The sequence below is a fragment of the Anomaloglossus baeobatrachus genome, chromosome 10 (assembly GCF_048569485.1).
Source record: "Anomaloglossus baeobatrachus isolate aAnoBae1 chromosome 10, aAnoBae1.hap1, whole genome shotgun sequence".
NCBI classification, from domain to species: Eukaryota; Metazoa; Chordata; class Amphibia; order Anura; family Aromobatidae; genus Anomaloglossus; species Anomaloglossus baeobatrachus.
Window position 1 is genome coordinate 8,304,452 of NC_134362.1, and position 144,179 is coordinate 8,448,630.

Below are 144,179 nucleotides of genomic sequence, written 5' to 3' on the forward strand. Positions count from 1 at the left end.
ACCTTGCTTTGCCCACTCTATCGCTGCCCCCTGCAGTGGCCCTGTACAGACCTTGCTTTGCCCACTCTATCGCTACCCCCTGCAGTGGCCCTGTACAGACCTTGCTTTGCCCACTCTATCGCTGCCCCCTGCAGTGGCCCTGTACAGACTTTCCTGTGCCCACTCTATCGCTGCCCCCTGCAGTGGCCCTGTACAGACCTTGCTTTGCCCACTCTATCGCTGCCCCCTGCAGTGGCCCTGTACAGACTTTCCTGTGCCCACTCTATCGCTGCCCCCTGCAGTGGCCCTGTACAGACTTTCCTGTGCCCACTCTATCGCTGCCCCCTGCAGTGGCCCTGTACAGACTTTCCTGTGCCCACTCTATCGCTGCCCCCTGCAGTGGCCCTGTACAGACCTTGCTTTGCCCACTCTATCGCTGCCCCCTGCAGTGGCCCTGTACAGACCTTGCTTTGCCCACTCTATCGCTGCCCCCTGCAGTGGCCCTGTACAGACTTTCCTGTGCCCACTCTATCGCTGCCCCCTGCAGTGGCCCTGTACAGACTTTCCTGTGCCCACTCTATCGCTGCCCCCTGCAGTGGCCCTGTACAGACTTTCCTGTGCCCACTCTATCGCTGCCCCCTGCAGTGAGTGGCCCTGTACAGACCTTGCTTTGCCCCGTGCTGCGCTGAGCCTCCTCGGTGTCTATGAGCCCGGAGCTGCTGGAGATGATCCGGCCGCCCCTCCCCTCCTCTCCTCTCCTCTCCTCCCTCCCGGTCCTGCTGTGTCTGCCCCTTCAGCACCTTTCTGCCTCCTCCTCTGCCCCCACCCCCAGCCTCTGACCCATCCACACTGCAGGATGGCACTTGTAGTCCTCCCCCTGTGCAGCTCAGCTGGACTTGGCATGAAGAGGTTAACTCTGAGCCCCCAGCCTGTAGCCCCCTCCTTGTGCACACCTTACTCCCACTTCACACCCTCCTGTCACAGAGTGGGCCGGCTGGAGTCTTGTGGATTCCAGGCTGCAGAGAGTTAACGATGTGCCCCCCTTCCCCCAGTGCATGGCATCACCTGAACCCCTGGGCACCGCCGCCTCGCCCCTGTAAAAAGGACACATCACTATCTGGTCGTCGCTGTCGTGGTGGCGAAATCAGAAACTAATTTCCAAAATTTCCTTCTATTTATCACACTTCTGAATGACATTTTCAGCGATGAATATCTGGAATAACAGAACTTTCCCCCCAATACTTTGTGACTTATATATTCTGTGTTCTACGAAAAGGTTAAAAGAAGCCGTCATGGCGGCCTCCACGCCCGTGACCGCTCCACACCGGTGACCGCTCCACGCCCGTGACCGCTCCACGCTGAGCGACACTTTTCCTGGATTCGCGGCGGGTTGTAAATCCACCTTTGTCCAGTTTATAGCCCTTATGAATCTCTCTCAGAAAGACTCAGCTGCGGGTTTAACTCATCTGAAAATATTTTTCCAAGGAAAACGAGTCTGGAGAAATGTTCGTCACAGAAGAAATCACCTAATGAGCAGAGTACTAGAGGACACATACGCTCAGTCACCTCCACCTAATGAGCAGAGTACTAGAGGACACATACGCTCAGTCACCTCCACCTAATGAGCAGAGTACTAGAGGACACATACGCTCAGTCACCTCCACCTAATGAGCAGAGTACTAGAGGACACATACGCTCAGTCACCTCCACCTAATGAGCAGAGTACTAGAGGACACATACGCTCAGTCACCTCCACCTAATGAGCAGAGTACTAGAGGACACATACGCTCAGTCACCTCCACCTAATGAGCAGAGTACTAGAGGACACATACGCTCAGTCACCTCCACCTAATGAGCAGAGTACTAGAGGACACATACGCTCAGTCACCTCCACCTAATGAGCAGAGTACTAGAGGACACTTATGCTCAGTCACCTCCACCTAATGAGCAGAGTACTAGAGGACACATACGCTCAGTCACCTCCACCTAATGAGCAGAGTACTAGAGGACACATACGCTCAGTCACCTCCACCTAATGAGCAGAGTACTAGAGGACACTTATGCTCAGTCACCTCCACCTAATGAGCAGAGTACTAGAGGACACATACGCTCAGTCACCTCCACCTAATGAGCAGAGTACTAGAGGACACTTATGCTCAGTCACCTACACCTAATGAGCAGAGTACTAGAGGACACACATGCTCAGTCACCTATACCTAATGAGCAGAGTACTAGAGGGCACATACGCTCAGTCACCTCCACCTAATGAGCAGAGTACTAGAGGACACACATACTCAGTCACCTACACCTAATGAGCAGAGTACTAGAGGACACTTATGCTCAGTCACCTACACCTAATGAGCAGAGTACTAGAGGACACACATGCTCAGTCACCTCCACCTAATGAGCAGAGTACTAGAGGACACTTATGCTCAGTCACCTACACCTAATGAGCAGAGTACTAGAGGACACACATACTCAGTCACCTACACCTAATGAGCAGAGTACTAGAGGGCACACATGCTCAGTCACCTACACCTAATGAGCAGAGTACTAGAGGGCACACATACTCAGTCACCTACACCTAATGAGCAGAGTACTAGAGGGCACACATGCTCAGTCACCTACACCTAATGAGCAGAGTACTAGAGGGAACACATAGTCACCTACACCTAATGAGCAGAGTACTAGAGGGCACATACGCTCAGTCACCTCCACCTAATGAGCAGAGTACTAGAGGACACACATGCTCAGTCACCTATACCTAATGAGCAGAGTACTAGAGGACACACATGCTCAGTCACCTATACCTAATGAGCAGAGTACTGGAGGACACACGCTCAGTCACCTCCACCTAATGAGCAGAGTACTGGAGGACACACGCTCAGTCACCTCCACCTAATGAGCAGAGTACTAGAGGACACATACGCTCAGTCACCTCCACCTAATGAGCAGAGTACTGGAGGACACACATACTCAGTCACCTACACCTAATGAGCAGAGTACTAGAGGGCACACATGCTCAGTCACCTACACCTAATGAGCAGAGTACTAGAGGGCACACATGCTCAGTCACCTACACCTAATGAGCAGAGTACTAGAGGGCACACATACTCAGTCACCTACACCTAATGAGCAGAGTACTAGAGGGCACACATGCTCAGTCACCTACACCTAATGAGCAGAGTACTAGAGGGCACACATAGTCACCTACACCTAATGAGCAGAGTACTAGAGGGCACATACGCTCAGTCACCTCCACCTAATGAGCAGAGTACTAGAGGACACACATGCTCAGTCACCTATACCTAATGAGCAGAGTACTAGAGGACACACATGCTCAGTCACCTATACCTAATGAGCAGAGTACTGGAGGACACACGCTCAGTCACCTCCACCTAATGAGCAGAGTACTGGAGGACACACGCTCAGTCACCTCCACCTAATGAGCAGAGTACTAGAGGACACATACGCTCAGTCACCTCCACCTAATGAGCAGAGTACTGGAGGACACACATACTCAGTCACCTACACCTAATGAGCAGAGTACTAGAGGGCACACATGCTCAGTCACCTACACCTAATGAGCAGAGTACTAGAGGGCACACATAGTCACCTACACCTAATGAGCAGAGTACTAGAGGGCACATACGCTCAGTCACCTCCACCTAATGAGCAGAGTACTAGAGGACACACATGCTCAGTCACCTATACCTAATGAGCAGAGTACTAGAGGACACACATGCTCAGTCACCTATACCTAATGAGCAGAGTACTGGAGGACACACGCTCAGTCACCTCCACCTAATGAGCAGAGTACTGGAGGACACACGCTCAGTCACCTCCACCTAATGAGCAGAGTACTAGAGGACACATACGCTCAGTCACCTCCACCTAATGAGCAGAGTGCTGGAGGACACACATACTCAGTCACCTATACCTAATGAGCAGAGTACTGGAGGACACACTATACTGTCAGCTGCCAGAGGAGGAAGGAGACTGATTATTTCAGAACTTTTCATTATATAATGAGAGCTGAGAATATCATCATGGCTGATAATGATTAGATTAGGGGGAGGTTACAGATGGTTCCTAACTTTTTACTGTCCTCTGCATATTGTTCTCCAGGCGTCGTTGCTACACTGGTGTTGGTCTATTGGCCGCTGGTTTTTCTCCTCGCTCCATAGAGACTTGATACCTGGTGGTGCTGGAAGAATCGTCCATCACAATCCCACGTCCACCTCTACATCAGCATGGGAAAGTCACAGTCCAGCTACATGACAAGTCCAGAGCAAAAAATTGTAGATACAGCCCCTGCACTACTGGGTTTACCTTTCGGGGGTCTCCCAGGTGAACAGAATGGAACCTGCGCTTCAGGCATTCGCAGCTGCGGAGTGCTCGTCCAACAAAACGACAGACGTCCAGACAGGGCTGTATTTTGCCTTCGTGCTGCCCTAGGCACTTTAAGTGGTCGCGCCCCTTAGTGACAACGTAAAACTGAGTTTTCGCACACGACATCTGTTTAAGGCAGATCTACTCTGTAAAACACTTGAAAAAGTATAAATGAGAAATGAAGGGCACTAACCCCCCCCCCCCCCCAATGGGGATCACCACAGGCACATCACAACATAGCATGAGTATAAAATATTCCCACCACACCGTGCTCACTTATATACTGTGACTGTCACACTGCCCCTAATATACTACACGCTGCCCCTAATATACTACACGCTGCCCCTAATATACTACACGCTGCCCCTAATATACTACACGCTGCCCCTAATATACTACACGCTGCCCCTAATATACTACACGCTGCCCCTAATATACTACACGCTGCCCCTAATATACTACACGCTGCCCCTAATAAACTACACGCTGCCCCTAATAAACTACACGCTGCCCCTAATATACTACACGCTGCCCCTAATATACTACACGCTGCCCCTAATAAACTACACGCTGCCCCTAATATACTACACGCTGCCCCTAATATACTACACGCTGCCCCTAATAAACTACACGCTGCCCCTAATATACTACACACTGCCCTCCCTTATAAATTATGCCCACCACACCTTCCTCAATTATGAAATATGATCTGTACTGTCCTCACATCATGCTGCCCCCTCCTCAGTGTCCCATGCATGCTGCTCCCTCCTCACAGTGTCCCATGCATGCTGCCCCCTCCTCACAGTGTCCCATGCATGCTGCCCCCTCCTCACAGTGTCCCATGCATGCTGCCCCCTCCTCACAGTGTCCCATGCATGCTGCCCCCTCCTCACAGTGTCCCATGCATGCTGCCCCCTCCTCACAGTGTCCCATGCATGCTGCCCCCTCCTCACAGTGTCCCATGCATGCTGCTCCCTCCTCACAATGTCCCATGCATGCTGCTCCCTCCTCACAGTGTCCCATGCATGCTGCCCCCTCCTCACAGTGTCCCATGCATGCTGCCCCCTCCTCACAGTGTCCCATGCATGCTGCCCCCTCCTCACAGTGTCCCATGCATGCTGCTCCCTCCTCACAATGTCCCATGCATGCTGCTCCCTCCACAGTGTCCCATGTATGCTGCCCCCTCCTCACAGTGTCCCATGCATGCTGCTCCCTCCTCACAATGTCCCATGCATGCTGCTCCCTCCTCACAATGTCCCATGCATGCTGCCCCCTCCTCACAGTGTCCCATGCATGCTGTCCCCTCCTCACAGTGTCCCATGCATGCTGCTCCATCCTCACAGTGTCCCATGCATGCTGCTCCCTCCTCACAATGTCCCATGCATGCTGCTCCATCCTCACAGTGTCCCATGCATGCTGCTCCATCCTCACAATGTCCCATGCATGCTGCTCCATCCTCACAGTGTCCCATGCATGCTGCCCCCTCCTCACAGTGTCCCATGCATGCTGCTCCCTCCTCACAGTGTCCCATGCATGCTGCTCCCTCCTCACAATGTCCCATGCATGCTGCTCCATCCTCACAGTGTCCCATGCATGCTGCTCCATCCTCAGTGTCCCATGCATGCTGCTCCACCCTCACAGTGTCCCATGCATGCTGCTCCACCCTCACAGTGTCCCATGCATGCTGCTCCATCCTCACAGTGTCCCATGCATGCTGCTCCATCCTCACAGTGTCCCATGCATGCTGCTCCATCCTCACAGTGTCCCATGCATGCTGCTCCATCCTCACAGTGTCCCATGCATGCTGCTCCCTCCTCACAGTGTCCCATGAATGCTGCTCCCTCCTCACAATGTCCCATGCATGCTGCTCCATCCTCACAGTGTCCCATGCATGCTGCCCCCTCCTCACAGTGTCCCATGCATGCTGCTCCATCCTCAGTGTCCCATGCATGCTGCTCCATCCTCACAGTGTCCCATGCATGCTGATCCCTCCTCACAGTGTCCCATGCATGCTGCCCCCTCCTCACAGTGTCCCATGCATGCTGCCCCCTCCTCACAGTGTCCCATGCATGCTGCCCCATCCTCAGTGTCCCATGCATGCTGCCCCATCCTCACAGTGTCCCATGCATGCTGCCCCCTCCTCACAGTGTCCCATGCATGCTGTCCCCTCCTCACAGTGTCCCATGCATGCTGCTCCATCCTCACAGTGTCCCATGCATGCTGCTCCATCCTCACAGTGTCCCATGCATGCTGCTCCATCCTCACAGTGTCCCATGCATGCTGCCCCTCCTCACAGTGTCACATGCATGCTGCCCCCTCCTCACAGTGTCCCATGCATGCTGCCCCCTCCTCACAGTGTCACATGCATGCTGCCCCCTCCTCACAGTGTCCCATGCATGCTGCCCCCTCCTCACAGTGTCCCATGCATGCTGCCCCTCCTCACAGTGTCACATGCATGCTGCCCCCTCCTCAGTGTCCCATGCATGCTGCCCCCTCCTCACAGTGTCCCATGCATGCTGCCCCCTCCTCACAGTGTCACATGCATGCTGCCCCCTCCTCACAGTGTCCCATGCATGCTGCTCCCTCCTCACAGTGTCCCATGCATGCTGCCCCCTCCTCACAGTGTCCCATGCATGCTGACCCCTCCTCACAGTGTCACATGCATGCTGCCCCCTCCTCACAATGTCCCATGCATGCTGCCCCTCTCCATGAGCTCCTAATGCTGCCTTCCTCTTTTCCATAATGACACCTCCATGCTGCCCCATTCATCATACTAAGACCACCACACTAGCGCTTATGCTGAGACACCCCTCCACACACACACACACACACACTACCCCACTCTTGATATTGACTCCCCTACATTGTTACACTCCATACTGAGCCCACACATGCTGCCCCTTCTCCATAATGAGCTCCCAATGCTGCCCCCCTCTTATTCTGAGTCCTTACACTCCACTATCGATTTTGTCATTGCTCTATCCCTCAACCCTTGTCCTCTGTCTCTAGCATTGGCCCCTCTCTCCCATTCCCCCAGCAGCAGCCTCTCTCTCCCCCAGCATCAGCCTCTATCCCCCCAGCCTCCCCCAGCATCAGCCTCTCTCCCCCAGCCTCCCCCAGCATCAGCCTCTCTCTCCCCCAGCATCAGCCTCTCTCTCCCCCAGCCTCCCCCAGCATCAGCCTCTCTCTCCCCCAGCCTCCCCCAGCATCAGCCTCTCTCTCCCCCAGCCTCCCCCAGCATCAGCCTCTCTCCCCCCCAGCCTCCCCCAGCATCAGCCTCTCTCTCCCCCAGCCTCCCCCAGCATCAGCCTCTCTCCCCCCCAGCCTCCCCCAGCCTCAGCCTCTCTCCCCCCCAGCCTCCCCCAGCCTCAGCCTCCCTCTCCCCCAGCCTCAGCCTCTCTCTCCCCCAGCCTCCTCCGCATCAGCCTCTCTCTCCCCCAGCCTCCCCCAGCATCAGCCTCTCTCTCCCCCAGCCTCCCCCAGCATCAGCCTCTCTCTCCCCCAGCCTCCCCCAGCATCAGCCTCTCTCTCCCCCAGCCTCCCCCAGCATCAGCCTCTCTCTCCCCCAGCCTCCCCCAGCATCAGCCTCTTTCTCCCCCAGCCTCCCCCAGCATCAGCCTCTCTCCCTCCAGCATCAGCCTCTCTCTCCCCCAGCATCAGCCTCTCTCTCCCCCAGCATCAGCCTCTCTCTCCCCCAGCATCAGCCTCTCTCCCCCCAGCATCAGCCTCTCTCTCCCTCCAGCCTCCCCAGCATCAGCCTCTCTCTCCCCCAGCCTCTCTCTCCCCAGCCTCAGCCTCTCTCTCCCCCAGCCTCCCTCAGCATCAGCCTCTCTCTCCCCCAGCATCAGCCTCTCTCTCCCCCAGCCTCAGCCTCTCTCTCCCCCAGCCTCAGCTTCTCTCTCCCCCAGCCTCCCCCCCAGCCTCAGCCTCTCTCCCCCCAGCCTCCCCCCCAGCCTCAGCCTCTGCCTCTCTCCCCCCCAGCCTCAGCCTCTCTCCCCCCCAGCCTCAGCCTCTCTCTCCCCCCAGCCTCCTCCCCTCTCTCCCCCCAGCCTCCCCCAGCCTCAGCTTCTCTCTCCCCCAGCCTCCCCCAGCATCAGCCTCTCTCTCCCCCCAGCCTCCCCCCCAGCCTCAGCCTCTGCCTCTCTCCCCCCCCAGCCTCCCCCCCAGCCTCAGCCTCTGCCTCTCTCCCCCCCAGCCTCAGCCTCTCTCCCCCCAGCCTCAGCCTCTCTCTCCCCCCAGCCTCCTCCCCTCTCTCCCCCCAGCCTCCCCCCCCAGCCCCTCTCCCCCCCCAGCCTCAGCCTCTCTCTCCCCCCAGCCTCCCCCCCCAGCCTCAGGTTCTCTCTCCCCCCAGCCTCCCCCCCCAGCCTCAGGTTCTCTCTCCCCCCAGCCTCCCCCCCCCAGCCTCAGCCTCTCTCTCCCCCCAGCCTCCCCCCTCAGCCTCAGCCTTTCTCTCCCCCCAGCCTCCCCCCCAGCCTCAGCCTCTCTCTCTTCCCAGCCTCCCCCCTCAGCCTCAGCCTCTCTCTCCCCCCAGCCTCAGCCTCTCTCTCTTCCCAGCCTCCCCCCAGCCCCTCTCTTTTCTCAGCCTCCCCCCAGCCTCTCTCTTTTCCCAGCCTCCCCCCAGCCAAAAAGAGGCATCGCAACGATCATCAACTAACCTGTAAGGTGCCCATACATTCTAGGCTCTGCCTTACGCATACCTGCTCCGGTGCCTGCTGCCCTGCTCTGCTGATTATCCTCTTCTGGCTGGCTCCAGCTCCAGTCGCGTCCTCCTCCGCGGCGTGTGTACGCTGCAGCACGGGGCAGTGAGCTGATTGGCGCCCCGCGCGCCTCTGACCCGGAAGTGCAGGCGCTGGAACTTCCGAGGTTAATCAGCTCACTATGCCTGGCGCCCTCCGTGTATTTAAAGAGACAGAAGTGCGCCTTTCCTCCCTCTCACCCCCCCCCCGAGAACACAGGGAAGTGTAACGGAGGGAGGGGCGGGGATGTAAAACAAAAAAAAATTTATATTTTTTTTTTTGCTGCCAGAAAGTGCCGCCCCCCGCAACGTGCCGCCCTAGGCACGGGACCACGGGTGCCTAGTGGCAAATACGGCCCTGCGTCCAGAGAATGTTCAAGTAGAAAATAGAAGAAAGGGACCGCACAATCCACATGCCAAGTGATACTACTTTTATTCCAAAAGGTGCAGCATAAAAAGCAGGGAGGGAGCTGAGTGCAGGCTCTTCCAAGGGACGACAGCCGTTTTGCGTTGATGTACGCTTCGACTGGTGGACCACTCGAAGCGTACATCAACATGAAACAACAGTCGTCCCTTGGAGGAGCCTGCACTCAGCTCCCTCCCTGCTTTTTATGCTGCACCTTTTGGAATAAAAGTAGTATCACTTTGCATGTGGATTGTGCGGTCCCTTTCTTCTATTTTCTACCAGCTACATGACAAACTGGTGGAGAAGTGCGATACTGGGAGTGATATAATGAGGTTTGAGGTTCTAGAGCAGGGATGTCAAACTAAAATACAGTGGGCCAAAGTAAAAAACTTGGTCACAGTCCTCCATACAGAATAATGGGCCCCATATAGCCCTCCATACAGAATAACGTGCCCCATATAGCCCTCCATACAGAATAACGTGCCCCATATAGCCCTCCATACAGAATAACGTGCCCCATATAGCCCTCCATACAGAATAACGTGCCCCATATAGCCCTCCATACAGAATAACGTGCCCCATATAGCCCTCCATACACATAGTCCTCCATACAGAATAACGTGCCCCATATAGCCCTCCATACACATAGTCCTCCATACAGAATAACGTGCCCCATATAGCCCTCCATACAGAATAATGGGCCCCACATAGCCCTCCATACAGAATAATGGGCCCCACATAGCCCTCCATACAGAATAATGGGCCCCACATAGCCCTCCATACAGAATAATGGGCCCCACATAGCCCCCCATACAGAATAATGTCTCCACATAGTCCTCCATACAGAATAACGTGCCCCATATAGCCCTCCATACACATAGTCCTCCATACAGAATAATGGGCCCCACATAGCCCTCCATACAGAATAATGGGCCCCACATAGCCCCCCATACAGAATAATGTCTCCACATAGTCCTCCATACAGAATAATGGGCCCCATATAGCCCTCCATACAGAATAACGTGCCCCATAGAGTCCTCCATACAGAATAACGTGCCCCATAGAGTCCTCCATACAGAATAACGTGCCCCATATAGCCCTCCATACAGAATAACGTGCCCCATATAGCCCTCCATACACATAGTCCTCCATACAGAATAATGGGCCCCATATAGCCCTCCATACAGAATAATGGGCCCCACATAGCCCCCCATAAAGAATAATGTCTCCACATAGTCCTCCATACAGAATAATGGGCCCCATATAGCCCTCCATACAGAATAACGTGCCCCATAGAGTCCTCCATACAGAATAACGTGCCCCATAGAGTCCTCCATACAGAATAACGTGCCCCATATAGCCCTCCATACAGAATAACGTGCCCCATATAGCCCTCCATACAGAATAACGTGCCCCATATAGTCCTCCATACACATAGTCCTCCATACAGAATAACGTGCCTCATATAGCCCTCCATACACATAGTCCTCCATACAGAATAACGTGCCCCATATAGCCCTCCATACACATAGTCCTCCATACAGAATAACGTGCCCCATATAGCCCTCCATACAGAATAATGGGCCCCACATAGCCCTCCATACAGAATAATGGGCCCCACATAGCCCCCCATACAGAATAATGTCTCCACATAGTCCTCCATACAGAATAACGTGCCCCATATAGTCCTCCATACACATAGTCCTCCATACAGAATAACGTGCCCCATATAGCCCTCCATACACATAGTCCTCCATACAGAATAATGGGCCCCATATAGCCCTCCATACACATAGTCCTCCATACAGAATAATGGGCCCCATATAGCCCTCCATACACATAGTCCTCCATACAGAATAACGTGCCCCATATAGCCCTCCATACACATAGTCCTCCATACAGAATAACGTGCCCCATATAGCCCTCCATAAAGAATAACGTGCCCCATATAGCCCTCTATACACATAGTCCTCCATACAGAATAATGGGCCCCATATAGCCCTCCATACAGAATAACGTGCCCCATATAGCCCTCCATACAGAATAACGTGCCCCATAGAGTCCTCCATACAGAATAACGTGCCCCATATAGCCCTCCATGCAGAATAATGGGCCCCACATAGCCCTCCATACAGAATAACGTGCCCCATATAGCCCTCCATACACATAGTCCTCCATACAGAATAACGTGCCCCATATAGCCCTCCATACAGAATAATGGGCCCCACATAGCCCTCCATACAGAATAATGGGCCCCACATAGCCCCCCATACAGAATAATGTCTCCACATAGTCCTCCATACAGAATAACGTGCCCCATATAGTCCTCCATACACATAGTCCTCCATACAGAATAACGTGCCCCATATAGCCCTCCATACACATAGTCCTCCATACAGAATAATGGGCCCCATATAGCCCTCCATACACATAGTCCTCCATACAGAATAATGGGCCCCATATAGCCCTCCATACACATAGTCCTCCATACAGAATAACGTGCCCCATATAGCCCTCCATACACATAGTCCTCCATACAGAATAACGTGCCCCATATAGCCCTCCATAAAGAATAACGTGCCCCATATAGCCCTCTATACACATAGTCCTCCATACAGAATAATGGGCCCCATATAGCCCTCCATACAGAATAACGTGCCCCATATAGCCCTCCATACAGAATAACGTGCCCCATAGAGTCCTCCATACAGAATAACGTGCCCCATATAGCCCTCCATGCAGAATAATGGGCCCCACATAGCCCTCCATACAGAATAACGTGCCCCATATAGCCCTCCATACAGAATAATGTACCCCACATAGTCCTCCATACACATAGTCCTCCATACAGAATAACGTGCCCCATATAGCCCTCCATACAGAATAACGTGCCCCATATAGCCCTCCATACACATAGTCCTCCATACAGAATAACGTGCCCCATATAGCCCTCCATACAGAAGAATGAGCCCCATATAGTCCTTGTGAGGCAAATCCCGGGATATGAAGATGAATTATGACTTCCAGTCATAATCGCTCATCACTCCCTGGCAGTGCCCCCCTCCCTTCTTGTTCTCAATGTCCAGCATCTGTGAAGGTGTTACACCTCCATGGCCATCTCCTGTGATATGGAGATGAGATGATGTGGGAACAATGGACACAGGATGACTCCCTGCCGTGACCCTGTGGTAGGAGCTGCTATCTCATTAGCAAGCTTGGAAGTATCCAGACAGAACGACTCCAGTAAAAAATGGTTCATATCTCGCAAGCCATATTTCCGATAAATATGGCAACCATAAAAATGGTGTCTCCGCATGCGGACGATGCTGGCACACCCTTTTTATGGGAGCGGGAGCTTGGGAAATACCCCAGGCGTGATATCAGCCAATGGGGAACTAGTAGACAAGTCATGAGTCCTCTCATTCTGTAGCTAAATTCATAACTGTCACAATGAGAGCATTGGCGTCCACCTACGACGCTCCCAGGCCAAGTTATGGCCATATTCCATGTTGTGGATTTTGTCCATAACTCCAGCCAGGGGTGGAGCAGTGCTCCCTCTGAGGTCACGAAGGTAGGAGGGGACCTGGATTTGCCCAGGTTGATAACCCTACTTCGGCCATTTTCCAGTGTTCTTTCGCTGGGGGTCACGTGTAGGAAACATCTGTGGGAGTTCCTGGAAACCTGGTCTACAGCGCCCCCCTGTGGCCAGACGCACAAGGTAACTGCTGGAACTGTGTATGCCTGTTTGTAAACCATGCTTTATCTGTAACTGTACTCTGACATATGTATATTCTGTAGATTCCCTATTGTATATATTGTAGTTTCTAGTGTGCTTTAGGCTGATTAAATTATATAATTAATCTTGGGCTGTTCTGTTATCTCGATCTTGAATCCCACGTCTGTGTGTTCGGCTAATAGTTACCGTGAAGCGGTTGGTGGCAGCGAGTTGTGCCAAGGATTATTGTGGGGAGGCCAGTGAGATCCGGGGAGGTTTTATATATTCCGCCCGCGGAGGTCGGGGGAATATATACCCTACTCTCACTGGGGACCCTTCAATAATCGGCATAAGTAGTATAGCGGCCTCCTTGCTTATTGTCGGGCAATTCCATAATTGGCCTGACTATAAGAGGGGCGCTAGAGAGCGCGTCACGTGCTCTGTCTGTCGGTCGGGAGGTATAAAGGAGGGGTGACCCCCACTTGTTACCCCCCGATTGTGACGTACTGGTAGCCAGCGCGGGGGATTTCTGAGTGACCCCCCCGGTGGTTCGTGACATATTGGTGGCAGCGGTGGGATCGAGATAATAGTGTGTGTGAGTGTGAGACCCATACTCCCAGACACTAAAGACTGCCTGCAGCAGCTGTGGCTGCTGGGGTCTTCAGACTAGCTCAACACTAGAGTGTCAGAGTGCAGATACTGTAAGGTGTGTGGAGGCATCAGGTGTCAGTTCTGTGTCAGTGACCAAACGTCTGCAAGAATGGCTGATGGCACCAGGAGCAGAGCTATGCAACTGGCCAATGCTAAAGCAGGAGCCGAAGAGAGGGAGGACGGTGCTGTGGACAGTAATGAGGAGGTTGCCCACGAGTCCTCCAGGAGCTCGACGCCAGAAAACAGCTCTGCAGAGGACATTGCACAACCTGGCACTGCTGGACAAGATGAGGAGCAGCTCACCCAAGGGTCCTCAACGAGCCAGATGCCAGCCCTCCGCTCTGCAATGGACAGTGAATCACCAGGCTCCGCAGCGGGCCGCAGATCACCACGTGCCATTCCACCGAGCCTGGGAGGCTCGGATAGCCTTCTTCAAATGGCTATGGCCCTTCTCCAGGCTGGAGACCGGGAGGGCTACAGGGAACTCATGGCAGAGCGCAGGGCAGCGTGTGAGGCTGCGGAGCGGCAGGCAGAGCGGCAGGCAGCGCGTGAAGAGCGCCAGGCAGAGCGTGAGGCTGCGGAGCGACGGCAACAGGCAGACCGGGACCACCAGCTGCAGCTAGCTCAGCTCCGGCCCTCATCAGCCACACGTGACCTTCAAGACACCAAACTTCCAAAGGTCCGTGTTGAGGACTTCCCAGTGCTGGAGAAGGATGGAGACTTGGACTCTTTCTTGACTGCTTTTGAACGGACTTGCTTGCAGCACCATCTGGACAAGGACCAGTGGGCCAAATACCTGACCCCCCGTTTAAGGGGTAAGGCCCTGGAAATCCTTGGGGACTTGCCTGCTGAGGCAGATCAGGGCTACGACACCATCAAGCGGGCCCTGATCCAACAGTACAACCTCACTCCAGAGTCCTACCGCAAGAAGTTCCGGAGCCTACAGAAGGGACCAAAGGACTCCTGGGCTGACCACAGGCGGGCACTTGCCCGAGCTGCCGACCACTGGACCCAAGGCCTGCAGCTTTCCACCGGACCGGAGATCCTGGACTTGTTCATCACGGAGCAACTCTTGTGGAACTGCCCTGAGGATCTCCGCCAGTTCATCCGAGACCAGAAGCCAAAGGGGTCCACGGCTACAGCTGCCCTGGACGATGACTACACCAACAATCGGGCTCCTGAGGCCAGGAGAGCAGCCACCAGCAGCACCTGGAGAGGGGGTAAGATGAATTCTGCGACTGCCCCACCTGCCCCTAGACTGCAGGGGGTGTCCCCCTCAACTCCCCTCTCCAGGCCCGTGGCAGAGCCAAGACGGTGCCACCAGTGCAACCTACCTGGACACTTCAAGGCCATGTGCCCTCAGCGTCCCAAGGCCCCGGCTCCGTCCCCGTCCCAAGGGCCGCCCAAGGTGTATTGTGTGGGTGGGGGTGGTGGTAGGTCCCTGGACAGCTTCCAACCTGTCACCGTCGGCCGGTCTGTGACCATAGGACTGCGAGACAGCGCCTCGGAGGTGACTCTGGTGCGGCCTGAGATGGTGTCCCCCCAAGACTTGATCCCTGGAAAAACCCTCGCTGTCTCCGGGATTGGAGGCATTGACCCGGCGCTGCCTGTTGCTGACATTTATGTGGACTGGGGCGCAGGGCGAGGGGTGAGAGAGGTGGGGGTAACTGATCGGATCCCCGCAAACGTGCTACTTGGGACAGATTTGGGGCAGATAACCTCCCAGTTTGGGCCCCCACCAAGGGCTGAACCTTCAGCCAGTACGGACATGACTCCTGACAATGTTAATGTGTTATCTATGAATGATGTGAGAGAGGGGGGAGTGAACTCTGATATTTCTGCTTGCACAGACACCATAGACACACACACAGCTGCAGCTGTGACAGGGGAGGGGGTCAGAGAAAGGTGTGACAATGCCTCTACAAGTAATCAGCCTGTGAGCTGGGATCTGCTGCCCTCTGCAGGGATAAGCAGAGAGCAGGGTGCTGCAGGGGGAGGACCAGTGTGTGGGGTGGGGGCTACCACAGCAAATGTGGGGTCCCCAGAGATTTCACAGCGGGGTTCTGTTGCTGCAGGAGGGGAACAGGCAGGTGAGATTGGGGCCGGTCCAGGAGCGGAAGTGCTCCCAGGTAAGATCTCGGTGCATGGTTCCCCCACAACCGGGGTGTCAGGAAGCCAGGTCGGTCTGCCTGAACCGGCGACTTGGTCAGGAACGGAGGAGGAGCAGGCACGACCCACGGTCGCAGCGGCTGTGGCCGCTGTCACCCGCAGTGGGAGTGCTGGAAGCCAAGGGGCCTCCCGGAGGTCCGATAGCTCTTCCCCTTCTGACCAAGTGGCAGCCGAGTCAGGTGGAGGCCAGGACACAGGTCCCGGGGTACTGACCGAAGATGTGACAGTCTCGTCGATTCTGGCCACATCTAGTCAGGGGTTTCAGGCAGCGTTAGAAGCTGACGACAGCCTGAAAGCTCTTAAGGAGCAGGCGGCACAGCCTCCCTCGGACTCGGACCCGGAGCGAGTGGTCTGGGACCAAGGACGGCTGTACCGGGCCACGGTCCAGCAGGGTTCACCGGAGGCGTGGCCCAGGGACCGACAGTTGGTGGTACCCTATCCGTTCCGGACGGAGTTGTTGCGGATCGCACATGAGATTCCGATGGCCGGACACCTAGGGATCGCTAAGACCAAGGCCAGGTTAAACCAGCATTTCTACTGGCCAAAAATGGGGGCCGATGTGGCTGCCTACTGCCGTTCGTGTGAAACCTGTCAGAGAGTGGGGAAGGCGGGGCCACGCCCCAAAGCCCCACTGGTATCTCTGCCCATCATCGATGAGCCTTTCAGGAGGGTGGCTGTGGATCTGGTCGGCCCGCTGGCCATCCCCAGCAGCTCCGGGAAACGCTTCATACTGACGGTAGTGGACTATGCCACCCGGTACCCAGAAGCAGTGGCCTTGTCGTCCATTCGGGCTGACAAGGTGGCCACCGCATTGCTGGAGATTTTCTCCCGAGTGGGTTTTCCCCAGGAAATGCTCACTGACCGGGGGACCCAATTCATGTCCCAGCTGATGGAGGCCCTCTGTAAGCAAGTCCAGGTGCGACATCTGGTGGCCAGCCCGTACCATCCACAGACTAATGGCCTGTGCGAGCGGTTCAATGGCACCTTAAAGCAGATGCTTAAGATGTTGGTCGACTCCCATGGGCGTGACTGGGAGCGGTATCTCCCACACCTGTTATTTGCTTACCGGGAGGTTCCACAGGCCTCAACAGGATTCTCACCGTTTGAGCTCCTGTACGGGCGACGTGTGCGGGGCCCCCTGGCTCTGGTGAAAGAGGCTTGGGAAGGGGATTTGGCCACCCCTGGAGTGTCGGTTATCGAGTATGTCATGCGCTTCCGGGACAAAATGCAGGCCTTGACGCAACTGGTACACGACAATATGGCTCAAGCCCAGGCCGATCAGAAGCGTTGGTACGACCAGAACGCTTGTGAGAGGACCTACCAAGTGGGTCAAAAGGTGTGGGTACTGGTCCCCGTACCACAGGACAAGCTTCAGGCAGCCTGGGAAGGCCCATACCTCGTGTACCAGCAGCTCAACCCTGTGACGTACCTGGTCACCCTGGACCCTGCCCGTGGAAGGCGGAAGCCCTTCCATGTGAACATGATGAAGGCACATCATGAGCGGGAGGCATGTGCGCTCCCCGTGTGCAACCTGCCCGAGGAGGGAGAAGCGGAAACCCTCTTGGATATGCTAGCCCAGGTTAGGGCAGGCGGATCCATTGAGGATGTGGAGGTTGGCCACCAGCTCTTGGAGGACCAACGGTCCCAGCTGTGGGCCACCCTCCTCCCCTTCCGGGGGTTGTTTACCAACCAGCCCGGAAGGACTGACTTGGCTGTCCATCACGTGGACACTGGGGATCATCCCCCGATCCGGCGTTCAGCATATCGGGTCTCCCTGGAGGTGCAGCAACACATGCGCCAGGAGATTGACGAGATGCTGAAGCTGGGGGTGATCCAGGCATCCAACAGCGCTTGGGCCTCGCCTGTAGTCCTCGTCCCTAAGAAGGACCGAACCACTCGGTTCTGCGTGGACTACAGGGGGCTCAATGCTGTCACGGTCGCCGATGCGTACCTAATGCCACGCATCGATGACCTGCTCGATCAGTTGGCCGGGGCTCAGTACCTGACCATCATGGACCTGAGCCGGGGATATTGGCAGATCCCCCTGACTCGCAAGGCCAGGGAACGCTCTGCCTTTATTACCCCATTTGGACTATACGAGTCCACGGTGATGCCATTCGGGATGAGGAATGCCCCTGCCACTTTCCAGCGGATGGTCAACACCCTGCTCAAGGGACTTGAAGGGTACGCGGCCGCGTACCTGGATGACATTGCCGTCTTCAGTCCCACCTGGGAGGACCACCTAGAGCAGTGATGGCGAACCTGTGGCACTCCAGCTGTTGCAAAACTACAATTCCCATCATGCCTGGCCATTCAAAGCAAAAGCTTTGGCTGTGAAGACATGATGGGAATTGTAGTTTTGCAACAGCTGGAGTGCCATAGGTTCGCCATCACTGACCTAGAGCATCTAGCACAGGTGCTCAGGCGGATCCACCGGGCAGGTTTGACCATCAAGCCGGGAAAGTGTCAGCTGGCCATGAGCGAGGTCCAGTACCTCGGTCACCGGGTAGGCGGGAGAACACTGAAGCCCGAGCCTGAGAAGGTGGAGGCCATCGCATCCTGGCCCACCCCCAGGACCAAGAAGCAGGTGATGTCCTTCTTAGGGACCGCCGGGTACTATAGGAGGTTTGTTCCATGCTATAGTAGCCTGGCAAAGCCCTTGACGGACCTCACCAAGAAGAAGCTGCCCTCTGCAGTCGATTGGACAGTGGACTGCGAGACAGCCTTCCGGGCCCTAAAGGACGCCCTGTCCAGCCCGCCCGTGCTACAGGCAGCCGACTTCACGCGGCCGTTTGTAGTACAGACCGACGCCAGTGACTTCGGCCTCGGTGCGGTACTCAGCCAGGTGGACTCTGCGAGCCAAGAGCACCCAGTCTTGTACCTGAGCAGGAAGCTGTTACCAAGGGAAGTGGCCTATTCCACGATGGAGAAGGAGTGCCTGGCCATAGTGTGGGCCCTGCAGCGTCTGCAACCCTATCTATACGGGCGCCACTTCATCGTGGAGACGGACCACAATCCCCTCAGCTGGTTGCACACCGTCTCTGGGACGAATGGGCGATTGTTGCGATGGAGCCTTGCGCTCCAGCAATACAACTTCACCATTCGCCACAAAAGGGGCCGTGACCAGGGTAACGCAGACGGGCTGTCCCGACAAGGAGAGGTCGCGGACGGGCGCACGGGGGAACACCGGAGTGTGCTGCCCCCTAGCGCCCTCAAAAGGGGGGAGGTGTGAGGCAAATCCCGGGATATGAAGATGAATTATGACTTCCAGTCATAATCGCTCATCACTCCCTGGCAGTGCCCCCCTCCCTTCTTGTTCTCAATGTCCAGCATCTGTGAAGGTGTTACACCTCCATGGCCATCTCCTGTGATATGGAGATGAGATGATGTGGGAACAATGGACACAGGAGGACTCCCTGCCGTGACCCTGTGCTAGGAGCTGCTATCTCATTAGCAAGCTTGGAAGTATCCAGACAGAACGACTCCAGTAAAAAATGGTTCATATCTCGCAAGCCATATTTCCGATAAATATGGCAACCATAAAAATGGTGTCTCCGCATGCGGACGATGCTGGCACACCCTTTTTTATGGGAGCGGGAGCTTGGGAAATACCCCAGGCGTGATATCAGCCAATGGGGAACTAGTAGACAAGTCATGAGTCCTCTCATTCTGTAGCTAAATTCATAACTGTCACAATGAGAGCATTGGCGTCCGCCTACGACGCTCCCAGGCCAAGTTATGGCCATATTCCATGTTGTGGATTTTGTCCATAACTCCAGCCAGGGGTGGAGCAGTGCTCCCTCTGAGGTCACGAAGGTAGGAGGGGACCTGGATTTGCCCAGGTTGATAACCCTACTTCGGCCATTTTCCAGTGTTCTTTCGCTGGGGGTCACGTGTAGGAAACATCTGTGGGAGTTCCTGGAAACCTGGTCTACAGCGCCCCCCTGTGGCCAGACGCACAAGGTAACTGCTGGAACTGTGTATGCCTGTTTGTAAACCATGCTTTATCTGTAACTGTACTCTGACATATGTATATTCTGTAGATTCCCTATTGTATATATTGTAGTTTCTAGTGTGCTTTAGGCTGATTAAATTATATAATTAATCTTGGGCTGTTCTGTTATCTCGATCTTGAATCCCACGTCTGTGTGTTCGGCTAATAGTTACCGTGAAGCGGTTGGTGGCAGCGAGTTGTGCCAAGGATTATTGTGGGGAGGCCAGTGAGATCCGGGGAGGTTTTATATATTCCGCCCGCGGAGGTCGGGGGAATATATACCCTACTCTCACTGGGGACCCTTCAATAATCGGCATAAGTAGTATAGCGGCCTCCTTGCTTATTGTCGGGCAATTCCATAATTGGCCTGACTATAAGAGGGGCGCTAGAGAGCGCGTCACGTGCTCTGTCTGTCGGTCGGGAGGTATAAAGGAGGGGTGACCCCCACTTGTTACCCCCCGATTGTGACGTACTGGTAGCCAGCGCGGGGGATTTCTGAGTGACCCCCCCGGTGGTTCGTGACAGTCCTCCATACACATAGTCCTCCATACAGAATAACGTGCCCCATAGAGTCCTCCATACAGAATAATGGGCCCCATATAGCCCTCCATACAGAATAACGTGCCCCACATAGCCCTCCATACAGAATAACGTGCCCCATATAGCCCTCCATACAGAATAATGGGCCCCATATAGCCCTCCATACAGAATAATGGGCCCCACATAGCCCTCCATTCAGAATAATGGGCCCCACATAGCCCTCCATACAGAATAACGTGCCCCATATAGCCCTCCATACAGAATAACGTGCCCCGTATAGTCCTCCATACAGAATAACGTGCCCCATATAGTCCTCCATACAGAATAATGGGCCCCACATTGGTCTCATATAGCCCTCCATACAGAATAATGTGCCCCACATAGCCCTCCATACAGAATAATGGGCCCCACATAGCCCTCCATACAGAATGGGCCCCACATAGCCCTCCATACAGAATAATGGGCCCCACATAGCCCCCCATACAGAATAATGTCTCCACATAGTCCTCCATACAGAATAATGGGCCCCACATAGCCCTCCATACAGAATAATGTGCCCCACATAGCCCTCCATATAGAATATTGTCCCCACATAGCTCTCCATACAGAATAATGGCCCCACATAGCCCTCCATACAGAATAATGTGCCCCACATAGCCCTCCATACAGAATAATGGACCCCACATAGCCCTCCATACAGAATAATGGGCCCCACATAGCCCTCCATACAGAATAATGGGCCCCACATAGCCCTCCATACAGAATAATGGCCCCACACAGCCCTCCATACAGAATAATGGCTCCACATAGCCCCCCATACAGAATAATGGGCCCCACATAACCCTCCATACAGAATAATGGCCCCACACAGCCCTCCATACAGTATAATGTGCCCCACATAGCCCTCCATACAGTATAATGTGCCCCACATAGCCCTCTATACAGAATAATGGGCCCCACATAGCCCCCCATACAGAATAATGTTTCCACATAGTCCTCCATACAGAATAATGGGCCCCACATAGCCCTCCATACAGAATAATGTTTCCACATAGTCCTCCATACAGAATAATGGGCCCCACATAGCCCCCCATACAGAATAATGTGCCCCACATAGCCCTCCATACAGAATAATGGGCCCCACATAGCCCTCTATACAGAATAATGTCCCCACATAGCCCTCCATACAGAATAATGGGCCCCACATAGCCCTCCATACAGAATAATGTGCTCCACATAGTCCTCCATACAGAATAATGTGCTCCACATAGCCCTCCATACAGAATAATGTCCCCACATAGTCCTCCATACAGAATAATGTGCTCCACATAGCCCTCCATACAGAATAATGTGCCTCACATAGCCCTCCATACAGAATAATGTCCCCACATAGCCCTCCATACAGAATAATGTGCTCCACATAGCCCTCCATACAGAATAATGTCCCCACATAGCTCTCCATACAGAATAATGTGCCCCACATAGCCCTCCATACAGAATAATGTCCCCACATAGCCTTCCATACAGAATAATGTGCTCCACATAGCCCTCCATACAGAATAATGGGCCCCACATAGCCCTCCATACAGAATAATGGCCCCATATAGTCATCCATACACATAGTCCTCCATACAGCATGTATTCAGCACTCCACTGATTAGGTGATGAATGAGTGTTTGTCTTCCAGTACTTGGCCCCTTAGGTGGAGGTGACAGAGCATGAGTGTCTTTCATCCATCGACTCATTAGGTGGAGGGGACTGAGCATGTGTGTCCTCCATAACTCAGCTGATTAGATGAAGTTGACTGAGCGTATCATCCAGGACTTGGCTCATTGGATGGAGCGGACTGAGCATGTGTGCTCCAGCACTGGGTTCATTAATTGAGGTGATGGAGCCTGTGTGTCCTCCAGCACTCAGCTCATTAGTGGAGGTGACTGAGCTGTGTCCTCCAGCACTCGGCTCATTAGTGGAGGTGACTGAGCTGTGTCCTCCAGCACTTGGCTCATTAGTGGAGGTGACTGAGCTGTGTTCTCCAGCACTCAGCTCATTAGTGGAGGTGACTGAGCTGTGTCCTCCAGCACTTGGCTCATTAGTGGAGGTGACTGAGCTGTGTTCTCCAGCACTCGGCTCATTAGTGGAGGTGACTGAGCTGTGTCCTCCAGCACTCGGCTCATTAATGGAGGTGACTGAGCTGTGTTCTCCAGCACTTGGCTCATTAGTGGAGGTGACTGAGCTGTGTTCTCCAGCACTCAGCTCATTAGTGGAGGTGACTGAGCTGTGTCCTCCAGCACTCGGCTCATTAGTGGAGGTGACTGAGCTGTGTCCTCCAGCACTTGGCTCATTAGTGGAGGTGACTGAGCTGTGTTCTCCAGCACTCAGCTCATTAGTGGAGGTGACTGAGCTGTGTTCTCCAGCACTCGGCTCATTAGTGGAGGTGACTGAACTGTGTTCTCCAGCACTCGGCTCATTAGTGGAGGTGACTGAACTGTGTTCTCCAGCACTCGGCTCATTAGTGGAGGTGACTGAACTGTGTTCTCCAGCACTCAGCTCATTAGTGGAGGTGACTGAACTGTGTTCTCCAGCACTTGGCTCATTAGTGGAGGTGACTGAGCTGTGTTCTCCAGCACTCGGCTCATTAATGGAGGTGACTGAGCTGTGTTCTCCAGCACTCGGCTCATTAGTGGAGGTGACTGAGCTGTGTTCTCCAGCACTCGGCTCATTAGTGGAGGTGACTGAGCTGTGTTCTCCAGCACTCGGCTCATTAGTGGAGGTGACTGAGCTGTGTTCTCCAGCACTCGGCTCATTAGTGGAGGTGACTGCTTTGTGTTCTCCAGCACTCGGCTCATTAGTGGAGGTGACTGAGCTGTGTCCTCCAGCACTCGGCTCATTAATGGAGGTGACTGAGCTGTGTTCTCCAGCACTTGGCTCATTAGTGGAGGTGACTGAGCTGTGTTCTCCAGCACTCGGCTCATTAATGGAGGTGACTGAGCTGTGTCCTCCAGCACTTGGCTCATTAGTGGAGGTGACTGAGTTGTGTTCTCCAGCACTTGGCTCATTAGTGGAGGTGACTGAGCTGTGTTCTCCAGCACTCGGCTCATTAGTGGAGGTGACTGAGCTGTGTCCTCCAGCACTCGGCTCATTAGTGGAGGTGACTGAGCTGTGTTCTCCAGCACTCGGCTCATTAGTGGAGGTGACTGAGCTGTGTCCTCCAGCACTCGGCTCATTAGTGGAGGTGACTGAGCTGTGTTCTCCAGCACTTGGCTCATTAGTGGAGGTGACTGAGCTGTGTTCTCCAGCACTCGGCTCATTAGTGGAGGTGACTGAGCTGTGTCCTCCAGCACTCGGCTCATTAATGGAGGTGACTGAGCTGTGTTCTCCAGCACTTGGCTCATTAGTGGAGGTGACTGAGCTGTGTTCTCCAGCACTCGGCTCATTAATGGAGGTGACTGAGCTGTGTCCTCCAGCACTTGGCTCATTAGTGGAGGTGACTGAGTTGTGTTCTCCAGCACTTGGCTCATTAGTGGAGGTGACTGAGCTGTGTTCTCCAGCACTCGGCTCATTAGTGGAGGTGACTGAGCTGTGTCCTCCAGCACTCGGCTCATTAGTGGAGGTGACTGAGCTGTGTTCTCCAGCACTTGGCTCATTAGTGGAGGTGACTGAGCTGTGTTCTCCAGCACTCGGCTCATTAATGGAGGTGACTGAGCTGTGTCCTCCAGCACTTGGCTCATTAGAGGAGGTGACTGAGTTGTGTTCTCCAGCACTTGGCTCATTAGTGGAGGTGACTGAGCTGTGTTCTCCAGCACTCGGCTCATTAGTGGAGGTGACTGAGCTGTGTTCTCCAGCACTCGGCTCATTAGTGGAGGTGACTGAGCTGTGTTCTCCAGCACTCGGCTCATTAGTGGAGGTGACTGAGCTGTGTTCTCCAGCACTCGGCTCATTAGTGGAGGTGACTGAGCTGTGTTCTCCAGCACTTTGCTCATTAGGTGACTGAGCTGTGTTCTCCAGCATTCGGCTCATTAGTGGAGGTGACTGAGCTGTGTTCTCCAGCACTTTGCTCATTAGGTGACTGAGCTGTGTTCTCCAGCATTCGGCTCATTAGTGGAGGGGACTGAGCGTGTGTGTCCTCTCCAGCACTCGGCTCATTAGTGGAGGTGACTGAGCTGTGTTCTCCAGCACTCGCCTCATTAGTGGAGGTGACTGAGCTGTGTCCTCCAGCACTTGGCTCATTAGTGGAGGTGACTGAGCTGTGTTCTCCAGCACTCGGCTCATTAGTGGAGGTGACTGAGCTGTGTTCTCCAGCACTCGGCTCATTAGTGGAGGTGACTGAGCTGTGTTCTCCAGCACTCGGCTCATTAGTGGAGGTGACTGAGCTGTGTTCTCCAGCACTCGGCTCATTAGTGGAGGGGACTGAGCTGTGTCCTCCAGCACTCGGCTCATTAGTGGAGGTGACTGAGCTGTGTCCTCCAGCACTTGGCTCATTAGTGGAGGGGACTGAGCTGTGTCCTCCAGCACTCGGCTCATTAGTGGAGGTGACTGAGCTGTGTTCTCCAGCACTCGGCTCATTAGTGGAGGTGACTGAGCTGTGTTCTCCAGCACTCGGCTCATTAGTGGAGGTGACTGAGCTGTGTCCTCCAGCACTCGGCTCATTAGTGGAGGTGACTGAGCTGTGTTCTCCAGCACTCGGCTCATTAGTGGAGGTGACTGAGCTGTGTTCTCCAGCACTCGGCTCATTAGTGGAGGTGACTGAGCTGTGTTCTCCAGCACTCGGCTCATTAGTGGAGGTGACTGAGCTGTGTTCTCCAGCACTCGGCTCATTAGTGGAGGGGACTGAGCTGTGTCCTCCAGCACTCGGCTCATTAGTGGAGGTGACTGAGCTGTGTCCTCCAGCACTTGGCTCATTAGTGGAGGGGACTGAGCTGTGTCCTCCAGCACTCGGCTCATTAGTGGAGGTGACTGAGCTGTGTTCTCCAGCACTCGGCTCATTAGTGGAGGTGACTGAGCTGTGTTCTCCAGCACTCGGCTCATTAGTGGAGGTGACTGAGCTGTGTCCTCCAGCACTCGGCTCATTAGTGGAGGTGACTGAGCTGTGTCCTCCAGCACTTGGCTCATTAGTGGAGGTGACTGAGCTGTGTTCTCCAGCACTCGGCTCATTAGTGGAGGTGACTGAGCTGTGTTCTCCAGCACTCGGCTCATTAGTGGAGGGGACTGAGCTGTGTTCTCCAGCACTCGGCTCATTAGTGGAGGGGACTGAGCTGTGTTCTCCAGCACTCGGCTCATTAGTGGAGGGGACTGAGCTGTGTTCTCCAGCACTCGGCTCATTAGTGGAGGGGACTGAGCTGTGTTCTCCAGCACTCGGCTCATTAGTGGAGGTGACTGAACTGTGTTCTCCAGCACTCGGCTCATTAGTGGAGGTGACTGAACTGTGTTCTCCAGCACTCGGCTCATTAGTGGAGGTGACTGAACTGTGTTCTCCAGCACTTGGCTCATTAGTGGAGGTGACTGAGCTGTGTTCTCCAGCACTCGGCTCATTAATGGAGGTGACTGAGCTGTGTTCTCCAGCACTCGGCTCATTAGTGGAGGTGACTGAGCTGTGTTCTCCAGCACTCGGCTCATTAGTGGAGGTGACTGAGCTGTGTTCTCCAGCACTCGGCTCATTAGTGGAGGTGACTGAGCTGTGTTCTCCAGCACTCGGCTCATTAGTGGAGGTGACTGAGCTGTGTCCTCCAGCACTCGGCTCATTAGTGGAGGTGACTGAGCTGTGTTCTCCAGCACTCGGCTCATTAGTGGAGGTGACTGAGCTGTGTCCTCCAGCACTCGGCTCATTAGTGGAGGTGACTGAGCTGTGTTCTCCAGCACTTGGCTCATTAGTGGAGGTGACTGAGCTGTGTTCTCCAGCACTCGGCTCATTAGTGGAGGTGACTGAGCTGTGTCCTCCAGCACTCGGCTCATTAATGGAGGTGACTGAGCTGTGTTCTCCAGCACTTGGCTCATTAGTGGAGGTGACTGAGCTGTGTTCTCCAGCACTCGGCTCATTAATGGAGGTGACTGAGCTGTGTCCTCCAGCACTTGGCTCATTAGTGGAGGTGACTGAGTTGTGTTCTCCAGCACTTGGCTCATTAGTGGAGGTGACTGAGCTGTGTTCTCCAGCACTCGGCTCATTAGTGGAGGTGACTGAGCTGTGTCCTCCAGCACTCGGCTCATTAGTGGAGGTGACTGAGCTGTGTTCTCCAGCACTTGGCTCATTAGTGGAGGTGACTGAGCTGTGTTCTCCAGCACTCGGCTCATTAATGGAGGTGACTGAGCTGTGTCCTCCAGCACTTGGCTCATTAGAGGAGGTGACTGAGTTGTGTTCTCCAGCACTTGGCTCATTAGTGGAGGTGACTGAGCTGTGTTCTCCAGCACTCGGCTCATTAGTGGAGGTGACTGAGCTGTGTTCTCCAGCACTCGGCTCATTAGTGGAGGTGACTGAGCTGTGTTCTCCAGCACTCGGCTCATTAGTGGAGGTGACTGAGCTGTGTTCTCCAGCACTCGGCTCATTAGTGGAGGTGACTGAGCTGTGTTCTCCAGCACTTTGCTCATTAGGTGACTGAGCTGTGTTCTCCAGCATTCGGCTCATTAGTGGAGGTGACTGAGCTGTGTTCTCCAGCACTTTGCTCATTAGGTGACTGAGCTGTGTTCTCCAGCATTCGGCTCATTAGTGGAGGGGACTGAGCGTGTGTGTCCTCTCCAGCACTCGGCTCATTAGTGGAGGTGACTGAGCTGTGTTCTCCAGCACTCGCCTCATTAGTGGAGGTGACTGAGCTGTGTCCTCCAGCACTTGGCTCATTAGTGGAGGTGACTGAGCTGTGTTCTCCAGCACTCAGCTCATTAGTGGAGGTGACTGAGCTGTGTTCTCCAGCACTCGGCTCATTAGTGGAGGTGACTGAGCTGTGTTCTCCAGCACTCGGCTCATTAGTGGAGGTGACTGAGCTGTGTCCTCCAGCACTCGGCTCATTAGTGGAGGTGACTGAGCTGTGTCCTCCAGCACTTGGCTCATTAGTGGAGGGGACTGAGCTGTGTCCTCCAGCACTCGGCTCATTAGTGGAGGTGACTGAGCTGTGTTCTCCAGCACTCGGCTCATTAGTGGAGGTGACTGAGCTGTGTTCTCCAGCACTCGGCTCATTAGTGGAGGTGACTGAGCTGTGTTCTCCAGCACTCGGCTCATTAGTGGAGGTGACTGAGCTGTGTCCTCCAGCACTCGGCTCATTAGTGGAGGTGACTGAGCTGTGTTCTCCAGCACTCGGCTCATTAGTGGAGGTGACTGAGCTGTGTTCTCCAGCACTCGGCTCATTAGTGGAGGTGACTGAGCTGTGTCCTCCAGCACTCGGCTCATTAGTGGAGGTGACTGAGCTGTGTTCTCCAGCACTCGGCTCATTAGTGGAGGTGACTGAGCTGTGTTCTCCAGCACTCGGCTCATTAGTGGAGGTGACTGAGCTGTGTTCTCCAGCACTCGGCTCATTAGTGGAGGGGACTGAGCTGTGTCCTCCAGCACTCGGCTCATTAGTGGAGGTGACTGAGCTGTGTCCTCCAGCACTTGGCTCATTAGTGGAGGGGACTGAGCTGTGTCCTCCAGCACTCGGCTCATTAGTGGAGGTGACTGAGCTGTGTTCTCCAGCACTCGGCTCATTAGTGGAGGTGACTGAGCTGTGTTCTCCAGCACTCGGCTCATTAGTGGAGGTGACTGAGCTGTGTCCTCCAGCACTCGGCTCATTAGTGGAGGTGACTGAGCTGTGTTCTCCAGCACTCGGCTCATTAGTGGAGGTGACTGAGCTGTGTTCTCCAGCACTCGGCTCATTAGTGGAGGTGACTGAGCTGTGTCCTCCAGCACTCGGCTCATTAGTGGAGGTGACTGAGCTGTGTTCTCCAGCACTCGGCTCATTAGTGGAGGTGACTGAGCTGTGTTCTCCAGCACTCGGCTCATTAGTGGAGGTGACTGAGCTGTGTTCTCCAGCACTCGGCTCATTAGTGGAGGGGACTGAGCTGTGTCCTCCAGCACTCGGCTCATTAGTGGAGGTGACTGAGCTGTGTCCTCCAGAACTTGGCTCATTAGTGGAGGGGACTGAGCTGTGTCCTCCAGCACTCGGCTCATTAGTGGAGGTGACTGAGCTGTGTTCTCCAGCACTCGGCTCATTAGTGGAGGTGACTGAGCTGTGTTCTCCAGCACTCGGCTCATTAGTGGAGGTGACTGAGCTGTGTCCTCCAGCACTCGGCTCATTAGTGGAGGTGACTGAGCTGTGTCCTCCAGCACTTGGCTCATTAGTGGAGGTGACTGAGCTGTGTTCTCCAGCACTCGGCTCATTAGTGGAGGTGACTGAGCTGTGTTCTCCAGCACTCGGCTCATTAGTGGAGGTGACTGAGCTGTGTTCTCCAGCACTCGGCTCATTAGTGGAGGTGACTGAGCTGTGTTCTCCAGCACTCGGCTCATTAGTGGAGGGGACTGAGCTGTGTTCTCCAGCACTCGGCTCATTAGTGGAGGGGACTGAGCTGTGTTCTCCAGCACTCGGCTCATTAGTGGAGGGGACTGAGCTGTGTTCTCCAGCACTCGGCTCATTAGTGGAGGTGACTGAGCGTGTGTGTCCTCCAACATTCGGCTCTTTAGGTAGCTGCAGCTATGTCTTAATGTAGGACAGGATTAGTAAGTAATCCTGTAGATTGTGGTGGTTACCCTTAGGCTATGTGCCCACGGGCGCTCGTACCTGTGGATGTGTCCGCAGGTACGAGCGCATGTTTCCCGCAGCTGCCCGCCGGCATCCGCAGCTATTTTTAGCTGCGAGAGTCTAGTGGAATAGCTGCGGACATTCATGCGGCTTACCTGCGGACGTCCCGGCCTCTATCTCCATAGCGGAGGGCCGGGACATGAGCAGGTAATTCCGCAGGAATAATTGACATGCGATTATACCTGCGGATGCGGACATCCGCAGCATGTTCGGCGGCCGCTCTGTCCGCAGCGTGGACACAAACACTCCCCATGTCCCATAGGATAACATGGGGAGTGACTGTACATGCTAAAACCTGCGGATTTATCTGGAAAATCCAGAAAAATCAGCAGGTTTTCCGGACAAATCTGCAAATACAAGCTCCCGTGGGCACATAGCCTTACTGCGGTTCTTGCATCCGTCATCACTGAAAATAGTCATCAGTGCACTGCGCCCCCTTGTGGCCACGTTCAGTAATAGCCTGTGTTTTACCAAGCGTTAACTCCTAATTCCTCTCCCCACTGGACGCCTCATTAATGAATCTCGCCTGTATCTGGAGACAATGGAGGACGCGTCCCTCCACCCGACGTTCAGATAATCTGCAGAGCATGGAACCCTGCACAGATATTTGTAACATTGTGACTCAAATTATAGTTTTCCGCCCCCCTCTAAACCAACCAGTGCCGGCCCGTAGAGGGGTCCCCAAAGAAACAGCCCCAAAGCAACAATTGTGTAAATGTATTTTTTATTTTTCTAACCTGATCTGTGCAAAACGCCTCCGGGTACACGAGCTGCGTGGCCGGAGGCGAGGAGAGGGCAAGGAACAAGGTGCGGCGGGGGAATGGGGGCGGCCGCCTGATTATTGCATGTGAGAGGAACATGAAGCAGCAGAAATAACTCAGACATAAGATATAGGAAAGGAAATCTCAGCAATGATCCAGACAGGAGCAAATCCCCGGCAAGAGGGCGATCCAAAAGAGAATCCCTCCCCGTCGTCATGTGCCCTCTCTGCCGGGGGAGGGGTGAGCCGCACGGTCAGGAGAACATGAAGAGTTAAATAAATAAAACAATGCATATTAATAAAAAAAACAACACCCGATCTGTGCATTAATGTCGCCATATATAAACACTCTCTGAATGTCCCGCTAATCACAAGGTAATACTGACGAGGAGACCCGCACACGCTCCGTAACACTGCGGCCGAGCACCGGAAGAATCAAAAATAGAGAATCTGTTCTTATCTTTCCTGTAACAGCAAATAAAGGACGAGGCAGCGAGAAAGCAAATGCCCGGAAAACGTAACAGACGGCGGCGCGGCGACGACGCTCCACGAGATCCTGCCGCCGCGGAATGGCTCGGAAAGCGGCTCCAGGGCAAGTAAAGAGGACAGCTTGACAATAAGCCGTGCGACAGTCACCGTCACCACTCTCATATGAAAGGATGTAACGAGTCTTATAGCATTTACATAAATAGAGATACTCTGCAATATATCACCCGGCGCGGCCATGGCGGAGTTCAGGGGGCGCCGCTCCGTGCACAGTTGTGGTAGATCTCTGGGGTTTGGCTACGTGGTTGGGGAGACCCGGGAGGGTCAGATGTTGATCCCTTTGATGAGCGAGCTCTCCAGGGTTATATTGAACTCTTGCAGCGTCTGCAGGACACGGATTAGTGAGTTGACGAGAGTGTGGTCCTTTATTAAGGCCGTGTCCTCGTACATCTGTGCTATGATGGGGCAGTCGGCCAGGAGGGCGATCCAGAGGTGCAAGTGATGATCCCTGCAAAAAAGAGGACAACAGCTCGTCACATACACAATGAAAGAACGGCACAGCTTCTGGACACACGAGCGGCTTCATACACCAGTGCATCGCCTGCCGAGAGACTACATACACCAGTGCATCGCCTGCCGAGAGACTACATACACCAGTGCATCGCCTGCCGAGAGACTACATACACCAGTGCATCGCCTGCCGAGAGACTACATACACCAGTGCATCGCCTGCCGAGAGACTACATACACCAGTGCATCGCCTGCCGAGAGACTCCATACACCAGTGCATCGCCTGCCGAGAGACTCCATACACCAGTGCATCGCCTGCCGAGAGACTACATACACCAGTGCATCGCCTGCCGAGAGACTACATACACCAGTGCATCGCCTGCCGAGAGACTCCATACACCAGTGCATCGCCTGCCCAGAGACTCCATACACCAGTGCATCGCCTGCCCAGAGACTCCATACACCAGTGCATCGCCTGCCGAGAGACTCCATACACCAGTGCATCGCCTGCCGAGAGACTCCATACACCAGTGCATCGCCTGCCGAGAGACTCCATACACCAGTGCATCGCCTGCCGAGAGACTCCATACACCAGTGCATCGCCTGCCGAGAGACTCCATACACCAGTGCATCGCCTGCCGAGAGACTACATACACCAGTGCATCGCCTGCCCAGAGACTCCATACACCAGCGCATCGCCTGCCCAGAGACTCCATACACCAGCGCATCGCCTGCCCAGAGACTACATACACCAGCGCATCGCCTGCCGAGAGACTACATACACCAGCGCATCGCCTGCCGAGAGACTACATACACCAGTGCATCGCCTGCCGAGAGACTCCATACACCAGTGCATCGCCTGCCGAGAGACCACATACACCAGTGCATCGCCTGCCGAGAGACTACATACACCAGTGCATCACCTGCCCAGAGACTCCATACACCAGTGCATCACCTGCCCAGAGACTCCATACACCAGTGCATCGCCTGCCGAGAGACTCCATACACCAGTGCATCGCCTGCCGAGAGACTCCATACACCAGTGCATCGCCTGCCGAGAGACTCCATACACCAGTGCATCGCCTGCCGAGAGACTACATACACCAGTGCATCACCTGCCCAGAGACTCCATACACCAGCGCATCGCCTGCCCAGAGACTCCATACACCAGAGCATCGCCTGCCCAGAGACTACATACACCAGCGCATCGCCTGCCGAGAGACTACATACACCAGCGCATCGCCTGCCGAGAGACTCCATACACCAGTGCATCGCCTGCCGAGAGACTCCATACACCAGTGCATCGCCTGCCGAGAGACTCCATACACCAGTGCATCGCCTGCCGAGAGACTCCATACACCAGTGCATCGCCTGCCGAGAGACCTCATACACCAGTGCATCGCCTGCCGAGAGACTCCATACACCAGTGCATCGCCTGCCGAGAGACTCCATACACCAGTGCATCGCCTGCCGAGAGACCTCATACACCAGTGCATCGCCTGCCGAGAGACTACATACACCAGTGCATCGCCTGCCGAGAGACCACATACACCAGTGCATCGCCTGCCGAGAGACCACATACACCAGTGCATCGCCTGCCGAGAGACCTCATACACCAGTGCATCGCCTGCCGAGAGACTCCATACACCAGTGCATCGCCTGCCGAGAGACTACATACACCAGTGCATCGCCTGCCGAGAGACTCCATACACCAGTGCATCGCCTGCCGAGAGACTACATACACCAGTGCATCGCCTGCCGAGAGACTACATACACCAGTGCATCACCTGCCCAGAGACTCCATACACCAGTGCATCACCTGCCCAGAGACTCCATACACCAGTGCATCGCCTGCCGAGAGACTCCATACACCAGTGCATCGCCTGCCGAGAGACTCCATACACCAGTGCATCGCCTGCCGAGAGACTCCATACACCAGTGCATCGCCTGCCGAGAGACTACATACACCAGTGCATCGCCTGCCGAGAGACTCCATACACCAGTGCATCGCCTGCCCAGAGACTACATACACCAGTGCATCACCTGCCCAGAGACTCCATACACCAGTGCATCGCCTGCCGAGAGACTACATACACCAGTGCATCGCCTGCCGAGAGACTCCATACACCAGTGCATCGCCTGCCGAGAGACTCCATACACCAGTGCATCGCCTGCCGAGAGACTCCATACACCAGTGCATCGCCTGCCGAGAGACCTCATACACCAGTGCATCGCCTGCCAAAAGACTCCATACACCAGTGCATCGCCTGCCGAGAGACTACATACACCAGTGCATCGCCTGCCGAGAGACTACATACACCAGTGCATCACCTGCCCAGAGACTCCATACACCAGTGCATCACCTGCCCAGAGACTCCATACACCAGCGCATCGCCTGCCCAGAGACTACATACACCAGCGCATCGCCTGCCGAGAGACTACATACACCAGCGCATCGCCTGCCGAGAGACTACATACACCAGTGCATCGCCTGCCGAGAGACTCCATACACCAGTGCATCGCCTGCCGAGAGACTCCATACACCAGTGCATCGCCTGCCGAGAGACTCCATACACCAGTGCATCGCCTGCCGAGAGACCTCATACACCAGTGCATCGCCTGCCGAGAGACCACATACACCAGTGCATCGCCTGCCGAGAGACCTCATACACCAGTGCATCGCCTGCCGAGAGACTCCATACACCAGTGCATCGCCTGCCGAGAGACTCCATACACCAGTGCATCGCCTGCCGAGAGACTCCATACACCAGTGCATCGCCTGCCGAGAGACCTCATACACCAGTGCATCGCCTGCCGAGAGACTACATACACCAGTGCATCGCCTGCCGAGAGACCTCATACACCAGTGCATCGCCTGCCGAGAGACTACATACACCAGTGCATCGCCTGCCGAGAGACCACATACACCAGTGCATCGCCCGCCGAGAGACTCCATACACCAGTGCATCGCCCGCCGAGAGACTCCATACACCAGTGCATCGCCTGCCGAGAGACTCCATACACCAGTGCATCGCCTGCCCAGAGACTCCATACACCAGTGCATCGCCTGCCCAGAGACTACATACACCAGTGCATCGCCTGCCGAGAGACTACATACACCAGTGCATCGCCTGCCGAGAGACTCCATACACCAGTGCATCGCCTGCCGAGAGACTCCATACACCAGTGCATCGCCTGCCGAGAGACTCCATACACCAGTGCATCGCCTGCCGAGAGACTACATACACCAGCGCATCGCCTGCCGAGAGACTACATACACCAGTGCATCGCCTGCCGAGAGACTACATACACCAGTGCATCGCCTGCCGAGAGACTACATACACCAGCGCATCGCCTGCCGAGAGACTACATACACCAGTGCATCGCCTGCCGAGAGACTACATACACCAGTGCATCGCCTGCCGAGAGACTACATACACCAGTGCATCGCCTGCCAAAAGACTCCATACACCAGTGCATCGCCTGCCGAGAGACTACATACACCAGTGCATCGCCTGCCGAGAGACTACATACACCAGTGCATCGCCTGCCAAAAGACTCCATACACCAGTGCATCGCCTGCCAAAAGACTCCATACACCAGTGCATCGCCTGCCGAGAGACTACATACACCAGTGCATCGCCTGCCGAGAGACTACATACACCAGTGCATCGCCTGCCGAGAGACTACATACACCAGTGCATCGCCTGCCGAGAGACTCCATACACCAGTGCATCGCCTGCCGAGAGACTCCATACACCAGTGCATCGCCTGCCGAGAGACCTCATACACCAGTGCATCGCCTGCCAAAAGACTCCATACACCAGTGCATCGCCTGCCGAGAGACTCCATATTATATATATATATACTTAGTTCTTGGAGAAGATGCCATTTCCGCTTCTCTAAGAATCATTTCATTTGTACAATAAGCACCCCACGGACAGAGCCAAATATTCCAATAACTGGCCTTTTCCCGCGGTCGCTGGCGCTGCGCACTCACCGGGCTCCTAGACACACAAACATCTGGAACTTTCCGTCCTTCCCGATATTCCTGGGCGTGCCGTTTATGGCAGTGATGAAGCGGCTGAAGTTGCGCACTCGTTTCTGCCAGTCCTCCCCCAGCGCGGTGTCGCTGGCGTCCAGCGCGTCATAGTGTGCTTGTGCTTTTTCTGCGGGTAACATGATATAACGTCACAGAGAGAAGCGCTGAACTGCCGGACCGCGAGCCACGGACGCCGGGTCCTCACCTAAGAAGTCCCAGATGAAGATGCTCTTGAAGATTCGTGGGGACTTGAATCCGTGCTGGAAAACTTGCTCCAATGCTGCGACCAGACCGCACTCCCCGCACAGCAGCAGCGTCAGGCTGCCCCTCTACAACACACAAATGCAGAAATATCGGCGCCCCACCACCTCATGTGAAGACCGGCGCGTGCGGCCCTCAATAATCCACATTACCTCTTTCTCCGGCTTGTGGAAATGCTTAACAATGCCGTTCACTGCCTCTCCTATCGCCTCCTGGATCTGCCCTGTGTTCAGCTCTGCAAAAAGACAATGACATAAAAGAACACGCAGAGCCATCACCAGCGGGGGGCGCTCTCTAACCGCACACTACAATAAGGCCACTTACTGGGCCTGCTATTGGGGGATATGGCCACAAGTCTCCGGATCATGCCGGGGGAGTGCTGCAGAGGGGGCGTCCGGCAGGGTCTTTCTTCAGTATCCGGCGTGGACGTGAGAAGATCTCCAACCAGAACCCTCTCCAGACTCCCATCATCCATCCCTTTCCCCAGCCATCGGCCGCACGGGAACCTGGAAGAAAAAATATTTACTCATGTACTGCTCCTTAGAAAGATTACACTCTACTCACATCTAGAGCGCGCAGGCTCATCGGCACGCAGGCTCATAAAGGAGCAGGCTCATCGGCACGAAGGCTCATCAGCTCACAAACTCATCAGCGCGCAGGCTTATGAAGTCGCACGCTCATAAGTGAGCAGGCTCATTAGCACGCAGGCTCATAAAGGAGCAGGCTCATCGGCACGAAGGCTCATCAGCTCACAAACTCATCAGCGCGCAAAATCATCAGCGCGCAGGCTTATAAAGTTGCACGCTCATCAGTGAGCAGGCTCATTAGCACGCAGGCTCAGCAGCACAAAGGCTCATCGGAGCACAGGCTCAAAGGCGCACGCTCATCAGCAAGCAGGCTCATCAGCACAAAGGCTCATCAGCGCAGGCTTATAAAGGTGCACGTTCATCAGCGAGTAGGCTCATCGGCACACAGGGCCATCGGCGAGCAGGCTCATAAAGGCGCAAACTCACCAGCGCCCAAACTCACCAGCGCCCAAACTCACCAGCGCCCAAACTCACCAGCGCCCAAACTCACCAGCGCCCAAACTCACCAGCGCCCAAACTCACCAGCGCCCAAACTCACCAGCGCCCAAACTCACCAGCGCCCAAACTCACCAGCGCCCAAGCTTATAAAGGCGCAAGCTCATCAGTGAGCAGGCTCATAAAGGAGCAGGCTCATAACGGCGCGCAGGCTCATAACGGCGCGCAGGCTCATAACGGCGCGCAGGCTCATAACGGCGCGCAGGCTCATAACGGCGCGCAGGCTCATAACGGCGCGCAGGCTCATAACGGCGCGCAGGCTCATAACGGCGCGCAGGCTCATAACGGCGCGCAGGCTCATAACGGCGCGCAGGCTCATAACGGCGCGCAGGCTCATAACGGCGCGCAGGCTCATAACGGCGCGCAGGCTCATAACGGCGCGCAGGCTCATAACGGCGCGCAGGCTCATAACGGCGCGCAGGCTCATAACGGCGCGCAGGCTCATAACGGCGCGCAGGCTCATAACGGCGCGCAGGCTCATAACGGCGCGCAGGCTCATCGGCATAGGACACAATGTGAAGTACAATCAGCACTGGCCGCCAGGTCCTCACCTGTACGCGTGGCCTGTGATCTCGTTCCGGACCATGACGTGCTCCACCAGCCACTTGGCGTAAAGCCCGGAGTTGTCGTGTCCGATCTGCACGGTTGTCAGCTTGCCCAGGTTTTGGCACTGAGCAGGGGGAGACAAGAGGCGCAGGTAGCTTCATAGCTGTGATATGTGACGTAGAGGACACAAAGCACCAGGCGGAGGACGAGGGCGGCACAGCGGTCACAGCACATCCATGAGCAGAGACCACCGCGCCCCACAGGAAAGCTCCCTCCTCCTCATCCTCCGCAGCAGCAACGCCCGCAGCAGAGACACTACGCACCTCATAGGTCATCTCCAGGATGTTCCTGGGCACCTGCAGGACGCCCGTCTCCCCCATCTCTCCAGACAGACAGATCCAGGGGTTGGCCGTGAACATGGAGCCCCCCAGCTTCTTACTGGGAATGATGAGGATGTGATAAGGGATCACTGAGGAGACAGAAGGACACGTCACACATCGCCCACCGAGGCAGAAGTATCACATGCAGAGCAGCAATCGCTTATACATTACACAGCTGGAGCCACAATTCTGCAGACTTCAGAGCAAAAATCTCCCAGAAGACCCTCTGCTCCTGCATCGCTCACAGCTAGTACTGTAATATGCATTCTGGCAACCGAACTATACAGAATAGTGAGTGCAGCTCTGGAGTATAATACAGGAGGTAACTCAGGATCAGTAATGTAATGTATGTACACAGTGACTGCACCAGCAGAATAGTGAGTGCAGCTCTGGAGTATAATACAGGAGGTAACTCAGGATCAGTAATGTATGTACACAGTGACTGCACCAGCAGAACAGTGAGTGCAGCTCTGGAGTATAATACAGGAGGTAACTCGGGATCAGTAATGTAATGTATGTACACAGTGACTGCACCAGCAGAATAGTGAGTGCAGCTCTGGAGTATAATACAGGAGGTAACTCAGGATCAGTAATGTAATGTACACAGTGACTGCACCAGCAGAATAGTGAGTGCAGCTCTGGAGTATAATACAGGATGTAACTCAGGATCAGTAATGTATGTAAACAGTGACTGAACCAGAAGAATAGTGAGTGCAGCTCTGGAGTATAATACAGGAGGTAACTCAGGATCAGTAATGTATGTACACAGTGACTGCACCAGCAGAATAGTGAGTGCAGCTCTGGAGTATAATACAGGAGGTGACTCAGGATCAGTAATGCACAGTATGTACACAGTGACTGCACCAGCAGAATAGTGACTGCAGCTCTGGAGCATAATACAGGAGGTAACTCAGGATCAGTTATGTAATGTATGTACACAGTGACTGCACCAGCAGAATAGTGAGTGCAGCTCTGGGGTATAATACAGGAGGTAACTCGGGATCAGTAATGTAATGTATGTACACAGTGACTGCACCAGCAGAATAGTGAGTGCAGCTCTGGAGTATAATACAGGAGGTAACTCAGGATCGGTAATGTAATGTACACAGTGACTGCAGCAGCAGAATAGTGAGTGCAGCTCTGGAGTATAATACAGGAGGTGAGTCAGGATCAGTAATGAACAGTATGTACACAGTGACTGCACCAGCAGAATAGTGACTGCAGCTCTGGAGCATAATACAGGAGGTAACTCAGGATCGGTAATGTAATGTACACAGTGACTGCACCAGCAGAATAGTGAGTGCAGCTCCGGAGCATAATACAGGAGGTAACTCAGGATCAGTAATGTAATGTATGTACACAGTGACTGCACCAGCAGAATAGTGAGTGCAGCTCTGGAGTATAATACAGGAGGTAACTCAGGATCAGTAATGTAATGTATGTACACAGTGACTGCAGCAGCAGAATAGTGAGTGCAGCTCTGGAGGATAATACAGGAGGTGACTCAGGATCAGTAATGTAATGTATGTACACAGTGACTGCACCAGCAGAATAGTGAGTGCAGCTCTGGAGTATAATACAGGAGGTGAGTCAGGATCAGTAATGAACAGTATGTACACAGTGACTGCACCAGCAGAATAGTGACTGCAGCTCTGGAGCATAATACAGGAGGTAACTCAGGATCGGTAATGTAATGTACACAGTGACTGCACCAGCAGAATAGTGAGTGCAGCTCCGGAGCATAATACAGGAGGTAACTCAGGATCAGTAATGTAATGTATGTACACAGTGACTGCACCAGCAGAATAGTGAGTGGAGCTCTGGAGTATAATACAGGAGGTAACTCAGGATCAGTAATGTAATGTATGTACACAGTGACTGCAGCAGCAGAATAGTGAGTGCAGCTCTGGAGGATAATACAGGAGGTGACTCAGGATCAGTAATGTAATGTATGTAGACAGTGACTGCAGCAGCAGAATAGTATCATAGTATCATAGTTTTTAAGGTTGAAGGGAGACTCTAAGTCCATCTAGTTCACCCCGTAGCCTAATGTTGATCCAGAGGAAGGCAAAAAAAAACCCAATGTGACAAACAAGTTGCAATGGGGAAAAAATGTCCTTCCTTCGTCCACATCCGGCAATCAGACTAGTTCCCTGGATCAACACCCTGTCATAAAATCTAATATACATAACTGGTAATATTACATTTTTCAGGAAAGGCATCCAGGCTCAGCTTAATGTTAGTAGTGAATCCCTCATTACAACATGATGCGGCAGAGAGTTCCATAGTCTCACTGCTCGTACAGTAAAGAATCCTTGTCACGAACCACCGGGGGGGGGTCACTCAGAAATCCCCCGCGCTGGCTACCAGTACGTCACAATCGGGGGGTAACAAGTGGGGGTCACCCCTCCTTTATACCTCCCGACCGACAGACAGAGCACGTGACGCGCTCTCTAGCGCCCCTCTTATAGTCAGGCCAATTATGGAAGTGCCCGACAATAAGCAAGGAGGCCGCTATACTACTTATGCCGATTATTGAAGGGTCCCCGGTGAGAGTAGGGTATATATTCCCCCGACCTCCGCGGGCGGAATATATAAAACCTCCCCGAATCTCACTGGCCTCCCCACAATAATCCTTGGCACAACTCGCTGCCACCAACCGCTTCACGGTAACTATTAGCCGAACACACAGACGTGGGATTCAAGATCGAGATAACAGAACAGCCCAAGATTAATTATATAATTTAATCAGCCTAAAGCACACTAGAAACTACAATATATACAATAGGGAATCTACAGAATATACATATGTCAGAGTACAGTTACAGATAAAGCATGGTTTACAAACAGGCATACACAGTTCCAGCAGTTACCTTGTGCGTCTGGCCACAGGGGGGCGCTGTAGACCAGGTTTCCAGGATCTTTCCCACAGATGTTTCCTACACGTGACCCCCAGCGAAAGAACACTGGAAAATGGCCGAAGTAGGGTTATCAACCTGGGCAAATCCAGGTCCCCTCCTACCTTAGTGACCTCAGAGGGAGCACTGCTCCACCCCTGGCTGGAGTTATGGACAATATCCACAACAGGGAATATGGGCCATAACTTGGCCTGGGAGCGTCGTAGGCGGACGCCAACGCTCTCATTGTGACAGTTATGAATTTAGCTACAGAACGAGAGGACTCATGACTTGTCTACTAGTTCCCCATTGGCTGATATCACGCCTGGGGTACTTCCCAATGTCCTACTCCCATAAAAAAGGTGTGCCAGCATCGTCCGCATGCGCAAACACCATTTTTATGGTTGCCATATTTATCGGAAATATGGCTTGTGAGATATGAACCATATTTTACTGGAGTCGTCCTGTCTGGATACTTCCATAGCCTTGCTAATTAGATAGCAGCCCCTACCACAGGGTCACGGCAGGGAGTCATCCTGTGTCCATTGTTCCCACATCATCTAATCTCCATATCACAGGAGATGGCCATGGGATGTGTTGCTAGGATGTGACACCTTCCAAGATGTTGGACATTGAGAACAAGAAGGGAGGGGGCACGGCCATGGAGTGATGAGAGCGATTATGACTGGAAATCATAATTCCTCTTCATATCCCAGGATTTGCCTCACACCTCCCCCCTTTTGAGGGCGCTAGGGGGCAGCACACTCCGGTGTTCCCCCGTGCGCCCGTCCGCGACCTCTCCTTGTCGGGACAGCCCGTCTGCGTTACCGTGGTCCCGGCCCCTTTTGTGGCGAATGGTGAAGTTGTATTGCTGGAGCGCAAGGCTCCATCGCAACAATCGCCCATTCGTCCCAGAGACGGTGTGCAACCAGCTGAGGGGATTGTGGTCCGTCTCCACGATGAAGTGGCGCCCGTATAGATAGGGTTGCAGACGCTGCAGGGCCCACACTATGGCCAGGCACTCCTTTTCCATCGTGGAATAGGCCACTTCCCTTGGTAACAGCTTCCTGCTCAGGTACAAGACTGGGTGCTCTTGGCTCGCAGAGTCCACCTGGCTGAGCACCGCACCGAGGCCGAAGTCACTGGCGTCGGTCTGTACTACAAACGGCCGCGTGAAGTCGGCTGCCTGTAGCACGGGCGGGCTGGACAGGGCGTCCTTTAGGGCCCGGAAGGCTGTCTCGCAGTCCATTGTCCAATCGACTGCAGAGGGCAGCTTCTTCTTGGTGAGGTCCGTCAAGGGCTTTGCCAGGCTACTATAGCATGGAACAAACCTCCTATAGTACCCAGCGGTCCCCAAGAAGGACATCACCTGCTTCTTGGTCCTGGGGGTGGGCCAGGACACGATGGCCTCCACTTTCTCAGGCTCGGGCTTCAGTGTTCTCCCGCCTACCCGGTGACCGAGGTACTGGACCTCGCTCATGGCCAGCTGACACTTTCCCGGCTTGATGGTCAAACCTGCCTGGTGGATCCGCCTGAGCACCTGTGCTAGATGCTCTAGGTGGTCCTCCCAGGTGGGACTGAAGACGGCAATGTCATCCAGGTACGCGGCCGCGTACCCTTCAAGTCCCTTGAGCAGGGTGTTGACCATCCGCTGGAAAGTGGCAGGGGCATTCCTCATCCCAAATGGCATCACCGTGGACTCGTACAGTCCAAATGGGGTAATAAAGGCAGAGCGTTCCCTGGCCTTGCGAGTCAGGGGGATCTGCCAATATCCCCGGCTCAGATCCATGATGGTCAGGTACTGAGCCCCGGCCAACTGATCGAGCAGGTCATCGATGCGTGGCATTGGGTACGCATCGGCGACCGTGACAGCATTGAGCCCCCTGTAGTCCACGCAGAACCGAGTGGTTCGGTCCTTCTTAGGGATGAGGACTACAGGCGAGGCCCAAGCGCTGTTGGATGCCTGGATCACCCCCAGCTTCAGCATCTCGTCAATCTCCTGGCGCATGTGTTGCTGCACCTCCAGGGAGACCCGATATGCTGAACGCCGGATCGGGGGATGATCCCCAGTGTCCACGTGATGGACAGCCAAGTCAGTCCTTCCGGGCTGGTTGGTAAACAACCCCCGGAAGGGGTGTAGGGTGGCCCACAGCTGGGACCGTTGGTCCTCCAAGAGCTGGTGGCCAACCTCCACATCCTCAATGGATCCGCCTGCCCTAACCTGGGCTAGCATATCCAAGAGGGTTTCCGCTTCTCCCTCCTCGGGCAGGTTGCACACCGGGAGTGCACATGCCTCCCGCTCATGATGTGCCTTCATCATGTTCACATGGAAGGGCTTCCGCCTTCCACGGGCAGGGTCCAGGGTGACCAGGTACGTTACAGGGTTGAGCTGCTGGTACACGAGGTATGGGCCTTCCCAGGCAGCCTGAAGCTTGTCCTGTGGTACGGGGACCAGTACCCACACCTTTTGACCCACTTGGTAGGTCCTCTGACAAGCGTTCTGGTCGTACCAACGCTTCTGATCGGCCTGGGCTTGAGCCATATTGTCGTGTACCAGTTGCGTCACGGCCTGCATTTTGTCCCGGAAGCGCATGACATACTCGATAACCGACACTCCAGGGGTGGCCAAATCCCCTTCCCAAGCCTCTTTCACCAGAGCCAGGGGGCCCCGCACACGTCGCCCGTACAGGAGCTCAAACGGTGAGAATCCTGTTGAGGCCTGTGGAACCTCCCGGTAAGCAAATAACAGGTGTGGGAGATACCGCTCCCAGTCACGCCCATGGGAGTCGACCAACATCTTAAGCATCTGCTTTAAGGTGCCATTAAACCGCTCGCACAGGCCATTAGTCTGTGGATGGTACGGGCTGGCCACCAGATGTCGCACCTGGACTTGCTTACAGAGGGCCTCCATCAGCTGGGACATGAATTGGGTCCCCCGGTCAGTGAGCATTTCCTGGGGAAAACCCACTCGGGAGAAAATCTCCAGCAATGCGGTGGCCACCTTGTCAGCCCGAATGGACGACAAGGCCACTGCTTCTGGGTACCGGGTGGCATAGTCCACTACCGTTAGTATGAAGCGTTTCCCGGAGCTGCTGGGGATGGCCAGCGGGCCGACCAGATCCACAGCCACCCTCCTGAAAGGCTCATCGATGATTGGCAGAGATACCAGTGGGGCTTTGGGGTGTGGCCCCGCCTTCCCCACTCTCTGACAGGTTTCACACGAACGGCAGTAGGCAACCACATCGGCCCCCATTTTTGGCCAGTAGAAATGCTGGTTTAACCTGGCCTTGGTCTTAGCGATCCCTAGGTGTCCGGCCATCGGAATCTCATGTGCGATCCGCAACAACTCCGTCCGGAACGGATAGGGTACCACCAACTGTCGGTCCCTGGGCCACGCCTCCGGTGAACCCTGCTGGACCGTGACCCGGTACAGCCGTCCTTGGTCCCAGACCACTCGCTCCGGGTCCGAGTCCGAGGGAGGCTGTGCCGCCTGTTCCTTAAGAGCTTTCAGGCTGGCGTCAGCTTCTAACGCTGCCTGAAACCCCTGACTAGATGTGGCCAGAATCGACGAGACTGTCACATCTTCAGTCAGTACCCCGGGACCTGTGTCCCGGCCTCCACCTGACTCGGCTGCCACTTGGTCAGAAGGGGAAGAGCTATCGGACCTCCGGGAGGCCCCTTGGCTTCCAGCACTCCCACTGCGGGTGACAGCGGCCACAGCCGCTGCGACCGTGGGTCGTGCCTGCTCCTCCTCCGTTCCTGACCAAGTCGCCGGTTCAGGCAGACCTACCTGGCTTCCTGACACCCCGGTTGTGGGGGAACCATGCACCGAGATCTTACCTGGGAGCACTTCCGCTCCTGGACCGGCCCCAATCTCACCTGCCTGTTCCCCTCCTGCAGCAACAGAACCCCGCTGTGAAATCTCTGGGGACCCCACATTTGCTGTGGTAGCCCCCACCCCACACACTGGTCCTCCCCCTGCAGCACCCTGCTCTCTGCTTATCCCTGCAGAGGGCAACAGATCCCAGCTCACAGGCTGATTACTTGTAGAGGCATTGTCACACCTTTCTCTGACCCCCTCCCCTCCTGTCACAGCTGCAGCTGTGTGTGTGTCTATGCAAGCAGAAAAATCAGAGTTCACTCCCTCCTCCCTTACATCATTCATGGAGAACACATTAACATTGTCCGGAGGCATGTCAGTACTGGCTGAAGGTTCAGCCCTTGGGGGGGGCCCAAACTGGGAGGTTATCTGCCCCAAATCTGTCCCAAGTAACACATTTGCAGGGATCCGATCAGTTACCCCCACCTCTCTCACCCCTCGCCCTGCGCCCCAGTCCACATAAATGCCAGCAACAGGCAGCGCCGGGTCAATGCCTCCAATCCCGGAGACAGCGAGGGTTTTTCCAGGTATCAAGTCTTGGGGGGACACCATCTCAGGCCGCACCAGAGTCACCTCCGAGGCGCTGTCTCGCAGTCCTATGGTCACAGACCGGCCGACGGTGACAGGTTGGAAGCTGTCCAGGGACCTACCACCACCCCCACCCACACAATACACCTTGGGCGGCCCTTGGGACGGGGACGGAGCCGGGGCCTTGGGACGCTGAGGGCACATGGACTTGAAGTGTCCAGGTAGGTTGCACTGGTGGCACCGTCTTGGCTCTGCCACGGGCCTGGAGAGGGGAGTTGAGGGGGACACCCCCTGCAGTCTAGGGGCAGGTGGGGCAGTCGTAGAATTCATCTTACCCCCTCTCCAGGTGCTGCTGGTGGCTGCTCTCCTGGCCTCAGGAGCCCGATTGTTGGTGTAGTCATCGGCCAGGGCAGCTGTAGCCGTGGACCCCTTTGGCTTCTGGTCTCGGATGAACTGGCGGAGATCCTCAGGGCAGTTCCACAAGAGTTGCTCCGTGATGAACAAGTCCAGGATCTCCGGTCCGGTGGAAAGCTGCAGGCCTTGGGTCCAGTGGTCGGCAGCTCGGGCAAGTGCCCGCCGGTGGTCAGCCCAGGAGTCCTTTGGTCCCTTCTGCAGGGTCCGGAACTTCTTGCGGTAGGACTCCGGAGTGAGGTTGTACTGTTGGATCAGGGCCCGCTTGATTGTGTCGTAGCCCTGATCTGCCTCAGTAGGCAAGTCCCCAAGGATTTCCAGGGCCTTACCCCTTAAACGGGGGGTCAAGTATTTGGCCCACTGGTCCTTGTCCAGATGGTGCTGCAGGCAAGTCCGTTCAAAAGCAGTCAGGAAAGAGTCCAAGTCTCCATCCTTCTCCAGCACTGGGAAGTCCTCAACACGGACCTTTGGAAGTTTGGTGTCTTGAAGGTCACGTGTGGCTGATGAGGGCTGGAGCTGAGCTAGCTGCAGCTGGTGGTCACGCTCTGCCTGTTGCTGTCGCTCTTCACGCGCTGCCTGCCGCTCCGCAGCCTCAGCCTCACGCGCTGCTTGCCGCTCCGCAGCCTCACGCGCTGCTTGCCGCTCCGCAGCCTCAGCGTCACGCGCTGCCTGTCGCTCACGCTCGGCCATGAGTATCTCGTAGGTATCCCGGTCTCCAGCCATAAGCCTGGCCAAGGCAGCTTGAAGGAGGGCCTCTGCACCTCTCAGGCCGGAGGGATTGGCAAGTGGTGATCTGCGGCACGCTGCAGAGCCAGGTGATTCACTGTCCATTTCAGAGCGGAGGACTGGCATCTGGCTCGTTGAGGACCCTTGGGCGAGCTCCTCCTCATTTTGTCCAGCAGTGCCAGGTTGTGCGATGTCCTCTGCAGAGCTGTTCTCTGGCGTCGGGCTCTTGGAGGGCTCGTGGACAACCTCCTCATCGTCTCTGGCCTGAGCATCGGCCATTCCTTTGGCTTTGCTCCTGGTGCCATCAGCCATTGTTGCAGACTTTTGGTCACTGACACAGAACTGACACCTGATGCCTCCACACACCTTACAGTATCTGCACTCTGACACTCTAGTGTTGGTCTGGTCTGAAGACCCCAGCAGCCACAGCTGCTGCAGGCAGTCTTTAGTGTCTGGGAGTATGGGTCTCACACTCACACACACTATTATCTCGATCCCACCGCTTGCCACCAATATGTCACGAACCACCGGGGGGGTCACTCAGAAATCCCCCGCGCTGGCTACCAGTACGTCACAATCGGGGGGTAACAAGTGGGGGTCACCCCTCCTTTATACCTCCCGACCGACAGACAGAGCACGTGACGCGCTCTCTAGCGCCCCTCTTATAGTCAGGCCAATTATGGAAGTGCCCGACAATAAGCAAGGAGGCCGCTATACTACTTATGCCGATTATTGAAGGGTCCCCGGTGAGAGTAGGGTATATATTCCCCCGACCTCCGCGGGCGGAATATATAAAACCTCCCCGAATCTCACTGGCCTCCCCACAATAATCCTTGGCACAACTCGCTGCCACCAACTGCTTCACGGTAACTATTAGCCGAACACACAGACGTGAGATTCAAGATCGAGATAACAGAACAGCCCAAGATTAATTATATAATTTAATCAGCGTAAAGCACACTAGAAACTACAATATATACAATAGGAGATCTACAGAATATACATATGTCAGAGTACAGTTACAGATAAAGCATGGTTTACAAACAGGCATACACAGTTCCAGCAGTTACCTTGTGCGTCTGGCCACAGGGGGGCGCTGTAGACCAGGTTTCTAGGATCCTTCCCACAGATGTTTCCTACACGTGACCCCCAGCGAAAGAACCCTGGAAAATGGCCGAAGTAGGGTTATCAACCTGGGCAAATCCAGGTCCCCTCCTACCTTAGTGACCTCAGAGGGAGCACTGCTCCACCCCTGGCTGGAGTTATGGACAATATCCACAACAGGGAATATGGGCCATAACTTGGCCTGGGAGCGTCGTAGGCGGACGCCAACGCTCTCATTGTGACAGTTATGAATTTAGCTACAGAACGAGAGGACTCATGACTTGTCTACTAGTTCCCCATTGGCTGATATCACGCCTGGGGTACTTCCCAAGCTCCCGCTCCCATAAAAAAGGTGTGCCAGCATCGTCCGCATGCGCAAACACCATTTTTATGGTTGCCATATTTATCGGAAATATGGCTTGTGAGATATGAACCATATTTTACTGGAGTCGTCCTGTCTGGATACTTCCATAGCCTTGCTAATTAGATAGCAGCCCCTACCACAGGGTCACGGCAGGGAGTCATCCTGTGTCCATTGTTCCCACATCATCTAATCTCCATATCACAGGAGATGGCCATGGGATGTGTTGCTAGGATGTGACACCTTCCAAGATGTTGGACATTGAGAACAAGAAGGGAGGGGGCACGGCCATGGAGTGATGAGAGCGATTATGACTGGAAATCATAATTCCTCTTCATATCCCAGGATTTGCCTCACAATCCTCCTCTGTGATTATGATTTAGGCTATGTGCGCACTAGAAATGTGAAGTTTCTCAAGAAAATTTCTTGAGAAACTTCTGGGAGTGAAAGATTTCCGGACCTCCGGGAAAAATCCGCACCAAATCCGCATGCGGATTTGCCGCGGATTAGTCGCGGAATTGCCGCGATTTGCCCGCGGGTGGTTCCCTGCGGATTTTTGCAGGCTGTACTGCCGAAATCCGCAGGGTACCTGCGGAAATAATGGACATGTTCATTTTCTCAAGAAAGTTTCTCGAGAAATTCTTCTCAAGGAAATTTCTTGAGAAAAATCCGCACCAGTGCGCACAGCTATTTTTTTTACCATAGAATTTGCTGGGAAATGTCTGCACAAAGATTGCAGACATTTCTCAAGAAATTTCCGCGGCAAATCCGCGGGTAAATCCACGGGCAAAACGCACTAGTGCGCACAGGGCCTAAACCTTCTTTCCTCAAGACGTAGCGGATGCCCCCGTGTTCCAGTCGCAGGCCTAGGTGTAAAGAGATCTTTGGAAAGGTCTCTGTACTGTCCCCTCATATATTTATACATTGTGATTAGATCCCCCCTAAGCCTTCGTTTTTCCTGTCTTGGTATTGCAGCCCCCCCATTCCTCTAATAATCTTGGTGGTCTTCTCTGCACCCTCTCCAGTTCAGCTATGTCCTTCTTATATATCGGTGACCAGAATTGTACACAGTATATAAGTGCGGTCGCACTAGTGACTTGTACAGAGGTAGAACTATATTTTTTTCATGAACACTTCTACCTCTTTTAATACATCCCATTATTTTATTAGCCCTGGCAGCAGCTGCCTGACACTGGCCACTAAAGTGAAGTTTACCATCCCACCATACACCCAAGTCTTTTTCTGTGTCTGTTTTACCCAGTGTTCTACAATTAAGTACATAATCATAAATGTTATTTCCTCTACCCAAGTGCATGACCTTACATTTATCTACATTAAACTTCAATTGCCACTTCTCAGCCCAATCCTCCAATTTACATAAATCTCCCTGTAATATAAAATTATCCTCCTCTGTATTGATTACCCTGCAGAGTTTAGTATCATCTGCAAATATTGAAATTCTACTCCGCATGCCCCCAACAAGGTCATTAATAAATATGTTGAAAAGAAGCAGGCCCAATACTGACCCCTGTGGTACCCCACTATGAACTGAGACCCAGTCCGAGTACGTACCATTAATAACCACCCTTTGTTTCCTATCACTGAGCCAGTTTTTAACCCAGTTACACATAGTGAGTGCAGCTCTGGAGTATAATACAGGAGGTAACTCAGGATCAGTAATGTATGTACACAGTGACTGCACCAGCAGAATAGTGAGTGCAGCTCTGGAGTATAATACAGGAGGTAACTCGGGATCAGTAATGTAATCTATGTACAAGGTGACTTTGGTTTCTGCAGACTCTATATATTCAGTGTCGTTCCGGTACTTACTTATTGTGGTGAAGACATTGGTGAAGCAGAAATAATCCACGGCGTTGAAGGACAGGAGATGATACAAGAATTGCTCCTTCTCATCATCACATCGCAGGAAGGCGTAACGCTTGTACAATTTTCTACAGAAAAAGCAAAAAGGTTTTCCAACAACAGCACAAATGTCACTTACGGATACAGAGCTTAACGTGAGACATCGCAGCACAGGGCGCCGGGGGACATCGCAGCACAGGGCGCCGGGGGACATCGCAGCACAGGGCGCCGGGGGACATCGCAGCATGGGGCGCCGGGGGATATCGCAGCACAGGGCGCCGGGGGACGTACTTGGTTAATTCATAATCGTGGAGAAGTTGTTTCAAGTGTCTGGATAGAAGTTTTTTCTCCATGGATAATCGGACCCAGGCCCGCGCCTTCCCCACATCAGTCTTAATCTCTCCAATGTTCTGAATGTGCCTGCAAATAAGACACAACAGTAAACCACAATGACCTACAGCAGCGAAACCCCCCCAACTACACCTCCCAGCACCCCCCAAATCACTGACCCCTCCAAATACACCTCCCAGCACCCACCAAATCACTGACCCCTCAACTACACCTCCCAGCATCCCCCAAATCAGAGCCCTCCAACTACAACTCCCAGCACCCCCCAAATCACTGACCCGCCCCCAAATACACCTTCCAGCACCCCCCAAATCACTGCCCCCCTCCCAACTACACCTCCCAGCATCCTCCAAATCACTGACCCCCCACAAATACACCTTCCAGCACCCCCCAAATCACTGACCCCCCAACTACACCTCCCAGCACCCCCAAATCACTGACCCCCCCAACTACACCTCCCAGCACCCCCAAATCACTGACCCCTCCAACTACACCTCCCAGCATCCCCCAAATCACTGACCCCCCCCCCCCCCAACTACGCCTCCCAGCACCCCCCAAATCACTGACCCCCCCCAACTACACCTCCCAGCATCCCCCAAATACACCTCCCAGCATCCCTCAAATCACTGACCTCTCCATTCTAATCCCTGGTGAGCCAGCGGAAGGGTGAGACTCTGTTGCCTGTTACATTTGTGTGTTTTGCTGGTTATGTGTTATGTGCCGTTAATTGTTTGGGGATCCAATAAAGTCTAATTATTGTGATTCCCTCACCCTGTGTTGTCTGAGTAGTGTTACGCCCACGGTTAAGGAGGTCGGGCGTTCAGTTGGGATGAGCCCTGAGCCACGCTGTCTTTCTAAAGGTGGCGGGTTTTAGTGGACGAGAGCACCCACTGAGCCCCGTGTCCCCACAATTGGTGGCAGCGGTGGGATACTACTCAGCCTGGGTTACCCAGGGGAGCTGCAGAGGACTGGTGTTTTCGGACACCGTTGAGGGCTCAACAACCAGGGAGGCACATAAGCATACCCAGCAGGCCATAGGGGAGGCATTCAGGTTTCGGACGCTGCCATGTCCAACCCCATCAGCTCAGCCATGGGACAAGGACAAGAGAGGAGTTACGACCGCTGCAGTAAATGGATGCTGCAGGATCTGTGCCGGAGGCGAGAGATTATCTGCTGGAACGCTGAGACTCGGTCAGACTTGATCCAGAAATTAGTCCGTTGGGATGCCCAGAATGATGCAGAGGACGATGAGGATCCCGCCGATATTGACCCAGAGGATTTAAACTATGTGCCACATCATAGATCTAGTGACAATTGGGAATCAACTTGGTCCAAAATGGCCCAAGCCACAGCGTTGTTGGATGCATTGGGGCCTAGATCCTCAAGAGAAGAGAGGGCTTATGTTCTGGAATATGTTTATGGGATTCCAGCTGCAGTACTGCTAACACCAGCCGGTCGAGAAGGATGGTCCCGCTACCCAGCAGAAGCTGCGCCAAAACAAAGGACTACAAACAGGGCCTGTGACTCTCCCAATCTATGGCGCTGTTATACATGTGGGCGCCATGGACATATAGATAAAGATTGTCTCCAAAACCGAGGCCGCATGCTTGGAGCCCGTCTACCAGCTCAGCCGGTCAAGAGCCAGCGGAAGGGGGAGACTCTGTTGCCTGTTACATTTGTGTTTTGCTGGTTATGTGTTATGTGCTGTTAATTGTTTGGGGATCCAATAAAGTCTAATTATTGTGGTTCCCTCACCCTGTGTTGTCTGAGTAGTGTTACGCCCACGGTTAGGGAGGCCAGCGTTCAGTTGGGATGAGCCCTGAGCCACGCTGTCTTTCTAAAGGCGGCGGGTTTTAGTGGACGAGAGCACCCACTGACCCCCGTGTCTCCACACCCCCCAAATCACTGAGCCCTCCAACTACACCTCCCAGCATCCCCCAAATCACTGAGCTCTCCAACTACACCTCCCAGCATCCCCCAAATCACTGAGCTCTCCAACTATACCTCCCAGCACCCCCCAAATCACTGAGCCCTCCAACTACACCTCCCAGCACCCCCCAAATCACTGATCCCCAACTACACCTCCCAGCATCCCCCAAATCACTGACCCCCCCCCCCCCAACTACGCCTCCCAGCACCCCCCAAATCACTGACCCCCCCAACTACACCTACCAGCATCCCCCAAATACACCTCCCAGCATCCCTCAAATCACTGACCTCTCCAACTACACCTCCCAGCACCCCCCAAATCACTGACTCCCCAACTAAACCTCCCAGCACCCCCCAAATCACTGACTCCCCAACTACACCTCCCAGCATCCTCCAAATCACTGACCCCTCCAACTACACCTCCCAGCACCCCCCAAATCACTGACTCCCCAACTACACCTCCCAGCACCCCCCAAATCACTGACACCCCCCCCCCAACTACACCTCCCAGCACCCCCCAAATCACTGAGCCCTCCAACTACACCTCCCAGCATCCTCCGAATCACTGAGCCCTCCAACTACACCTCCCAGCATCCCCCAAATCACTGACCCCCCCAACTACACCTCCCAGCACCCCCCAAATCACTGACCCCCCCCAACTACACCTCCCAGCACCCCCCAAATCACTGAGCCCGCCAACTACACCTCCCAGCATCCTTCGAATCACTGAGCCCTCGAACTACACCTCCCAGCATCCCCACAAATCACTGAGCCCTCCAACTACACCTCCCAGCATCCTCCGAATCACTGAGCCCTCCAACTACACCTCCCAGCATCCCCCAAATCACTGACCCCCCCAACTACACCTCCCAGCACCCCCCAAACCACTGACCCCCCCCAACTACACCTCTCAGCACCCCCCAAAATCACTGAGCCCTCCAACTACACCTCCCAGCATCCCCCAAATCACTGACCCCCCCCCCCCCCCAACTACACCTCCCAGCACCCCCTGTGACGACATGGACTCTCATGGGTTAAAGTTTCTTAAAATTCAGCCAGACAGGATGATAGATTGTTTATAGACGGGGGATAAGTCCCTCATTGTTTTTACAAGACTCTTGCTGACTCATGTAATTGTGTTGGCCACTGAAAGCCAGACTTATTGTTCTCCAGACTTTTCCAGTAACCATTGTATTGTAGTTGTGTATTGCTAATGTGATTACCTTAGTAGCCATTGTCTAGTCGGTGACTCCCAGACTACATATATACCCTCAGTCTTTCTGTAGACATCATTTGGATGAACATTGTCCATGCAGCTTGAGATTCATCCAATGGGAGAGGCGCTCTTGTCCAACCAATCGATGAGGACGCAGTGTAAGTGGAAGGCTGTGGCTATAAAAGGAATTTCTTTAAGCCACCAGGTTGTTGATGGATGCTGATGGATCCAGTCTAAAGCTCTAAGGAGCTGACTAGAGGATCAGGATATCTTATGGCTTCAATCTAGGGACTCCGGTTCCGGTTGGAGACCATATCCACAGACTAGGGATTTTGACTCCGGCTGCCAGGATTGTAACATCATACCAGGACTACCTAAGGAGGACACTCAGGTTGGGACAGTTCAGTCACCTGTTACAGACTTTGCAGACCTCAGACAGCTTCCTAAATCTGGCATTATTCCTTTCTCGGTGGGTGCCCGCCAAAAGCGGGGTGCTGCTGGATTGGAGTAAATAGCCCTGGAACCTGTGAAGCATGGACATTCTAATCCCTGGTGAGCCAGCGGAAGGGTGAGACTCTGTTGCCTGTTACATTTGTGTTTTGCTGGTTATGTGTTATGTGCCGTTAATTGTTTGGGGATCCAATAAAGTCTAATTATTGTGATTCCCTCACCCTGTGTTGTCTGAGTAGTGTTACGCCCACGGTTAGGGAGGTCGGGCGTTCAGTTGGGATGAGCCCTGAGCCACGCTGTCTTTCTAAAGGCGGCGGGTTTTAGTGGACGAGAGCACCCACTGAGCCCCGTGTCCCCACAATTGGTGGCAGCGGTGGGATACTACTCAGCCTGGGTTACCCAGGGGAGCTGCAGAGGACTGGTGTTTTCGGACACCGTTGAGGGCTCAACAACCAGGGAGGCACATAAGCATACCCAGCAGGCCATAGGGGAGGCATTCAGGTTTCGGATGCTGCCATGTCCAACCCCACCAGCTCAGCCATGGGACAAGGACAAGAGAGGAGTTACGACCGCAGCAGTAAATGGATGCTGCAGGATCTGTGCCAGAGGCGAAAGATTATCTACAGGAACGCTGAGACTCGGTCAGACTTGATCCGGAAATTAGTCCGTTGGGATGCCCAGAATGATGCAGAGGACTATGAGGATCCCGCCGATATTGACCCAGAGGATTTAAACTATGTGCCACATCATGGATCTAGTGACAATTGGGAATCAACTTGGTCCAAAATGGCCCAAGCCACAGCGTTGTTGGATGCATTGGGGCCTAGATCCTCAAGAGAAGAGAGGGCTTATGTTCTGGAATATGTTTATGGGATTCCAGCTGTAGTACTGCTAGCACCAGCCGGTCGAGAAGGATGGTCCCGCTACCCAGCAGAAGCTGCGCCAAGACAAAGGACTACAAACAGGGCCTGTGACTCGCTCAATCTATGGCGCTGTTATACATGTGGGCGCCATGGACATATAGATAAAGATTGTCTCCAAATCCGAGGCCGCATGCTTGGAGCCCGTCTACCAGCTCAGCCGGTCAAGAGCCAGCGGAAGGGTGAGACTCTGTTGTCTGTTACATTTGTGTGTTTTGCTGGTTATGTGTTATGTGCTGTTAATTGTTTGGGGATCCAATAAAGTCTAATTATTGTGGTTCCCTCACCCTGTGTTGTCTGAGTAGTGTTACGCCCACGGTTAGGGAGGCCGGCGTTCAGTTGGAATGAGCCCTGAGCCACGCTGTCTTTCTAAAGGCGGCGGGTTTTAGTGGACGAGAGCACCCACTGAGCCCCGTGTCTCCACACCCCCCAAATCACTGAGCCCTCCAACTACACCTCCCAGCATCCTCCACATCACTGAGCCCTCCAACTACACCTCCCAGCATCCCCCAAATCACTGAGCTCTCCAACTACACCTCCCAGCATCCCCCAAATCACTGAGCTCTCCAACTACACCTCCCAGCACCCCCCAAATCACTGACCCCCCAACTACACCTCCCAGCACCCCCCAAATCACTGACCCCCCAACTACACCTCCTAGCATCCCCCAAATCACTGAGCCCTTCAACTACACCTCCCTGCATCCCCCAAAACTATTAACCCCCTAAAGATCCCTCTCCAGGTTTCTTCAACATTCAATATTTACAATCCATAACAGGTTCCAGGTATGCTACTCTCATGACCAACACCGTCGCCCACCAAACTCCCGACCGTCATCCCCCCGACTCCCCACCGTCACCCCCCCCAGACTCCCCACCGTCACCACCCCCCCAGACTTCCCAGCGCCACCCCCCCAGACTCTCCACCGTCACACCCCCCCTCAGACTCCCCACCATCACCCCCCCCAGACTCCCCACCGTCACCCCCCCCAGACTCCCCACCGTCATCCCCCCCAGACTCCCCACCGTCATCCCCCCCAGACTCCCCACCGTCTTCCCCCCCAGACTCCCCACCGTCTCCCCCCCCAGACTCCCCACCGTCTCCCCCCCCAGACTCCCCACCGTCTCCCCCCCCCAGACTCCCCACCGTCTCCCCCCCCAGACTCCCCACCGTCTTCCCCCCCAGACTCCCCACCGTCTTCCCCCCCAGACTCCCCACCGTCTTCCCCCCCAGACTCCCCACCGTCTTCCCCCCCCAGACTCCCCACCGTCTTCCCCCCCAGACTCCCCACCGTCTTCCCCCCCAGACTCCCCACCGTCTTCCCCCCCAGACTCCCCACCGTCTTCCCCCCCAGACTCCCCACAGTCTTCCCCCCCAGACTCCCCACAGTCTTCCCCCCCCAGACTCCCCACAGTCTTCCCCCCCAGACTCCCCACAGTCTTCCCCCCCAGACTCCCCACAGTCTTCCCCCCCAGACTCCCCACAGTCTTCCCCCCCAGACTCCCCACAGTCTTCCCCCCCAGACTCCCCACAGTCTTCCCCCCCAGACTCCCCACAGTCTTCCCCCCCAGACTCCCCACCCTCACACCCCCCCAGACTCCCCACCGTCACCCCCCCACACACACACTCCCCACCATCACACACCCCCCCCAGACTCCCCACCGTCTTCCCCCCCAGACTCCCCACCGTCTTCCCCCCCAGACTCCCCACCGTCACACCCCCCCCCAGACTCCCCACCGTCACACCCCCCCCCAGACTCCCCACCGTCACACCCCCCCCCCAGACTCCCCACCGTCACACCCCCCCCCCCAGACTCCCCACCGTCACACCCCCCCCCCCCAGACTCCCCACCGTCACACCCCCCCCCCCCAGACTCCCCACCGTCACACCCCCCCCCAGACTCCCCACCGTCTTCCCCCCCAGACTCCCCACCGTCTTCCCCCCCAGACTCCCCACCGTCTTCCCCCCCAGACTCCCCACCGTCTTCCCCCCCAGACTCCCCACCGTCACCCCCCATCACCCTCAGATTCACCAGCGTCACTGACAGGAAAGCACCTGAAATCTCATCAACAACTCACAACATGTCCTGCACCAGAGAGATCTTCATTGGAGCCATCACTGGATTAGGATCCGACCGCCGCCTCTCAGGATCTAGAAACAATTCTAGAAGAGAAGAACAAAGGTCACATAATAGAGAGGAAACCCCCGCACCCCACTATAGGACCCCCGCACCCCATTATCACTATAGGCCATATAATAGAGAAGAGACCCCCGCACCCCACTATAGGACCCCCGCACCCCATTATCACTACAGGCCATATAATAGAGAAGAGACCCCCGCACCCCACTATAGGACCCCCCGCACCCCATTATCACTACAGGCCATATAATAGAGAAGAGACCCCCGCACCCCACTATAGGACCCCCCGCACCCCATTATCACTACAGGCCATATAATAGAGAAGAGACCCCCGCACCCCACTATAGGACCCCCGCACCCCATTATCACTACAGGCCATATAATAGAGAAGAGACCCCCGCACCCCACTATAGGACCCCCGCACCCCATTATCACTACAGGCCATATAATAGAGAAGAGACCCCCGCACCCCACTATAGGACCCCCGCACCCCATTATCACTACAGGCCATATAATAGAGAAGAGACCCCCCGCACCCCACTATAGGACCCCCGCACCCCATTATCACTACAGGCCATATAATAGAGAAGAGACCCCCGCACCCCACTATAGGACCCCCGCACCCCATTATCACTACAGGCCATATAATAGAGAAGAGACCCCCGCACCCCACTATAGGACCCCCCGCACCCCATTATCACTACAGGCCATATAATAGAGAAGAGACCCCCGCACCCCACTATAGGACCCCCGCACCCCATTATCACTATAGGCCATATAATAGAGAAGAGACCCCCGCACCCCACTATAGGACCCCCGCACCCCTTTATCACTACAGGCCATATAATAGAGAAGAGACCCCCGCACCCCATTATCACTACAGGCCATATAATAGAGAAGAGACCCCCGCACCCCATTATCACTACAGGCCATATAATAGAGAAGAGACCCCCGCACCCCACTATAGGACCCCCGCACCCCATTATCACTACGGGCCATATAATAGAGAAGAGACCCCCGCACCCCATTATCACTACAGGCCATATAATAGAGAAGAGACCCCTGCACCCCATTATCACTACAGGCCATATAATAGAGAAGAGACCCCCGCACCCCACTATAGGGCCCCCGCACCCCATTATCACTACAGGCCATATAATAGAGAGAGGACCCCCACACCTACTATCACTACAGGATCTGTGCACCCCGCTATCACTACAGGATCTGTGCACCCCGCTATCACTACAGGATCCATGCACCCCGCTATCACTACAGGATCCATGCATCCCACTATCACTGGTTCTCAGGGAATGAATGATTGAGTGCTGCGCCCCCTGGTGGAGGCCTGGATATAGCACATTCGCACACATGCCACACATGATGGGGGGATAATGGGCATCCATCACTTCCTAAAGCTGGGTTTACACACTGAGACTTTCTAGCGATCCAACCTGCGATCTCAACCTGGCCGGGATCGCTACAAAGTCTCTGGTGAGCTGTCAAACAGGCAGACCTGGCCAACGACCTAACAGCCATCCGGACCTGCAGAGCGACTAGCTGGTCGTTGGGGACGTGTCAAAAAAGCAGGTGAACTTCACCCGACTTCATTTAATGCCGCGCGGCTCTGTGTGCCGTGTAAATAAATAAATAATTAAAAAATCTGGCGTGCGGTCCCCCCCTATTTTAATACCAGCCAGATAAAGCCATACGGCTGAAGGCTGGTATTCTCAGGATGGGGAGCTCCACGTTATGGGGAGCCCCCCAGCCTAACAATATCAGTCAGCAGCCGCCCAGAATGGCCGCATCCATTAGATGCGACAGTTCTGGGACTGTACCCGGCTCTTCCCAATTTGCCCTGGTGCGTTGGCAAATCGGGGTAATAAGGAGTTATTGGCAGCCCATATTTGCCAATAAGTCCTAGATTAATCATGTCAGGCGTCTCCCCGAGAAACCTTCCATGATTAATCTGTAAATTACAGTAAATAAACACACACACAACTGAAAAAATCATTTATTAGAAATAAAAAACACAAACACATTCCCTCATCACCAATTTAATCAGCCCCAAAAAGCCCTCCTTGTCCGGCGTAATCCACGGACCTCCAGCGTCGCTTCCAGCTGTGCTGCATGCAGGTGACAGGAGCAGGAGAATACACCGCCGCTCCTGTCACCTCCACGCAGCTAATGAAGAGAGCCGTGTGATCAGCTGAGCTGTCCCTGAGGTTACCCGCTGTCACTGGATCCAGCGGTGGATGCAGCGGTGGCCGCGGGTAACCTCAGTGACAGCTCAGCTGATTGCGCTACTCACCTCAGTTGCTGCCTGGAGCTGACCGGAGCGGCAGTGAGTAGCGCGATCAGCTGAGCTGTCACTGAGGTTACCCGCGGCCACCGCTGCATACACCGTTGGATCCAGTGACAGCGGGTAACCTCAGGGACAGCTCAGCTGATCGCGCGGCTGTCTTCATTAGCTGCGTGGAGGTGACCGGAGCGGTGGTGTATTCTCCTGCTCCTGTCACCTGCATGCAGCACAGCTGGAAGCGACGCTGGAGGTCCGTGGATTACTCCGGACAAGGAGGGCTTTTTGGGGCTGATTAAATTGGTGATGAGGGAATGTGTTTGTGTTTTTTATTTCTAATAAATGATTTTTTCAGTTGTGTGTGTGTTTATTTACTGTAATTTACAGATTAATCATGGAAGGTTTCTCCGGGAGACGCCTGACATGATTAATCTAGGATTTATTGGCAGCTATGGGCTGCCAATAACTCCTTATTACCCCGATTTGCCAACGCACCAGGGCAAATCGGGAAGAGCCGGGTACTGTCCCAGAACAGCCGCATCTAATGGATGCGGCCATTCTGGGTGGCTGCTAACTGATATTGTTAGGCTGGGGGGCTCCCCATAACGTGGAGCTCCCCATCCTGAGAATACCAGCCTTCAGCCGTATGGCTTTATCTGGCTGGTATTAAAATTGGGGGGACCGCACGCCGTTTTTTTAATTATTTATTTCACTGCACAGTATAGACCCGCCCACCGGCTGCTGTGATTGGTTGCAGTGAGACACCTGTCACTCAGCGTGGGGGCGTATCTCACTGCAACCAATCATAGGCGCCTGTGGGCGGGGAAAGTAGGGAATACGACATTGTTTAATGAGCGGCCGGCTTTTTCAAAATAGTAAAAGCCGCCGCAGCAGTGTGAATGCCGTGCAGCGCCGCGCCGGAGATCGGGGGAACGGTGAGTATGAGAGAGGAGGGGAAAATGACCGACAGACTGTGAGAGAGGGACAGAGATAGTGACGGACCGACAGAGAGAGAATAGAGACCGAGAGGGAGAGACCGACTGACAGAGAATAGTGATTGACAGATATTGTGACACATCACTCGTTTCCAGTGTTTTAAGTCCCCTTTACACACTGAGACTTTGCTGCACAGCGGGAAACAAAGGACCAAAGAATGGTCCTGAACGATTTGTAGCGATCACAACTTCACAGCAGGGGCCAGGTCGCTGATGTGTTTCACACACTGCAATGTCGCTGGGGAGGTCGCTATTACGTGACAAAACCGGTGACGTTACAGCGATGTCGTTTGAGATGTTGCAGTGTGTAAAGCCACCTTAACGCTATCATCACCTTGTGACGACACAGACTTTTTCAATGTGTGTCGTGGGTTAAAATATCTTACATCAGCCAGACGTATTGTTCTTCTGTGTGTTAACTCATGTTTGCTAAACCATTGTGTCTGCCAGGCCCCTCTGAGCATTCATTGTAATGTAGTTGTGTATTGCTAATCCAATGTAAATTACCTTGATAGCCATTGTCTAGTCTGTGCATTCCAGACTACATGTAGATATCCTCCAGTCTTTCTATCCACACCATTTAAATGAACATTATCCATGCAGCTTGAAATTCATCCAATAAAGGCCCCGTCACACTAAGCAACATCGCTAGCAACATCGCTGGTAACGAACAACTTTTGTGACGTTGCTAGCGATGTTGCTGTGTGTGACATCCAGCAACAACCTGGCCCCTGCTGTGAGGTCGTTGGTTGTTGCTGAATGTCCTGGGCCATTTTTTAGTTGTTGCTGTCCTGCTGTGAAGCACAGATCGCTGTGTGTGACAGCGAGACAGCAACAACTAATGTGCAGTGAGCAGGGAGCCAGCTTCTGCTGAGGCTGGTAACTAATGTAAAGATCGGGTAACCAAGAAGCCCTGTCCTTGGTTACCCGATATTTACCTTTGATACCAGCCTCCTCCGCTCTCACTGCCTGTGCTGCCGGCTCCTGCTCTGTGCACAGATAGCTGCAGCACACATCAGGCAATTAACCCGATGTGTGCTGTAACTAGGAGAGCAAGGAGCCAGCGCTCAGTGTGCGCTGCTCCCTGCTCTGTGCACATTTAGCTGCAGCACACATCGGGTTAATTAACCTGATGTGTGCTGTAACTAGGAGACTGGGGGCTGGTCACTGGTTGCTGGTGAGCTCACCAGCAACTCGTGTAGCCACGCTCCAGCGATCCCTGCCAGGTCAGGTTGCTGGTGGGATCGCTGGAGCGTCGCAGTGTGACAGCTCACCAGCAACCTCCTAGCAACTTACCAGCGATCCCTATCGTTGTTGGGATCGCTGGTAAGTTGCTTAGTGTGACTGGACCTTAAGAGAAGCAACCTTGTACAACCAATCCGATAAAGGCCACGTCTCACTAAGCAACATCACTAGCAACATCGCTGCTGAGGCACGACTTTTGTGACATAGCAGCGATGTTGCTAGCGATGTTGCGGTGTGTGACATCCAGCAACAACCTGGCGCCTGCTGGGAGGTCGCCGGTTGTTGCTGAATGTCCTGGACCATTTTTTAGTTGTTGCTCTCCCGCTGTGAAGCACAGGTCGCTGTGTGTGACAGCGACAGAGCAACAACTGAATGTGCAGGCAGCAGGAGCCGGCTTCTGCGGACGCTGGTAACCACGGTAAACATCGGGTAACCAAGAAGCCCTTTCCTTGGTTACCCGATATTTACCTTCGTTACCAGCGTCCACCGCTCTCACGTTGTCAGTGCCGTCTCCCTGCACACATAGCCACAGTACACATCGGGTAATTAACCCCATGTGTACTCTGGCTAGGAGTGCAGGGAGCCAGCGCTAAGCGGTGTGCGCTGGTAACCAAGGTAAATATCGGGTTGGTTACTTGATATTTACCTTAGTTACCAAGCGCAGCATCTTCCACGAGTCGCTGCTGGCTGGGGGCTGGTCACTGGTTGCTGGTGAGATCTGCCTGTGTGACAGCTCACCAGCAACCCGTGTAGCGATGCTCCAGCGATCCCTGCCAGGTCAGGTTGCTGGTAAGATCGCTGGAGCGTCGCTTAGTGTGACGGTACCTTAAGGGCACAGTATCTCCGAAGGGAAGGTTATGGCTATAAAAAAGGACTTCTTTAAGTCACCAGTTGTTGATGGATTTTGCATGATCCAGTCTAAGCTCTTAGGAGCTGACTAGAAGATCAGAACCAGGATACCTTGTGGACTCAGTCTAGGGACTTTGGCTCCGACTAGAGGATCACTTGGCTACATGACTTCAAACCAAGAGACTACTTAAAGAGGAAACCCATGTTGGGACAGTTCAGTCACCTGGTACAGACTTTGCAGACCTCAGACAGCTTCCTAAATCTGGCACTATTCCTTTCTCGGTGGGTGCCCGCCGAAAGCGGGGTGCTGCTGGATTGGAGTAAATAGCCCTGGAACATCTGAGGCATGGACATTCTAATCCCTGGTGAGCAGCGGAAGGGGGAGACTCTGTTGCCTGTTACATTTGTGTGTTTTGCTGGTTATGTGTTATGTGCCGTTAATATTTTGGGGATCCAATAAAGTCTAATTATTGTGGTTCCCTCACCCTGTGTTGTCTGAGTAGTGTTACGCCCACGGTTAAGGAGGCCGGCGTTCAGTTGGGATGAGCCCTGAGCCACGCTGTCTTTCTAAAGGCGGCGGGTTTTAGTGGACGAGAGCACCCACAGAGCCCCGTGTCTCCACAGGAGAGCACGCACTGACCCCCGTGTCTCCACACACATCATGGTTGAAGCTGCTCCCGGATGCGCCTCTCGTACACGACGGTGGTAGACAGAGGGCGACCGTGAGGACCGGCATTGGGTGGAGGATATACGAACCTGTGTGGCCGAGGCTACCGGCGTTCAGTCTTCTCCTATTGTCCTGGTAATGTAGTAGATGGGACCACAAGGCCGACTTCCCCTGCGGCACAAACACAGGACAGGGTGAAGCCTCCGCCAGCCGGAGTCACATCCACCACCCCCCGCGGGACGCTACCTGCTTCACAAGGAGGCCGTGGCTCCAGATCCGCTCCAGAAGATCGCAGAGGCTGGCGATCAGCGTGTTCTCCTCCACGCCCGTTATACTGACCTCCCCGTGGCCCAGCTCCACCGCCTCCCGGCCCATCTTCTCCACCAGCATCCTCTTAGTCTAGAAGAGAAGACAACAAGGTCCAACTCCTGCTCAACCGGTGGAGCCGCATGCCCGAACAGGACCAACAGTCCAGAACAGCGCAATGCTGCGGATATGGGGTGTATAATGAGTATAACGGCAGCGCACCTTATTACGGCACTCCTTCAGCAAACCTTCTACAAATTTCCAATTAGTCTGAGCAATGACCGACGGAGAAAGGTTGGAGAGTTTGGGCTGTCGGATGCTGCTGCCCATATTCCGCGCCTCCTGGATGTATTTCTGCAAATAAGAAACAATTGCAAATCACTCACATATGTAATATCTGCAGGTTATATCAGCACTGGAGCGTTATAAGAGGGGCTGATATCAGTCACATATGTAATGTCTGGGGTTATATCAGCACTGGAGCGTTATAAGAGGGGCTGATATCAGTCACATATGTAATGTCTGGGGTTATATCAGCACTGGAGCGTTATAAGAGGGGCTGATATCAGTCACATGTGTAATGTCTGGAGGTTATATCAGCACTGGAGCGTTATAAGAGGGGCTGATATCAGTCACATATGTAATGTCTGGAGGTTATATCAGCACTGGAGCGTTATAAGAGGGGCTGATATCAGTCACATGTGTAATGTCTGGGGTTATATCAGCACTGGAGCGTTATAAGAGGGGCTGATATCAGTCACATGTGTAATGTCTGGAGGTGATATCAGCACTGGAGCATTATAAGAGGGGCTGATATCAGTCACATATGTAATGTCTGGGGTTATATCAGAACTGGAGCGTTATAAGAGGGGCTGATATCAGTCACATATGTAATGTCTGGAGGTTATATCAGCACTGGAGCGTTATAAGAGGGGCTGATATCAGTCACATATGTAATGTCTGGAGGTTATATCAGCACTGGAGCGTTATAAGAGGGGCTGATATCAGTCACATATGTAATGTCTGGAGGTGATATCAGCACTGGAGCATTATAAGAGGGGCTGATATCAGTCACATATGTAATGTCTGGGGTTATATCAGCTCTGGAGTGTTATAGAGGGGCTGATATCAGTCACATATGTAATGTCTGGAGGTTATATCAGCACTGGAGCGTTATAAGAGGGGCTGATATCAAACATATAGAAGAGTCTCAGCCATGGAGATATGAGATATTTGGTAGTTATAATGGCGGTTGGAGTAGATTGTACTCAGACGTCACTCAGATACGACTACAGTCAGCCTCGCTCTAGTCTGAAATGGCTGATAACAGAGAGGAATAGAATGCATGTAGCGGTGGAGCGTTGCTTGCTGTGGAGCCTCTCACCTCCCTCTGGTCATTATCCAGCCGGAGATGCTCGGTGTGCTGCTTCTGTCGGTCTTTCCGTCTCCATTGTGCCGGCGCGTTCCTTTTTGTCCATCTATAACAGAAGATGACAACAAATTATCTTCAAGAAGCGCAGGAGCCGATGTGAAGGAGGACGTCCGTGTGTGATACAAGGTGCCCACCCACTACAAGCTACACAGGGGCTTCTACACCCTGGAAGGAGGCGAGGGTTTATGATGTCCGCTGACCCAACCCCGAGATCACAGGAGGACGACGATATAGGGGCCACAATCCCCCCGAACACAATGCAACCGGCAGGGCAACCCGGGCCGGCAGGGCAACCCGGGCCGGCAGGGCAACCCGGGCCGGCAGGGCAACCCGGGCCGGCAGGACAACCCGGGCCGGCAGGACAACCCGGGCCGGCAGGACAACCCGGGCCGGCAGGACAACCCGGGCCGGCAGGACAACCCGGGCCGGCAGGACAACCCGGGCCGGCAGGACAACCCGGGCCGGCAGGACAAATCACCCTCATCAGGGTTTTCCTCACTTGTTTGTTGCTGGTCCTGAAGACAACACATCGGCCTGCAGCTTAGGGAAGAACCCCGGCTCGTACTTCCCCTGGCCGATCTTCATATCCAGCAGATGTGGGTGGATGGCGGTGTGATCGATCTTAGAGAGTCGCAGCTCAATGGCCTTCACTACAGAGCGATGAGAAAGAAGTCAGATCTGTCCAGGATCCACCATGCTCTCTGTCAACTGTTCCATCACCCCCTCTCATCCTCCAGAGCACCCTCGCCCTCTTCCTGTCCCTCGTCCTGCCCTCTCAAGCCCTTGCCCGCTCTCGCCCTTTGCCCGCCACGCTCCCTCGCCCTCTCCCCACCACGCTGCCTCGCCCCGCCATGCTTCCTCGCCCTCTCTCCCCACCCACTCCACCCTCTCCCCGCCCTCTCCACCCTCTCTCGCCCTCTCTCCCCGCCCTCTCTGCACCGCTCTCTTCTCGCCCTCTCTGCCCGCCCTCTCTCGCCCTCTCTCCCTGCTCTCTCACGCCCGCTCTCTCGCCCTCTCTCCCTGCTCTCTCACGCCCGCTCTCTCGCCGCCCGCTCTCTCGCCGCCCGCTCTCTCGCCGCCCGCTCTCTCGCCGCCCGCTCTCGCCATCCCCCCATGTTCACTATCTATCCACATCCAGCCGCACACCACACTTTCAGATATTCCCGATGCTCCCATAAGTAACTCCCTGACCTGCTTCCTCGAACGCCGTGCACTTCTGATACATGGATGTGCGCAGGGTCGGTGTCCGCACATTTAACAGTCGGATCTTATCCACTCGGGCATCGAAAACGCGTAAAACCGGGTCTTTGTCGTCGTCATCGTGGCACATGATCTTATTGTCAATGAAGGAGGCAAACATCTGTGTTTCCAAGAAGCGCGAGAGGAACGGCAGGTACGGCTCGGGCTGGTCCGAGAGGAAGGACGCCTGTGCGGGCAGAGGGTCACATGGTCAGCGACGACCGGGGTAACAATAGATGGAAAAAAAAGTGTAATCACCGAGTACAAAGACGTTTTACAACTTTAAATAAACTTTGATCGGAGGAGAAGATATTGAAGATGTTGAGCAATTACACCCCAGTGAATGGCGACCATATTATTTAGAGGCGGGGGATGAAATCCCACCCTGACCGAGAGCGGATACACAGCGGAGCATTTGTTACAGTTGTATTCAGTCTGATTACAGCTCTGGAGGACAATAAATCGGACACGAGCCCAGATCCTGACACTCGTGACACCGGTCGCTCACCTTGTCGTAGTTCTGCATCTGCTCGCGGTTCGTGAACCAGGACTCCTTGTCTTGGCTCGGCTGGATGACAAAGACCTCGTAGTCGGCAAACATCTGGGTGAATCGGTTGGCGAACACTTCCCGGATGTGGATGTTCAGCTGGTGGACGCGGAGCTCCCCCTCATCGCACTGGAACTTGGTGTCTTTCTTACTGGTAGTCTCTTCTTTAACTTCTACCTGCAGGGAACGAAAGGCGAAAAGTCAGCAGAAATGCTGCAGTAGTAAGGCTAAGACTAGAGGATTGTACTGACAGCAAGCAGAGATATTTACACAAGCGCTACATCATATAGAGCAGGCGATAGCCGCCTCACCTTCTCCAGGCTCACGCCCGTCCTCTTCACCAGCGCCTGTATCCGGGCCAGGGTCTCATTCTCTTTCAGGAGGTCGAGGGAGCGCAAAGGTGACCCCTCCAGGTTCCCGTTCTTCTTGTCAGAAACCAGGTCGACCGTCTTCATGTTCTTCAGTTTGGAGACGCTCTCGCTGCAGTGCAGATTCCCCTCGGGAGGGATACCGAAGGACAAGAGGACCTCGGACACCTCCTGGATGAACTCCAGCTTGTTGGGGAACTGGGGAAGATCTTCTGGCAGCTCGATGAAATGGTTATCAATGTCCACGAAGCAGAGATTGGCCTGAAATAAAAGGAGGACATGACAGGTCAGCGGCACCAGAGGACGACCGGGAACAGAGCGTAAAGTCACTAAAACATAGGATTCACAACAAAGATCAGCGGTGGCATCACTGAGAACACCGCCTATCCATCACCAGAGATCAGCGGTGACATCACTGAGAATTGCGCCTCCTATCCATCACCAGAGATCAGCGGTGACATCACTGAGAACACCGCCTCCTATCCATCACCAGAGATCAGCAGTGACATCACTGAGAACACCGCCTCCTATCCATCACCAGAGATCAGCGGTGACATCACTGAGAACACCCTCCTATCCATCACCAGAACTCAGCAGTGAGATCACTGAGAACACCGCCTATCCATCACCAGAGATCAGCAGTGACATCACTGAGAACACCGCCTGCTATCCATCACCAGAGATCAGGGGTGACATCACTGAGAACACCGCCTATCCATCACCAGAGATCAGCAGTGACATCACTGAGAACACCTATCCATCACCAGAGATCAGCAGTGACATCACTGAGAACACCTCCTATCCATCACCAGAGATCAGCGGTGACATCACTGAGAACACCGCCTATCCATCACCAGAGATCAGCGGTGACATCACTGAGAACACCTCCTATCCATCACCAGAGATCAGCGGTGACATCACTGAGAACACCTCCTATCCATCACCAGACATCAGCGGTGACATCACTGAGAACACCGCCTATCCATCACCAGAAATCAGCAGTGACATCACTGAGAACACCGCCTATCCATCACCAGAGATCAGCAGTGACATCACTGAGAACACCGCCTCCTATCCATCACCAGAGATCAGCGGTGACATCACTGAGAACACCGCCTATCCATCACCAGAGATCAGCAGTGACATCACTGAGAACACCGCCTGCTATCCATCACCAGAGATCAGCAGTGACATCACTGAGAACACCGCCTGCTATCCATCACCAGAGATCAGGGGTGACATCACTGAGAACACCGCCTATCCATCACCAGAGATCAGCAGTGACATCACTGAGAACACCTCCTATCCATCACCAGAGATCAGCGGTGACATCACTGAGAACACCTCCTATCCATCACCAGAGATCAGCGGTGACATCACTGAGAACACCTCCTATCCATCACCAGAGATCAGCGGTGACATCACTGAGAACACCTCCTATCCATCACCAGAGATCAGCAGTGACATCACTGAGAACACCGCCTATCCATCACCAGAGATCAGCAGTGACATCACTGAGAACACCTCCTATCCATTACCAGAGATCAGCGGTGACATCACTGAGAACACCTCCTATCCATCACCAGAGATCAGCGGTGACATCACTGAGAACACCGCCTATCCATCACCAGAGATCAGCGGTGACATCACTGAGAACGCCTCCTATCCATCACCAGAGATCAGCGGTGACATCACTGAGAACACCTCCTATCCATCACCAGAGATCAGCGGTGACATCACTGAGAACACCTCCTATCCATCACCAGAGATCAGCGGTGACATCACTGAGAACACCTCCTATCCATCACCAGAGATCAGCGGTGACATCACTGAGAACATCTCCTATCCATCACCAGAGATCAGCGGTGATATCACTGAGAACACCTCCTATCCATCACCAGAGATCAGCGGTGACATCACTGAGAACACCTCCTATCCATCACCAGAGATCAGCAGTGACATCACTGAGAACGCCTCCTATCCATCACCAGAGATCAGCAGTGACATCACTGAGAACACCTCCTATCCATCACCAGAGATCAGCGGTGATATCACTGAGAACACCACCTATCACCAGAGATCAGCAGTGACATCACTGAGAACACCGCCTATCGATCACCAGAGATCAGCAGTGACATCACTGAGAACACCTCCTATCCATCACCAGAGATCAGCAGTGACATCACTGAGAACACCTCCTATCCATCACCAGAGATCAGCGGTGACATCACTGACAACACCTCCTATCCATCACCAGAGATCAGCAGTGACATCACTGAGAACACCTCCTATCCATCACCAGAGATCAGCAGTGACATCACTGAGAACACCTCCTATCCATCACCAGAGATCAGCAGTGACATCACTGAGAACACCTCCTATCCATCACCAGAGATCAGCGGTGACATCACTGAGAACACCTCCTATCCATCACCAGAGATCAGCGGTGACATCACTGAGAACATCTCCTATCCATCACCAGAGATCAGCGGTGACATCACTGAGAACACCTCCTATCCATCACCAGAGATCAGCGGTGACATCACTGAGAACACCTCCTATCCATCACCATAGATCAGCGGTGACATCACTGAGAACATCTCCTATCCATCACCAGAGATCAGCGGTGATATCACTGAGAACACCTCCTATCCATCACCAGAGATCAGCGGTGACATCACTGAGAACACCTCCTATCCATCACCAGAGATCAGCAGTGACATCACTGAGAACGCCTCCTATCCATCACCAGAGATCAGCAGTGACATCACTGAGAACACCTCCTATCCATCACCAGAGATCAGCGGTGATATCACTGAGAACACCACCTATCACCAGAGATCAGCAGTGACATCACTGAGAACACCGCCTATCGATCACCAGAGATCAGCAGTGACATCACTGAGAACACCTCCTATCCATCACCAGAGATCAGCAGTGACATCACTGAGAACACCTCCTATCCATCACCAGAGATCAGCGGTTGAGAACACCTCCTATCCATCACCAGAGATCAGCGGTGACATCACTGACAACACCTCCTATCCATCACCAGAGATCAGCAGTGACATCACTGAGAACACCTCCTATCCATCACCAGAGATCAGCAGTGACATCACTGAGAACACCTCCTATCCATCACCAGAGATCAGCAGTGACATCACTGAGAACACCTCCTATCCATCACCAGAGATCAGCGGTGACATCACTGAGAACACCTCCTATCCATCACCAGAGATCAGCGGTGACATCACTGAGAACATCTCCTATCCATCAAAAGAGATCAGCGGTGATATCACTGAGAACACCGCCTATCCATCACCAGAGATCAGCGGTGACATCACTGAGAACACCGCCTATCCATCACCAGAGATCAGCAGTGACATCACTGAGAACACCTCCTATCCATCACCAGAGATCAGCGGTGACATCACTGAGAACACCGCCTATCCATCACCAGAGATCAGCGGTGACATCACTGAGAACACCTCCTATCCATCACCAGAGATCAGCAGTGACATCACTGAGAACACCTCCTATCCATCACCAGAGATCAGCAGTGACATCACTGAGAACACCTCCTACCCATCACCAGAGATCAGCGGTGACATCACAGAGAACACCTCCTATCCATCACCAGAGATCAGCGGAGACATCACTGAGAACACCTCCTATCCATCACCAGAGATCAGCGGTGACATCACTGAGAACACCTCCTATCCATCACCAGAGATCAGCAGTGACATCACTGAGAACACCTCCTACCGATCACCAGAGATCAGCGGAGACATCACTGAGAACACCTCCTATCCATCACCAGAGATCAGCAGTGACATCACTGAGAACACCTCCTACCGATCACCAGAGATCAGCGGAGACATCACTGAGAACACCTCCTATCCATCACCAGAGATCAGCAGTGACAGTACTCAGAACACCGCCTATCCACCGCCTATCCATCACCAGAGATCAGCAGTGACATCACTGAGAACACCTCCTACCGATCACCAGAGATCAGCGGTGACATCACTGAGAACACCTCCTATCCATCACCAGAGATCAGCGGAGACATCACTGAGAACACCGCCTATCCATCACCAGAGATCAGGGGTAACATCACTGAGAACACCTCCTATCCATCAACAGAGATCAGCGGAGACATCACTGAGAACACCGCCTATCCATAACCAGAGATCAGCGGTGACATCACTGAGAACACCTCCTATCCATCACCAGAGATCAGCGGAGACATCACTGAGAACACCGCCTATCCATCACCAGAGATCAGCAGTGACATCACTGAGAACACCTCCTATCCATCACCAGAGATCAGCAGTGACATCACTGAGAACACCTCCTATTCATCACCAGAGATCAGCGGTGACATCACTGAGAACACCGCCTATCCATCACCAGAGATCAGCAGTGACATCACCGAGAACACCTCCTATTCATCACCAGAGATCAGCAGTGACATCACTGAGAACACCTCCTATCCATCACCAGAGATCAGCGGTGATATCACTGAGAACACCACCTATCACCAGAGATCAGCAGTGACATCACAGAGAACACCGCCTATCCATCACCAGAGATCAGCAGTGACATCACTGAGAACGCCTCCTATCCATCACCAGAGATCAGCAGTGACATCACTGAGAACGCCTCCTATCCATCACCAGAGATCAGCAGTGACATCACTGAGAACACCTCCTATCCATCACCAGAGATCAGCGGTGATATCACTGAGAACACCACCTATCACCAGAGATCAGCAGTGACATCACTGAGAACACCTCCTATCCATCACCAGAGATCAGCAGTGACATCACTGAGAACGCCTCCTATCCATCACCAGAGATCAGCAGTGACATCACTGAGAACACCTCCTATCCATCACCAGAAATCAGCGGTGACATCACTGAGAACACCTCCTATCCATCACCAGAAATCAGCGGTGACATCACTGAGAACACCTCCTATCCATCACCAGAGATCAGCGGTGATATCACTGAGAACACCACCTATCACCAGAGATAAGCAGTGACATCACTGAGAACACCTCCTATCCATCACCAGAGATCAGCAGTGACATCACTGAGAACGCCTCCTATCCATCACCAGAGATCAGCAGTGACATCACTGAGAACGCCTCCTATCCATCACCAGAGATCAGCAGTGACATCACTGAGAACACCTCCTATCCATCACCAGAGATCAGCGGTGACATCACTGAGAACACCTCCTATCCATCACCAGAGATCAGCAGTGACATCACTGAGAAGGCCTCCTATCCATCACCAGAAATCAGCGGTGACATCACTGAGAACACCTCCTATCCATCACCAGAGATCAGCAGTGACATCACTGAGAACACCTCCTATCCATCACCAGAGATCAGCAGTGACATCACTGAGAACACCTCCTATCCATCACCAGAGATCAGCGGTGACATCACTAAGAACACCTCCTATCCATCACCAGAGATCAGCAGTGACATCACTGAGAACACCTCCTATCCATCACCAGAGATCAGCAGTGACATCACTGAGAAGGCCTCCTATCCATCACCAGAGATCAGCGGTGACATCACTGAGAACACCTCCTATCCATCACCAGAGATCAGCAGTGACATCACTGAGAACACCTCCTATCCATCACCAGAGATCAGCGGTGACATCACTGAGAACACCTCCTATCCATCACCAGAGATCAGCAGTGACATCACTGAGAACACCTCCTATCCATCACCAGAGATCAGCGGTGACATCACTGAGAACACCTCCTATCCATCACCAGAGATCAGCAGTGACATCACTGAGAACACCTCCTATCCATCACCAGAGATCAGCAGTGACATCACTGAGAACACCTCCTATTCATCACCAGAGATCAGCGGTGACATCACTGAGAACACCGCCTATCCATCACCAGAGATCAGCAGTGACATCACCGAGAACACCTCCTATTCATCACCAGAGATCAGCAGTGACATCACTGAGAACACCTCCTATCCATCACCAGAGATCAGCGGTGATATCACTGAGAACACCACCTATCACCAGAGATCAGCAGTGACATCACAGAGAACACCGCCTATCCATCACCAGAGATCAGCAGTGACATCACTGAGAACGCCTCCTATCCATCACCAGAGATCAGCAGTGACATCACTGAGAACGCCTCCTATCCATCACCAGAGATCAGCAGTGACATCACTGAGAACGCCTCCTATCCATCACCAGAGATCAGCAGTGACATCACTGAGAACACCTCCTATCCATCACCAGAGATCAGCGGTGATATCACTGAGAACACCACCTATCACCAGAGATCAGCAGTGACATCACTGAGAACACCTCCTATCCATCACCAGAGATCAGCAGTGACATCACTGAGAACGCCTCCTATCAATCACCAGAGATCAGCAGTGACATCACTGAGAACACCTCCTATCCATCACCAGAAATCAGCGGTGACATCACTGAGAACACCTCCTATCCATCACCAGAGATCAGCGGTGATATCACTGAGAACACCACCTATCACCAGAGATAAGCAGTGACATCACAGAGAACACCTCCTATCGATCACCAGAGATCAGCAGTGACATCACTGAGAACACCTCCTATCCATCACCAGAGATCAGCAGTGACATCACTGAGAACACCTCCTATCCATCACCAGAGATCAGCAGTGACATCACTGAGAACACCTCCTATCCATCACCAGAGATCAGCGGTGACATCACTGAGAACACCTCCTATCCATCACCAGAGATCAGCAGTGACATCACTGAGAACACCTCCTATCCATCACCAGAGATCAGCGGTGACATCACTGAGAACACCTCCTATCCATCACCAGAGATCAGCAGTGACATCACTGAGAACACCTCCTATCCATCACCAGAGATCAGCAGTGACATCACTGAGAACACCTCCTATTCATCACCAGAGATCAGCGGTGACATCACTGAGAACACCGCCTATCCATCACCAGAGATCAGCAGTGACATCACCGAGAACACCTCCTATTCATCACCAGAGATCAGCAGTGACATCACTGAGAACACCTCCTATCCATCACCAGAGATCAGCGGTGATATCACTGAGAACACCACCTATCACCAGAGATCAGCAGTGACATCACAGAGAACACCGCCTATCCATCACCAGAGATCAGCAGTGACATCACTGAGAACGCCTCCTATCCATCACCAGAGATCAGCAGTGACATCACTGAGAACGCCTCCTATCCATCACCAGAGATCAGCAGTGACATCACTGAGAACGCCTCCTATCCATCACCAGAGATCAGCAGTGACATCACTGAGAACACCTCCTATCCATCACCAGAGATCAGCGGTGATATCACTGAGAACACCACCTATCACCAGAGATCAGCAGTGACATCACTGAGAACACCTCCTATCCATCACCAGAGATCAGCAGTGACATCACTGAGAACGCCTCCTATCAATCACCAGAGATCAGCAGTGACATCACTGAGAACACCTCCTATCCATCACCAGAAATCAGCGGTGACATCACTGAGAACACCTCCTATCCATCACCAGAGATCAGCGGTGATATCACTGAGAACACCACCTATCACCAGAGATAAGCAGTGACATCACAGAGAACACCTCCTATCGATCACCAGAGATCAGCAGTGACATCACTGAGAACACCTCCTATCCATCACCAGAGATCAGCAGTGACATCACTGAGAACACCTCCTATCCATCACCAGAGATCAGCAGTGACATCACTGAGAACACCTCCTATCCATCACCAGAGATCAGCGGTGACATCACTGAGAACACCTCCTATCCATCACCAGAGATCAGCGGTGACATCACTGAGAACATCTCCTATCCATCAAAAGAGATCAGCGGTGATATCACTGAGAACACCGCCTATCCATCACCAGAGATCAGCGGTGACATCACTGAGAACACCGCCTATCCATCACCAGAGATCAGCAGTGACATCACTGAGAACACCTCCTATCCATCACCAGAGATCAGCAGTGACATCACTGAGAACACCTCCTATCCATCACCAGAGATCAGCAGTGACATCACTGAGAACACCTCCTACCCATCACCAGAGATCAGCGGTGACATCACAGAGAACACCTCCTATCCATCACCAGAGATCAGCGGAGACATCACTGAGAACACCTCCTATCCATCACCAGAGATCAGCGGAGACATCACTGAGAACACCTCCTATCCATCACCAGAGATCAGCAGTAACATCACTGAGAACACCACCTATCCATCACCAGAGATCAGCGGTGACATCACTGAGAACACCTCCTATCCATCACCAGAAATCAGCGGTGACATCACTGAGAACACCTCCTATCCATCACCAGAGATCAGCGGTGATATCACTGAGAACACCACCTATCACCAGAGATAAGCAGTGACATCACTGAGAACACCTCCTATCCATCACCAGAGATCAGCAGTGACATCACTGAGAACACCTCCTATCCATCCCCAGAGATCAGGGGTAACATCACTGAGAACACCTCCTATCCATCACCAGAGATCAGCAGTGACATCACTGAGAACACCGCCTATCCATCACCAGAAATCAGCGGTGACATCACTGAGAACACCGCCTATCCATCACCAGAGATCAGAGGTGACATCACCGAGAACACCTCCTATTCATCACCAGAGATCAGCAATGACATCACTGAGAACACCTCCTATCCATCACCAGAGATCAGCGGTGATATCACTGAGAACACCACCTATCACCAGAGATCAGCAGTGACATCACTGAGAACACCACCTATCACCAGAGATCAGCGGTGACATCACTGAGAACACCTCCTATCCATCACCAGAGATCAGCAGTGACATCACTGAGAACACCTCCTATCCATCACCAGAGATCAGCAGTGACATCACTGAGAACACCGCCTATCCATCACCAGAGATCAGCAGTGACATCACTGAAAACACCTCCTATCCATCACCAGAGATCAGCGGTGACATCACTGAGAACACCGCCTATCCATCACCAGAGATCAGCAGTGACATGACTGAGAACACCTCCTATCCATCACCAGAGGTCAGCGGTGACATCACTGAGAACGTCTCCTATCCATCACCAGAGATCAGCAGTGACATCACTGAGAACACCTCCTATTCATCACCAGAGATCAGCGGTGACATCACTGAGAACACCTCCTATCCATCACCAGAGATCAGCGGTGACATCACTGAGAACACCTCCTATCCATCACCAGAGATCAGCGGTGACATCACTGAGAACACCTCCTATCCATCACCAGAGATCAGCAGTGACATCACTGAGAACACCTCCTATCCATCCCCAGAGATCAGGGGTAACATCACTGAGAACACCTCCTATCCATCACCAGAGATCAGCAGTGACATCACTGAGAACACCGCCTATCCATCACCAGAAATCAGCGGTGACATCACTGAGAACACCGCCTATCCATCACCAGAGATCAGAGGTGACATCACTGAGAACACCGCCTATCCATCACCAGAGATCAGCAGTGACATCACTGAGAACACCTCCTATCCATCACCAGAGATCAGCAGTGACATCACTGAGAACGCCTCCTATCCATCACCAGAGATCAGCGGTGACATCACTGAGAACACCTCCTATCCATCACCAGAGATCAGCAGTGACATCACTGAGAACACCTCCTACCCATCACCAGAGATCAGCGGTGACATCACAGAGAACACCTCCTATCCATCACCAGAAATCAGCGGTGACATCACTGAGAACACCTCCTATCCATCACCAGAGATCAGGGGTAACATCACTGAGAACACCGCCTATCCATCACCAGAGATCAGAGGTGACATCACTGAGAACACCGCCTATCCATCACCAGAGATCAGCAGTGACATCACTGAGAACACCGCCTATTCATCACCAGAGATCAGCGGTGACATCACTGAGAACACCTCCTATCCATCACCAGAGATCAGCAGTGACATCACTGAGAACACCTCCTATCCATCACCAGAGATCAGCAGTGACATCACTGAGAACACCTCCTATCCATCACCAGAGATCAGCAGTGACATCACTGAGAACACCTCCTATCCATCACCAGAGATCAGCGGTGACATCACTGAGAACACCTCCTATCCATCACCAGAGATCAGCGGTGACATCACTGAGAACACCTCCTATCCATAACCAGAGATCAGCGGAGACATCACTGAGAACACCTCCTATCCATCACCAGAGATCAGCAGTGACATCACTGAGAACACCGCCTATCCATCACCAGAGATCAGCAGTGACATCACTGAGAACACCGCCTATTCATCACCAGAGATCAGCGGTGACATCACTGAGAACACCTCCTATCCATCACCAGAGATCAGCAGTGACATCACTGAGAACACCTCCTATCCATCACCAGAGATCAGCAGTGACATCACTGAGAACACCTCCTATCCATCACCAGAGATCAGCGGTGACATCACTGAGAACACCTCCTATCCATCACCAGAGATCAGCGGTGACATCACTGAGAACACCTCCTATCCATAACCAGAGATCAGCGGTGACATCACTGAGAACACCTCCTATCCATCACCAGAGATCAGCGGTGACATCACTGAGAACACCTCCTATCCATCACCAGAGATCAGCGGTGACATCACTGAGAACACCTCCTATCCATCACCAGAGATCAGCAGTGACATCACTGAGAACACCGCCTATCCATCACCAGAGATCAGCAGTGACATCACTGAGAACACCTCCTATCCATCACCAGAGATCAGCGGTGACATCACTGAGAACACCGCCTATCCATCACCAGAGATCAGCGGTGACATCACTGAGAACATCTCCTATCCATCACCAGAGATCAGCGGTGACATCACTGAGAACACCGCCTATCCATCACCAGAGATCAGCAGTGACATCACTGAGAACACCTCCTATCCATCACCAGAGATCAGCAGTGAAATCACTGAGAACACCTCCTATCCATCACCAGAGATCAGCAGTGAAATCACTGAGAACACCTCCTATCCATCACCAGAGATCAGCAGTGACATCACTGAGAACACCTCCTATCCATCACCAGAGATCAGCAGTGACATCACTGAGAACACCTCCTATTCATGACCAGAGATCAGCAGTGACATCACTGAGAACACCTCCTATCCATCACCAGAGATCAGCAGTGACATCACTGAGAACACCTCCTATCCATCACCAGAGATCAGCGGTGACATCACTGAGAACACCTCCTATCCATCACCAGAGATCAGCAGTGACATCACTGAGAACACCTCCTATCCATCACCAGAGATCAGCAGTGACATCAATGAGAACACCTCCTATCCATCACCAGAGATCAGCAGTGACATCACTGAGAACACCTCCTATCCATCACCAGAGATCAGCAGTGACATCACTGAGAACACCTCCTATTCATGACCAGAGATCAGCGGTGACATCACTGAGAACACCTCCTATCCATCACCAGAGATCAGCAGTGACATCACTGAGAACACCTCCTATCCATCACCAGAGATCAGCGGTGACATCACTGAGAACACCTCCTATCCATCACCAGAGATCAGCGGTGACATCACTGAGAACACCTCCTATCCATCACCAGAGATCAGCAGTGACATCACTGAGAACACCTCCTATCCATCACCAGAGATCAGCAGTGACATCACTGAGAACACCTCCTATCCATCACCAGAGATCAGCGGAGACATCACTGAGAACACTGCCTATCCATCACCAGAGATCAGCAGTGACATCACTGAGAACACCTCCTATCCATCAATAGAAATCAGCAGTGACATCACTGAGAACACTGCCTATCCATCACCAGAGATCAGCAGTGAAATCACTGAGAACACCTCCTATCCATCACCAGAGATCAGCGGTGATATCACTGAGAACACCACCTATCCATCACCAGAGATCAGCAGTGACATCACTGAGAACACCTCCTATCCATCACCAGAGATCAGCAGTGACATCACTGAGAACACCTCCTATTCATGACCAGAGATCAGCAGTGACATCACTGAGAACACCTCCTATCCATCACCAGAGATCAGCGGAGACATCACTGAGAACACCTCCTATCCATCAATAGAGATCAGCAGTGACATCACTGAGAACACTGCCTATCCATCACCAGAGATCAGCAGTGAAATCACTGAGAACACCTATCCATCACCAGAGATCAGCGGAGACATCACTGAGAACACCTGCTATCCATCACCAGAGATCAGCGGAGACATCACTGAGAACACCTCCTATCCATCACCAGAGATCAGCAGTGACATCACTGAGAACACCTCCTACCCATCACCAGAGATCAGCGGTGACATCACTGAGAACACCTCCTATCCATCACCAGAGATCAGCGGAGACATCACTGAGAACACCTCCTACCCATCACCAGAGATCAGCGGAGACATCACTGAGAACACCTCCTATCCATCACCAGAGATCAGCAGTGACATCACTGAGAACACCGCCTATCCATCACCAGAGATCAGCGGTGACATCACTGAGAACATCTCCTATCCATCACCAGAGATCAGCGGTGATATCACTGAGAACACCGCCTATCCATCACCAGAGATCAGTGGTGACATCACTGAGAACACCGCCTATCCATCACCAGAGATCAGCAGTGACATCACTGAGAACACCTCCTATCCATCACCAGAGATCAGCAGTGACATCACTGAGAACACCTCCTATCCATCACCAGAGATCAGCAGTGACATCACTGAGAACACCTCCTATCAATCACCAGAGATCAGCGGTGACATCACTAAGAACACCTGCTATCCATCACCAGAGATCAGCGGAGACATCAATGAGAACACCACCTATCCATCACCAGAGATCAGCAGTGACATCACTGAGAACACCTCCTACCCATCACCAGAGATCAGCGGAGACATCACTGAGAACACCTCCTATCCATCACCAGAGATCAGCAGTGACATCACTGAGAACACCGCCTATCCATCACCAGAGATCAGGGGTAACATCACTGAGAACACCTCCTATCCATCAACAGAGATCAGCGGAGACATCACTGAGAACACCTCCTATCCATCACCAGAGATCAGCGGAGACATCACTGAGAACACCTCCTATCCATCACCAGAGATCAGCAGTGACATCACTGAGAACACCTCCTATCCATCACCAGAGATCAGCGGTGATATCACTGAGAACACCACCTATCACCAGAGATCAGCAGTGACATCACTGAGAACACCTCCTATCCATCACCAGAGATCAGCGGTGACATCACTGAGAACACCTCCTATCCATCACCAGAGATCAGCAGTGACATCACTGAGAACACCTCCTATCCATCACCAGAGATCAGCAGTGACATCACTGAGAACACCTCCTATTCATCACCAGAGATCAGCGGAGACATCACTGAAAACACCTCCTATCCATCACCAGAGATCAGCGGTGACATCACTGAGAACACCTCCTATCCATCACCAGAGATCAGCAGTGACATCACTGAGAACACCGCCTATCCATCACCAGAGATCAGGGGTAACATCACTGAGAACACCTCCTATCCATCACCAGAGATCAGCAGTGACATCACTGAGAACACCGCCTATCCATCACCAGAGATCAGTGGTGACATCACTGAGAACACCTCCTATCCATCACCAGAGATCAGCAGTGACATCACTGAGAACACCTCCTATCCATCACCAGAGATCAGCAGTGACATCACTGAGAACACCTCCTATCCATCACCAGAGATCAGCGGTGACATCACTGAGAACACCGCCTATCACCAGAGATAAGCAGTGACATCACTGAGAACACCTCCTATCCATCACCAGAGATCAGCGGTGACATCACTGAAAACACCTCCTATCCATCACCAGAGATCAGCAGTGACATCACTGAGAACACCTCCTATCCATCACCAGAGATCAGCGGTGACATCACTGAGAACACCTCCTATCCATCACCAGAGATCAGCAGTGACATCACTGAGAACACCTCCTATCCATCACCAGAGATCAGCAGTGACATCACTGAGAACACCTCCTATCCATCACCAGAGATCAGCGGTGACATCACTGAGAACACCGCCTATCACCAGAGATAAGCAGTGACATCACTGAGAACACCTCCTATCCATCACCAGAGATCAGCGGTGACATCACTGAGAACACCTCCTATCCATCACCAGAGATCAGCAGTGACATCACTGAGAACACCTCCTATCCATCACCAGAGATCAGCAGTGACATCACTGAGAACACCTCCTATCCATCACCAGAGATCAGCGGTGACATCACTGAGAACACCTCCTATCCATCACCAGAGATCAGCAGTGACATCACTGAGAACACCTCCTATCCATCACCAGAGATAAGCAGTGACATCACTGAGAACGCCTCCTATCCATCACCAGAGATCAGCGGTGACATCACTGAGAACACCTCCTATCCATCACCAGAGATCAGCGGTGACATCACTGAGAACACCTCCTATCCATCACCAGAGATCAGCGGTGACATCACTGAGAATGCCACCACCGCCGTCCATCACCAGAGATCAGCAGTGACATCACTGAGAACACCTCCTTTCCATCACTAGAGATCAGCGGTGACATCACTGAGAACACCTCCTATCCATCACCAGAGATCAGCAGTGACATCACTGAGAACACCGCCTATCCATCACCAGAGATCAGGGGTAACATCACTGAGAACACCTCCTATCCATCAACAGAGATCAGCGGAGACATCACTGAGAACACCTCCTATCCATCACCAGAGATCAGCGGAGACATCACTGAGAACACCGCCTATCCATCACCAGAGATCAGCAGTGACATCACTGAGAACACCTCCTATCCATCACCAGAGATCAGCAGTGACATCACTGAGAACACCTCCTATTCATCACCAGAGATCAGCGGAGACATCACTGAGAACACCTCCTATCCATCACCAGAGATCAGCGGTGACATCACTGAGAACACCTCCTATCCATCACCAGAGATCAGCAGTGACATCACTGAGAACACCGCCTATCCATCACCAGAGATCAGCAGTGACATCACCGAGAACACCTCCTATTCATCACCAGAGATCAGCGGTGATATCACTGAGAACACCTCCTATCCATCACCAGAGATCAGCAGTGACATCACCGAGAACACCTCCTATTCATCACCAGAGATCAGCGGTGATATCACTGAGAACACCACCTATCACCAGAGATCAGCAGTGACATCACTGAGAACACCGCCTATCAATCACCAGAGATCAGCGGTGACATCACTGAGAACGCCTCCTATCCATCACCAGAGATCAGCGGTGATATCACTGAGAACACCACCTATCACCAGAGATAAGCAGTGATATCACTGAGAACACCTCCTATCCATCACCAGAGATCAGCAGTGACATCACTGAGAACGCCTCCTATCCATCACCAGAGATCAGCAGTGACATCACTGAGAACACCGCCTATCCATCACCAGAGATCAGAGGTGACATCACCGAGAACACCTCCTATTCATCACCAGAGATCAGCAATGACATCACTGAGAACACCTCCTATCCATCACCAGAGATCAGCGGTGATATCACTGAGAACACCACCTATCACCAGAGATCAGCAGTGACAGCACTGAGAACACCACCTATCACCAGAGATCAGCGGTGACATCACTGAGAACACCTCCTATCCATCACCAGAGATCAGCAGTGACATCACTGAGAACACCTCCTATCCATCACCAGAGATCAGCAGTGACATCACTGAGAACACCGCCTATCCATCACCAGAGATCAGCAGTGACATCACTGAGAACACCTCCTATCCATCACCAGAGACCAGCGGTGACATCACTGAGAACACCGCCTATCCATCACCAGAGATCAGCAGTGACATCACTGAGAACACCTCCTATCCATCACCAGAGGTCAGCGGTGACATCACTGAGAACGTCTCCTATCCATCACCAGAGATCAGCAGTGACATCACTGAGAACACCTATTCATCACCAGAGATCAGCGGTGACATCACTGAGAACACCGCCTATCACCAGAGATCAGCGGTGACATCACTGAGAACACCTCCTATCCATCACCAGAGATCAGCGGTGACATCACTGAGAACACCTCCTATCCATCACCAGAGATCAGCGGTGACATCACTGAGAACATCTCCTATCCATCACCAGAGATCAGCGGTGACATCACCGAGAACACCGCCTATCCATCACCAGAGATCAGCGGTGACATCACTGAGAACACCTCCTATCCATCACCAGAGTTCAGCAGTGACATCACTGAGAACACCGCCTATCCATCACCAGAGATCAGCAGTGACATCACTGAGAACACCTCCTATTCATCACCAGAGATCAGCGGTGACATCACTGAGAACACCTCCTATCCATCACCAGAGATCAGCAGTGACATCACTGAGAACACCTCCAATCCATCTCCAGAGATCAGCAGTGACATCACTGAGAACACCGCCTATCCATCACCAGAGATCAGCGGTGACATCACTGAGAACACCTCCTATCCATCACCAGAGATCAGCGGTGACATCACTGAGAACACCTCCTATCCATCACCAGAGATCAGCAGTGACATCACTGAGAACACCTCCTATTCATCACCAGAGATCAGCGGTGACATCACTGAGAACACCTCCTATCCATCACCAGAGATCAGCAATGACATCACTGAGAACACCTCCAATCCATCTCCAGAGATCAGCAGTGACATCACTGAGAACACCGCCTATCCATCACCAGAGATCAGCGGTGACATCACTGAGAACACCTCCTATCCATCACCAGAGATCAGGGGTAACATCACTGAGAACACCGCCTATCCATCACCAGAGATCAGAGGTGACATCACTGAGAACACCGCCTATCCATCACCAGAGATCAGCAGTGACATCACTGAGAACACCGCCTATTCATCACCAGAGATCAGCGGTGACATCACTGAGAACACCTCCTATCCATCACCAGAGATCAGCAGTGACATCACTGAGAACACCTCCTATCCATCACCAGAGATCAGCAGTGACATCACTGAGAACACCTCCTATCCATCACCAGAGATCAGCGGTGACATCACTGAGAACACCTCCTATCCATCACCAGAGATCAGCGGTGACATCACTGAGAACACCTCCTATCCAGAACCAGAGATCAGCGGTGACATCACTGAGAACACCTCCTATCCATCACCAGAGATCAGCGGAGACATCACTGAGAACACCTCCTATCCATCACCAGAGATCAGCGGTGACATCACTGAGAACACCTCCTATCCATCACCAGAGATCAGCGGTGACATCACTGAGAACACCTCCTATCCATCACCAGAGATCAGCGGTGACATCACTGAGAACACCTCCTATCCATCACCAGAGATCAGCAGTGACATCACTGAGAACACCGCCTATCCATCACCAGAGATCAGCAGTGACATCACTGAGAACACCTCCTATCCATCACCAGAGATCAGCGGTGACATCACTGAGAACACCGCCTATCCATCACCAGAGATCAGCGGTGACATCACTGAGAACACCTCCTATCCATCACCAGAGATCAGCAGTGACATCACTGAGAACACCTCCTATCCATCACCAGAGATCAGCAGTGACATCACTGAGAACACCTCCTATCCATCACCAGAGATCAGCGGAGACATCACTGAGAACACTGCCTATCCATCACCAGAGATCAGCAGTGACATCACTGAGAACACCTCCTATCCATCAATAGAGATCAGCAGTGACATCACTGAGAACACTGCCTATCCATCACCAGAGATCAGCGGTGACATCACTGAGAACACCTCCTATCCATCACCAGAGATCAGCGGAGACATCACTGAGAACACTGCCTATCCATCACTAGAGATCAGCGGTGACATCACTGAGAACACCTCCTATCCATCACCAGAGATCAGCAGTGACATCACTGAGAACATCGCCTATCCATCACCAGAGATCAGCGGAGACATCACTGAGAACACCTCCTATCCATCACCAGAGATCAGCAGTGACATCACTGAGAACATCGCCTATCCATCACCAGAGATCAGCGGTGACATCACTGAGAACATCTCCTATCCATCACCAGAGATCAGCGGTGATATCACTGAGAACACCGCCTATCCATCACCAGAGATCAGTGGTGACATCACTGAGAAGACCGCCTATCCATCACCAGAGATCAGCAGTGACATCACTGAGAACACCTCCTATCCATCACCAGAGATCAGCAGTGACATCACTGAGAACACCTCCTATCCATCACCAGAGATCAGCAGTGACATCACTGAGAACACCTCCTATCCATCACCAGAGATCAGCGGTGACATCACTAAGAACACCGCCTATCACCAGAGATAAGCAGTGACATCACTGAGAACACCTCCTATCCATCACCAGAGATCAGCGGTGACATCACTGAGAACACCTGCTATCCATCACCAGAGATCAGCGGAGACATCATTGAGAACACCTCCTATCCATCACCAGAGATCAGCAGTGACATCACTGAGAACACCTCCTACCCATCACCAGAGATCAGCGGTGACATCACTGAGAACACCTCCTATCCATCACCAGAGATCAGCAGTGACATCACTGAGAACACCTCCTATCCATCACCAGAGATCAGCAGTGACATCACTGAGAACACCTCCTATCCATCACCAGAGATCAGCAGTGACATCACTGAGAACACCTCCTATCCATCACCAGAGATCAGCAGTGACATCACTGAGAACACCTCCTATCCATCACCAGAGATCAGCAGTGACATCACTGAGAACACCGCCTATCCATCACCAGAGATCAGCGGAGACATCACTGAGAACACCTCCTATCCATCACCAGAGATCAGCAGTGACATCACTGAGAACACCGCCTATCCATCACCAGAGATCAGCGGAGACATCACTGAGAACACCGCCTATCCATCAACAGAGATCAGCGGAGACATCACTGAGAACACCTCCTATCCATCACCAGAGATCAGCAGTGACATCACTGAGAACATCTCCTATCCATCACCAGAGATCAGCGGTGATATCACTGAGAACACCGCCTATCCATCACCAGAGATCAGTGGTGACATCACTGAGAACACCGCCTATCCATCACCAGAGATCAGCAGTGACATCACTGAGAACACCTCCTATCCATCACCAGAGATCAGCAGTGACATCACTGAGAACACCTCCTATCCATCACCAGAGATCAGCAGTGACATCACTGAGAACACCTCCTATCCATCACCAGAGATCAGCGGTGACATCACTAAGAACACCGCCTATCACCAGAGATAAGCAGTGACATCACTGAGAACACCTCCTATCCATCACCAGAGATCAGCGGTGACATCACTGAGAACACCTCCTATCCATCACCAGAGATCAGCAGTGACATCACTGAGAACACCTCCTATCCATCACCAGAGATCAGCGGTGACATCACTGAGAACACCTGCTATCCATCACCAGAGATCAGCGGAGACATCACTGAGAACACCTCCTATCCATCACCAGAGATCAGCAGTGACATCACTGAGAACACCGCCTATCCATCACCAGAGATCAGGGGTAACATCACTGAGAACACCTCCTATCCATCAACAGAGATCAGCGGAGACATCACTGAGAACACCTCCTATCCATCACCAGAGATCAGCGGAGACATCACTGAGAACACCGCCTATCCATCACCAGAGATCAGCAGTGACATCACTGAGCACACCTCCTATCCATCACCAGAGATCAGCAGTGACATCACTGAGAACACCTCCTATCCATCACCAGAGATCAGCGGAGACATCACTGAGAACACCTCCTATCCATCACCAGAGATCAGCAGTGACATCACTGAGAACACCTCCTATTCATCACCAGAGATCAGCGGAGACATCACTGAGAACACCTCCTATCCATCACCAGAGATCAGCGGTGACATCACTGAGAACACCTCCTATCCATCAACAGAGATCAGCGGAGACATCACTGAGAACACCTCCTATCCATCACCAGAGATCAGCGGTGACATCACTGAGAACACCTACTATCCATCACCAGAGATCAGCAGTGACATCACTGAGAATGCCGCCTATCCATCACCAGAGATCAGCGGTGACATCACTGAGAACACCTCCTATCCATCACCAGAGATCAGCAGTGACATCACTGAGAACATCGCCTATCCATCACCAGAGATCAGCGGTGACATCACTGAGAACATCGCCTATCCATCACCAGAGATCAGCGGTGATATCACTGAGAACACCACCTATCACCAGAGATCAGCAGTGACATCACTGAGAACACCTCCTATCCATCACCAGAGATCAGCGGTGACATCACTGAGAACACCTTCTATCCATCACCAGAGATCAGCGGAGACATCACTGAGAACACCTCCTATCCATCACCAGAGATCAGCAGTGACATCACTGAGAACACCGCCTATCCATCACCAGAGATCAGGGGTAACATCACTGAGAACACCTCCTATCCATCAACAGAGATCAGCGGAGACATCACTGAGAACACCTCCTATCCATCACCAGAGATCAGCGGAGACATCACTGAGAACACCTCCTATTCATCACCAGAGATCAGCGGTGACATCACTGAGAACACCTCCTATCCATCACCAGAGATCAGCGGTGACATCACTGAGAACACCTTCTATCCATCACCAGAGATCAGCGGAGACATCACTGAGAACACCTCCTATCCATCACCAGAGATCAGCAGTGACATCACAGAGAACACCGCCTATCCATCACCAGAGATCAGGGGTAACATCACTGAGAACACCTCCTATCCATCACCAGAGATCAGCGGAGACATCACTGAGAACACCTCCTATTCATCACCAGAGATCAGCGGTGACATCACTGAGAACACCTCCTATTCATCACCAGAGATCAGCGGTGACATCACTGAGAACACCTCCTATCCATCACCAGAGATCAGGGGTAACATCACTGAGAACACCGCCTATCCATCACCAGAGATCAGAGGTGACATCACTGAGAACACCTCCTATCCATCACCAGAGATCAGCAGTGACATCACTGAGAACACCTCCTATCCATCACCAGAGATCAGCGGAGACATCACTGAGAACACCTCCTATCCATCACCAGAGATCAGCAGTGACATCACTGAGAACACCTCCAATCCATCACCAGAGATCAGCAGTGACATCACTGAGAACACCTCCTATCCATCACCAGAGATCAGCGGTGACATCACTGAGAACACCTCCTATCCATCACCAGAGATCAGCAGTGACATCACTGAGAACACCTCCTATCCATCACCAGAGATCAGCGGTGACATCACTGAGAATGCCACCACCGCCGTCCATCACCAGAGATCAGCAGTGACATCACTGAGAACACCTCCTATCCATCACCAGAGATCAGCAGTGACATCACTGAGAACACCGCCTATCCATCACCAGAGATCAGGGGTAACATCACTGAGAACACCTCCTATCCATCAACAGAGATCAGCGGAGAAATCACTGAGAACACCTCCTATCCATCACCAGAGATCAGCGGAGACATCACTGAGAACACCGCCTATCACCAGAGATCAGCAGTGACATCACTGAGAACACCGCCTATCCATCACCAGAGATCAGCAGTGACATCACTGAGAACGCCTCCTATCCATCACCAGAGATCAGCAGTGACATCACTGAGAACGCCTCCTATCCATCACCAGAGATCAGCAGTGACATCACTGAGAACACCTCCTATCCATCACCAGAGATCAGCGGTGATATCACTGAGAACACCTCCTATCCATCACCAGAGATCAGCGGTGATATCACTGAGAACACCTCCTATCCATCACCAGAGATCAGCAGTGACATCACTGAGAACGCCTCCTATCCATCACCAGAGATCAGCAGTGACATCACTGAGAACGCCTCCTATCCATCACCAGAGATCAGCAGTGACATCACTGAGAACACCTCCTATCCATCACCAGAGATCAGCGGTGACATCACTGAGAACACCTCCTATCCATCACCAGAGATCAGCAGTGACATCACTGAGAACGCCTCCTATCCATCACCAGAGCTCAGCAGTGACATCACTGAGAACACCTCCTATCCATCACCAGAGATCAGCAGTGACATCACTGAGAACACCTCCTATCCATCACCAGAGATCAGCGGTGACATCACTGAGAACACCTCCTATCCATCACCAGAGATCAGCAGTGACATCACTGAGAACACCTCCTATCCATCACCAGAGATCAGCGGTGACATCACTGAGAACACCGCCTATCCATCACCAGAGATCAGCAGTGACATCACTGAGAACACCTCCTATCCATCACCAGAGATCAGGGGTGACATCATTGAGAACACCTCCTATCCATCACCAGAGATCAGCAGTGACATCACTGAGAACACCTCCTATCCATCACCAGAGATCAGCAGTGACATCACTGAGAACACCTCCTATCCATCACCAGAGATCAGCGGTGACATCACTGAGAACACCTCCTATCCATCACCAGAGATCAGCAGTGACATCACTGAGAACACCTCCTACCCATCACCAGAGATCAGCGGTGACATCACAGAGAACACCTCCTATCCATCACCAGAGATCAGCGGAGACATCACTGAGAACACCTCCTATCCATCACCAGAGATCAGCAGTGACATCACTGAGAACACCGCCTATCCATCACCAGAGATCAGCAGTGACATCACTGAGAACACCTCCTATCCATTCCCAGAGATCAGGGGTAACATCACTGAGAACACCTCCTATCCATCAACAGAGATCAGCGGAGACATCACTGAGAACACCGCCTATCCATCACCAGAGATCAGCGGAGCCATCACTGAGAACACCTCCTATTCATCACCAGAGATCAGCGGAGACATCACTGAGAACACCTCCTATCCATCACCAGAGATCAGCGGAGACATCACTGAGAACACCTCCTATCCATCACCAGAGATCAGCAGTGACATCACTGAGAACACCGCCTATCCATCACCAGAGATCAGGGGTAACATCACTGAGAACACCTCCTATCCATCACCAGAGATCAGCGGTGACATCACTGAGAACACCTCCTATCCATCACTAGAGATCAGCAGTGACATCACTGAGAACACCTCCTATCCATCACCAGAGATCAGCAGTGACATCACTGAGAACACCTCCTATCCATCAATAGAGATCAGCGGTGACATCACTGAGAACACCTCCTATCCATCACCAGAGATCAGCAGTGACATCACTGAGAACACCTCCTATCCATCAACAGAGATCAGCGGAGACATCACTGAGAACACCTCCTATCCATCACCAGAGATCAGCAGTGACATCACTGAGAACACCTCCTATCCATCACCAGAGATCAGCAGTGACATCACTGAGAACACCTCCTATTCATCACCAGAGATCAGCGGAGACATCACTGAGAACACCTCCTATCCGTCACCAGAGATCAGCGGTGACATCACTGAGAACACCTCCTATCCATCACCAGAGATCAGCAGTGACATCACTGAGAACACCTCCTATCCATCACCAGAGATCAGCAGTGACATCACTGAGGACACCTCCTATCCATCACCAGAGATCAGCAGTGACATCACTGAGAACACCTCCTTTCCATCACCAGAGATCAGCAGTGACATCACTGAGGACACCTTCTATCCATCACCAGAGATCAGGGGTGACATCACCGAGAACACCTCCTATTCATCACCAGAGATCAGCGGTGACATCACTGAGAACACCTCCTATCCATCACCAGAGATCAGCGGTGATATCACTGAGAACACCACCTATCACCAGAGATCAGCAGTGACATCACTGAGAACACCTCCTATCCATCACCAGAGATCAGCAGTGACATCACTGAGAACACCGCCTATCCATCACCAGAGATCAGCGGTGACATCACTGAGAACACCGCCTATCCATCACCAGAGATCAGCAGTGACATCACTGAGAACGCCTCCTATCCATCACCAGAGATCAGCAGTGACATCACTGAGAACGCCTCCTATCCATCACCAGAGATCAGCAGTGACATCACTGAGAACGCCTCCTATCCATCACCAGAGATCAGCAGTGACATCACTGAGAACACCTCCTATCCATCACCAGAGATCAGCGGTGATATCACTGAGAACACCACCTATCACCAGAGATAAGCAGTGATATCACTGAGAACACCTCCTATCCATCACCAGAGATAAGCAGTGACATCACTGAGAACGCCTCCTATCCATCACCAGAGATCAGCGGTGACATCACTGAGAACACCTCCTATCCATCACCAGAGATCAGCGGTGACATCACTGAGAACACCGCCTATCCATCACCAGAGATCAGCGGTGACATCACTAAGAACACCGCCTATCCATCACCAGAGATCAGCAGTGACATCACTGAGAACGCCTCCTATCCATCACCAGAGATCAGCAGTGACATCACTGAGAACACCTCCTATCCATCACCAGAGATCAGCGGTGACATCACTGAGAACACCTCCTATCCATCACCAGAGATCAGCAGTGACATCACTGAGAACGCCTCCTATCCATCACCAGAGATCAGCAGTGACATCACTGAGAACACCGCCTATCCATCACCAGAGATCAGCAGTGACATCACTGAGAACACCTCCTATCCATCACCAGAGATCAGCAGTGACATCACTGAGAACACCTCCTATCCATCACCAGAGATCAGCAGTGACATCAGTGAGAATACCGCCTATCCATCACCAGAGATCAGCGGTGACATCACTGAGAACACCTCCTATCCATCACCAGAGATCAGCGGTGACATCACTGAGAACACCTCCTATCCATCACCAGAGATCAGCGGTGACATCACTGAGAACACCACCTATCCACCACCAGAGATGAGCAGTGACATCACTGAGAACACCTCCTATCCATCACCAGAGATCAGCGGTGACATCACTGAGAACACCGCCTATCCATCACCAGAGATCAGCAGTGACATCACTGAGAACACCGCCTATCCATCACCAGAGATCAGCAGTGACATCACTGAGAACACCTCCTATCCATCACCAGAAATCAGCGGTGACATCACTGAGAACACCTCCTATCCATCACCAGAGATCAGCGGTGACATCACTGAGAACACCTCCTATCCATCACCAGAGATCAGCGGTGACATCACTGAGAACACCTCCTATCCATCACCAGAGATCAGCAGTGACATCACTGAGAACACCTCCTATCCATCACCAGAGATCAGCGGTGACATCACTGAGAACACCTCCTATCCATCACCAGAGATCAGCAGTGACATCACTGAGAACACCTCCTATCCATCACCAGAGATCAGCAGTGACATCACTGAGAACACCTCCTATCCATCACCAGAGATCAGCAGTGACATCACTGAGAACGCCTCCTATCCATCACCAGAGATCAGCAGTGACATCACTGAGAACACCGCCTATCCATCACCAGAGATCAGCAGTGACATCAGTGAGAATACCGCCTATCCATCACCAGAGATCAGCGGTGACATCACTGAGAACACCTCCTATCCATCACCAGAGATCAGCGGTGACATCACTGAGAACACCACCTATCCACCACCAGAGATGAGCAGTGACATCACTGAGAACACCTCTTATCCATCACCAGAGATCAGCGGTGACATCACTGAGAACACCGCCTATCCATCACCAGAGATCAGCAGTGACATCACTGAGAACACCGCCTATCCATCACCAGAGATCAGCAGTGACATCACTGAGAACACCTCCTATCCATCACCAGAGATCAGCGGAGACATCACTGAGAACACCTCCTATCCATCACCAGAGATCAGCAGTGACATCACTGAGAACACCTCCTATTCATCACCAGAGATCAGCGGAGACATCACTGAGAACACCTCCTATCCATCACCAGAGATCAGCGGTGACATCACTGAGAACACCTCCTATCCATCAACAGAGATCAGCGGAGACATCACTGAGAACACCTCCTATCCATCACCAGAGATCAGCGGTGACATCACTGAGAACACCTACTATCCATCACCAGAGATCAGCAGTGACATCACTGAGAATGCCGCCTATCCATCACCAGAGATCAGCAGTGACATCACTGAGAACACCTCCTATCCATCACCAGAGATCAGCGGAGACATCACTGAGAACACCTCCTATCCATCACCAGAGATCAGCAGTGACATCACTGAGAACACCTCCTATTCATCACCAGAGATCAGCGGAGACATCACTGAGAACACCTCCTATCCATCACCAGAGATCAGCGGTGACATCACTGAGAACACCTCCTATCCATCAACAGAGATCAGCGGAGACATCACTGAGAACACCTCCTATCCATCACCAGAGATCAGCGGTGACATCACTGAGAACACCTACTATCCATCACCAGAGATCAGCAGTGACATCACTGAGAATGCCGCCTATCCATCACCAGAGATCAGCAGTGACATCACTGAGAACACCTCCTATTCATCACCAGAGATCAGCGGAGACATCACTGAGAACACCTCCTATCCATCACCAGAGATCAGCGGTGACATCACTGAGAACACCTCCTATCCATCACCAGAGATCAGCAGTGACATCACTGAGAACACCTCCTATCCATCACCAGAGATCAGCGGTGATATCACTGAGAACACCACCTATCACCAGAGATCAGCAGTGACATCACTGAGAACACCTCCTATCCATCACCAGAGATCAGCGGTGACATCACTGAGAACACCTTCTATCCATCACCAGAGATCAGCGGAGACATCACTGAGAACACCTTCTATCCATCACCAGAGATCAGCGGTGACATCACTGAGAACACCTCCTATCCATCACCAGAGATCAGCAGTGACATCACTGAGAACACCGCCTATCCATCACCAGAGATCAGGGGTAACATCACTGAGAACACCTCCTATCCATCAACAGAGATCAGCGGAGACATCACTGAGAACACCTCCTATCCATCACCAGAGATCAGCGGAGACATCACTGAGAACACCTCCTATTCATCACCAGAGATCAGCGGTGACATCACTGAGAACACCTCCTATCCATCACCAGAGATCAGCGGAGACATCACTGAGAACACCTCCTATTCATCACCAGAGATCAGGGGTAACATCACTGAGAACACCTCCTATCCATCACCAGAGATCAGCGGTGACATCACTGAGAACACCTTCTATCCATCACCAGAGATCAGCGGAGACATCACTGAGAACACCTCCTATCCATCACCAGAGATCAGCAGTGACATCAGTGAGAATACCGCCTATCCATCACCAGAGATCAGCAGTGACATCACTGAGAACACCGCCTATCCATCACCAGAGATCAGCGGTGACATCACTGAGAACACCTCCTATCCATCACTAGAGATCAGCGGAGACATCACTGAGAACACCGCCTATCCATCACCAGAGATCAGCAGTGACATCACTGAGAACACCTCCTATCCATCACCAGAGATCAGCGGTGACATCACTGAGAACACCTCCTATCCAGCATCAGAGATCAGCAGTGACATCACTGAGAACACCTCCTATCCATCACCAGAGATCAGCAGTGACATCACTGAGAACACCTCCTATCCATCACCAGAGATCAGCGGTGACATCACTGAGAACACCTCCTATCCATCACCAGAGATCACCGGTGACATCACTGAGAACACCTCCTATCCATCACCAGAGATCAGCAGTGACATCACTGAGAACACCTCCTATCCATCACCAGAGATCAGCAGTGACATCACTGAGAACACCTCCTATCCATCACCAGAGATCAGCAGTGACATCACTGAGAACACCGCCTATCCATCACCAGAGATCAGCGGAGACATCACTGAGAACACCGCCTATCTATCAGTGCATCATCGGGTGAGATTCGCTCAGAGATAAGCGGCTTCTACAGATACTGTAGGCCGCTTTCGTTCCATGTATTGCACAGGCGCACCTTACTACTATAGTGGCGCTCCTTCTTCTGTGTTCCCGAAACAGGGACAGAACGATCGGAGGATCACCAGGGATCGGAGGATCACCAGGGATCACAGAATCCAGCTACCCCTAAACACAGAAGGGTCGGCTTTCTGCACCAGTAAAAGCTACAAATCCACTAACTGTCCTATACTGGTACAGGGAACACTCAGTTACGTGAGCCCCCTGACGTCTGCCCGACACCCCCCGTCCACAGCTCCTACCTCCTGCGGCAGCTCCAGCTTCGATCTGTCATCCAAACCATTGGAGTGTAATCCCATCAAATATGGCACCGGGGCATCCAGAAAGTGCAGGAGTGACGCCGGCAGGATGGGGACGTAGACGTGCTGCCACTGGAACGGAAACATGAGGCCGGTGATCGTCTCCGCCACCGTCATCAACCTCTGATAATCTGAAAAACAACAGAAAGCGGCCAATTCATAAACCGTCACCCATCAGCCGGGGAAAGAGTCCAAAGACACAACTAATGTATAAACTATAATACTGCCCCCTATGTACAGGAATAGAACTACTATAATACTGCTCCTATGTACAGGAATAGAACTACTATAATACTGCCCCTATATACAGGAATATAACTACTATAATACTGCCCCCTATGTACAAGAATATAACTACTATAATACTGCGCCCTATATACAGGAATATAACTACTATAATACTGCCCCTATATACAGGAATATAACTACTATAATACTGCCCCTATGTACAAGAATATAACTACTATAATACTGCCCCCTATGTACAAGAATATAACTACTATAATACTGCCCCTATGTACAGGAATATAACTACTATAATACTGCCCCTATGTACAAGAATATAACTACTATAATACTGCTCCTATGTACAAGAATATAACTGCTATAATACTGCCTCCTATATACAAGAATATAACTACTATAATACTGCCCCCTATGTACAGGAATATAACTACTATAATACTGCCCCTATGTACAGGAATATAACTACTATAATACTGCCCCCATATGTACAGGAATATAACTACTATAATACTGCCCCTATGTACAAGAATATAACTACTATAATACTGCCCCTATGTACAGGAATATAACTACTATAATACTGCCCCTATGTACAAGAATTTAACTACTATAATACTGCCCCTATGTACAGGAATATAACTACTATAATACTGCCCCTATATACAAGAATATAACTACTATAATACTGCCCCTATATACAAGAATATAACTACTATAATACTGCCCCTATATACAAGAATATAACTACTATAATACTGCTCCTATGTACAGGAATATAACTACTATAATACTGCCCCTATGTAAAGGAATATAACTACTATAATACTGCCCCTATATACAGGAATATAACTACTATAATACTGCCCCTATGTACAAGAATATAACTACTATAATACTGCCCCTATGTACAGGAATATAACTACTACAATACTGCCCCTATGTACAAGAATATAACTACTATAATACTGCCCCTATGTACAAGAATATAACTACTATAATACTGCCCCTATGTACAGGAATATAACTACTATAGTACTGCCCCCTGTATACAGGAATATAACTACTATAATACTGCTCCCTGTATACAAGAATATAACTACTATAATACTGCTCCCTGTATACAAGAATATAACTACTATAATACTGCTCCCTGTATACAGGAATATAACTACTTTAGTACTGCCACCTGTATACAGGAATATAACTACTATAATACTGCCCCTGTATACAAGAATATAACTACTATAATACTGCTCCTATGTACAGGAATATAACTACTATAATACTGCCCCTATGTACAGGAATATAACTACTATAATACTGCCCCTGTATACAAGAATATAACTACTATAATACTGCTCCTATGTACAAGAATAGAACTACTATAATACTGCCCCCTGTATACAGGAATATAACTACTATAATACTGCCCCCTTTATACAGGAATATAACTACTATAATACTGCTCCCTGTATACAGGAATATAACTACTTTAGTACTGCCACCTGTATACAGGAATATAACTACTATAATACTGCCCCTGTATACAAGAATATAACTACTATAATACTGCTCCTATGTACAGGAATATAACTACTATAATACTGCCCCTATGTACAGGAATATAACTACTATAATACTGCCCCTGTATACAAGAATATAACTACTATAATACTGCTCCTATGTACAAGAATAGAACTACTATAATACTGCCCCCTGTATACAGGAATATAACTACTATAATACTGCCCCCTTTATACAGGAATATAACTACTATAATACTGCTCCCTGTATACAGGAAAATAACTACTATAGTACTGCCCCCTGTATACAGGAATATAACTACTTTAGTACTGCCACCTGTATACAGGAATATAACTACTATAATACTGCCCCTGTATACAAGAATATAACTACTATAATACTGCTCCTATGTACAGGAATATAACTACTATAATACTGCCCCTATGTACAGGAATATAACTACTATAATACTGCCCCTGTATACAAGAATATAACTACTATAATACTGCTCCTATGTACAAGAATAGAACTACTATAATACTGCCCCCTGTATACAGGAATATAACTACTATAATACTGCCCCTATGTACAGGAATATAACTACTATAATACTGCCCCTGTATACAAGAATATAACTACTATAATACTGCTCCTATGCACAGGAATATAACTACTATAATACTGCCCCTGTATACAAGAATATAACTACTATAATACTGCTCCTATATACAGGAATATAACTACTATAATACTGCTCCTATGTACAGGAATATAACTACTATAATACTGCCCCTGTATACAAGAATATAACTACTATAATACTGCCCCCTGTATACAGGAATATAACTACTATAATACTGCCCCCTGTATACAGGAATATAACTACTATAATACTGCCCCCTGTATACAGGAATATAACTACTATAATACTGCCCCTATGTACAGGAATATAACTACTATAATACTGCCCCTATGTACAGGAATATAACTACTATAATACTGCCCCTATGTACAGGAATATAACTACTATAATACTGCCCCTATGTACAAGAATATAACTACTATAATACTGCCCCTATATACAAGAATATCACTACTATAATACTGCCCCCTGTATACAGGAATATAACTGCTATAATACTGCCCCTGCATACAGAAATAGGTGACATGATGGTGTGTCTCCACAGATGGGACTTACGCTGCGAGTAGAGGAGGATCTGGAACTCCAGGAGGGCGCAGGTGAAGAGCTGGACGACGTTTTCTACTCCCAGTAACTCAAACACCTCTTTTACAGGAAAGTCAAACAAGGGTAACTCGTTGGTGCTCGGCCGCTGACATATAATCGGGCCATAGACCCCGGAGAACTTCAGGGACCTCCCGGCGGGCGGCAGAGGCACCTCGTAGAGGATGTTATAGATGTAGCTCTCTAGCGGCAGCGGCGGGGGCTGCGGGGAGGTGACGGCCTGGTGGAGCTGCTCCAGGACCTTCTTACACGCCGTCATGAAGGACATGGGGGCGATCAGACAGATGCACTTGGAGACGTACAAGGTGTCGCGGGTGATATCGTAGGAGTTGAACCGCTGCAGTTTGGCCACAGAGGAGTCGTTGCAGTCGTCCGTGCAGTTGGAGCCGCTGCCGTTGGTGGCGGACATGTGGATGATGTCATACTCCGCATTGTGCATGTGGTACAATGTCTGCATGGCGCTACAGATCTGCTTACTGGTGACCTCCTCATAGAAGGTGAGCGCAAAACCAAACGTCCTGGACCCATCCTCCCGGGTGATGATGAAAGAGTGGAACTGGGGGTCCCGGCAGTCGGCCTGAATCTTGAATGATAAGCCCTTGGGCATACACAGCTGTAAGACACCACAACACATTGCTTACACGTCTCCAATCACACCCCAAGCTGCATCCAAAGCTAGGCTCACTGTGCCACATCATGGGGATGTAGAGCTCCAAACCGGCAAATGCACACAGTGCTGAAATGTACAAGAACTACACGCCATCTCACAATGGAGGACTGCAGCTCACTAAAGTGACTGGTGGCCAATCATTAAGTGGAGATGTGGGTGCTGCCCTGCCTGCGGCCAGCCCAGCCCAGCCCTGCCAGCGGCCAGCCCATCCTAGCCCAGCCCAGCCCAGCCCTGCCTGCGACCAGCCCAGCCCTGACCTACCTGCGGCCAGCCCAGCCCTGACCTACCTGCGGCCAGCCCAGCCCAGCCCTGCCAGCGGCCAGCCCATCCTAGCCCAGCCCAGCCCAGCCCTGCCTGCGACCAGCCCAGCCCTGACCTACCTGCGGCCAGCCCAGCCCAGCCCAGCCCAGCCCAGCCCTTACCTACCTGCGGCCAGCCCTGCCTGTGGCCAGCCCAGCCCAGCCCAGCCCAGCCCAGCCCAGCCCAGCCCAGCCCGCGGCCAGCCCAGCCCAGCCCGAGTCTGGAGACAACGAAAGAATGAAACAACAGCATTGTGACTGCTCTGGATGTGACCGGAACATCACCTAGCAGCTTAGCAGTAAATGCAGCTTTAGATGTGACTGGAGTATAATAATTTTGGGTCAGGAGAAGGAAAATAAAACCTGAAGCCCCTTCCCCGAGCAGAGCCCGCACATACCATGCCCACCGCGTCCTGGTCAAACGCATTCCACTCCACATTTTCCGGATATCGCGCTAAAACCTTTGACTTAAACGTCCTCCGGAGGGGCGTCTGCTCGAAATTTTCTCCTGGAAGGAAACAGTGAAAGAGTCCGACAGGTTAGAGGAGCCGCAGGTTCACCATGACAGAGCGGGGGCAGCGGTCAGCGACACTCAGGATCGGGCTGCGGACCACCACCTGCGCACAGAGGAAAGAGCGTTAGTGGACACTAAGCAGACATCGGTTACTGCCTGAACCGCAAGAAACGTGGACAGCAGCGCCGCCATGATACCAGAAGGGAAATGGGGGACGGAGAACCCGGGGGGCTCATCAATTACTAGTAATGAAGGGGTTACATCCGCCAGGGATGAAGAAATTACATAGATCCCTGCGCGGCCCCCGTGTTACGGGCAGCACAATACTGATCTGTAGATGGCGGCTTCAGCCCAGTTCCCCGACTGATATCATTGTCAGCAGCGCAAGAACAGACGGATTAGAAAGCTCTGAAGCTAAAAAGCAAAAATTAGGGCAACACACAGGAAGTGATTAGAAAAAGCAGAAGATGGAAAGTTCCGGCATCAGAAGAGAAAGTCCAGAGCGCAACCACAAAGAGAGAGAGAGCGCGCTCCGAGTCGGGGAGGAGAGGCCGGAGAGGGAGAGAGCGCGCTCCGAGTCGGGGAGGAGAGGCCGGAGAGGGAGAGAGCGCGCTCCGAGTCGGGGAGGAGAGGCCGGAGAGGGAGAGAGCGCGCTCCGAGTCGGGGAGGAGAGGCCGGAGAGAGAGAGAGCGCGCTCCGAGTCGGGGAGGAGAGGCCGGAGAGAGAGAGAGCGCGCTCCGAGTCGGGGAGGAGAGGCCGGAGAGAGAGAGAGCGCGCTCCGAGTCGGGGAGGAGAGGCCGGAGTGAGAGAGAGCGCGCTCCGAGTCGGGGAGGAGAGGCCGGAGAGAGAGAGAGCGCGCTCCGAGTCGGGGAGGAGAGGCCGGAGTGAGAGAGAGCGCGCTCCGAGTCGGGGAGGAGAGGCCGGAGAGAGAGAGAGCGCGCTCCGAGTCGGGGAGGAGAGGCCGGAGAGAGAGAGAGCGCGCTCCGAATCGGGGAGGAGAGGCCGGAGAGAGAGAGAGCGCGCTCCGAGTCGGGGAGGAGAGGCCGGAGAGAGAGAGAGAGAGCGCGCTCCGAGTCGGGGAGGAGAGGCCGGAGAGAGAGAGAGAGCGCGCTCCGAGTCGGGGAGGAGAGGCCGGAGAGAGAGAGAGAGCGCGCTCCGAGTCGGGGAGGAGAGGCCGGAGAGAGAGAGAGAGCGCGCTCCGAGTCGGGGAGGAGAGGCCGGAGAGAGAGAGAGAGCGCGCTCCGAGTCGGGGAGGAGAGGCCGGAGAGAGAGAGAGAGCGCGCTCCGAGTCGGGGAGGAGAGGCCGGAGAGAGAGAGAGCGCGCTCCGAGTCGGGGAGGAGAGGCCGGAGAGAGAGAGAGAGCGCGCTCCGAGTCGGGGAGGAGAGGCCGGAGAGAGAGAGAGCGCGCTCCGAGTCGGGGAGGAGAGGCCGGAGAGAGAGAGAGCGCGCTCCGAGTCGGGGAGGAGAGGCCGGAGAGAGAGAGAGCGCGCTCCGAGTCGGGGAGGAGAGGCCGGAGTGAGAGAGAGCGCGCTCCGAGTCGGGGAGGAGAGGCCGGAGAGAGAGAGAGCGCGCTCCGAGTCGGGGAGGAGAGGCCGGAGAGAGAGAGAGCGCGCTCCGAGTCGGGGAGGAGAGGCCGGAGAGAGAGAGAGCGCGCTCCGAGTCGGGGAGGAGAGGCCGGAGAGAGAGAGAGCGCGCTCCGAGTCGGGGAGGAGAGGCCGGAGAGAGAGAGAGCGCGCTCCGAGTCGGGGAGGAGAGGCCGGAGAGAGAGAGAGCGCGCTCCGAGTCGGGGAGGAGAGGCCGGAGAGAGAGAGAGCGCGCTCCGAGTCGGGGAGGAGAGGCCGGAGAGAGAGAGAGCGCGCTCCGAGTCGGGGAGGAGAGGCCGGAGAGAGAGAGAGCGCGCTCCGAGTCGGGGAGGAGAGGCCGGAGAGAGAGAGAGAGCGCGCTCCGAGTCGGGGAGGAGAGGCCAGAGTGAGCGCGCTCCGAGTCGGGGAGGAGAGGCCAGAGAGAGCGCGCTCCGAGTCGGGGAGGAGAGGCCAGAGAGAGCGCGCTCCGAGTCGGGGAGGAGAGGCCGGAGAGAGAGAGAGCGCGCTCCGAGTCGGGGAGGAGAGGCCGGAGAGAGAGAGAGCGCGCTCCGAGTCGGGGAGGAGAGGCCGGAGAGAGAGAGAGAGCGCGCTCCGAGTCGGGGAGGAGAGGCCGGAGAGAGAGAGAGAGAGCGCGCTCCGAGTCGGGGAGGAGAGGCCGGAGAGAGAGAGAGAGCGCGCTCCGAGTCGGGGAGGAGAGGCCAGAGTGAGCGCGCTCCGAGTCGGGGAGGAGAGGCCAGAGTGAGCGCGCTCCGAGTCGGGGAGGAGAGGCCAGAGTGAGCGCGCTCCGAGTCGGGGAGGAGAGGCCAGAGTGAGCGCGCTCCGAGTCGGGGAGGAGAGGCCAGAGTGAGCGCGCTCCGAGTCGGGGAGGAGAGGCCAGAGTGAGCGCGCTCCGAGTCGGGGAGGAGAGGCCAGAGTGAGCGCGCTCCGAGTCGGGGAGGAGAGGCCAGAGTGAGCGCGCTCCGAGTCGGGGAGGAGAGGCCAGAGTGAGCGCGCTCCGAGTCGGGGAGGAGAGGCCAGAGTGAGCGCGCTCCGAGTCGGGGAGGAGAGGCCAGAGTGAGCGCGCTCCGAGTCGGGGAGGAGAGGCCAGAGTGAGCGCGCTCCGAGTCGGGGAGGAGAGGCCAGAGTGAGCGCGCTCCGAGTCGGGGAGGAGAGGCCAGAGTGAGCGCGCTCCGAGTCGGGGAGGAGAGGCCAGAGTGAGCGCGCTCCGAGTCGGGGAGGAGAGGCCAGAGTGAGCGCGCTCCAAGTCGGGGAGGAGAGGCCAGAGTGAGCGCGCTCCAAGTCGGGGAGGAGAGGCCGGAGAGCGCGTGCTCAATCGGGGGAGGAGGGACTGGAGAGAGAGCGCTCCACATCGGAGGGATGTAACTCCAGAGTGGGGCCAGAAAGCTCAACATCAGTAAGAGGCCGGAAAGCTCTGCAGATCTCAGGTAGCAGCAGACAGGTTACTGAAGCGTGACTCCACAGATGTAGCCCAGGAGCAGGCGGAGGACTACAAAAACAGGAGGAGGTGTTCACGGAGCAGCCCTGGTGCTCGCAGACGCTGCAGCTCAGCCTCCATCCTGGATGAGGTCTCGTGAATTTCACCTTGGTCTTTCAGCTTTTCATATTTTGATATCTCTGCTTGCTGACAGTGAATGGAAACCGTCGTGTTTGCTTATTTCTCTCCAGGACACACGGCTGAGCTCTCACCTACAGCCCCTGGTAATAATTCCGGCCTCCCCGGGCTGAGGACGTTCATTCAGTTGTTACTTTTGTATAATAAAAGCCGATCACAGACGCCACAAAACTAAAGTCACTTCAGATGGCGACTTTCTGGCTTTAACAAATACTAAAAAAAATCATGAACACACATCATGTGCAGCCGGTAACGGTGAATATTCAACACCAAACGGGGGAAAAAATTATAGAATCATGAAAAACAAACACAAGACCCCTCCTATAATCCATCAGTAGTGTGTAGTGTCGCCACCTCTGGCTTTTATAACAGCTGCAGTCTCTGAGACATTGACTTAGTGAGTGACAGTCTCTTCATCAATCTGCCTCCATCTTTCTCTGATTGCTGTTGCAGATCAGCTTTGCAGGCTGGAGACTTGTCATGGACCATTTTCTTCAACTTCCACCAAAGAATTTCCATTGGATTGAGATCCGGATATTTGCAGCCATGACATTGACCTTGTGTGTCTTCTTTCAAGGAATGTTTTCACAGTGTTTGCTCTATGGCAGGAGGCATTATCATCTTGATAAATGATTTCATCATCCTCAAACATCCTTTCAATTGATGAAACAAGAAAAGTGTCCAAAATTTCAATGTAAACTTGGGCATTTATTGAAGATGTAATGACAGCCATCTCCCCAGTACCTTTACCTGACATGCCGCCCCATATCATCAATGACTGTGGAAATGTACATGTTCTCTTCAGGCAGTCATGTTTTTATTGTTTAGCTTTTCTGTATGTAAATCCCATTTCCTTTAGGCGGTTTCTTACAGTTTGGTCAGAGATATTGACTCCATTTTCCTCCCATTCGTTCCTCATTGGTTTTTTTGTGCATTTCCTGTTTTGGAGACCTATTGCTTTAAGTTTCCTGTCTTGACGCTTTGATGTCTTCCTTGGTCTACCAGTATGTTTGCCTTTAACAACCTTCCCATGTTGTTTGTATTTGGTCCAGATTTTAGACACAGCTGACTGTGAACAACCAACATCTTTTGCAACATTGCGTGATGATTTACCCTCTTAAGAGTTTGATAATCCTCTCCTTTGTTTCAATTGACATCTCTCGTGTTGGAGCCACGATTCATGTCAGTCCACTTGGTGCAGCAGCTCTCCAAGGTGTGATCACTCCTTTTTAGATGCAGAATAACGAGCAGATCTTATTTGATGCAGGTGTTAGTTTTGGGAATGAAAAATTTACAGGGTGATTCCATTCTTTTTTTCCTCAGAACTGAGTGATTCCATAATTTTCCCCGTTTGGTCTTGAATAGTCACAGTTACCGGCTGCACATTGTGTTTTCAGGATTTTTTTTAGTGTTTCTTAGTTTTGTGCCGTCTGTCATTGGCTTTTATTAAGCAAAAGTAACCAATGAATGAACATCCTCAGAGCCCGGGGAGGCCAGAGTTCTTGCCAGGGATTGTACATTGATCCAATCCTCAGCTGTGAGACGTCCGGTGTCAGAGGCGCTTTTTCAGGGCTGTGGACACCTCTGGGGCATTTTTGAGTTAACTGAGAATCTATCAGCGAGCTGCAGTCGGTCTATGATCACTTCCATATTCATCTCTCCACCGTGGGCCTTAATGTTCCCATTCACTGACAGATGACAGAGATATTGAAAAGAACTGACTCAAAGTGTTTTAGACGGAGGCAAAACTTCTTACCCGATCCAGGGGACCCCCGATCTGAGCCGTCGGCTGCAGGACTCTGCGCTGCTCCCCCAGTTTCTGGTGTTGGGTGCTCTGCTCCTTTAATGGCCGTCTGACCGCCTGGGGCTACATCTTACCGCCGCCTTGGGCATCCGATGACCCTCCAGCTTGTGCGGACCTCGGGGGCAGCTGGACGGTCACCGGCAGCCGCTGCCTGCGGGAGTCAGGACTCTACAGCGGTGTCAGTGTGGCGCTGCGGCTTGTGGCTGCCGCTCCTACCATTACCTTCCGGCGCACAGGACTGGAACCGTCCGAGGCCATCTCTGTCTCTAGAGGCGTGAATGTACTCACACAGGGCTAGATGTGATAGAATAACAGCATTATCAGCACACAGCAATGATACCACCCCGAGACCCCCAACATCACCCCCTCACTGCACCACGTTCATCCTGAGCCCCCTGCTGCAGGAGGACAACCCCACCAACATGGATATTATCATCATTACGGCCGCTATTACGTCTTATACTCCAGAGCTGCATTCACAATTGTGCCACTGTCCTGTCTCAGTGTGTATCGATCAGGGGTCGCCCATCAGCTCTCGTCAAAGCATGCTGGGAGTTGTAGTTCCACATCATCTGGAAAGTCAGAGATTGCAGGATGCTGCTGTGCTGCATTCTGGGAAATGTGAGGGGCATCACCCCCCGCTAAACAATGCAATAAACTATGGGAGACCCTCTAAAGTGAACGGAGCAGGGGGCGTCCTCCAGCAGAATTGTGGATGCTGAATCGGTGACCAGAGGATGAGATCGGCTACATGCGCGAGATAGGACCACCCCGCACTGTATGCGGGCGCATCACCAGGCGGCACCACGCACTATTGGGGACACTGCCCTGCTGATCACAGCCAGTGGCTCCAGCTCCTCCGCAATGTCTACTGCAGTCACAGCTAGCCGAAAATCCACCAGCGGCCTCATTACAAGATCGACCGCTCCCCCATGCTGTGAACTGCAGCTCTGCTTCCTTACAAAGCATCAGGCGGGACCGCCCCGCTCGGCACTCGGGGGCACCAGGCGGGACCGCCCCGCTCGGCACTCGGGGGCACCAGGCGGGACCGCCCCGCTCGGCACTCGGGGGCACCAGGCGGGACCGCCCCGCTCGGCACTCGGGGGCACCAGGCGGGACCGCCCCGCTCGGCACTCGGGGGCACCAGGCGGGACCGCCCCGCTCGGCACTCGGGGGCACCAGGCGGGACCGCCCCGCTCGGCAGCATCAGGCGCTTGAGATGCTCGGTGTTCAGTCCAGTATCTTGCGGATGCTCGACCTCCTGGTTAGTCGGGGTGTCTTCTCTCGCAGAAGCAGGGAGCTGGGGTGGTGGGGGGAAGCTAATGGAAAGGGGGGCCACCTGTGGAGGGCTCGGGGGCCGCAACATCCACAACAGAGCCCCAATGTTGTAACAAACCTCATTGTCAGTTACAATCTCTGCTTGCTGTCAGTGAAACAAACTATTCACTGTTTACCCCCCGTGTCCTGGCCTCTTGGGCTAACACAGCTGATGGTTTGTTACATTGTGTCCATTCTTCTAGGAGCGGTGGCTAAAATGGCAAATACCACTGACACAGTGTAACAAACCATCAGCACAGAGCAGAGGGTAGTGCTGCTGAAGAGTCACAGGCCCGATGTGCGCCAAACAAGTCACCACTGAGGTGAGCCATCACAAGGGTCCGCACACGGCATCGGACGGAACTAGGTGGCGGCACAGGAAAAAATAAAAAACATGGTGGCCGGGTGTAAGGCAGGTGGATACATAATAGGTAACCGCGAATGTCCCCGGGGTCCCTCGTGCCCTCGGGGGTAAAACGTGGAGCGCAGCTGTGTGCACAGATAAACCGCGGTAACCAGGGAGGCGACAGATCAGCAGCCGAAAATAATCTGTGTATGATGTCATCAGCAGGCGTGACATCACCGATCCCCAGAGACCGACAAGCGCATACAGCAGAACATATATATATATATATATATATATATATATAGAGGAGGTGTGTATACATAGGTACAGTGCGTGTGTATATACAGTATATATCTCTGCAGTGTATACATGAGATATATACAGCACCTTGTGAAAGTATTCAGCCCCTTGAATTTTTCAGCCTTTTCCCACATTTCAGGCTCAAACAAAGATAAAATGTGAATGTTCTGGTGAAGAATCTACAACAAGTGACACAATTGTGAAGAGGAAGGAAATTTATTGCTTATTTTACACTTTTATAAACAATAAATAACTGTAAATTGTGGCGTGCAATATTATTCACCCCCTGTAAGTGAATCCTTTGTAGCGCCCCTTTTGCTGCGGTTACAGCTGCAGTCTCTTGGGGTATGTGTCTATCAGTTTTGCACATGGAGAGGTGAAATTCTCGCCCATTCTTTGTAAACTGCTGGAGCTGAGTGAGGTTGGATGGAGGCGTTTGTGAACAGCAGTTTTCAGCTCTTTCCACAGATTCTCGATTGGGTTCAGGTCTGGACTGTGACTTGGCAATTCTAACACCTGGATACGGTTATTTGTGAACCATTCCATTGTAGATTTTGCTTTATGTTTGGGATCATTGTCTTGTTGGAAGACAAATCTCCGTCCCAGTCTCAGGTCTTTTGCAGACTCCAACAGGTTTTCTTCAAGAATTGTCCTGTATTTGGCTCCATCCATCTTCCCATCAATTTTACCATCTTCCCTGTCCCTGCTGAAGAAAAGCAGGCCCAAACCATGATGCTGCCTCCACCATGTTTGACAGTGGGGATGGTGTGTTCAGGGGGATGAGCTGTGTTGCTTTTATCGTTTGCATTGTGCCCTAATAGTGTGATTTTGGTTTCCTCTGAGCAGAGCACCTTCCTCCACATGTTTGGGGTCTCCAGGCGGCTTGTGGAACCTTTAAACAACACTTTTTCTGGATATCTTTGAGAAATGGCTTTCTTCTTGCCACTCTTCCATAAAGGCCAGATTTGTGCAGTGTAGACTGATTGTTGTGCTATGGACAGACTCTCCCCCCTCAGCTGTAGATCTCTGCAGATCATCCGGAGGGATCATGGGCCTCTTGGCTGCGTCTCTGATCAGTCTTCTCCTTGTGTGAGATGACAGTTTGGATGGACGGCCGGGTCTTGGTAGATTTGCAGTGGTATGATGCTCCTTCCATTTCAATATGATCGCTTGCACAGGGCTTCTTGTTTTTAAAGCTGTGGAAATCTTTTTGTAACCAAATCCTGCTTTACACTTCTCCACAACAGTATCCTGGACCTGCCTGTTGTGTTCCTTGGTCTTCATGATGCTCTCTGCGCTTTACACAGACCCTGAGCCTATCACAGAGCAGGGGCATTATACGGAGACTTGATTACACACAGGGGATTATATTTATCATCATCAGTCATTTAGGACAACATTGCATCATTCAGAGACCCTCAATCAACCTCTGGAGGGAGTTTCTACACTGAAAGTAAAGGGGATGAATAATATTGCACGCACCAATTTACAGTTATTTTTTATAAAAACTTAAAATAAGCAATACATTTCTTCCTCTTCACAATTGTGTCACTTGTTGTTGATTCTTCACCAGAACATTAACATTTTATCTTTATGTTTGAAGCCTGAAATGTGGGAAAAGGTTGAAAAATTCAAGGGGCTGAATACTTTCGCAAGGCACTGTATATAGGGGCAGTGTAAATGTGGTACCCCTGAGGTTCAGGTCGCCACAGGGTACTGCGCCTTAATTACGGTGCGGTATCCATCTCAGGTAAGGAGGGGGTTAATCACTGATGTTTCACATTCACACATTACACACAGCTAGGAGTCTTCACATGGGGGGGCTCAGGGTGGGCGGGGGGTGGGTGGGGGGGTTTGGCTCAGGATAGGCGGGGGGTGGGGGGGTGGGTGGATGATTTGGCTCAGGGAAAGCAGGGGGTGTCATAACGGTCATGGGACTTCCCGGTCACTGAGGCGGCCACCTATTTTCACTTGGGTAGAAATAGGCACAGCTCGTGATGGGCAGTCCGGATATTTTGGCTCCCTATTAACCCCTTTACGACCGCCGATACGCCTTTTAACGGCGGTAAATAAGGGTACTTTTTCCGATCCGCCGCTTTTTAACGGCGGTCGGAAAAAAGGGTCTAGCGCCCCCCAGAGTCAGAAAATTTCCGGGGTCTCAGCTGCCGGGGGTAGCTGAGACCCTGGAGATCATGATTCGGGCCGGTTTTTCCGGTCCCCGCTCACCTGATGACCGGTATACACCGTATACCGATCATCAAGTTATAGTAAATGACCGCGCCGGTAAAAAATGATTTATCTCCCATCTGGCATGATCAAACATGCCAGATGGGAGATAAATCTTTTTCCCGGTTCCCTCCGGTCCCCCGGTGTCCCCAAAGTGCCCCCCCCGACCCCCAACCCCCTCCCGAAAATCCAAGATGGCCGCGCGCACCGGCGATCACAGCAGCGCGCCGGCCGCATTTCCACTGTTCCTATGGTTTCTGTCGTATGTGCCATAACACATACGACAGAAACCTGCTCCCTAGGCCCCGCCGGGTCCCCCCCTACCCCCCCCTGGTGTCCCCCGGTGTCCCCCGGTGTCATACATACCTGTCGGAGCCCTGATCCCCCGCGGCCCCCTCCTCCGGCTCCTTCTCTGCAGACTCCGGTCACATGAGCAGAGCGCAGCTGTCAGCTTCCTGTGTTCAGGACGCTGGCTGCTCGCACTCTGCAGCTGTGACCCAGGGAGGGTGGGTGCAGATTCTTTGCACCCACTCTCCTAAAATGGAGGGTCTGCCCTCCTAGAAAATGGGGGATACGTTCCCTGAACGTGTCCCCCATATTCTAGAAGGTCCAGAGGCGACGTGGGACGTCCAAATGGATTATTGTGGATTTTTTTTCTTTCTTTTCAATAAATTGGTCAATCAGGGAATGTTTGGGGGAGTGTTTTTTCAAATAAATTTTTTTTTGTTGTCAATTTTTTTTTTATTACTGTCAATTAGTTATGTCGGGTATCTGATAGACGCTGTGACATAACTAATTGCTGGGCTTGATGCCAGGTGACATTACACACCTGGTATCAACCCCATTCATTACCCCGTTAGCCAACGCACCAGGGCGCGGGATGAGCTGGGGCAAAGCGCCAGAATTGGCGCATCTAATGGATGCGCCACTTCTGGGGCGGCTGCGGCCTGCTATTTTTAGGCTGGGAAGAGTCCAATAACCGTGGCTCTTCCCATCCTGAGAATACCAGACCCCAGCTGTCAGCTTCACCTTGGCTGGTGATCTAATTTGGGGGGACCCCACGTTTGTTTTTTTTTTTTAATTATTTATTTATAAATAATTAAAAAAAAAAAACAGCTTGGGGAGCCCTCCAAATTGATCACCAGACAAGATGAAGCTGTCAGCTGTGGTTTGCAGGCTACAGCTGTCTGCTTTACCCTAGCTGGCTATCAAAAATAGGGGGGACCCCACGTCATTTATTTTAATTCTTTTTTTTTTTTTTGGGCTAAATACAAGGCTAGGCATCCTTTAGTGTCACATGAAAGGCAGGTAAGGAGAGGTTCCTCGTTCCTGCGGCGTCACACATAGCGATGTGTGCTGCCGCAGGAGCGACGAACTACATCGTTACTGCTGCAGTAACGATAATCGAGAATGGACCCCCATGTCACCGATGAGCGATTTTGCACGTTTTTGCAACGATGCAAAATCGCTCATCGGTGTCACACGCAGCAACATCGCTAATGCGGCCGGATGTGCGTCACCAATTCCGTGACCCTAACGACTCCGCATTAGCGATGTCGCAGCATGTAAAGCCCCCTTAACAGTGAGAAATTTTTTGATACAGCAACAGTTTTGTGAAGTACCTGTGGATTCAAAATGTTTACTATACTCCTGAATAAAATCCTTGAGGGGTCCAGTTTCCAAAATGAGGTCACTTGTGGGGGGTTTCTGATGTATAGGTGCCCAAGGGGCCCTGCTAATGTGACATGGTGCGCGCAATTTACTTCAACTTTTCCAAAATTCAAATGGTGCTCCTTCCATTCCAAGCCCTCCCATTTATCCAAACAAAGGTTTTTGGCCACATGTGTGGTATCCCTGCGCTCACAAGAAATTAGATAACAACCTGTGGGGTACACGTTTTGTTGTTGCCTCTTGAAAAAGTGAAAAATGTGTCGCTAAATCAACATTTTTGTGAAAAAAATGAAAATTTCAATATGGCAACCTAAGCTTATCAAATTCTGTGAAGTATTCGTGGATTCAAAATGCTCAATATACACCTAGATTAAAGCCTTGAGGGGTCTTATTTCCAGAATGGGGTCACTTGTGGGGGACCTCCACTGCTTAGGCACCTCAGGGGTTCTCCTAATGCAACATGGCGTCCGCTATTGATTCCAGCCAATTTTGCAGTCAAATTGCACTCCTTCTCTTCTGAGCCCTGTAGTGTGCCCAAACAGTTGATTTCCACCACATACAAGATATCAACAAACTCAGGAGAAATTGCGCAATAAATTTCATGGTGATTTTTTTCCTGTTACCCTTGTGAAAAAAAAAGCTACCTGGTTGAAGTAACAATTTTGTGGTAAAATTTTATTTTTTTATTTTCATGGCTCAACGTTATAAACTTCTGTAAAGCACCTGGGGGTTCAGGGTACTCACCAAACATCAAGATAAATTCCTTGAGGGGCCTAGTTTCCAATATGGGGTCACTTGTGGTGTTTTTTTGCTGTTTACGTACCTTAGGGGTCCTCCAAATACGACATGGTGCCCGCAATCTTTTTCAGCCAAATTTCCTTTCCAAAATTCAAATATTGCTCCTTCCGTTCCAAGCCCTCCCATTTCTCCAAACAAAGGTTTCAGACCACAAGTGAGGTATCACCGCGCTCATAAAAAAGTGGGTAACAAACATTGGGGTCACATTTTTGGAATTACCTCTTGAAAAAGTGAAAAAATTGATGCTAAAGCAACATTTTTGAGAAAAAAATGAAAATTTTCAATGTGACAACGTAACGTTATCAAAATCTGTGAAGTACCTGTGGATCCAAAATGCTCACTATACCCCTAGATAGAAGCCTTAAGGGGTCTAGTTTCCAAAATGGTGTCACTTGTAAGGGGTTTCTGCTGTTTAGGTACCTTGGCGGACATGTAAATGCAACATGGTGCCCGCAATCTATTTCAGCCAAATTTGCTTTCCAAAATTCAAATATTGCTCCTTCTGTTCCGAGCCCTCCCATTTGTCCAAACAAAGGTTTCTGACCACATGTGGGGTATCGGCGCGTTCATAAGAAAGTGGGTAACAAGTTTTGGGGTTCATTTTGTTGTGTTATTTCTTCTAAAAGTGAACAAATTTGGGGTAGAGCAACATTTTAGGTAAAATTTTATTTTTTGCTTTTTTTCATTCCACTTTGCTTTAGTTCCTGTGAAGCACCTGAAGGGTTAATAAACTTCTTGGATGTGGTTTTGAGTACTTTGAGGCGTGCTGTTTTGAGAATGGTGTCACTTTTAGGTATTTTCTGTCACTTAGGCCTCTCAAAGTCACTTCAAATGTGATGTGGTCCCTAAAAAAATGGTTTTGTGAATTTTGTTGAAAAAATGGGAAATTGCTGATGAACTTTGACCCCTTCTAACTTCCTAACCCCAAAACATTTTGTTTCAGAAATTGCGCTAATGTAAAGTAGACATGTGGGAAATGTTATTTATTAACTGTTTTGTGTGACATAACTCGCTGGGTTAAGGGCATAAAAATTAAAAGTTTGAAAATTGCAAAATTTTCAAAATTTTCATCAAATTTCCGATTTTTTCACAAATAAAAGCAAAAAATATCGTTCTAAATTTATAACTATCATGAAGTACAATATGTCACGAAAAAACAATGTCAGAATCACCGGGATCCGTTGAAGCGTTCCAGAGTTATGACCTCATAAAGTGACACTGGTCAGAATTGCAAAAAATGGCCTGGTCATTAAGTACAAAACTGGCTTCGTCCTTAAGGGGTTAAATATATGTTTACTGCAGGTGAACACATTTAATTTTGTGTTAATGCTGCCGACACCACGCCTACCCACGGCGAAACCCTGCCCACCCACAACGGGCCAATTAATTTGCCAAGTTGGCGGGGTTTTGTTCAGGCGGGCGGGGTTTTGTTCAGGCGGGCGGGGTTTTGTTCAGGCGGGCGGGGTTTTGTTCAGGCGGGCGGGGTTTTGTTCAGGCGGGCGGGGTTTTGTTCAGGCGGGCGGGGTTTTGTTCAGGCGGGCGGGGTTTTGTTCAGGCGGGCGGGGTTTTGTTCAGGCGGGCGGGGTTTTGTTCAGGCGGGCGGGGTTTTGTTCAGGCGGGCGGGGTTTTGTTCAGGCGGGCGGGGTTTTGTTCAGGCGGGCGGGGTTTTGTTCAGGCGGGCGGGGTTTTGTTCAGGCGGGCGGGGTTTTGTTCAGGCGGGCGGGGTTTTGTTCAGGCGGGCGGGGGTTTTGTTCAGGCGGGCGGGGGTTTTGTTCAGGCGGGCGGGGGTTTTGTTCAGGCGGGCGGTGTTTTGTTCAGGCGGGCGGTGTTTTGTTCAGGCGGGCGGTGTTTTGTTCAGGCGGGCGGTGTTTTGTTCAGGCGGGCGGTGTTTTGTTCAGGCGGGCGGTGTTTTGTTCAGGTGGGCGGTGTTTTGTTCAGGTGGGCGGTGTTTTGTTCAGGTGGGCGGTGTTTTGTTCAGGTGGGCGGTGTTTTGTTCAGGTGGGCGGTGTTTTGTTCAGGTGGGCGGTGTTTTGTTCAGGTGGGCGGTGTTTTGTTCCGGTGGGCGGGGTTTTGCAGACCAGTGGCTCTCTCTGGTGATCCGGCTCCCGTCGGTCACAGCAGGAGCCGGATCGTTCACGCCTGACATCACCAGGCACAACACACTCACATCCGGAGCAGACCCGTCAGGACCATGGTTCTGGCAAGACATCTCTGGAGTGCTTGGACTTTGCTGGGCGCGGGGCTTGGAGCGGGAGGTCAGCCGGGGTACCTGACTGCGGAGGGGGACACCCTAGAAATTGGACTCTCACCCCTGACCGGAGCCCATCACGGCGGTGACCAGTGTGACCGGGCAACAGCTGAAGTTGGGAGGAAACGACACCCTGAACCCGCAGAGACTGTGTGGGCTCGTCATTACCGGTGCCCAGCGCCGAGCCACCGATGGCCATTACTACCCTCATCATCCACCCGGGGCCCGCTCCACCTGTGGGGAGCCACACCATCCCGGCTGCCATAACACCTGCCCCGGAGAGGAACCCTGCAATGGCGGCTACTCCTGGCTGCAATCCACAGGAGGCGTCACCACGAACCTTTCCTAACACCCACTCCCTCAACCATTAAGTGTGCGCCTCGTGACAACGCCTGACCCGACACGGCCCGGCGATGAATAGGTTAACCACCTTACATGGATATGAGATGTGTATATAAATATATATATATATATATATATATATATATATATATATATATATATATATATTACATACACACACACACGCAGGGGCAGTGTATACAGGAGATATATATATATATATACCCAGGGGCAGTGTATACAGGAGATATATATATATATATATATATATATATATATACCCAGGGGCAGTGTATACAGGAGATATAGATATATATACCCAGGGGCAGTGTATACAGGAGATATATATATATATACCCAGGGGCAGTGTATACAGGAGATATATATATATACCCAGGGGCAGTGTATACAGGAGATATATATATATATATGGGCAGTGTATACAGGAGATATATATATGGGCAGTGTATACAGGAGATATATATATATACCCAGGGGCAGTGTATACAGGAGATATATATATATACCCAGGGGCAGTGTATACAGGAGATATATATATATACACCCAGGGGCAGTGTATACAGGAGATATATATATACACCCAGGGGCAGTGTATACAGGAGATATATATATACACCCAGGGGCAGTGTATACAGGAGATATATATATATATATATATATATATATATACCCAGGGGCAGTGTATACAGGAGATATATATATATATATATACCCAGGGGCAGTGTATACAGGAGATATATATATATATATATATATATATATATACCCAGGGGCAGTGTATACAGGAGATATATATATATATATATATATACCCAGGGGCAGTGTATACAGGAGATATATATATATATATACCCAGGGGCAGTGTATACAGGAGATATATATATATATATACCCAGGGGCAGTGTATACAGGAGATATATATATATATATACCCAGGGGCAGTGTATACAGGAGATATATATATATATACCCAGGGGCAGTGTATACAGGAGATATATATATATATACCCAGGGGCAGTGTATACAGGAGATATATATATATATATATATATATATATATATATATATATATACCCAGGGGCAGTGTATACAGGAGATATATATATATATATACCCAGGGGCAGTGTATACAGGAGATATATATATATATATATATATACCCAGGGGCAGTGTATACAGGAGATATATATATATATACCCAGGGGCAGTGTATACAGGAGATATATATATACCCAGGGGCAGTGTATACAGGAGAGAGATATATATATATATATATATATATATATATATATATATATATATATATATATATATATACCCAGGGGCAGTGTATACAGGAGATATATATATATATATATATACACCCAGGGGCAGTGTATACAGGAGATATATATATATATACCCAGGGGCAGTGTATACAGGAGATATATATATATATATACCCAGGGGCAGTGTATACAGGAGATATATATATATACCCAGGGGCAGTGTATACAGGAGATATATATATATACCCAGGGGCAGTGTATACAGGAGATATATATATATACCCAGGGGCAGTGTATACAGGAGATATATATATATACCCAGGGGCAGTGTATACAGGAGATATATATATATATACCCAGGGGCAGTGTATACAGGAGATATATATATATACCCAGGGGCAGTGTATACAGGAGATATATATATATACCCAGGGGCAGTGTATACAGGAGATATATATATATACCCAGGGGCAGTGTATACAGGAGATATATATATATATATACCCAGGGGCAGTGTATACAGGAGATATATATATATACCCAGGGGCAGTGTATACAGGAGATATATATATATATATATACCCAGGGGCAGTGTATACAGGAGATATATATATATATACCCAGGGGCAGTGTATACAGGAGATATATATATGGGCAGTGTATACAGGAGATATATATATGGGCAGTGTATACAGGAGATATATATATGTGGGCAGTGTATACAGGAGATATATATATGGGCAGTGTATACAGGAGATATATATATGGGCAGTGTATACAAGAGATATATATATGTGGGCAGTGTATACAGGAGATATATATATGGGCAGTGTATACAGGAGATATATATATGGGCAGTGTATACAGGAGATATATATATGGGCAGTGTATACAGGAGATATATATATGGGCAGTGTATACAGGAGATATATATATATGGGCAGTGTATACAGGAGATATATATATGGGCAGTGTATACAGGAGATATATATATGGGCAGTGTATACAGGAGATATATATATATGGGCAGTGTATACAGGAGATATATATATATGGGCAGTGTATACAGGAGATATATATATATATATGGGCAGTGTATACAGGAGATATATATATGGGCAGTGTATACAGGAGATATATATATATGGGCAGTGTATACAGGAGATATATATATATGGGCAGTGTATACAGGAGATATATATATATGGGCAGTGTATACAGGAGATATATATATATGGGCAGTGTATACAGGAGATATATATATATGGGCAGTGTATACAGGAGATATATATATGGGCAGTGTATACAGGAGATATATATATGGGCAGTGTATACAGGAGATATATATATATGGGCAGTGTATACAGGAGATATATATATATGGGCAGTGTATACAGGAGATATATATATATGGGCAGTGTATACAGGAGATATATATATGGGCAGTGTATACAGGAGATATATATATGGGCAGTGTATACAGGAGATATATATATGGGCAGTGTATACAGGAGATATATATATGGGCAGTGTATACAGGAGATATATATATGGGCAGTGTATACAGGAGATATATATATGGGCAGTGTATACAGGAGATATATATATGGGCAGTGTATACAGGAGATATATATATGGGCAGTGTATACAGGAGATATATATATGGGCAGTGTATACAGGAGATATATATATGGGCAGTGTATACAGGAGATATATATATGGGCAGTGTATACAGGAGATATATATATATGGGCAGTGTATACAGGAGATATATATATGGGCAGTGTATACAGGAGATATATATATGGGCAGTGTATACAGGAGATATACCCAGGGGCAGTGTATACAGGAGATATATATATGGGCAGTGTATACAAGAGATATATATATATGGGCAGTGTATACAGGAGATATATATATGGGCAGTGTATACAGGAGATATATATATATGGGCAGTGTATACAGGAGATATATATATGGGCAGTGTATACAGGAGATATATATATATGGGCAGTGTATACAGGAGATATATATATGGGCAGTGTATACAGGAGATATACCCAGGGGCAGTGTATACAGGAGATATATATATGGGCAGTGTATACAGGAGATATATATATGGGCAGTGTATACAGGAGATATACCAGGGGCAGTGTATACAGGAGATATATATATGGGCAGTGTATACAGGAGATATATATATATATATATATATATATATATATATATGGGCAGTGTATACAGGAGATATATATATGGGCAGTGTATACAGGAGATATATATATGGGCAGTGTATACAGGAGATATATATATGGGCAGTGTATACAGGAGATATATATATGTGGGCAGTGTATACAGGATATATATATGGGCAGTGTATACAGGAGATATATATATATATATATATATATATATATATATATATGGGCAGTGTATACAGGAGATATATATATGGGCAGTGTATACAGGAGATATATATATGGGCAGTGTATACAGGAGATATATATATGGGCAGTGTATACAGGAGATATATATATGGGCAGTGTATACAGGAGATATATATATATGGGCAGTGTATACAGGAGATATATATATATGGGCAGTGTATACAGGAGATATATATATATGGGCAGTGTATACAGGAGATATATATATATGGGCAGTGTATACAGGATATATATATATATGGGCAGTGTATACAGGAGATATATATATGGGCAGTGTATACAGGAGATATATATATGGGCAGTGTATACAGGAGATATATATATGGGCAGTGTATACAGGAGATATATATATGGGCAGTGTATACAGGAGATATATATATGGGCAGTGTATACAGGAGATATATATATGGGCAGTGTATACAGGAGATATATATATGGGCAGTGTATACAGGAGATATATATATGTGGGCAGTGTATACAGGATATATATATGGGCAGTGTATACAGGAGATATATATGGGCAGTGTATACAGGAGATATATATATGGGCAGTGTATACAGGAGATATATATATATATATATATATATATATATATATGGGCAGTGTATACAGGAGATATATATATGGGCAGTGTATACAGGAGATATATATATGGGCAGTGTATACAGGAGATATATATATGTGGGCAGTGTATACAGGATATATATATATGTGGGCAGTGTATACAGGATATATATATGGGCAGTGTATACAGGAGATATATATATATATATATATGGGCAGTGTATACAGGAGATATATATATGGGCAGTGTATACAGGAGATATATATATGGGCAGTGTATACAGGAGATATATATATGGGCAGTGTATACAGGAGATATATATATATGGGCAGTGTATACAGGAGATATATATATATATGGGCAGTGTATACAGGAGATATATATATATGGGCAGTGTATACAGGATATATATATATGGGCAGTGTATACAGGAGATATATATATGGGCAGTGTATACAGGAGATATATATATATGGGCAGTGTATACAGGAGATATATATATGGGCAGTGTATACAGGATATATATATGTGGGCAGTGTATACAGGAGATATATATATGGGCAGTGTATACAGGAGATATATATATATGGGCAGTGTATACAGGAGATATATATATGGGCAGTGTATACAGGAGATATATATATGGGCAGTGTATACAGGAGATATATATATGGGCAGTGTATACAGGAGATATATATATATGGGCAGTGTATACAGGAGATATATATATGGGCAGTGTATACAGGAGATATATATATGGGCAGTGTATACAGGAGATATATATATGTGGGCAGTGTATACAGGAGATATATATATATGGGCAGTGTATACAGGAGATATATATATGGGCAGTGTATACAGGAGATATATATATGTGGGCAGTGTATACAGGAGATATATATATGGGCAGTGTATACAGGAGATATATATATGGGCAGTGTATACAGGAGATATATATATGGGCAGTGTATACAGGAGATATATATATGGGCAGTGTATACAGGAGATATATATATGGGCAGTGTATACAGGAGATATATATATATGGGCAGTGTATACAGGAGATATATATATGGGCAGTGTATACAGGAGATATATATATATATATGGGCAGTGTATACAGGAGATATATATATGGGCAGTGTATACAGGAGATATATATATGTGGGCAGTGTATACAGGAGATATATATATGGGCAGTGTATACAGGAGATATATATATGGGCAGTGTATACAGGAGATATATATATGGGCAGTGTATACAGGAGATATATATATGGGCAGTGTATACAGGAGATATATATATGGGCAGTGTATACAGGAGATATATATATGGGCAGTGTATACAGGAGATATATATATGGGCAGTGTATACAGGAGATATATATATGGGCAGTGTATACAGGAGATATATATATGGGCAGTGTATACAGGAGATATATATATGGGCAGTGTATACAGGAGATATATATATGGGCAGTGTATACAGGAGATATATATATATGTGGGCAGTGTATACAGGAGATATATATATGGGCAGTGTATACAGGAGATATATATATGGGCAGTGTATACACGAGGAGCCTGTACCGTTATCTGCAGCTCCCGTTATGTCTCCCTCCTCCTCTTTCCCCGCTCCCTCTTCCTTCCCCTTCCCCTCCGGTCCCCGGCTCTCCCTTATTCCTCCGCTGTCACTTACCGGAGAGCTCATCCGGTTCCAGTCCGGTGTCGGTGTCCAGACCGCAGATAACGAAGTAGTCGGCGAAGCGTCCGGGCGCCGCGCTGTTCCCCCCCTCCCCCGCTCATGTCTCCGGTCAGCGGCCGCCCGGTGCCCCGCACTGCATCACGGGATGTCCGGACAGCTGAGCACCGACAACGGGGCGGAGCCTGCGGCACAGCGGGGTGGAGTCTGGAGGCGCAAGCGCAGTGCTCCACCAGGATGATGTCATTGTGTTCACTGCTCAGATCGTGACCGAGAATCCCCCCCAACTCCAGAGCAAGACCCCAACCCAAAATACCCCATCATTACAGGAGACCCCCCCCAGAACACCCCCATCATTACAGGAGACCCCCCCAGAACACCCCATCATTACAGGAGACCCCCCCAGAACACCCCATCATTACAGGAGACCCCCCCAGAACACCCCATCATTACAGGAGACCCCCCCCCCGAACACCCCATCATTACAGGAGACCCCCACACCCAGAACACCCCATCATTACATGAGACCCCCCCAGAACACCTCATCATTACATGAGACCCCCCCAGAGCACCCCATCATTACAGGAGACCCCCCCACCGAGAACACCCCATCATTACAGGAGACCCCCCACCGAGAACACCCCATCATTACATGAGACCCCCCCCAGAGCACCCCATCATTACAGGAGACACCCCCCCCCGAACACCCCATCATTACAGGAGACCCCCACACCCAGAACACCCCATCATTACAGGAGACCCCCCCCCCCCCGAACACCCCATCATTACAGGGAACCCCCACCCACCCAGAACACCCCATCATTACAGGAGACCCCCACCCACCCAGAACACCCCATCATTACAGGAGACCCCACCCCCCCCCCCCCAGAACACCCCATCATTACAGGAGACCCACCCAGAACACCCCATCATTACAGGAGACCCCCCCCAGGACACCCCATCATTACAGGAGAACCCCCCAGAACACCCCATCATTACAGGAGACCCCTACACCCAGAACACCCCATCATTACAGGAGACACCCCCCCCCCCCCAGAACACCCCATCATTACAGGAGACCCCTACATCCAGAACACCCCATCACTACAGGAAACCCCCCAGAACACCCCATCATTACAGGAGACCCCCCACCAAGAACACCCCATCATTACAGGAGACCCCCAGAGCACCGCATCAGTACAGGACCCCCCCCCCCCGAACACCCCATCATTACATGAGACCCCCCCCAGAACACCCCATCATTACAGGAGACCCTCCCCACCCAGAACACCCCTTTATTACAGGAGACCCCCCCACCGAGAACACCCCATCATTACAGGAGACCCCCCACCGAGAACACCCCATCATTACAGGAGACCCCCCCACCGAGAACATCCCATCATTACAGGAGACCCCCCCCCCAGAACACCCCATCATTACAGGAGACCCCCCCCCCCAGAACACCCCCATCATTACAGGAAACCCCACCCACCCAGAACACCCCATCATTACAGGAGACCCCCCAGAACACCCCATCATTACAGGAGAACCCCCCAGAACACCCCATCATTACAGGAAACCCCACCCACCCAGAACACCCTATCATTACAGGAGACCCCCCAGAACACCCCATCATTACACAAGACCCCCCCACCCAGAACTCCCCTTCATTACACGTGACCCCCCCAGAACATCTCATCATTACATGAGACCCCACCCAGATCACCCAATCACTACAGAAGTCCCCCCCCCATCCAGAACACCCCATCATTACAGGAGACCCCCTGTTTTCAGTGGAGGCTCGTGGTTTTGTTGTGGAGGCTCGTGTTTTAGATGGCGAGGGTCATGTTTTCAGTGGAGGCTGGGGTTTTCCTTGTGGAGGCTCGTGTTTTCCTTGTGGAGGCTCGTGGTTTTGTTGTGGAGGCTCGTGTCTTCCTTGTGGAGGCTCTTGTTTTCCTTGTGGAGGCTCGTGTTTTCAGTGGAGGCTCTTGTTTTCCTTGTGGAGGCTCGTGTTTTAGATGGCGAGGGTCATGTTTTCCTTGTGGAGGCTCGTGTTTTCCTTGTGGAGGCTTGTGTTTTAGATGGCGAGGGTCATGTTTTCAGTGGAGGCTGGGGTTTTCCTTGTGGAGGCTCGTGTTTTCCTTGTGGAGGCTTGTGGTTTTGTTGTGGAGGCTCGTGTCTTCCTTGTGGAGGCTCGTGTTTTCCTTGTGGAGGCTCGTGTTTTAGATGGCGAGGGTCATGTTTTCCTTGTGGAGGCTCGTGGTTTTGTTGTTGAGGCTCGTGTTTTCAGTGGAGGCTCTTGTTTTCCTTGTGGAGGCTCGTGTTTTAGATGGCGAGGGTCATGTTTTCCTTGTGGAGGCTCGTGTTTTCCTTGTGGAGGCTCTTGTTTTCCTTGTGGAGGCTCGTGTTTTCAGTGGAGGCTCTTGTTTTCCTTGTGGAGGCTCGTGTTTTAGATGGCGAGGGTCATGTTTTCCTTGTGGAGGCTCGTGGTTTTGTTGTGGAGGCTCGCGTTTTCCTTGCGGAGGCTCGTGTTTTAGATGGCGAGGGTCATGTTTTCCTTGTGGAGGCTCGTGTTTTCCTTGTGGAGGCTTGTGTTTTAGATGGCGAGGGTCATGTTTTCAGTGGAGGCTGGGGTTTTCCTTGTGGAGGCTCGTGTTTTCCTTGTGGAGGCTTGTGGTTTTGTTGTGGAGGCTCGTGTCTTCCTTGTGGAGGCTCGTGTTTTCCTTGTGGAGGCTCGTGTTTTAGATGGCGAGGGTCATGTTTTCCTTGTGGAGGCTCGTGGTTTTGTTGTTGAGGCTCGTGTTTTCAGTGGAGGCTCTTGTTTTCCTTGTGGAGGCTCGTGTTTTAGATGGCGAGGGTCATGTTTTCCTTGTGGAGGCTCTTGTTTTCCTTGTGGAGGCTCTTGTTTTCCTTGTGGAGGCTCGTGTTTTAGATGGCGAGGGTCATGTTTTCCTTGTGGAGGCTCATGGTTTTGTTGCGGAGGCTCGTGTTTTCGGAGGTGAAGGTCGTGTTTGTGCCAGCAGCAATCTGAGCTCCGCTCCGGCCTCTGCTGGATTGATAGCGCAGCTCCTGACCTCCATATACCTCGTCCTCCAATCACGTCCATACGAGCTGACGTTGCCGTCTCCTTTCGCCCGTTGATACTTGGGCCAGTGCAGCAGTGTGAGATTTTCTTGCATAGTGCAGCGCCCCCTGGTGGTCAGTGTCTATAACAACCTCTCGCTAATGAGCTGAGAGCCCAGAAATGAGTGAAAACTCTGCACTAATTGGAGGCCAAGGCGGCTCCGATCCGGAGGCGACAATTTCCCTTCCCTGCGAGGAGAACTCAGCTGACAAGCCAGCACTAGACTCCAGTTGTGGATATTGGGCTTTTGTGACAGGCGTGTGTTGTGAACACATTTGGGACTGGGTTCTGGTTTGGGGCTCCCTCTTGTGGCCAGTGCTGGTAGTGGAGTTGTTCTGCTTAACAGAAGCCGGACAGCTGAGGAGGATTGGAAATCAGGTTGTTCAGACTGGGCCTATATAATGGAGTAGTGTTCTCTTGGTTCTGCGCCGGTGATCAATGTTGCTTCCTGTGGTTCTGTGGATATTCTGGAGCCCGTCCTATCTTCTGTCTCTACCTGAACTCCTAAACATATGTTTGGTTTTGTACCTCTGCTGGTTTTGTTTCCATTTTTCTGTTGTTTATTTTGGAGGCATTAAGGCTGGTCTCCATGATTTTACTTGTGGAGTCCTGGGTGGAGTTGGATTTTTCCCTGCTGCGAATGTCTGTGTACCCAGCTCTATATTCTGCAATGTATTGTGTCAAGCTTGGTATTAATTTCAGTTCTTCCTCTATATTAGTGTTTTGTGTTGTGAATGTCAGTTCTGCTTTTGCTGCTGTGAGGCTCCCTCTTGTGGCCAGGAATGGTTTGGACATAGACCAGGTGTGTTGTGCAATGGGCATTTCCATTGCTAACTCTCTGCCTATTTAAATCCTGGTCTGATTGCAGGCTATGCCGGATGTCAGTTGTTCTTTGTATCTCCAGCCTGCTTCATCCTGCTCCAGACCACATCTACCCCAGATAAGTGCTTGGCTCTTTATTTGTTGTTTGGTTCTTTTTGCTCTTATCTGAGTTTGTCATTTGCTGTGGTTATTGTCAGTTTATTTGCAGGCAGGGATCTTCCTCTCAGTTGCTCCTATAAGTCCATGTGTTTGTTGCTTCTTGAATTTGTATGGTTCCTGCTTTCTGTTCATTGGTATGACAAGAGCGCCTGGTATAGGACGGAGTTCAAATCCAGTGATCTGAGGGCTTTTTGCACCATCAGGTTGTTGGATTTTTGCAGGGTTTTTCTCTGGCCACCATCAGCCCCTTTCCTGTCCTGTCCTATTTAGTCAGTAGGGCCTCACCTTTTTGCTAATCCTATCATCTATCTGTGTATTGTGTTTTTCCTATATCACCGCAGTCTTTGAATGTGCGGGGCTAGCTATTCTTTATCTATTTTCTGAGGCAGAGAGTTATTCATCTTTCCTTCCTTTAGGATAGCTAGTTCTCCGGCTGGGTTCGCGGTGCATAGGATGTTAGTTTACCTCTCGGCTACTTCTAGTGTTGATGGTTAGTAAGGGGATGGTGGCCAGATTAGTTGCCAATGCTCTTGTCACCTTTTACCAATGTTTTATGGTGGTCTTCCATGGTTCCAGATCATAAGAGTTTTGCTTGGATCCCAGTAACACCAGAGAACGGATATAGTGGGGGAGAGATCGTGTGGGCTCAGTATTTTTCCTATCAGGTGTGTTGATTTCTTTAGGGTATTGCGTGGCTGCAGATAGTTCTCTTTTTTGTCCTTTCCTATAGTTTGGGCCTCATCTTTGCTGAATCTGTTTTCTACCTGTGTACTGTATGTCTTGTCTCCCAGGTTATATATGTGGGGGTCTATCTATATCTTTGTGGAACTGCTCCGAGGCAGATTAGCTTTTCCTATATTTCTTCCCTTTAGGAAGAATTAATTCTCCGGCTGTGTCGAGGCGACCAGGTCATCATAGGTTCGCCCCACGGCTACTTCTAGTTGTGTTGTCAGTCTGAGGTTTGCAGTCAGCTGAGATTCCAACCACTCTTGTGACACTCTGGATTTCCTAGTTTTTGCCCCTTTTTTTTTGCCCCTCCTCGGTCACTGAATCATAACAGGCGTGGTTCCTACAGGTACGGGAGACACATTTTCAACATTGTGACCCTGAGGAGAATGACATGCACGTTCATTGTGGTACCGTCTGACATTAAATACGAAATTAATATTGGCCCGATGGATGGGGTTGTATATGCCATGTTTCCTTATCTATGGAAAGATAAAATCATGATAAGAAACATGGCATTAATATCTTCCACTTAGGATCTCCAGGAGGCAGAGATCTTTAAAATCGTAAATTACATCATTTTTGGGGCCGGCTCCTCTTGACCAGCCCTCATCTGACCTCCCCATGGTGAGCGCTTTGTGGAAGTGACGGATATCCGATAGAAGCAGATTCTGAATTATATTCATCGTTCAGGGCCGGAAGATCCAGCGCGAGGAAGGATTGCTCCATTTTCCTAATCAGAGCGCTCCTATCTATAAAATATTCGCACCATCCCTGCGACATCAGGGTCACTACCTCTGCTTTGTTTATCCCTTTCAGGTAAGGCTGGGGCCACACGGGCACTACTGCGATCCACTTGCATGAGACTCGGCTCGTGCTGGCAGTACAGCAGAGCCGAGTGTCATGCCTGTGTCCTTGCAACTGAGGTCCGTTCGTGCGAGCAGACCTCAGCTGCGGGGGGCGGGCCGGCACTCAGGACGGGAGGGAGGGATTTCTCTCCCTCTCTACTGTGTAGCCGGCTATTGCCATTCTCGCACTGCACTAGCAGTACACCGGTGTACCGCGAGTGCAGTGCGATTTTTCTCTCGCCCCATTCACTTGAATGGGTGCGAGAGAAAGAGACTCAGCTTACAATCGCAGCATGCTGCGATTGTTTTCTCAGTCCGATTAGGGCTGAGAAAATAATCGCCCATGTGTGCTGACACACAGGCTAGAATTGGTCCGAGGGGAATGCGATGTTTTATCGCACTCCACTCGCACCGATTTTCTCGCCATGTGGCTTAGGCCTAACTGTATTATTTTGTACTCATTGTAACAATTGTCTGTATATTTTTGTAAACATTGCCAACTTTTTGGATTAAATATTTCAAATGTAATAGTTGTGTTCCTCTTGCTCTATAATCGCATCCCTTATTATGTGGTCATACGTTACCGGCGTGTAATCGGCCTGTAGAAATGATTGGAGGTGGCAGCTAGGGTTTTCTTGGGTTTGTGCAGAACTCAGGGGTGACCGCAGTGATGTATATACTCCATGTGTTGGAACCGTGTGTGGGTATATAGTATACGCTCACTGTGAAAGCGCCCAATAAATCGGCTCTGATAGCGAAAGCCTCTGACACCTCGTCCATCAACCGTCAGTCAGTGGTGTATCCTCCTGAGGATCGGTGGCAGCGGACTGCTGACCGTCACAAATTGGTGGCAGCGGTGGGAAATCTGCGATCCCTCCGGCTGTCCCGGCACAGCTCCACCAGGTGGCGCCACGGTCATTAGCCTGTTCATTTGCTGAATAATTCGTCTGATAAATACAACTATAGCCGCGCTCCTCCACTGACTCCGGGCGGTGAAATGGACGGGTGCGGCCGGCTCCTCCACTGACTCCGGGCGGTGAGATGGACGGGTGCGGCCGGCTCCTCCACTGACTCCGGGCGGTGAGATGGACGGGTGCGGCCGGCTCCTGCACTGACTCCGGGCGATGAGATGGACGGGTGCGGCCGGCTCCTCCACTGACTCCGGGCGGTGAGATGGACGGGTGCGGCCGGCTCCTCCACTGACTCCGGGCGGTGAGATGGACGGGTGCGGCCGGCTCCTCCACTGACTCTGGGCGGTGAGATGGACGGGTGCGGCCGGCTCCTCCACTGACTCCGGGCGGCGAGATGGACGGGTGCGGCCGGCTTCTCCACTGACTCCGGGCGGCGAGATGGACGGGTGCGGCCGGCTCCTCCACTGACTCCGGGCGGCGAGATGGACGGGTGTGGCCGGCTCCTCCACTGACTCCGGGCGGTGAGATGGACGGGTGCGGCCGGCTCCTCCACTGACTCCGGGCGGTGACATGGAGGGGTGCGGCCGGCTCCTGCACTGACTCCAGGCGGTGAGATGGACGGGTGCGGCCGGCTCCTCAACTGACTCCGGGCGGTGAGATGGACGGGTGCGGCCGGCTCCTCCACTGACTCCGGGCGGTGAGATGGACGGGTGCGGCCGGCTCCTCCACTGACTCCGGGCGGTGAGATGGACGGGTGCGGCCGGCTCCTCCACTGACTCCGGGCGGTGAGATGGACGGGTGCGGCCGGCTCCTCTACTGATTCCGGGCGGTGAGATGGACGGGTGCGGCCGGCTCCTGCACTGACTCCGGGCGGTGAGATGGACGGGTGCGGCCGGCTCCTCAACTGACTCCGGGCGGTGAGATGGACGGGTGCGGCCGGCTCCTCCACTGACTCCGGGCGGTGAGATGGATGGGTGCGGCCGGCTCCTCCACTGACTCCGGGCGGCGAGATGGACGGGTGCGGCCGGCTCCTCCACCGACTCCGGGCGGTGAGATGGACGGGTGCGGCCGGCTCCTCCACTGACTCCGGGCTGGTGACATGGAGGGGTGCGGCCGGCTCCTGCACTGACTCCAGGCGGTGAGATGGACGGGTGCGGCCGGCTCCTCCACTGACTCCGGGCGGTGAGATGGACGGGTGCGGCCGGCTCCTCCACTGACTCCGGGCGGTGAGATGGACGGGTGCGGCCGGCTCCTCCACTGACTCCGGGCGGTGAGATGGACGGGTGCGGCCGGCTCCTCCACTGACTCCGGGCGGTGAGATGGACGGGTGCGGCCGGCTCCTCTACTGATTCCGGGCGGGTGAGATGGACGGGTGCGGCCGGCTCCTGCACTGACTCCGGGCGGTGAGATGGACGGGTGCGGCCGGCTCCTCAACTGACTCCGGGCGGTGAGTATGGACGGGTGCGGCCGGCTCCTCCACTGACTCCGGGCGGTGAGATGGATGGGTGCGGCCGGGCTCCTCCACTGACTCCGGGCGGCGAGATGGACGGGTGCGGCCGGCTCCTCCACTGACTCCGGGCGGCGAGATGGAACGGGTGCGGCCGGCTCCTCCACTGACTCCGGGCGGCGAGATGGACGGGTGCGGTCGGCTCCTCCACTGACTCCGGGCGGCGAGATGGACGGGTGCGGCCGGCTCCTCCACTGACTCCGAGTGGTGAGATGGACAGGTGCGGCCGGCTCCTCCACTGACACCGGGCGGTGAGATGGACGGGTGCGGCCGGGCTCCTCCTCCACTGACTCCGGGCGGCGAGATGGACGGGTTGCGGCTGGCTCCTCCACTGACTCCGGGCGGTGAGATGGACGGTTGCGGGCCGGCTCCTCCACTGACTCCGGGCGGCGAGATGGATGGGTGCGGCCGGCTCCTCCACTGACTCCGGGCGGTGAGATGGACAGGTGCGGCCGGCTCCTCCACTGACTCCGGGCGGTGAGATGGACGGTTGCGGCCGGCTCCTCCACTGACTCCGGGCGGTGAGATGGACGGGTGCGGCCGCCGCGCACAAGGAACACGTGTGCACGAAAAAGTGCAAAGTGAAGACGTTTATAGGATTTATCAGTCACAGAAACAGAGAATCAAAAGAAAACAAGAGGATAAATGAGGAGGAGACGTGAGGAGAACACTGATGAGAACCATAAAATATGGAAGATCCGGGGTCCCGCAGCCGCTCACACACACGGGGAGGAGGAGGATCCGGGGTCCCGCAGCCGCTCACACACACGGGGAGGAGGAGGAGGATCCGGGGTCCCGCAGCCGCTCACACATACGGGGAGGAGGAGGATCCGGGGTCCCCAAGCCGCTCACACACACGGGGAGGAGGAGGATCCGGGGTCCCGCAGCCGCTCACACACACGGGGAGGAGGAGGATCCGGGGTCCCGCAGCCGCTCACACACACGGGGAGGAGGAGGATCCGGGGTCCCGCAGCCGCTCACACACACGGGGAGGAGGATTTGGGGTCCCGCAGCCGCTCACACACACGAGGAGGAGGATCCGGGGTCCCACAGCCGCTCACACACACGGGGAGGAGGAGGATCCGGCGTCCCGCAGCCGCTCACACACACGGGGAGAAGGAGGAGAAGGACCTTGACTGCAGACCTCACCGATCCGATCGCAAAACGACTCTAGAGGGCGCCACTCGCAAAGCATCAATATGGGGCAGAGACGGCGGGAGGTGACAGATGGGGGGGGCAAGGACACCCTATAGACTCTTGTTGCCGTTAGGACACTTCAGATTTTGGCACCTGCCCCCCCTCCAGGTCACCGTGCCACTGTACATGTGCCCATTGCAGGAACATAAGCGTCTGCTCCATTACAGCACAAAGAGGCTGCAGAGCTGACAATCAGTCTCCGCTGCGCCTGCCCCGTCCCAGGCTGATGGCCGACACCAACACTACAGCCATCAATATATACAGGACGTGAGCCTGCGGTGCGGAGAAGGATGGGGGGGGGGGGGGACAGCTGCAGCGCAAGATCCAGGACCCTCCAGGTGTGGAGAACGAGAAGGATAGGGGGGATGGCTATGGCGCAGGACCCTCCAGATGCGGAGAAGGATGGGGGGGGATGGCTATGGCGCAGGATGCAGGACCCTCCAGGTGCGGAGAAGGATGAGGGGGTGACTGGCGCAGGATGCAGGACCCTCCAGGTGCGGAGAAGGATGGAAGGGAAGGATGGCGCAGGATGCAGGACCCTCGAGGTGCGGAGAAGGATGAGGGGGGTGACTATGGCGCAGGATGCAGGACCCTCCAGGTGTGGAGAAGGATGGGGGGGGGTGATGGCGCAGGATGCAGGACCCTCCAGGTGCGGAGAAGGATGAGGGGGTGACTATGGCGCAGGATGCAGGACCCTCCAGGTGTGGAGAAGGAGAAGGATGAGGGGGTGACTATGGCGCAAGATGCAGGACCCTCCAGGTGTGGAGAAGGATGGGGGGGGGATGGCTATGGCGCAGGAGGCAGGACCCTCCAGGTGCGGAGAAGGATGGGGGGGACGGCTATGGCGCAGGATGCAGGACCCTCCAGGTGGAGAAGGATGGGGGGGGGGATGGCTATGGCGCAGGATGCAGGACCCTCCAGGTGCGGAGAAGGATGGGGGGACGGCTATGGCGCAGGATGCAGGACCCTCCAGGTGCGGAGAAGGATGGGGGGGGGATGGCTATGGCGCAGGATGCAGGACCCTCCAGGTGCGGAGAAGGATGGGGGGGACGGCTATGGTGCAGGATGCAGGACCCTCCAGGTGTGGAGAAGGATGGGGGGGTGACTATGGCACAGGATGCAGGACCCTCCAGGTGCGGAGAAGGATGGGGGGGGACGGCTATGGTGCAGGATGCAGGACCCTCCAGGTGCGGAGAAGGATGGGGGGGGATGGCTATGGCGCAGGATGCAGGACTCTCCAGGTGCGGAGAAGGATGGGGGGGGGGGACGGCTATGGTGCAGGATGCAGGACCCTCCAGGTGCGGAGAAGGATGAGGGGGTGACTATGGTGCAGGATGCAGGACCCTCCAGGTGTGGAAAAGGATGGGGGGGGGGATGGCTATGGTGCAGGAGGCAGGACCCTCCAGGTGCGGAGAAGGATGAGGGGGTGACTATGGCGCAGGATGCAAGACCCTCCAGGTGTGGAGAAGGATGAGGGGGTGACTATGGCACAGAATGCAGGACCCTCCAGGTGTGGAGGATGGGGGGGGATGGCTATGGTGCAGGATGCAGGACCCTCCAGGTGCGGAGAAGGATGAGGGGGTGACTATGGCGCAGGACCCTCCAGGTGCGGAGAAGGATGAGGGGGGTAACTATGGCGCAGGATGCAGGACCCCCCCAGGTGTGGAGAAGGATGGGGGGGATGGCTATGGCGCAGGATGCAGGACCCTCCAGGTGTGGAGAAGGATGAGGGGGTGACTATGACGCAGGATGCAGGACCCTCCAGGTGTGGAGAAGGATGGGGGGGTGATGGCGCAGGATGCAGGACCCTCCAGGTGCGGAGAAGGATGGGGGGGTGATGGCGCAGGATGCAGGACCCTCCAGGTGCGGAGAAGGATGGGGGGGGTGATGGCGCAGGATGCAGGACCCTCCAGGTGCGGAGAAGGATGGGGGGGGTGATGGCGCAGGATGCAGGACCCTCCAGGTGCGGAGAAGGATGGGGGGGTGATGGCGCAGGATGCAGGACCCTCCAGGTGCGGAGAAGGATGGGGGGGGTGATGGCGCAGGATGCAGGACCCTCCAGGTGACGGCCGAGGACGAATAAATAATCAAATATCAACAAAAACTGCATTAAAATAAAAAATAAATCATTGACATCGACTCCCTCCCCTCCCCCGGCTCCGGCAGGATCCCCACTTTACACCTCAGACATCGGGGGGCGCCGGAGAGAGGAATTTCCATAGTTCATTTACTAGAAAGTGCAGAAGTCTTTAAATCCATAAAATTAAATAATGTCCCCCCCCCCCCCCCGCGCCCCCCCCCGGGAGCGTCCTGAGAAGCAGCCGCAGAATCCGCTCATCAATCACTCAAATTTCTTCTTCAGTTTGTTTTGGAAAATGGCCGGTAAAATGGAGACGACGGCGAGAACCATGAGGACGATGACAGAGTTCCAGGACACCGCCTCCCCCGCCGTGGTCAGCTGGTACAGCGTCGTGCCCGCCTTAATAGCCACAAATGATGGCGGCGCCACTCCTGCAACATAAAGAGGAAGCACAATATTACAGGACGTCAGATACAGCGGATACAGCCAACCCAGAGTCACCGCCTGGATTATACTCCAGAGCTGCACTCACTATTCTGCTGGTGCAGTCACTGTGTACATACATTACATTACTGATCCTGAGTTACCTCCTGTATTATACTCCAGAGCTGCACTCACTATTCTGCTGATGCAGTCACTGTGTATATACATTACATTACTGATCCTGAGTTACCTCCTGTATTATATTCCAGAGCTGCACTCACTATTCTGCTGGTGCAGTCACCGTGTACATACATTACATTACTGATCCTGAGTTACCTCCTGTATTATACTCCAGAGCTGCACTCACTATTCTGCTGGTGCAGTCACTGTATACATACATTACATTACTGATCCTGAGTTACCTCCTGTATTATACTCCAGAGCTGCACTCACTATTCTGCTGTTGCAGTCACTGTGTACATACATTACATTACTGATCCTGAGTTACCTCCTGTATTATACTCCAGAGCTGCACTCACTATTCTGCTGGTGCAGTGACTGTGTACATACATTACTGATCCTGAGTTACCTCCTGTATTATACTGCAGAGCTGCACTCACTATTCTGCTGGTGCAGTCACTGTACATACATTACTGATCCTGAGTTACCTCCTGTATTATACTCCAGAGCTGCACTCACTATTCTGCTGGTGCAGTCACTGTATACATACATTACATTACTGATCCTGAGTTACCTCCTGTATTATATTCCAGAGCTGCACTCACTATTCTGCTGGTGCAGTCACTGTGTACATACATTACTGATCCTGAGTTACCTCCTGTATTATACTCCAGAGCTGCACTCACTATTCTGCTGTTGCAGTCACTGTGTACATACATTACATTACTGATCCTGAGTTACCTCCTGTATTATACTCCAGAGCTGCACTCACTATTCTGCTGGTGCAGTGACTGTGTACATACATTACATTACTGATCCTGAGTTACCTCCTGTATTATACTGCAGAGCTGCACTCACTATTCTGCTGGTGCAGTCACTGTACATACATTACTGATCCTGAGTTACCTCCTGTATTATACTCCAGAGCTGCACTCACTATTCTGCTGGTGCAGTCACTGTGTACATACATTACTGATCCTGAGTTACCTCCTGTATTATATTCCAGAGCTGCACTCACTATTCTGCTGGTGCAGTCACTGTATACATACATTACATTACTGATCCTGAGTTACCTCCTGTATTATATTCCAGAGCTGCACTCACTATTCTGCTGGTGCAGTCACTGTGTACATACATTACATTACTGATCCGGAGTTACCCCCTGTATTATACTCCAGAGCTGCACTCACTATTCTGCTGGTGCAGTCACTGTGCACACATGTATCCTGTATCGCGATGATCAGAGGGGACACAATCTTCCTCACCACTGGGGGGTGCTGTAGACGTAGTTCTCACCTAGAAACGTTCCCAGGAAGAACACTTTGAGGGGGACGTTGATGACGGGGGCGGTGATGTTGATGAACCAGTTTGGCAGGAACGGCGTTATCCGCAGGAAGATGATGTAATTGATGAGATGATCCCGGTGCCGCTCAACCTGGAGCCAGAAAGAGGAGAGACGATCACCACCGAGCCGGGGGAGGATTATAAGCAGGAGCAGCGCAGGCAGCGGGGGGAGGAGGGGCAGCGCAGGCAGCGGGAGGAGGGGCAGCGCAGGCAGCGGGAGGAGGGGCAGCGCAGGCAGCGGGGGGAGGGGCAGAGCAGGCAGCGGCGGGGGGAGGGGCAGCGCAGGCAGCGGGGGGAGGGGCAGCGCAGGCAGCGGCGGGGGGAGGGGCAGCGCAGGGAGGAGGGGCAGCGCAGGCAGCGGCGGGAGGAGGGGCAGCGCAGGCAGCGGCGGGAGGAGGGGCAGCGCAGGCAACGGCGGAAAAAGGGGCAGCGCAGGCAGCAGCGGGAGGAGGGGCAGCGCAGGCAGCGGCGGGAGGAGGGGCAGCGTAGGCCGCGGGGGGAGGGGCTGCATATCATTACTTCTGAATGGTCAGCAGATCTGCTTGCTGTCAGTGAATAGGGACAGACCAGCGCTGGGTTCTAATTCTGACGTTTACCTGCTGCGACCATTTCACCGCCTTCTCAGTCAGATACTTGTAAACCACCGGCCGCCCAACGAGGTACGACAGCAAATAGCAGAACGAGGCCCCCAGCCCGGAGCACTGGAAACAGGAGAGAAGAGGTTAAGTAAGTGCACCCCTTATCACATGCAACACGTGTCTGCTGCGCGGGGAGCAGTCACGTGTCCACGAATCCCCATCATCCTCAGCAAGGACACGAAGGAAGAGGCCGAGACAGCAAACAGAAGAGCAGAGATAAGACAAATAGTGAGTGCAGCTCTGGAGGTGACTGGAGGATAAGACACAATGTGACAGCAGAAAAAGGAGTGCAGCTCTGGAGGTGACTGGAGAATAAGACACAATGTGACAGCAGAATAAGGAGTGCAGCTCTGGAGGTGACTGGAGGATAAGACACAATATGACAGCAGAATAGTGAGTGCAGCTCTGGAGGTGACTGGAGGAGAAGACACAATATGACAGCAGAACAGTGAGTGCAGCTCTGGAGGTGACTGGAGGATAAGACAATATGACAGCAGAATAGTGAGTGCAGCTGTGGAGTTGATCGGTGTATAAGACAGGAGCAGTGACTATGAATTTGAGGGGGTGACCTGCAGCATTATTAATGGTGGTCCCACTGATGCAAACACACATGGGCTCTGCCCCTCCATTCAATGTTGATGGGACTAATGGTTCTGGTCCTATTGATATTAATAGGGGCAGAACCGCACGCGAGATATTTGCTTCAGTCCAAGAGAGGAGACAAGACCCCCGAGATCGGAGGACCCCCAATTATATATTCACCAGCTACAGGCAGGTTATTGATCTGTACAGATCCCCTCCCCCATAGAACAATACTCACCAAACACACAAGGAACAGGGCGAGGGGGAAGGGGTAGAGGAACCCGGAGAGGATGCTCAGGAATATGGAGCCGGGGATGGCGAAGGTCTGCAGACTGCACCGCCATTAAGGAGAAGTCATGTGATCACGCACCGCTGAGGCCGCTGCCTTATATGTGAGGAGCGCGCACTACAGTAAAGCACAACACTGCTGCAAAGCAGAGGAGAAGGCGACTATAGAACAGCAGCCACAGTAATGAAGCCAGAGGTGGTCAGCCGGGCGCGGGGGAGGGGCGCGGGGGAGGGCGCGGCTTGTGAAGGATACAAGATGTAGGTGGTGAAGTACGCCACCAGCACCTCCACGTAGAAGGTGTCCTTGTATTTGGAGAGCACCTTCCCCAGCGCTTTGGCGTCCTCCATGTCCCGGGGGATCCTGAGCTTCTCACTTTCTTCCCTGGAAATCAGAATGTACTTATTGTTTAGCATTAGAGGATGCGGCGGCCATCGTCCTCGCTCCCCCCGAGCCGCCGACACTCACTCGCTCAGCTGCGGGAAATGCCGATACACCAGGAACATGACGAAGGCGGCCGAGAGGAAGATGGAGACGAGGATGAGGAGCGACGTGCGGGCCGAGCCTCCTTCTGAGCGCGCCTTCCCTGCAACAGAGGAAACCGTCAGTCACCCCCCAACCTCCGCAGAAGCCCCCCACAACCCTCGCAGCAGCCCCCTACAACCCCCCCGCAGAAGCCCCCCACAACCCCCGCAGCAGCCCCCCACAACCCACACAGCAACCTTCCACAACCCACACAGCAGCCCCCCCACAACACCCCCCGCAGCAGCCCCCCACAACTCCCCCCGCAGCAGCCCCCCACAAGCCCCTGCAGCAGCCCCCCACAAGCCCCTGCAGCAGCCCCCCACAGCAGCCCCCCACAATCCCCCTGCAGCAGCCCCCCACAACCCGCACAGCAACCCTCCACAGCAGCCCCCCACAGTAGCCCCCACAACCCCTGGCTTCCCCACAACCCCTGCAGCAGCCCCTCAAAACCCCCACAGCAGCCCCCCGCAGCAGCCCTCCACAACCCCCCGCAGCAACCCCTCAAAACCCACGCAGAAGCCCTCCACAACCCCCCCGCAGCAACCCCTCAAAACCCCCGCAGAAGCCCTCCACAACCCCCCGCAGCAACCCCTCAAAACCCCCGCAGAAGCCCTCCACAACCCCCCGCAGCAACCCCTCAAAACCCCCGCAGAAGCCCTCCACAACCCCCCGCAGCAACCCCTCAAAACCCCCACAGAAGCCCTCCATCCACAACTCCAGCTCCCCACAACCCCAGCAACAGCCCCCCACAACCACAGGCTCCACCACAACCCTGGCAGCTGAGCCCCCACAACCTCTGCAAACCCTGGATTCCCAGCAGCGGAGCCCCCAGCAGCGGAGCCCCCTCAGGAGTCTTCTGTCACTGGTGCTGTAGTCACACATAGGATCTGGCTTTCATGTGATCCGCAGGGGGGGGGGGTCACCATAATGTGCTGGCGCTGATCAGCTGAAACCTCGATAGTTACAATGTATCACAGACAGTCGTCCACACTGGATACAATTGTAACAAACCCTCAGCTCTGGGTCAGGAAAGTATCAATTCACTGACAGGAAGCAAAGATCCTGAATACCGCGAAGACCTGAAGCACAAAGTGCAGCGCTGTCCCCGGAGGCAGAGGAGGAAGCGTCCGGAGACGTCGTCGCTGCAGAACGTGAAATGTTGTGAAACCCGGACACAATGAAACCGCGTCTTACACAAGAGGAGGGCCGGAGCTCAGAGCACTGCACTGGCTGATAACAGAGAGCAATAGACTGTATCCAGCAGGCAACTCTCTTATTTACGGCCCTATGACCAGATCTGACCCTTGAGCTGATTACGAGTCAGTGGTGATGGGGGGAGGGGAGTTGGTCGTGTCTGGTGACCTGTACACAAACGTACACATGTACATACAGTATATATATATATACTCCTAGGACAATCCGTACTAACACTTCTCCGCATCACACAGAGTCATTCCTGTATGAAGGTTTGGGGTCTGCTCCTGCCGGGCTCTGCGGGGGGGGGGGCGGGGGACGCTCCTGCCGGGCTCTGTGGGGGGGGGGCGCTCCTGCCGGGCTCTGTGGGGGGGGGGGGCGCTCCTGCCGGGCTCTGCGGGGTGTATCTGGGCTGCGTCTCCCGCACCCGGCGCCTCCTTCGATTCTCACATATAATTGGATCCCAGTTATTACCAGTTCAGCAGGAACAACGAGACAACAGCCGGACTGCGGTCCCATCACCTGCTGGGAGTTGTAGTGCGCACAGTGGGGGCGGTCTCTACTCTGCACCATGACAGGCTGCGGTCCCATCACCTGCTGGGAGTTGTAGTGCGCACAGTGGGGGCGGTCTCTACTCTGCACCATGACAGGCTGCGGTCCCATCACCTGCTGGGGGTTGTAGTGCGCACAGTGGGGGCGGTCTGTACTCCGCACCATGACAGGCTGCGGTCCCATCACCTGCTGGGAGTTGTAGTGCGCACAGTGGGGGCGGTCTGTACTCTGCACCATGACAGGCTGCGGTCCCATCACCTGCTGGGAGTTGTAGTGCGCACAGTGGGGGCGGTCTGTACTCTGCACCATGACAGGCTGCGGTCCCATCACCTGCTGGGAGTTGTAGTGCGCACAGTGGGGGCGGTCTGTACTCTGCACCATGACAGGCTGCGGTCCCATCACCTCCTGGGGGTTGTAGTGCGCACAGTGGGGGGCGGTCTGTACTCCGCACCATGACAGGCTGCGGTCCCATCACCTGCTGGGAGTTGTAGTGCGCACAGTGGGGGCGGTCTGTACTCTGCACCATGACAGGCTGCGGTCCCATCACCTGCTGGGGGTTGTAGTGCGCACAGTGGGGGCGGTCTCTACTCTGCACCATGACAGGCTGCGGTCCCATCATCTGCTGGGGGTTGTAGTGCGCACAGTGGGGGCGGTCTGTACTCCGCACCATGACAGGCTGCGGTCCCATCACCTCCTGGGGGTTGTAGTGCGCACAATGGGGGCGGTCTGTACTCCGCACCATGACAGGCTGCGGTCCCATCACCTGCTGGGGGTTGTAGTGCGCACAGTGGGGGCGGTCTGTACTCCGCACCATGACAGGCTGCGGTCCCATCACCTCCTGGGGGTTGTAGTGCGCACAGTGGGGGCGGTCTGTACTCCGCACCATGACAGGCTGCGGTCCCATCACCTCCTGGGGGTTGTAGTGCGCACAATGGGGGCGGTCTGTACTCCGCACCATGACAGGCTGCGGTCCCATCACCTCCTGGGGGTTGTAGTGCGCACAATGGGGGCGGTCTGTACTCCGCACCATGACAGGCTGTGGTCCCATCACCTCCTGGGGGTTGTAGTGCGCACAATGGGGGCGGTCTGTACTCCGCACCATGACAGGCTGCGGTCCCATCACCTCCTGGGGGTTGTAGTGCGCACAGTGAGGGCGGTCCACGACACGGAGCTGCCAGAGTCGTGTTAACCCCTCCAGACCCGGGGAGCAGGAGGATGAACACCCCGCAGACCCCGAGGCCCCATTATTACATCACACCTGTGACGTCACTGACGGCCAATCACGTCCATTCTCGTCATCAGTAGGGGATGTGATTATGAGACAGCTGTGACGTCACGGCCGGTGATTATACCCAGCAGGCTGCGCTCCCCTCACCTTGGATGAGTTTCTCGTCGTCTCGGCCGCTGTCTGCTCTCCGCTCCGCCGTGCTGGCGGCTCCCGTGCTCCGGGGTCTGGCCATGACGATACAGGAGGCGCCGGCAGCCGGCGAGGAGTCCACAGTCTGACAACAGCGACTTCCGCCTCCGCCAGAGCAGCCGGGCAGCGGAGAGCGCATGCGCGGCCATCACCATGGTGACAGGAAAGAACCCGGACGTCCGGAGGCGCTCTGCTCACCACGCCTCAACTCTATGGTGTTGAGGGCGCTGCGTGTGCTGGAGCCATTCTCTATAGTACAGGAGTCACCTTGTGCCGCGTGGAGCAGCGGGGCGGGGCCTGCGAGCTCAGCTCAGGGCAGGGGCGGGACCTGCGGCCTCAGCTCTGGGCAGGGGCGGGACCTGTGGCCTCAGCTCTGGGCAGGGGCGGGGCGGGACCTGTGGCCTCAGCTCTGGGCAGGGGCGGGACCTGTGGCCTCAGCTCTGGGCAGGGGCGGGACCTGTGGCCTCAGCTCTGGGCAGGGGCGGGACCTGTGGCCTCAGCTCTGGGCAGGGACGGGACCTGTGGCCTCAGCTCTGGGCAGGGGCGGGGCGGGACCTGTGGCCTCAGCTCTGGGAGGGGCGGGACCTGTGGCCTCAGCTCTGGGCAGGGGCGGGGCGGGACCTGTGGCCTCAGCTCTGGGAGGGGCGGGACCTGTGGCCTCAGCTCTGGGCAGGGGCGGGACCTGTGGCCTCAGCTCTGGGCAGGGGCGGGACCTGTGGCCTCAGCTCTGGGCAGGGGCGGGACCTGTGGCCTCAGCTCTGGGCAGGGGCGGGACCTGTGGCCTCAGCTCTGGGCAGGGGCGGGACCTGTGGCCTCAGCTCTGGGCAGAGGCGGGACCTGTGGCCTCAGCTCTGGGCAGGGGCGGGACCTGTGGCCTCAGCTCTGGGCAGAGGCGGGACCTGTGGCCTCAGCTCTGGGCAGGGACGGGACCTGTGGCCTCAGCTCTGGGCAGGGGCGGGACCTGTGGCCTCAGCTCTGGGCAGGGGCGGGACCTGTGGCCTCAGCTCTGGGCAGGGGCGGGACCTGTGGCCTCAGCTCTGGGCAGGGGCAGCACTTTAGGAAGATTTGATTTGTTTTTATTTGTTGTTTAACTTTTCGGACTAAATTACAAAAGATCTTTACGCACGCAGCGATGTGGAATCTGCTCAGTTTGAAAACAGTGGGAGGTGCAGTTTTTTATACTTTAGTATTTTCACAAGGAGTTCGCCCCCTGTATATAGTGACATAGGGGACCGGCCCCTGTATATAGTGACATAGGGGACCTGCCCCTGTATATAGTGACATAGGGGACCTGCCCCTGTATATAGTGACATAGGGGACCGGCCCCTGTATATAGTGACATAGGGGACCGGCCCCTGTATATAGTGACATAGAGGGACCGGCCCCTGTATATAGTGACATAGGGGACCGCCCCTGTATATAGTGACATAGGGGACCGGCCCCTGTATATAGTGACATAGAGGACCGGCCCCTGTATATAGTGACATAGGGGACCGACCCCTGTATATAGTGACATAGGGGACCTGCCCCTGTATATAGTGACATAGGGGACCGGCCCCTGTATATAGTGACATAGGGGACCGGCCCCTGTATATAGTGACATAGGGGGACCTGCCCCTGTATATAGTGACATAGGGGACCGGCCCCTGTATATAGTGACATAGGGGACCGGCCCCTGTATATAGTGACATAGGGGACCGGTACCTGTATATAGTGACATAGGGGACCGGCCCCTGTATATAGTGGCATAGGGGACCGGTACCTGTATATAGTGACATAGGGGACCGTCCCCTGTATATAGTGACATAGGGGACCGGCCCCTGTATATAGTGACATAGAGGACCGGCCCCTGTATATAGTGACATAGAGGACCGGCCCCTGTATATAGTGACACAGGGGACCGCCCCTGTATATAGTGACATAGGGGACCGGCCCCTGTATATAGTGACATAGAGGACCGGCCCCTGTATATAGTGACATAGAGGACCGGCCCCTGTATATAGTGACATAGGGGACCTGCCCCTGTATATAGTGACATAGGGGACCGGCCCCTGTATATAGTGACATAGGGGACCGGCCCCTGTATATAGTGACATAGGGGACCTGCCCCTGTATATAGTGACATAGGGGACCGGCCCCTGTATATAGTGACATAGGGGACCGGCCCCTGTATATAGTGACATAGGGGACCGGCCCCTGTATATAGTGACATAGGGGACCGGCCCCTGTATATAGTGACATAGGGGACCGGCCCCTGTATATAGTGACATAGGGGACCTGCCCCTGTATATAGTGACATAGGGGACCTGCCCCTGTATATAGTGACATAGGGGACCGGCCCCTGTATATAGTGACATAGGGGACCGGCCCCTGTATATAGTGACATAGAGGACCGGCCCCTGTATATAGTGACATAGGGGACCGCCCCTGTATATAGTGACATAGGGGACCGGCCCCTGTATATAGTGACATAGAGGACCGGCCCCTGTATATAGTGACATAGGGGACCGACCCCTGTATATAGTGACATAGGGGACCGGCCCCTGTATATAGTGACATAGAGGACCGGCCCCTGTATATAGTGACATAGGGGACCGGCCCCTGTATATAGTGACATAGGGGACCGGCCCTGTATATAGTGACATAGAGGACCGGCCCCTGTATATAGTGACATAGGGGACCGGTACCTGTATATAGTGACATAGGGGACCGGCCCCTGTATATAGTGACATAGAGGACCGGCCCCTGTATATAGTGACATAGGGGACCGCCCCTGTATATAGTGACATAGGGGACCGACCCCTGTATATAGTGACATAGGGGACCTGCCCCTGTATATAGTGACATAGGGGACCGGCCCCTGTATATAGTGACATAGGGGACCGGCCCCTGTATATAGTGACATAGGGGACCGGTACCTGTATATAGTGACATAGGGGACAGGCCCCTGTATATAGTGGCATAGGGGACCGGTACCTGTATATAGTGACATAGGGGACCGTCCCCTGTATATAGTGGCATAGGGGACCGGTACCTGTATATAGTGACATAGGGGACCGTCCCCTGTATATAGTGACATAGGGGACCGGCCCCTGTATATAGTGACATAGAGGACCGGCCCCTGTATATAGTGACATAGAGGACCGGCCCCTGTATATAGTGACACAGGGGACCGCCCCTGTATATAGTGACATAGGGGACCGGCCCCTGTATATAGTGACATAGAGGACCGGCCCCTGTATATAGTGACATAGAGGACCGGCCCCTGTATATAGTGACATAGGGGACCTGCCCCTGTATATAGTGACATAGGGGACCGGCCCCTGTATATAGTGACATAGGGGACCGGCCCCTGTATATAGTGACATAGGGGACCTGCCCCTGTATATAGTGACATAGGGGACCGGCCCCTGTATATAGTGACATAGGGGACCGGCCCCTGTATATAGTGACATAGGGGACCGGCCCCTGTATATAGTGACATAGGGGACCGGCCCCTGTATATAGTGACATAGGGGACCGGCCCCTGTATATAGTGACATAGGGGACCTGCCCCTGTATATAGTGACATAGGGGACCTGCCCCTGTATATAGTGACATAGGGGACCGGCCCCTGTATATAGTGACATAGGGGACCGGCCCCTGTATATAGTGACATAGAGGACCGGCCCCTGTATATAGTGACATAGGGGACCGCCCCTGTATATAGTGACATAGGGGACCGGCCCTGTATATAGTGACATAGAGGACCGGCCCCTGTATATAGTGACATAGGGGACCGGTACCTGTATATAGTGACATAGGGGACCGGCCCCTGTATATAGTGACATAGAGGACCGGCCCCTGTATATAGTGACATAGGGGACCGCCCCTGTATATAGTGACATAGGGGACCGGCCCCTGTATATAGTGACATAGGGGACCGGTACCTGTATATAGTGACATAGGGGACCGGCCCCTGTATATAGTGACATAGAGGACCGGCCCCTGTATATAGTGACATAGGGGACCGCCCCTGTATATAGTGACATAGGGGACCGGCCCTGTATATAGTGACATAGGGGACCGGCCCCTGTATATAGTGACATAGGGGACCTGCCCCTGTATATAGTGACATAGGGGACCGGCCCCTGTATATAGTGACATAGGGGACCGGCCCCTGTATATAGTGACATAGGGGACCGGCCCCTGTATATAGTGACATAGGGGACCAGCCCCTGTATATAGTGACATAGGGGACCGGCCCCTGTATATAGTGACATAGAGGAACGGCCCCTGTATATAGTGACATAGAGGACCGGCCCCTGTATATAGTGACATAGGGGACCGGCCCCTGTATATAGTGACATAGAGGACCGGCCCCTGTATATAGTGACATAGAGGACCGCCCCCTGTATATAGTGACATAGGGGACCGGCCCCTGTATATAGTGACATAGGGGACCGGCCCCTGTATATAGTGACATAGGGGACCGGCCCCTGTATATAGTGACATAGGGGACCGGCCCCTGTATATAGTGACATAGGGGACCGTCCCCTGTATATAGTGACATAGGGGACCGGCCCCTGTATATAGTGACATAGAGGACCGGCCCCTGTATATAGTGACATAGGGGACCGGCCACTGTATATAGTGACATAGGGGACCGGCCCCTGTATATAGTGACATAGGGGACCGGCCCCTGTATATAGTGACATAGGGGACCGGCCCCTGTATATAGTGACATAGGACCGGCCCCTGTATATAGTGACATAGGGGACCGGCCCCTGTATATAGTGACATAGAGGACCGGCCCCTGTATATAGTGACATAGGACCGGCCCCTGTATATAGTGACATAGGGGACCGGCCCCTGTATATAGTGACATAGAGGACCGGCCCCTGTATATAGTGACATAGAGGACCGGCCCCTGTATATAGTGACATAGAGGACCGGCCCCTGTATATAGTGACATAGGGGAGCAGCCCCTGTATATAGTGACATAGGGGACCGGTACCTGTATATAGTGACATAGGGGACCGGCCCCTGTATATAGTGGCATAGGGGACCGGTACCTGTATATAGTGACATAGGGGACCGGCCCCTGTATATAGTGGCATAGGGGACCGGTACCTGTATATAGTGACATAGGGGACCGGCCCCTGTATATAGTGACATAGGGGAGCAGCCCCTGTATATAGTGACATAGAGGACCGGCCCCTGTATATAGTGACATAGGGGACCAGCCCCTGTATATAGTGACATAGAGGAACGGCCCCTGTATATAGTGACATAGAGGACCGGCCCCTGTATATAGTGACATAGGGGAGCAGCCCCTGTATATAATGACATAGAGGACCGGCCCCTGTATATAGTGACATAGGGGACCGGTACCTGTATATAGTGACATAGGGGACCGGCCCCTGTATATAGTGACATAGGGGACCGGTACCTGTATATAGTGACATAGGGGACCGGCCCCTGTATATAGTGACATAGAGGAACGGCCCCTGTATATAGTGACATAGAGGACCGGCCCCTGTATATAGTGACATAGGGGACCGGCCCCTGTATATAGTGACATAGGGGACCGGCCCCTGTATATAGTGACATAGAGGACCGCCCCCTGTATATAGTGACATAGGGGACCGGCCCCTGTATATAGTGACATAGGGGACCGGCCCTGTATATAGTGACATAGGGGACCGTCCCCTGTATATAGTGACATAGGGGACCGGCCCCTGTATATAGTGACATAGGGGACCGGCCCCTGTATATAGTGACATAGAGGAACGGCCCCTGTATATAGTGACATAGGGGACCGGCCCCTGTATATAGTGACATAGGGGACCGGCCCCTGTATATAGTGACATAGAGGAACGGCCCCTGTATATAGTGACATAGGGGACCGGCCCCTGTATATAGTGACATAGGGGACCGGCCCCTGTATATAGTGACATAGAGGAACGGCCCCTGTATATAGTGACATAGGGGACCGGCCCCTGTATATAGTGACATAGAAGACCGGCCCCTGTATATAGTGACATAGGGGACCGGCCCCTGTATATAGTGACATAGAGGAACGGCCCCTGTATATAGTGACATAGGGGACCGACCCCTGTATATAGTGACATAGAAGACCGGCCCCTGTATATAGTGACATAGGGGACCGGGCCCTGTATATAGTGACATAGGGGACCGGCCCCTGTATATAGTGACATAGGGGACCGGCCCCCTGTATATAGTGACATAGGGGACCGGCCCCTGTATATAGTGACATAGAGGACCGGCCCCTGTATATAGGGACATAGGGGACCGGCCCCTGTATATAGTGACATAGAGGACCGGCCCCTGTATATAGTGACATAGGGGACCTGCCCCTGTATATAGTGACATAGAAGACCA

General features: G+C 52.6%; 2 protein-coding genes across 3 annotated transcripts; both read right to left on the reverse strand.

Annotated features, from left to right (window-relative positions):
* Nucleotides 1-30,044: 30,044 nt before the first annotated feature.
* On the reverse strand, nucleotides 30,045-98,995 carry DENND5A (DENN domain containing 5A). Its single transcript, XM_075326445.1, has 21 exons — nucleotides 98,914-98,995; nucleotides 97,502-98,159; nucleotides 94,477-94,664; nucleotides 66,065-66,382; nucleotides 65,715-65,930; nucleotides 65,159-65,393; nucleotides 64,467-64,617; nucleotides 63,920-64,013; nucleotides 62,758-62,889; nucleotides 62,476-62,628; nucleotides 62,319-62,400; nucleotides 56,116-56,200; nucleotides 49,466-49,594; nucleotides 49,142-49,263; nucleotides 37,348-37,493; nucleotides 37,030-37,148; nucleotides 35,721-35,902; nucleotides 35,549-35,631; nucleotides 35,341-35,464; nucleotides 35,094-35,262; nucleotides 30,045-31,091 (listed from the first exon to the last, which is right to left on the reverse strand). Exons 1-21 carry the CDS (start codon nucleotides 98,914-98,916, stop codon nucleotides 30,908-30,910), a joined length of 3,573 nt encoding a protein of 1,190 aa, XP_075182560.1. The 5' UTR covers nucleotides 98,917-98,995; the 3' UTR covers nucleotides 30,045-30,907.
* Nucleotides 98,996-130,666: 31,671 nt separating this feature from the next.
* TMEM41B (transmembrane protein 41B) lies at nucleotides 130,667-137,944 on the reverse strand. Of its 2 annotated transcripts, XM_075326404.1 has the most exons (7): nucleotides 137,754-137,942; nucleotides 134,576-134,693; nucleotides 134,363-134,491; nucleotides 134,060-134,153; nucleotides 133,198-133,302; nucleotides 132,554-132,692; nucleotides 130,667-131,085 (listed from the first exon to the last, which is right to left on the reverse strand). In XM_075326404.1, exons 1-7 carry the CDS (start codon nucleotides 137,932-137,934, stop codon nucleotides 130,916-130,918), a joined length of 936 nt encoding a protein of 311 aa, XP_075182519.1. In that variant the 5' UTR covers nucleotides 137,935-137,942; the 3' UTR covers nucleotides 130,667-130,915. The 2 variants fall into 2 exon arrangements, with proteins under 2 accessions (XP_075182519.1, XP_075182520.1); XM_075326405.1 differs by lacking the exon at nucleotides 134,060-134,153 and having other exon boundaries at nucleotides 134,395-134,491; nucleotides 137,754-137,944.
* Between the last annotated feature and the right edge of the window lie 6,235 nt (nucleotides 137,945-144,179).

What these genes read in the sequence shown, in the direction of transcription:
- DENND5A (XM_075326445.1), bottom strand. An exon ending in AGATGCAGAACTACGACAAG is followed by an intron (nt 65,394 to 65,714) that starts GTGAGCGACCGG and finishes CTGCCCGCACAG; the next exon opens with GCGTCCTTCCTCTCGGACCA. An exon ending in TCTCTGGTGCAGGACATGTT is followed by an intron (nt 49,595 to 56,115) that starts GTGAGTTGTTGA and finishes TCTTATTTGCAG; the next exon opens with GCACATTCAGAACATTGGAG.
- TMEM41B (XM_075326404.1), bottom strand. Translation starts at nt 137,934, where the DNA reads ATGCGCTCTCCGCTGCCCGGCTGCTCTGGCGGAGGCGGAAGTCGCTGT. An exon ending in TACTTCACCACCTACATCTT is followed by an intron (nt 134,154 to 134,362) that starts GTATCCTTCACA and finishes ATGGCGGTGCAG; the next exon opens with TCTGCAGACCTTCGCCATCC. An exon ending in CTTCCTGGGAACGTTTCTAG is followed by an intron (nt 131,086 to 132,553) that starts GTGAGAACTACG and finishes TTTATGTTGCAG; the next exon opens with GAGTGGCGCCGCCATCATTT.